The sequence below is a fragment of the Tachysurus vachellii genome, chromosome 14 (assembly GCF_030014155.1).
Source record: "Tachysurus vachellii isolate PV-2020 chromosome 14, HZAU_Pvac_v1, whole genome shotgun sequence".
NCBI classification, from domain to species: Eukaryota; Metazoa; Chordata; class Actinopteri; order Siluriformes; family Bagridae; genus Tachysurus; species Tachysurus vachellii.
In genome coordinates, this window is record NC_083473.1 from 9,345,002 (window position 1) to 9,458,701 (window position 113,700).

The 113,700-nt window shown below is 37.0% G+C and overlaps 20 protein-coding genes and 1 pseudogene across 32 annotated transcripts in view; all 21 read left to right on the forward strand.

Moving 5' to 3' along the window:
• Positions 1-3,647, forward strand: part of si:ch73-233f7.1 (uncharacterized protein LOC100537710 homolog) — a 6,793-nt gene extending 3,146 nt beyond the window's left edge. The window contains exons 2-4 of the mRNA XM_060886067.1: positions 1,614-1,672; positions 1,984-2,102; positions 2,387-3,647. Of these exons, the coding sequence (XP_060742050.1) occupies positions 1,614-1,672; positions 1,984-2,102; positions 2,387-2,706 (498 nt within the window). The 3' untranslated portion in view covers positions 2,707-3,647. The remainder of the gene's footprint in view (positions 1-1,613; positions 1,673-1,983; positions 2,103-2,386) is intronic.
• A 6,369-nt stretch (positions 3,648-10,016) lies between these two features.
• On the forward strand, positions 10,017-12,513 carry pcdhb (protocadherin b). Its single transcript, XM_060886080.1, has one exon. The coding sequence runs from the start codon at positions 10,114-10,116 to the stop codon at positions 12,511-12,513; it is 2,400 nt and encodes a 799-aa protein (XP_060742063.1). The 5' UTR covers positions 10,017-10,113.
• Positions 12,514-13,033: 520 nt separating this feature from the next.
• On the forward strand, positions 13,034-16,185 carry LOC132857382 (protocadherin beta-6-like). The gene is made up of 2 exons (XM_060887343.1): positions 13,034-15,540; positions 16,087-16,185. The coding sequence occupies exons 1-2, from the start codon at positions 13,132-13,134 to the stop codon at positions 16,183-16,185; spliced, it is 2,508 nt and encodes an 835-aa protein (XP_060743326.1). The 5' UTR covers positions 13,034-13,131.
• LOC132857383 (protocadherin alpha-C2-like) lies at positions 16,141-19,257 on the forward strand. The gene is made up of 2 exons (XM_060887344.1): positions 16,141-18,710; positions 19,189-19,257. Exons 1-2 carry the CDS (start codon positions 16,308-16,310, stop codon positions 19,255-19,257), a joined length of 2,472 nt encoding a protein of 823 aa, XP_060743327.1. The 5' UTR covers positions 16,141-16,307.
• A 32-nt stretch (positions 19,258-19,289) lies between these two features.
• On the forward strand, positions 19,290-21,858 carry LOC132856523 (protocadherin alpha-C2-like). The gene has a single exon (XM_060886079.1). It carries the CDS (start codon positions 19,441-19,443, stop codon positions 21,856-21,858), a length of 2,418 nt encoding a protein of 805 aa, XP_060742062.1. The 5' UTR covers positions 19,290-19,440.
• Positions 21,859-22,172: 314 nt separating this feature from the next.
• On the forward strand, positions 22,173-42,590 carry LOC132856521 (protocadherin alpha-C2-like). Of its 13 annotated transcripts, none has more exons than XM_060886074.1 (4): positions 22,173-24,692; positions 39,126-39,161; positions 39,299-39,313; positions 40,294-42,590. In XM_060886074.1, exons 1-2 carry the CDS (start codon positions 22,284-22,286, stop codon positions 39,135-39,137), a joined length of 2,421 nt encoding a protein of 806 aa, XP_060742057.1. In that variant the 5' UTR covers positions 22,173-22,283; the 3' UTR covers positions 39,138-39,161; positions 39,299-39,313; positions 40,294-42,590. The 13 variants fall into 13 exon arrangements, 10 of the variants coding, with proteins under 10 accessions (XP_060742057.1, XP_060742055.1, XP_060742051.1 ...); XM_060886077.1 differs by lacking the exon at positions 22,173-24,692 and adding an exon at positions 31,077-33,677; XR_009649435.1 differs by lacking the exon at positions 39,299-39,313 and having other exon boundaries at positions 39,126-39,201; positions 40,296-42,590.
• Positions 42,591-44,279: 1,689 nt separating this feature from the next.
• Positions 44,280-46,655, forward strand: LOC132857060 (protocadherin alpha-8-like). The gene has a single exon (XM_060887020.1). The coding sequence runs from the start codon at positions 44,280-44,282 to the stop codon at positions 46,653-46,655; it is 2,376 nt and encodes a 791-aa protein (XP_060743003.1).
• Positions 46,656-47,529: 874 nt separating this feature from the next.
• Positions 47,530-50,005, forward strand: LOC132857385 (protocadherin gamma-A11-like). The gene has a single exon (XM_060887345.1). The coding sequence runs from the start codon at positions 47,594-47,596 to the stop codon at positions 50,003-50,005; it is 2,412 nt and encodes an 803-aa protein (XP_060743328.1). The 5' UTR covers positions 47,530-47,593.
• Positions 50,006-50,410: 405 nt separating this feature from the next.
• On the forward strand, positions 50,411-53,700 carry LOC132857387 (protocadherin beta-15-like). Its single transcript, XM_060887346.1, has 2 exons — positions 50,411-52,830; positions 53,607-53,700. The coding sequence occupies exons 1-2, from the start codon at positions 50,411-50,413 to the stop codon at positions 53,698-53,700; spliced, it is 2,514 nt and encodes an 837-aa protein (XP_060743329.1).
• A 118-nt stretch (positions 53,701-53,818) lies between these two features.
• On the forward strand, positions 53,819-56,233 carry LOC132857389 (protocadherin alpha-8-like). Its single transcript, XM_060887348.1, has one exon. It carries the CDS (start codon positions 53,819-53,821, stop codon positions 56,231-56,233), a length of 2,415 nt encoding a protein of 804 aa, XP_060743331.1.
• A 6,086-nt stretch (positions 56,234-62,319) lies between these two features.
• On the forward strand, positions 62,320-64,776 carry LOC132857390 (protocadherin alpha-2-like). The gene has a single exon (XM_060887349.1). It carries the CDS (start codon positions 62,329-62,331, stop codon positions 64,774-64,776), a length of 2,448 nt encoding a protein of 815 aa, XP_060743332.1. The 5' UTR covers positions 62,320-62,328.
• Positions 64,777-65,533: 757 nt separating this feature from the next.
• Positions 65,534-67,942, forward strand: LOC132857037 (protocadherin alpha-3-like). Its single transcript, XM_060886994.1, has one exon. It carries the CDS (start codon positions 65,534-65,536, stop codon positions 67,940-67,942), a length of 2,409 nt encoding a protein of 802 aa, XP_060742977.1.
• Positions 67,943-73,294: 5,352 nt separating this feature from the next.
• LOC132857057 (protocadherin alpha-3-like) lies at positions 73,295-75,682 on the forward strand. Its single transcript, XM_060887016.1, has one exon. The coding sequence runs from the start codon at positions 73,307-73,309 to the stop codon at positions 75,680-75,682; it is 2,376 nt and encodes a 791-aa protein (XP_060742999.1). The 5' UTR covers positions 73,295-73,306.
• Positions 75,683-76,945: 1,263 nt separating this feature from the next.
• On the forward strand, positions 76,946-79,475 carry LOC132857391 (protocadherin alpha-13-like). The gene has a single exon (XM_060887350.1). The coding sequence runs from the start codon at positions 77,049-77,051 to the stop codon at positions 79,473-79,475; it is 2,427 nt and encodes an 808-aa protein (XP_060743333.1). The 5' UTR covers positions 76,946-77,048.
• A 1,460-nt stretch (positions 79,476-80,935) lies between these two features.
• Positions 80,936-83,685, forward strand: LOC132857392 (protocadherin alpha-8-like). Its single transcript, XM_060887351.1, has 2 exons — positions 80,936-83,287; positions 83,563-83,685. The coding sequence occupies exons 1-2, from the start codon at positions 80,936-80,938 to the stop codon at positions 83,683-83,685; spliced, it is 2,475 nt and encodes an 824-aa protein (XP_060743334.1).
• A 125-nt stretch (positions 83,686-83,810) lies between these two features.
• Positions 83,811-86,407, forward strand: LOC132857394 (protocadherin alpha-3-like). The gene is made up of 2 exons (XM_060887352.1): positions 83,811-86,165; positions 86,372-86,407. The coding sequence occupies exons 1-2, from the start codon at positions 83,811-83,813 to the stop codon at positions 86,405-86,407; spliced, it is 2,391 nt and encodes a 796-aa protein (XP_060743335.1).
• A 132-nt stretch (positions 86,408-86,539) lies between these two features.
• On the forward strand, positions 86,540-88,942 carry LOC132857395 (protocadherin alpha-7-like). The gene has a single exon (XM_060887353.1). It carries the CDS (start codon positions 86,540-86,542, stop codon positions 88,940-88,942), a length of 2,403 nt encoding a protein of 800 aa, XP_060743336.1.
• A 3,357-nt stretch (positions 88,943-92,299) lies between these two features.
• LOC132857396 (protocadherin alpha-3-like) lies at positions 92,300-94,675 on the forward strand. Its single transcript, XM_060887354.1, has one exon. It carries the CDS (start codon positions 92,300-92,302, stop codon positions 94,673-94,675), a length of 2,376 nt encoding a protein of 791 aa, XP_060743337.1.
• Positions 94,676-95,810: 1,135 nt separating this feature from the next.
• LOC132857397 (protocadherin alpha-C2-like) lies at positions 95,811-97,693 on the forward strand (annotated as a pseudogene).
• Positions 97,694-98,412: 719 nt separating this feature from the next.
• Positions 98,413-100,794, forward strand: LOC132857398 (protocadherin gamma-C3-like). Its single transcript, XM_060887355.1, has one exon. The coding sequence runs from the start codon at positions 98,413-98,415 to the stop codon at positions 100,792-100,794; it is 2,382 nt and encodes a 793-aa protein (XP_060743338.1).
• A 1,856-nt stretch (positions 100,795-102,650) lies between these two features.
• On the forward strand, positions 102,651-105,023 carry LOC132857399 (protocadherin alpha-3-like). The gene has a single exon (XM_060887356.1). The coding sequence runs from the start codon at positions 102,651-102,653 to the stop codon at positions 105,021-105,023; it is 2,373 nt and encodes a 790-aa protein (XP_060743339.1).
• Positions 105,024-113,700: the final 8,677 nt, after the last annotated feature.

Below are 113,700 nucleotides of genomic sequence, written 5' to 3' on the forward strand. Positions count from 1 at the left end.
AAAATGCTTTCTTTACACTGCTTCCCACAGACCGACTATTTTCACCCGTCTCTCTCTGTGTTTTCTTCAGACATAGCTCCCCTGCTTAGAGCCAGAGGCCTGCATAGTTTCCTTCGAATTCAGTATTCACAATATACCTGATGTTTTCATAAAAACATTCTCATTAGCATCTAGTTATTACTAAGGGCGTTTTCGAATTTTCTATTACTATGGATGTTATGTGCTAATAAAAGTCAATATACATAAGTTGTAGCAAAAACTGCAATGTGTGATTCACCGATTCTCTGAATACAAGGTCAACCCTGTTCATTATACATCTTTATTTCTAAGTTTTTTGTTGTTGATTGATTTAGCTACGAAGTATCCAAGGGCACCCAACTGTCTCAAGGGCACACGCAAAAGACGTGTCTATTATTTGCTGTATAATACGAGCAATACACGGTGGACTTAAAATTAGAGCTATTCTGTTTGATAGATTCCCTTGATCCATTTATCTTGCTATAATTTATGTTAGTGTGTGTGTGTGTGTGTGTGTGTGTGTGTGTGTGTGTGTGTGTGTGTGTGTGTGTGTGTGTTTGTGTGTGTGTTTGTGTGTGTGTGTGTGTGTGTGTGTGTGTGTGAGTGTTTATGTGTGCGTGTGTGTTTGTGTCTGTGTGTGTGAGAGAAAGAAATGAGAGAGAGAGAGAGGGAGAGAGAGAGAGAGAGGGAAACACAGTGCACTTGAGCTATATTTTCAATCCACTAGATGGAACTATCTGGACTTTAAAGGTACTTAATATAGGTCCAATTTATTATTAATAAGAAGGCTCCATAAGGGTTTACTTAAAACTAAATATAAAACTGGAACTTTTCATCATGACATAAAGAAAGGTGTCAGAAATGTTAATAGGTTTTACACATAACATTATTAAATTTTAACACTGAAGATAATAAAGTCGGAGTGAAATATGACTATGTGCAAACGACTGTGAAGGACACTCCAGCTTCCTATATCATCGAAGTCAGTGCTTTTAAAGTTAGGAAACATCAGTGGATAAAAAATATATTAAAGCACGTGCTTCTAATCCACTGAACGATTAAACATATTTTTGTTTTCTAATTAATGCTCTGTCTGGTGCGGATTACTCTGAAGATTAATAGGGTTTCATCTCGTTTCATCCCGACGGTGGTTTAATTGCTTTTGGTAAAGCATTGTAAATGACTAATCTAATAACTTGCTTACATCCCCGCTCTCCCTATCACGGGTTCTGAGGGAATTAATAGAGTGCGGAATCAGTCTGTACTCGTTGGTTTTAACTCAGAACAAACAGGAGCGGCTTTGTTCTCTCCCCCCGCTGCGTCTCGGCCCACAAGTGGAGTGGAATTTAGTTCACCCTCGAAGAAATCCAATCATTTATACTTTTGAACACAAGATGGCAGTCGTAAGTCAGGGGAACACACACACACACACACACACACACACACACACACACACACACACACACACACACACACACACACACACACACACACACACACACACACACACACACACACACACACACACACACACACACACGAATAAACACCCTTACAGTTTTCTTGAGAGTTTGAAATTGAATTTTATGTTGCAGTTAAAACAAGACAATACTAACTGGGCTCTGGCCAAGAATCAAACATCAACTTTGAAAAGGTAAATAACACACGCACACACTTCTATAACGTTCTCTGTGCAGTGCATGTGTGTGTCTTCCTGCCGAATACATTTCAAAACATTATCTTATTTACTTCATTAGGATATGTATGCAGTATAATTATACCATTACAGATTTATTTCTCTAGCTCAGCACTTAGAGTAAATCAGTACATGAGCACTAAACCTGTCTTTTTAGTTTTAAGTTTCATGTTTTACTTGTTCACCCCATCCTGGTATTTTACTTGTCATAGACAATATAGTATATATCCCATATAGTAATCAAGATGATCTCTGTGATGTCTTTTCAGTTATAACTCAGTTAATATGGATGGCACCCTTATGAGGAAAGTCATGCAGACTGATTCTGAGAATTATGTAAATCCAGTGGCTGCAGGACAGTACTGGACATGGGGAACACGAATAAGAGGTAAGTAGAACATTTACTGACCTATTTAGTAAGGACATTCAATTCAGAGTTAACTGGTACACAGTGTCTGCCTACACATTGAAATATAACCTAATGGCAACACTGTATTTATGTCTTTTACAAATTTGTAATGAAAGCAGTTGGATCGTTTCTGCATATGAAGTGGTAGTAATGTTACCTATATATACATTGTGTATATATATATATATTATATCATACTATATTGGGTTACATCTGTGTTCTTTTATATGTATAATATCTCTCTCCATTTTTTACTGACCCAGAGTGTAAGATATCTTCACCTGCAACAGGCCTCCCTGAGCGGGCATGGACACCACGCTATACCCCCACAAAAACACCCCAAAAGCAGCAGCCTTCAGGTCAATCACATGCTCATCCTCCACCAGACTACCATCACAATGTCTACATCCCTGGGACTCCATCTGCCCTCTGTACCTTGCGGCCCAGTAATCGCAGTGAGCTTGATGTCCACAATACTTTTTCCACCTTTGGCAAGAAGCGCAAGTTTATTTCCCCCAGCAGTTATGATCCACGGGATGAAACAGGCACTGAGGTCATCAATAATGACCTGTATAATGAATAGTGAAAAAGAAAAGAGACTGCAACAGCGTGTGAATTGGTGGACAGAACATGTGGAGGGGAAGCAAATATGGTGAAAGAATTCAAGAAATATTAGTTGCAACCAAAGCAGAGCCTATCTATCCAAACCATACTGCTCTAATTTTACAGCTAAATTAAAATTCTAATCAGGGTTGTATGTTTCTTTTTACTTTATATCTGAGATGTTTGTAGGTTTGTGGCACATAAAACAAAAGACTAAGAAAGCTTTAAACTCTAGCAGGGGTTGGAAGAACTGGCTTAGATTCAAAGATAAACATCTTATTTGTTAAGGCCATCTGGATCAATTCGAACCTTTAATTTGTTAAATTATGGAAGGATAGAGTTCTGGTTACCATTTGCGCAATGCATTACATATCTATTTTGTTTTTCTTGGGTTCTCCAAAGTTCTTGCAAAAATACAACAAGTGAGTTGCCTATTCTAAGATTTAAAATGACTCTAGGAACACCTATAGGTGTAAATCGGTGCCCCAGTGAAAAATATCCAAATGTACTGTGACTTTGACCAGAAAACGGTGGTCAGGATGAATGAATGAACGAACGAACAAATGAATGAATGAATGAATGAATGAATGAATGAATAAAATTAAGGAAGAAATTTCTGTTATATTTTTTTACACATCATCATGATAGGCACAGACTAATGTGGCTTAGACATTCTAAAATGAATAACCTTTGAAGAACTGTAGAAAGTATCCTTGATGAACTCAAGATCACAATACTGATTCAGATTATGGTTCACATTTTCATGCAATTATTATTATTATTATTATTATTATTATTATTATTATTATTATTATTATTATTATTATTATTACTACAAGTTTTGACAATCATATTAGGTAGACTGTGAGCATTACATACCCTTTGGCCGCTGTGCAAATTTTCTGACTTAGCAGAAACATCAGGCCGTAGCCTTGCATTGATTGGTTGCTCAGCTAAAAAGTTGAATCAGTCTAACATGGTTATTTTACAGTGAACATCATGTACAATACTAATATGTATGCAAACCGTGTAACTGACTCACGGCATCTAGTGCAGTACATCATTGTATAAATTCTGATAATAAAGTATTTTTTCTGAGTAATATAGGCTATGTCTATTATAAATTCTACACATTTTCATTTGTATTATGTATTTTTCTAAGAAATAACCTGGTTTACTCTGAGAGGGTTCTACTTTATGACATCTGATATGTGTACCATTTAAGAAACCTTATATAATATTTTTTCAGTTTTAATACAGCTTTTTCATTTAGTGAGATATGGTCTGATGACAAGAACATTTGAACACATTTTGAAGACATTTTGTTTAAATGTTACAGATTTAATATTTTTTTTTTGCAAAGATATATTTTCAAAGAATTAATTTCTATTTAATGATGTTTTGACTACTTTTGAACTTTTTTTTACTGGGTGAATAAAGGATTAAATGTAACACCAGCAAGAAATCAAGCTTAAAAAATTATAGAATATTTTAAATAATAATGCATTCAAATATTGGATAATCGGTAGAAAATGAGTGTTTGAGTGAGTGAGTGAGTGAGTGAGTGCATTTAAATAATGGTTAAGATATATTATATTGAAGGCTCTGTGTGGGAGTGGGGGTGGGGTAATCACTTCTCTAAAAGATTTATTTTTTCTGTTTCATGATGTGTATAGATTGGTTGATTGCTAATGCAGGTCATGTATGCAAGAATGCCACCACACTTTTCCACAAGAAAACAAAAAAGTATGAAAAACATGATAAACTCATGGAAACATATGTTCTGCAGCATCATTTCACTGTTCTTAATATTAGGAAAAGGTCTTCACACATCCAAAGGGTCTGGATTACATTCCTTTATTGGCTATAGGGAACAACCTAGATTAATTTTCTAAACAACCAAGCAGCTCCATATCCAAAATATCAGTTTAATTACTCAAAGTGAGAGGGAGGGGAATTAAAGGAATTAAAACCAACCTTAAAATGCCACCTTGGACATACTTTTGAATGTGCTGCACTCTCCCTGGTGCCCTTTTGGATTTTAATTTACCCTGGAAATGATTTCAGAATGTCAGTAGATGTGTATCAGACCACTGAGCAAGGCTAATTATGTTTGCCACGTGTCCTTTCACACTACAAGGGAGTGATGGAAACGGTCTCCATGGCACTCACCCACTTCTTCACACTAAAGTTTATCTTTCTGCAGGCTGACGGATTAAATCTCAGAAAATGAACATTTTCACGGAGTGGTGATAGTGAGATAAGTCCAGTAAATCTATTCTTTTATCTTTTTTTGAAGGGAATTCTGTTTACTATATTCACAGTTACAGGTATATAATCCTAAAATACTTTTATTTGGAGAGTTAGTCTGGATTAATCTATACTATGTATTTACTAATCTGTCCTAAGACTAATGTATACTATGTATTTACTAATCTGTCCTAAGACTAATGTATACTATGTATTTACTAATCTGTCCTAAGACTAATGTATACTATGTATGTATGTTTTAAGGAGACTGACAAACAATCAGTTTTTTGTGTACTAACGTACATTAATGTAACAATACCATGCTTAGTTTAGCACTCATAGGCTTTCAATTGTCTGGGTTTGCTTCTTTAAAAATACTACGTATGAACTGACCCATTAACATTAACCCATTACTTTGCATAAATTCCAATTAGTACACATTATATGTCTCATTTGCTTTGAAACAAGTGCTATTTTCTGACTACTGCGTGAAATACTACATACCTCATGAGTTGGTTATTACTTATAGCATTCACACAGAATTCACACAGAAAATTATGCATTCAGCTGCCTATCACTGATATTGTGATGCACTGAATTGAATTGCCTTGTTTTTCATTTGTTATGATATGCCTTACTCTCACATGCATTCATTAACATCCTCATTTTCAAATTTTTTTGTGCAAAATAATCCACTCAGCAGTCAGAAATGTCAGTAATCTGGAGATTATAATGCCATTTGAATTGGGAACAGGTGAAATGTGACTTGCATGAGTTTATTCAAATATTGCACTGCAATATTTTTAATTTAATTTACTAGCTCAATAGTGCAGCTGATTACCCATCAGATTTCTACTTACAGTTCAGCTAGAAGAAAAGCTGCAGCCAGACAGACATTAAGGTATGGATGATCCCTGAGGTTATATTTCTTTTTAACCTTCTTTTTCCATATGGGTTAGCAATTTACATTTATTTATTTCATCGTATATAGGACATTAGACATAAAGATTTGAGGGGAGAAATAAAACCAAGGGACACAACTTAAGTGTCTCTTATTCAACGAAATTCTCTCTTTGGACAAAATTATTTGTACTGAATTTGTAATAATGGAATTCTACTTACAGTTTAAATCATTAGGGTACTTGCATAATTAATGTTTTGAGAACTTTACAATTGTTTGGGAAATGTGCCAAAGCACTTGAAAAAAAAAGTGTGATATTATACATAAATATGAATAGTGCATACGTTGATTAAACATAAAATACACTAAAACAATTTACCATTTACACACATATAACAGAAGAACACTGATTTTTAATATGCTAAAAAGGTGCATATCAAATAGTGAGAATATATTCTTTTAGTCGCTACCTTTGGCTCTGCAGAGGTCAAGCAGTCAGGTAAATGTAGTCCTCTATTAGTAATAGAATAGTTCTTCAGTTACCATAGCAACACCAATCTCTGACCCATACTCATTTAATCCTTCACTTTCATTTTCACAACCTGTCAATCATTATGGATTATCTTATTAGAAGTTATGACACCACAATGTAGGCTTTTCATATTTCATGTCTGCTCTGCTATGTCTAAGATTAGATAAAAAAATGTTTTATCCCTCCTTAACAAAGAAAACTAGTAGTATTTTATTTTTATTCTAAATGTAGCTAACATTACCTGCATTAAAGTTACATTCACAACTGCATTATCTTCTTCACTGGTAGTCATACATTTGGACAATTTCTGCAGACCATACAGTAATATTTTCTTTTCTTTTCTTTTCTTTTCTTTTCTTTTCTTTTCTTTTCTTTTCTTTTCTTTTCTTTTCTTTTCTTTTCTTTTCTGCATTTAGCATAAGACATTAGATTTAACATAAAATATCGACATTATGAATCATGACATTTATTATTGGGACTTGATGTTTCTCTCCTTGTACATTACAGCTTTTATACAGTATAGATTACAGCTTCTATCATTAGAGTTTTTCCAGTTCTGGTTTTTCTCCAGTTCTGGTCTCCCGCTAGAGGTCGCTTTTGATGCACATGGAAACCATTAAAAATATTCAACACCTCAATATAGTGAAGGTATTGGTTTACAAAGGAAAGAAATGTAATAAACTATTAAGAGGACAATTTTGCACAACAAATAGCAAAATTCCAATTGTGCTCTTCCCAGATTTACCATTTTATGTAATATTTCTTTGTAGGGTCTCATTTTTAGAAACTAAAAATACATTTAATCACAGCATTCTGTCTGATACTACTTCTGTGTTATACGCATTTAAGGCAAGGTCATTAGGTCCCGAACTGTGATGACGATGATCCTTCTGACCTCTGCACTGATATGCATGAGAGACATAGTGATTGAAGAAGACACCGATAGTGTAACACCCATGCTGTCAACATATCCATAGCCTGTCCTTTTACACTCCATAGGTTTAGAGTATAGTAAAGAGTAAGTAAGTATGTATGTAAGTAAGTACGTCTGTAAGTAAAAAAGCACAAAACCACCTTTTCTTCATCTTCATATTTATAAGCTATTTTTTTCGTTCATTTATAACATGCTAGATAGAGATTTTAAACTTTTAAAATTTTAAGACACATTCTAGCATTTTACTTATTTTTTATTACTAAAATAATGGAAAAAATATGTTTAAGTATAAGTTTTATTCATAAAATATCACATATTTAAAAGAAGAAAAATACTTTTCACCGAGATTATCAAAACAAATCAGCCAAGGCAGAAGATAATTTTTTACCTCCACAAGTTCAGTCCTTTTTAATTAACAATTTTCACAAGCACATCAGTAATTGTATGCAAATATAAAAATCTTGGAACAACACAAACACTGAATAGTTTGGGAGGAAGCACGAATAAACCCACAGGGATGAAAAAACTCTGGTCTGATAAGACACTGTTTGGCCATAATGAGTAATGCTATATATGGAGGAAAAAGTTCAGGCTTTTTATATTTTTAATTTTTATAAAGCCAACATATATGCATTTTCCTCAAATTAACACATTAAAATCCTCTTTTATTTTACATTCAAAAATATTTATTTCTGTATGTTTTATAATTTAATATATAATACAAACAGGATGTCTATCCTAAATGTGCTATTATACTGTATGTACACATTTCTTTCTGTAACTATGGAATAGTATTGTAAAGTCTTACTCATTCATTTAAAATGATTTTTTATGGAGTTAGTTCCTTTGAGCATAAAGCCATAATCAAAGTCATAGTAGCCACATGATAGTAATAATCATTCTCTTAAATCTCTGCATCAGCTCTCTCTTACAGTCTATCCCTTTAACACTATAATAAACATTGTGACAAGATGCTAGCCAAACAGTTAATTTAATATATCTTACTATCATAATTAACACTATATCAGTAAGAATACATGAGGGTAAAAAATGCTTAAACTATTTACCCCTTTCTATGGCATAAAGCATTTGCTAGCTAAAGTAATTAGCTGTGTTATTCAAGAAATAGAGTAACAGTACACTACACCACCAACAGTCTGTCTTGGCAATATTAGTCAGTGCACACACTGTAATTAGGTCTCTATAACTAAGGCTATCTGTTTAAACCCAGTTAACCTATCGTTTTAGGTCATAGTAAAGAATAATAAGTAGTGAAGAGCAAAAATGAATCAAACTCAAATTCAATTTTATGAAATTTTATTAATCAAACACAACCATACACAGTATGACATTTAGTGAAATGCTTATTAAATTTTCAGTGACATAAAAAGGTTTTTGCATAAATTTAGATAAAAACTAAATTTACTTTGATGTAGAAAATATAACATTGAAAACATAAAAAAGTGTCAGAAAACATTTGAACTATTTACAGAACCTGATAATAGTCACAGGAATATATGGAGTGTGGGTCTGTTTTTAATGTCTGTGCATAAATAAAGTCTTATGTGCTGTTTATACAACATGGTGTTTGTCTAAAATTCACTGTCACTTTCAGTTAAGCAACAGGTACCTAGTTATTTATGGGTTTTTGGTCAGTACCAAGCACGACAGAATTCCTACAGGTTTAATTTTATAAAATATTACAAATATTACAAATAATTATAACTCATACCAATATTAAACTATTAAAAAATAATTTAACAAAAATAGGAATAATTGCAGAAGAAAAAAATAGCTATATAAACCACCTTTGGAGGTTATACGCAGTAGACAACTGCAACACCTCACTATAGGCTAGGAGACTAGGGTAAAAGAGCGTATGTGGCTCTATTTGATTTATGTGTATGTTTCTGTCCAATCCACTGTTGTGGAGCTAAACTTATATGAAAATTATATGAACACTGAACAATAATTGAAAATTGCCTTTAATTAGTCCAATTACAAAAGCAATACTCAGCTATGTGTTGCAGGTCGCTGTCCACTGTTGTGGTGCTGAATTCAAGTTGACGTTATCAACCTAAAACCCTAACGAGTTTCACTCCACAATTATATGAGTACATATGGATACTACATGGCCCAATATTTGTATCTTTATCTTGAGAATAATGAATTAAGAATATTAGTTTATCTATAGATTCAATTTAAACTGGCTTTTATATTTCTTATTTGCATTCTTTAACTTCTATATTTATGTTTCAACTATGCCGGTTCTTGAGCTTTCTGAAATTTCTCTTGCTGAGGTCTTTTATTTACAATGATTTTATGAAATTTAATTACAAATCGTTGTTCAACTGGAAAGAAAAACATCAGTCTCTTTATTTGATATCATATTTATATCATGTGACTGCTAGTGTTGCTTGAATATTGTGTGCATATACGTTAGAAGCTACCAATATAACACGCCTTGTGAATATTATTACAATTTAACTGCAACAAAATGAGTAACTGTGGCATTGTTAAAATACCCTTCTTTTTGATTAGAGGTGCTCGCTCGCGTTGGACTCCTGGTGTCACTGTTTGCCAGTCAATGGCACTTAAAGGCCCTTGCGCATCAAGAGGAGGTAACATAATTCTCATGGATGCGTAATATCTGAGAGGAGCACAGCGCTGACCGTGTGAGCAGAGTTGCTATAAATTAGAAAAAAAATATTAAGCTTGACTTTTTGAGAGGATACAGTTTTATCTGCAGTGCATTTTTACACTGCACTGAATGATGAAGACAACAGGAAATGTCAGCTGGGTAACGCTTTTCTTTGTATTTTCCACCACATGGAGGGCGGCTTTGTCTGTCACACGTTATTCAATAGCGGAGGAGATGGATCGCGGATCTGTTGTTGCAAATCTGGCGACAGATTTAGGACTAGATGTTAACGGACTAGCACAAAGAGAGGTAAAGCTCGACACTGCTCATAAAAAATATTTAGAAGTAAATAAAAAAACAGGTGAACTTTATATTGCTGAAACAATAGATCGAGAATCCCTGTGCCAAGGAAAAACATCATGTTTTATCAAACTGGATATGATCATCAAAAACCCATTACGTATTTTTAACATTGAATTAGAAATCACAGATATCAATGATAACGCGCCACATTTTAGAATGGATAGGGTAGAACTGGATGTCTCTGAGTCTGCATCACCAGGTGAAAAATTTTCATTACCCAATGCACATGACCCTGATGTAGGGACTAACACTGTAAAATCTTACAAAATCAGCGAAAGTAATCATTTTACATTAGATATTCATTCTGGTAGCGATACAAAATATGTCGACTTGGTTCTTATTAAAGCATTAGACCGGGAAGCACAGCCTATTCATAACCTCATTCTCACTGCTGTAGATGGCGGTGTCCCGGCACGCTCCGGAACTGCCAATATTATTGTTCATGTGCTAGATACAAACGACAACGCCCCTAAATTTGACCGCTCACAGTACACAATAAAAATGAATGAGAATTCACCGTTTGGAACTCTTGTAACTAAACTAAACGCAACTGATACTGATGAAGGCTCAAACGCAGAAATAACGTATTCATTTACGCTTTACACCTCAGAAAAAACTCAAGATATGTTCAATTTGAATTCAAAAACTGGCGAAATAACTGTTAAAGGCACTATAGATTTCGAAGACATGAAAATATTTGAGATGCATATAGAAGCGAAAGATAACGGCCCTATTCCGCTCTCCAGTCAGTGCAGAATAACAGTGGATATTATGGATATGAACGATAATTATCCAGAGATAACCATTAAATCACTGAAAAACACTGTGAAAGAGGACACTCCTGTTGGCACCATCATAGCCCTTGTAGGTGTAAGCGACAGAGACACGGGTGATAATGGCAAAGTTTATCTCACAATAAACAAAAACATACCATTTACTTTAAATAAATCATCTGAATATCACTACGAACTACTAATCTCAGAAACATTAGATCGAGAATTAACTCCAGAATATGAAATTGCATTATTAGTGACAGACAAAGGAAATCCGCCTCTGTCTGACAATGAAACAATAATAGTGCATTTACTGGACGTTAATGATAACGCACCTCAGTTCCCACAGAGTTTCTATAAGATATCTGCCTTGGAAAATAATCCTCCCGGTGCGTTGCTGGGCTCTATAACTGCCCATGACCCAGATTTACATGAAAATCAGTATCTAGTTTATTTCATAATAGAAAGAGAAATCGCAAACACCTCCATGTCTATGCTGTTCTCTATTAATCCAGAGAACGGAAACCTTTACGCACTAAAGACATTTGATTATGAAATGGAGAAAGAGTTTCTATTTCATATTGAAGCCAGAGATTCTGGAGTTCCTCCTCTCAGCAGTAACGTAACTGTTCACATTATTATAAAGGACCAGAACGACAACACTCCTGTTATAGTGTCTCCATGGCGCGCGCATGGCTCAGTGGTTGAGGACAAAATACCGAGATCCACCGATAAAGGAACTCTGATAGCGAAAGTAATTGCTATAGACACTGACTCAGTGCACAACTCTCGCATTACATACCAGTTTCTTCAGAACACTGATGCTACATTATTCAGCCTGGACCAGTACAATGGAGAGATACGGACCACAAGAATGTTCAGTTACAGAGACTCGCGCCACCAGCGGCTGGTGGTGATTGCTAAGGATAACGGAGACCCCTCACTTTCTGCTACAGTCACCATCAAACTGTCCACAGTAGAGACTGCACTGAAAAGCTATGCTGACATGACTGAAGTGCCTTTAGAATATGACATCTTTTCAGATTTAAACTTGTATCTGGTAATTGGACTGGGTTCAGTTTCATTCCTGTTGCTGATCACCATATTGGTGACCATCGTGCTGAAGTGTCAGAAACCGAAGGCCAGTAAAGGTGCCCCTCCCTGTAGGAACAGTGTGATCAGTGAGAGGAACTCTACCATCGCAGATTCTACTCTGGTCTCCAACGATGCCTACTGGTACAGTTTATTTCTAGCAGAGACCAGAAAAGGAAAGCTGGTAGTTAGGCAACCTGTGCCAAAAGCAACAAGATATTTTGTGTCCAGTTTACCGAGGAGCACAGGACTGACTGAGACTAGTGACTCAGCTGCATCTACTCTACAGGTAAGGCAGTAAATATCAACATGCATTTGAGGAAGTCATGATGGAAATGTTCACATTTCAAAATATTGTATTTGTTTTACACTGTCCAAACCAAAGTAAGTGGAAAAAAAAACATACGTGGTGTTTTTGTCATTTATTTTAAACTAAGGCAGCGTGTAGCTAACAATAGCGAAATATTAAACATTATATGTATTTAATATTTAACTGGTTATTGGGAGTGCTTACTGATTTTTTGTTGTTATTTTAAATACTAAAATTACATGCAAAGTTAATTAACAAACAATGTTAAAAATGCACATGCACATATTTAAGAATTCCTGTTTCCTTGAACTTAAATTTAAGTTTTTGTAACGTATATTTGAGCGTGTGCAAAAAGTGGCGCTGTATTCCAAAAAATCAAATGGGCTGTCCACTGGGCGTGTGTGCCTGTCGTCATCACATTTAATTATTGGGAGAACAGAAAGAGCGTCGTGTGCTTTTAAGGATTTATACGAATTGCTGAAACTCCGATTCTTTTATTGCCTCAAAACGCGGCATTATTTAGTAGCATCTACTTTGTCCCTTTATTGTATTTAGAGGTCAAGTGTGGAAGCCAATAATTTTTCCAGAATAAAACGATACAAGGAGACAATGGGGGTTCATATGAACGCGGGGTGCTTTAGAAGGTATGTCTCGAGTGTTATCTTATTCTCTGCTATGATTCACACATCGTTTACTGTCACTCAGTATTCTATACCTGAAGAGATGGAAGAAGGATCCGTGGTAGCAAATCTCGCCACCGATTTAGGGCTGGATTTAGATACATTGATTAACCGTAAAGTGCGACTAGATGTTATCGCTAATAAGAAATATCTCGATATAAACAAAGAAAAGGGGGAGCTCTACATATTAGAAAAGATTGATCGTGAACAGCTTTGTCCAGCTAAAACGACAACGATATGTTTTTTAAAAATGGAAGTGATTGTGGAAAATCCTGTGCGCATATTTTACATAGAATTAGAAATAACTGATATTAATGACAATAATCCTCATTTCCGACGTGACACTATTCATTTGGACATTTTGGAATCGACGCCAGCAGGTGAAAGATTTTCTGTCAGCAATGCGGTGGATTCTGATGTTGGATCTAATTCGGTTAAGACATATTATCTAAGTGAAAGCGATCACTTTGGAATAGAGATACAGTCTGTCAGAGACGGCTCTAAATTTGCTGATTTAGTTTTGAAAAAGACTTTAGACCGTGAGGTTCAAGCTGTCCATAATCTGATTCTTACTGCTGTGGATGGCGGAGTTCCTACGCGCTCTGGTACAGCCAACATCGTTGTTAGAGTGCAGGATACAAACGACAACGCACCCAAGTTTGATCGGGAAAGCTATACAATTAATGTCACAGAAAACTCCCCTATAGGAAGCCTCGTCGTTAAATTAAATGCAACTGACTTAGATGAAGGCTCTAACTCAGATATAGCATACTCTTTCGGCCTATACACTTCGGAAAAAGCTCAAGAAGCTTTTAGTTTAAGTCCAAACACTGGTGAAATAAGAGTTAAAGAAACGATTAATTATGAGGATTTCCGAATTTATAACATGGAGATTATAGCAAAGGATAAAGGTACTAATTCATTATCGGGGCAATGTAAAATAACCATTATGATTACAGACATGAATGACAATCATCCAGAAATTTCAGTGAGATCTTTTTCAAATCCGGTTAAAGAAGACATCGCTGTAGGCACAGTTATTGCAGTAATTAGTGTGAGTGACAAAGACTCGGGTGAAAATGGCCAAATTGATGTTCATATACCTGAAAATTTACCTTTTGCACTAAAAGAATCATCCGAGAATTATTACGAGCTCGAGGTATCCGAACCACTGGACCGTGAAAAAGTAGCAGAATATGACATCACATTTACCGTTACTGACCGAGGAAACCCTCCGTTATCTGATAACGAAACGGTAACTCTAGAATTGTTAGACGTTAATGACAACGTGCCACAGTTTCCACAATCATTTTATACCATACAGGTTTTGGAAAATAATCCGCCCGGAGCTTTACTTAGTTCCCTCACCGCTCATGACCCAGATCTCCATGAAAATCAGTATCTCGTTTATTTCATAATAGAAAAAGAAATACTGAACACCTCTATGTCCATGCTGTTTTCTATTAATCCAGAGAACGGTAATCTTTACGCACTAAAGACGTTTGACTATGAGATAGAGAAGGAGTTTCTTTTTCATATTGAAGCTAGGGATTCTGGTGTTCCTCCTCTCAGCAGTAACGTAACTGTTCACATTATTATAATGGACCAGAATGACAACACTCCGGTTATAGTGTCTCCATGGCGCGCGCATGGCTCAGTGGTTGAGGAAAAAATACCGAGATCCACTGATAAAGGAACTCTGATAGCCAAAGTAATTGCTATAGACACAGATTCTGTGCACAACTCTAGGATTACTTATCAATTTCTTCAAAACACTGATGCTACATTATTCAGTTTGGACCAGTACAATGGAGAGATCCGGACCACGAGAATGTTCAGTTACAGAGACTCACGCCACCAGCGGCTGGTGGTGATCGCCAAGGATAACGGAGAGCCCTCACTCTCCTCTACAGTCACCATCAAACTGTCCACAGTGGAGACTGCACTGAAAAGCTATGCTGACATGACTGAAGTGCCTTTAGAATATGACATCTTTTCAGATTTAAACCTGTATCTGGTAATTGGACTGGGTTCGGTTTCATTCCTGTTACTGATCACCATACTGGTGACCATCGTGCTGAAATGTCAGAAACCGAAGGCAAGTAAAGGTGCTCCTCCCTGTAGGAACAGTGTGATCAGTGAGAGGAACTCTACCATCGCAGATTCTACTCTGGTCTCCAACGATGCCTACTGGTACAGTTTATTTTTAGCAGAGACCAGAAAAGGAAAGCTGGTAGTTAGACAACCTGTGCCAAAGGGGTCTAGATACATTGTGTCCAGTATACCGAGGAGCACAGGACTGACTGACACTAGTGACTCAGCTGCATCAACCCTACAGGTAAGTTGGCAAATATTAGCATTCACACACATGCAGCTAGGTAGATCTTGTTGTTGGTGTTCTCAGTATTGCATGTTTACATTAGGTAAGCAAGATCATTACTACATTAGTTGGGTTAGCATAAATGGTCGCTTCCAGCGGATAAATTAAGCTCTGGCTTTTTTGTTTAACGCAAAAGTTATAATTCAATAATCAAGCGCTATCCAAAACTCTCAGAGTCATGTGGTCCAGCTAATTGTCATGTGTTTTGAGACAAAGAAAATTGAGTAGGAAATATTGATAAAAATGTAACTTATTTGGAATGTGATCACAGCCATGACTAAATAGCCAAATGATTGTTGGGAGCTCTTATTTCTTAAAAACTATTTAAACATGGATGAAACTGTTACAAATTATAAATAAATAAAGACATAAATAAATAAACAAATAAATAAAAAAAAATAAATGTTATATATTGTTATTTAAACATTACGATTTGAGATGTAGCTTTCGTCGTGTGCACAAAGTGGCGCTGTACTACAGAAAAACAAATGGACCATCCTCTAGGCGTACATTCCAGTCGCCATCACAGATGATCATTGGGCAATCATAAAGAGCATCGTGTGCTTAAAAGGATTCGCACGAATTGCTGAAATTTCGGGTTAAGCAGTATTATTTTCTTCAAAAGACGGGAGTATTTAGAAACATTTGTTCCGTCCCCTTATTGGATTTTGAGGTCATGTATTGAAGCCAATAATTTTTTAAGGAAACAACGATACAAGGAGACAATGGGGGTTCATATGAACGCGGGGTGCTTTAGAAGGTATGTCTCGAGTGTTGTCTTATTCTCTGCAATGATTCACACATCGTTTACTGTAACTCACTATTCTATACCTGAAGAGATGGAAGAAGGATCCGTGGTGGCAAATCTCGCCACCGATTTAGGGCTGGATTTAGATACATTGATTAAACGTAAAGTGCGACTAGATGTTATCGCTAATAAGAAATATCTCGATATAAACAAAGAAAAGGGGGAGCTCTACATATTAGAAAAGATTGATCGTGAACAGCTTTGTCCAGCTAAAACAACATGTTTTTTAAAAATGGAAGTGATTGTGGAAAATCCTGTGCGCATATTTTACATAGAATTAGAAATAACTGATATTAATGACAATAATCCTCATTTCCGACGTGACACTATTCATTTGGACATTTTGGAATCGACGCCAGCAGGTGAAAGATTTTCTGTCAGCAATGCGGTGGATTCTGATGTTGGATCTAATTCGGTTAAAACATATTATCTAAGTGAAAGCGATCACTTTGGAATAGAGATACAGTCGGGCAGAGACGGCTCTAAATTTGCTGATTTAATTCTGAAAAAGTCTTTAGACCGTGAGGTTCAAGCTGTCCATAATCTGATTCTTACTGCTGTGGATGGCGGAGTTCCTACGCGCTCTGGTACAGCCAACATCGTTGTTAGAGTGCAGGATACAAACGACAACGCACCCAAGTTTGATCGGGAAAGCTATACAATTAATGTCACAGAGAACTCCCCTATAGGAAGCCTTGTCGTTAAATTAAATGCAACTGACTTAGATGAAGGCTCTAACTCAGATATAGCATACTCTTTCGGCCTATACACTTCGGAAAAAGCTCAAGAAGCTTTTAGTATAAGTCCAAACACTGGTGAGATAAGAGTTAAAGAAACGATTAATTATGAGGATTTCCGAATTTATAACATGGAGATTATAGCAAAGGATAAAGGTACTAATTCATTATCAGGACAATGTAAAATAACCATTATGATTACAGACATGAATGACAATCATCCAGAAATTTCAGTGAGATCTTTTTCAAATCCGGTTAAAGAAGACATCGCTGTAGGCACAGTTATTGCAGTAATTAGTGTGAGTGACAAAGACTCGGGTGAAAATGGCCAAATTGATGTTCATATACCTGAAAATTTACCTTTTGCACTAAAAGAATCATCCGAGAATTATTACGAGCTCGAGGTATCCGAACCACTGGACCGTGAAAAAGTAGCAGAATATGACATCACATTTACCGTTACTGACCGAGGAAACCCTCCGTTATCTGATAACGAAACGGTAACTCTAGAATTGTTGGACGTTAATGACAATGTGCCACAGTTTCCACAGTCATTTTATACCATACAGGTTGTGGAAAATAATCCACCCGGAGCTTTACTGAGTTCCCTCACCGCTCATGACCCAGATCTCCATGAAAACCAGTATCTAGTTTATTTCATAATAGAAAAAGAAATAGTAAATACGTCTATGTCCATGCTGTTTTCTATTAATCCAGAGAACGGTAATCTTTATGCATTAAAGACGTTTGACTATGAGATAGAGAAGGAGTTTTTTTTCCATATTGAAGCTAGGGACTCTGGGGTTCCTCCTCTCAGCAGTAACGTAACTGTTCACATTATTATAATGGACCAGAATGACAATACTCCAGTTATAGTGTCTCCATGGAGCGCGCATGGCTCAGTGGTTGAGGAAAAAATACCGAGATCCACCGATAAAGGAACTCTGATAGCCAAAGTAATTGCTATAGACACAGATTCGGTGCACAACTCTCGGATTATTTATCAATTTCTTCAGAACACTGATGCTACATTATTCAGTTTGGACCAGTACAATGGAGAGATCCGGACCACGAGAATGTTTAGTTACAGAGACTCACGCCACCAGCGGCTGGTGGTGATCGCCAAGGATAACGGAGAGCCCTCTCTCTCTGCTACAGTCACCATCAAACTGTCCACAGTGGAGACTGCACTGAAAAGCTATGCTGACATGACTGAAATGCCTTTAGAATATGACATCTTTTCAGATTTAAACCTGTATCTGGTAATTGGACTGGGTTCAGTGTCATTCCTGTTACTGATCACTATATTGGTGACCATCGTACTGAAATGTCAGAAACCGAAGGCCAGTAAAGGTGCTCCTCCCTGTAGGAACAGTGTGATCAGTGAGAGAAACTCTACAATCGCAGATTCCACTTTGGTCTCCAACGATGCCTACTGGTACAGTTTATTTCTAGCAGAGACCAGAAAAGGAAAACTGGTAGTTAGACAACCTGTGCCAAAGGGGTCAAGATACATTGTGTCCAGTATACCGAGGAGCACAGGACTGACTGAGACTAGTGACTCAGCCGCATCAACTCTACAGGTAAGTTGGCAAATAGCATTCACCCATATGCAGCTTACTTGATCTTGTTAGTATTCTCAGTAGTGCATTATTACATTAGGTAAGCAAGATCATTACTACATTAGTTGGGTTAGCATAAATGATCGCTTCCAGAGGATAAATTAATCTCTGGCTTGTTGTTTAACGCAAAAGTTATCATTCAATTGACAAGCGCTACCAAACCTTTCAGAGTCATGTGGTCCAGCTAATTGTCATGTGTTTTGAGACAAAGAAATTTGAGTAGAAAATAATGATAAATTATTTTGAATGTGATCACAGCCATGACTAAAAAGCCAAATAATTGTTGGGAGGGCTTGTTATTAAAAACTATTCAAACATGGACAAAATAGTTAACAATTATAAATAAATAAATACATAAAAAATAAACAAACAAATTAATGTGATATATTGTTATTTAAACATTCCGATTTGAGATGTAGCTTTTGTCGTGTGCACAAAGTGGCGCTGTACTCCAGAAAAACAAATGGACCATCCACTAGGCGTGCATACCAGTCGCCATCACAGATGATCATTGGGCAATCATAAAGAGTGTCGTGTGCTTAAAAGGATTTGCACGAAATTTCGGGTTAAGCAGTCTTATTTTCTTCAAAAGACGGGAGTATTTAGAAACAATTGTTCTGTCCCATTATTGGATTTTGAGGTCATGTGTGGAAGCCAATAATTTTTAAGGACAAAACGATTCAAGGGGACAATGGGGGTTCACATGAACGCGGGGTGCTTTAGAAGGTATGTCTCGGGTGTTATCTTATTCTCTGCTATGATTCACACATCGTTTACTGTAACTCACTATTCTATACCTGAAGAGATGGAAGAAGGATCCGTGGTAGCAAATCTCGCCACCGATTTAGGGCTGGATGTAGATACATTGATTAAACGTAAAGTGCGACTAGACGTTATCGCTAATAAGAAATATCTTGATATAAACAAAGAAAAGGGGGAGCTCTACATATTAGAAAAGATTGATCGTGAACATCTTTGTCCAGCTAAAACAACAACGACATGTTTTTTAAAAATGGAAGTGATTGTGGAAAATCCTGTGCGCATATTTTACATAGAATTAGAAATAACTGATATTAATGACAATAATCCTCATTTCCGACGTGACACTATTCATTTGGACATTTTGGAATCGACGCCAGCAGGTGAAAGATTTTCTGTCAGCAATGCGGTGGATTCTGATGTTGGATCTAATTCGGTTAAAACATATTATCTAAGTGAAAGCGATCACTTTGGCATAGAGATACAGTCGGGCAGAGACGGCTCTAAATTTGCTGATTTAATTTTGAAAAAGTCTTTAGACCGTGAGGTTCAAGCTGTCCATAATCTGATTCTTACTGCTGTGGATGGCGGAGTTCCTACGCGCTCTGGTACAGCCAACATCGTTGTTAGAGTGCAGGATACAAACGACAACGCACCCAAGTTTGATCGGGAAAGCTATACAATTAATGTCACAGAGAACTCCCCTATAGGAAGCCTTGTCGTTAAATTAAATGCAACTGACTTAGATGAAGGCTCTAACTCAGATATAGCATACTCTTTCGGCCTATACACTTCGGAAAAAGCTCAAGAAGCTTTTAGTTTAAGTCCAAACACTGGTGAGATAAGAGTTAAAGAAACGATTAATTATGAGGATTTCCGAATTTATAACATGGAGATTATAGCAAAGGATAAAGGTACTAATTCATTATCAGGACAATGTAAAATAACCATTATGATTACAGACATGAATGACAATCATCCAGAAATTTCAGTGAGATCTTTTTCAAATCCGGTTAAAGAAGACATCGCTGTAGGCACAGTTATTGCAGTAATTAGTGTAAGTGACAAAGACTCGGGTGAAAATGGCCAAATTGATGTTCATATACCTGAAAATTTACCTTTTGCACTAAAAGAATCATCCGAGAATTATTACGAGCTCGAGGTATCTGAACCACTGGACCGTGAAAAAGTAGCAGAATATGACATCACATTTACCGTTACTGACCGAGGAAACCCTCCGTTATCTGATAACGAAACGGTAACTCTAGAATTGTTAGACGTTAATGACAACGTGCCACAGTTTCCACAATCATTTTATACCATACAGGTTGTGGAAAATAATCCACCCGGAGCTTTACTGAGTTCCCTCACCGCTCATGACCCAGATCTCCATGAAAATCAGTATCTCGTTTATTTCATAATAGAAAAAGAAATAGTAAATACGTCTATGTCCATGCTGTTTTCTATTAATCCAGAGAACGGTAATCTTTACGCATTAAAGACGTTTGACTATGAGATAGAGAAGGAGTTTCTTTTCCATATTGAAGCTAGGGATTCTGGTGTCCCTCCTCTCAGCAGTAACGTAACTGTTCACATTATTATAATGGACCAGAACGACAACACTCCGGTTATAGTGTCTCCATGGCGCGCGCACGGCTCAGTGGTTGAGGAAAAAATACCGAGATCCACTGATAAAGGAACTCTGATAGCCAAAGTAATTGCTATAGACACTGACTCAGTGCACAACTCTAGGATTACTTATCAATTTCTACAGAACACTGATGCTACATTATTCAGTTTGGACCAGTACAATGGAGAGATCAGAACAACGAGAATGTTTAGTTACAGAGACTCACGCCACCAGCGGCTGGTGGTGATCGCCAAGGATAATGGAGAGCCCTCTCTCTCCTCTACACTCACCATCAAACTGTCCACAGTGGAGACTGCACTGAAAAGCTATGCTGACATGACTGAAGTCCCTTTAGAATATGACATCTTTTCAGATTTAAACCTGTATCTGGTAATTGGACTGGGTTCAGTTTCATTCCTGTTACTGATCACCATATTGGTGACCATCGTGCTGAAGTGTCAGAAACCGAAAGCCAGTAAAGGTGCTCCTCCCTGTAGGAACAGTGTGATCAGTGAGAGGAACTCTACCATCGCAGATTCAACTTTGGTCTCCAACGATGCCTACTGGTACAGTTTATTTCTTGCAGAGACCAGAAAAGGAAAGCTGGTAGTTAGACAACCTGTTCCAAAGGGGTCAAGATACTTTGTGTCCAGTATACCGAGGAGCACAGGACTGACTGAGACTAGTGACTCAGCTGCATCCACTTTACAGGTAATATAATTTTAGATCAACAACGCTACTTCTAGCTTCATCATTCGAGTGATAATTATTTTCCCATAATTCTTTCACAAAACACTTCCTTATCTGGGGTGATGCTTACATTTGATCTAATATGTAAGATTTTGAGTGAATGTTTTACTTTGTGTACATGTTACTGGTTTTCATCAAAAATTGCACCGTTTCAGTACATGCGCACAGCGTCGCTGCTCACTATCAGAACTATTCCTTCATCACCATTATTGCGTCATTTAAGGGCAGGATTTCTTTTGTTATACGAAAAGCTCTGAGCTGATCTGTTCGTCACTTCATATAAGAAAAATAAGGATTTTCTCTTCATAGTGAACCTCCCAAACCAGTACTTTTGGCCTTCTTGCCTTTATGTCTGTTTAATTTTTCGTGGTTACGTTGCGCACCGAGTTTAAAAAATGGATGGCAATGTGAAACTACAGACGTGGATGAGGTATGGCGCGGTATTTGTATATATTTCCGCTCTGATTAATATAGCCGTTGCAGTTACTCATTACAGTGTTCCCGAAGAAATGGAGAAGGGATCTATTGTTGCGAATATAGCGGTTGATCTAGGACTGGACAGCAAAAGTTTAGTGAAGCGTAAGATACGTTTAGATGTGATAGCCAACAGGAAATATTTAGAGATAAACAAAGAGACAGGGGAGCTGTATATTGTGGAAAAAATTGATAGAGAATCCCTATGTCCCTCAAAAACAACAAACTCGTGTTTTCTTAAATTAGAAGCTTCAATTGAAGATCCAGTGCGAATGTTTAATATCGAATTACTGGTAATGGATATTAATGACAATGCTCCTAGTTTTCGACGAGATACAATGCACTTGGATATCTCCGAGTCAACACTCCCCGGCGAAAGATTTTCTCTCAACAATGCAGTAGATCAAGATATCGGGGCAAATTCGATTAAAACATATCTTCTGAGTGAAAGTGAACACTTCTCTATAGAAATACAAACTGGAAGAGATGGGTCAAAGTTTGTTGATTTAATTTTGAACAAAGCCCTGGATAGAGAGGAGAGGGCTATTCACAATTTGATACTAACGGCTGTAGATGGCGGAGTGCCTGCGCGTTCAGGTACAGCCAGTGTTATTGTTCGGGTCCTGGATACGAATGACAACGCTCCAAAATTTGAAAAGGAAAGCTTTGAAATTAATCTAACCGAGAATGCACCTATAGGTAGCCTAGTTGCGCAATTAAACGCGACGGATTTAGACGAAGGTTCGAATTCTGATATTAGTTATTCATTTAGTCTATACACGTCCGAAAAAACCCAAGAGACTTTCGCTTTAAATGAATATAACGGTGAAATCAGAGTAAAGGAGATGATCAATTATGAAGATTTCAATATTTACAACATGGAGATAATAGCAAAAGATAAAGGGGTTAATCCTTTGTTAGGAAAATGCAAATTAACAATTCTCGTCTCCGATATGAATGATAATCATCCAGAAATTTCCATAAAGTCATTTCAAAGTCCTATTAAAGAGGATGTTACATTGGGAACGGTCATTGCAATAATAAGCGTGAATGACAAAGATTCAGAAGAAAATGGTCAAATAGACGTTCATGTTGATGATAATCTTCCATTTGCGCTTAAAGCGTCAGCTAACAATTATTATGAGCTTGTAGTTTCTGAACCGTTAGATCGTGAAATGGTCCCAGAATACGAAATCACATTTACTGTTACTGACAGAGGAAATCCTCCCTTATCTGATAATGAAACTGTAACTCTAGAACTGCTAGACGTTAATGACAACGTGCCACAGTTTCCTAAATCGATTTATACAATTCAGGTGTTCGAAAATAATCAACCCGGGGCTTTGCTGAGTTCTTTATCTGCTATTGACCCAGATCTCCATGAAAATCAGTATCTAGTTTATTTCATAATAGAAAAGGAAATAGTAAATACTTCTATGTCTATGCTGTTTTCTATTAATCCAGAGAACGGTAATCTTTACGCACTAAAGACGTTTGATTATGAAATAGAGAAGGAGTTTTTTTTTAATATTGAGGCCAGAGATTCTGGAGTTCCTCCTCTCAGCAGTAACGTAACTGTTCACATTATTATAATGGACCAGAATGACAACACTCCTGTTATAGTGTCTCCATGGCGCGCGCACGGCTCAGTGGTTGAAGAAAAAATACCGAGGTCCACCGATAAAGGAACTCTGATAGCCAAAGTAATTGCTATAGACACAGATTCGGTGCACAACTCCAGAATTACATACCAGTTTCTTCAGAACACTGATGCTACATTATTCAGCCTCGACCAGTACAATGGAGAGATCCGGACCACGAGAATGTTCAGTTACAGAGACTCGCGCCACCAGCGGCTGGTGGTGATCGCCAAGGATAACGGAGATCCATCTCTCTCTGCTACAGTCACCATCAAACTGTCCACAGTGGAGACTGCACTGAAAAGCTATGCTGACATGACTGAAGTGCCTTTAGAATATGATATCTTTTCAGATTTAAACTTGTATCTGGTAATTGGACTGGGTTCAGTGTCATTCCTTTTGCTGATCACTATATTGGTGACCATCGTGCTGAAATGTCAGAAACCAAAGGCCAGTAAAGGTGCTCCTCCCTGTAGGAACAGTGTGATCAGTGAGAGGAACTCTACCATTGCAGATTCCACTCTGGTGTCCAACGATGCCTACTGGTACAGTTTATTTCTAGCAGAGACCAGAAAAGGAAAGCTGGTAGTTAGACAACCTGTGCCAAAGGGGTCAAGATACATTGTGTCCAGTATACCGAGGAGCACAGGACTGACTGAGACTAGTGACTCAGCTGCATCCACTTTACAGGTAGGAAAGAATTTCTTTCCCAAAATTTTACGATAGCCTGACTGTAGAAATAATCTTAAAGACAAGCAATGAATATAGGTAGTGTGCTTTATAGGTAGGTTGTATTATCCTTATATTAAACTTATCTTCATCATTGTGGTTATATGTCACAGACATTACTCCCTTTTCATTAAATTATATACTAGGAAGTTATTTTCTGGATTAGTAGACAAACTAAGAGAGAGGAGTTAAGGTTAAATATGTGAATTAACAGATTTTAAGTCTGGCAGTACAGTTGCTGAGAAATGGTTCAGATTAGTGCATTTTGTGATGTGCTGCGCACAGTGTCGCTGTTCTCCATGAAACGCATTTTACATCTCTCCCCTACACTCATTAAGGAGATAGGATCAGTCCTTTGTGTGTCTGCCACAGAATCTTTCAGTTCAACATTTTGAACGACTTTACGCCTTACGCATCGTTATAACGTTTGAAATTAGTGCATTTTACATTCACAAACTGTCTACAACGCTTGGTTGCCATTTTCTCTGGTTAGAGCACTGCTAAGGCATAGGACAATGGATTTTCGACTAAGAAGTCCTGTAATGAAAAGGTACGTTGCCGCCATCGTTTTGTCTGTTTTCTTGAGCACAGCATCGGCTGTTACACATTATTCTGTTACTGAAGAAATGGAGGCAGGTTCCGTGGTAGCCAATTTAGCAACGGATCTTGGACTGGATATTAGGACTTTGATCAAACGTAAGATAAGACTGGATACATTGTCTAATAAAAAATATTTGGATATTAACAAAGAAACAGGCGAGTTGTTGATCATGGAGAAGATTGATCGTGAATATATTTGTACCACTAAATCTGCACCAACGTGCATTTTGAAACTCGATGCAACCATAGAAGATCCAGTAAGGATGTTCAACATTGAGCTGGAAATTATTGATATCAACGACAATTCTCCACATTTCAGAAGAGATACAATGCATTTAGACATTTCTGAATCAACTCCTGTTGGAGAGCGTTTTTCATTAAATAATGCAGTCGACCCTGACATCGGAGTAAACTCAATTAAAACGTATTATCTAAGTGACAGTGATCATTTTTCAATCGAAATCCAAACTGGTCGTGATGGATCGAAATTTACAGATTTAATTTTGAAAAAGCCTTTAGACAGGGAGGAAGTGGGAGTTCATAATCTGATACTCACTGCTGTAGATGGCGGAGTTCCTGCGCGCTCTGGCACAGCCAGCATCATTGTGCGCGTTCTTGACACAAATGACAATGCCCCGCAGTTTGATAAAGACAGCTACACAATAAACATACCGGAAAACTCTCCGATTGGAAGCATTGTAGTAAAATTAAATGCAACCGACGCCGATGACGGATCTAATTCCGACCTCACCTACGCATACAGTTTATATACAACAGAAAAAACGCAGCAAACGTTTAGTTTAAATCCAGATACTGGAGAAATAAAAGTAAAAGAAATGATTAATTACGAGGATTTCAGGATTTATGACATGGAAATTGTTGCAACAGACAAAGGAGCAAATTCCTTATCTGGGAATTGTAAAGTAAGAATTTTAATCTCGGACATGAATGATAATCATCCACAAATATCAATTAGGTCTTTCACGAGTCCAGTCAAAGAGAATGTAGTGGTAGGTACAGTTATTGCAGTGATTAGTGTGAATGATAAAGATTCCGGAGAAAATGGTCAAATTGACGTTGATATTTCTGAAAAATTACCGTTTGCTCTAAAGGAATCATCAGATAAATATTACGAGCTCATAGTTTCAGAACCTTTGGACCGCGAAAAGGTTGCAGAGTATGACATCACATTTACCGTTACGGACAGAGGAAACCCTCCATTATCCGATAACGAAACTCTAACTCTAGAACTGCTAGACGTTAACGACAACGCCCCGCAGTTTCCCCGATCTTTTTATACACTACAGGTTATGGAAAATAATTCACCTGGAGCTTTACTGAGTGCCCTCACTGCACACGACCCAGATCTCCATGAAAATCAGTATCTCGTTTATTTCATAATAGAAAAAGAAATAATAAATACTTCTATGTCCATGCTCTTCTCCATTAATCCGGAGAACGGTAATCTTTACGCACTAAAAACGTTTGATTATGAAATAGAGAAGGAGTTTCTTTTTCATATTGAGGCCAGAGATTCTGGAGTTCCTCCACTGAGCAGTAACGTAACTGTTCACATTATTATCATGGACCAGAATGACAACACTCCTGTTATAGTGTCTCCATGGCGCGCGCACGGCTCAGTGGTTGAAGAAAAAATACCGAGATCCACCGATAAAGGAACTCTGATAGCCAAAGTAATTGCTATAGACACTGACTCAGTGCACAACTCCCGCATTACATACCAGTTTCTTCAGAACACCGATGCTACATTATTCAGCCTGGACCAGTACAATGGAGAGATCCGGACCACGAGAATGTTCAGTTACAGAGACTCACGCCACCAGCGGCTGGTGGTAATCGCCAAGGATAACGGAGAGCCCTCACTCTCTGCTACAGTTACCATCAAATTATCCACGGTGGAAACCGCTCTAAAAAGCTATGCTGACATGACTGAAGTGCCTTTAGAATATGACATCTTTTCAGATTTAAACTTGTATCTGGTAATTGGACTGGGTTCAGTGTCATTCCTGTTGCTGATCACTATATTGGTGACCATCGTGCTGAAATGTCAGAAACCAAAGGCCAGTAAAGGTGCTCCTCCCTGTAGGAACAGTGTGATCAGTGAGAGGAACTCTACCATCGCAGATTCCACTCTGGTGTCCAACGATGCCTACTGGTACAGTTTATTTCTAGCAGAGACCAGAAAAGGAAAGCTGGTAGTTAGACAACCTGTGCCAAAGGGGTCAAGATACATTGTGTCCAGTATACCGAGGAGCACAGGACTGACTGAGACTAGTGACTCAGCTGCATCTACTCTACAGGTAAGAAATAGTTGGCACTCTTTCACGAAAAAGTCTACAGTGCTTTACCTGACATTTCATTTAAAGTATCATGGTGGACACTTCACGGATTTAAAACATGCGCATTGATAAAACGATATTCGTTTTCTTACTCACAGTTGATTTACAATTACATTTTTCACTTTCTTGAAGACTTCACCTTTGGTCAAAATCCAATCAGAGACTCTCTGAAATTAGTTATAGTCGCTTTGTCTGATCCCTATCTTAATATTTTAACCGTTGTTGCCATTTCCAATTATTAAACACTGAATGCCAAACGAGTTCTTATAACCCTAAACACAGAGCGTCGCTGTTCGCTAAAAAAACGCGTTTGTACGTGGTGGCCATTACAATGTTTCGTTTTCAGGACACGCACAAATCCATTTGACGGAGTGATAACCTAACCGTCCGCCGATCTGGAGCTTTACATAATTGTTATGTGAGACAGAAACCATGCGATTTTTTTTTCTGCTAAGCATCTTTTTTTAAACGATATAGTGTTCAGGATAAACAGCGAGATCTAAATGTGAAACAATGGCAGGTGGAATAAATACGCAGCTTCGGAGTTACGCGTCAGCCTTCATTCTTCTTACAACCTTCTTATGCGGAGTGTCTGCTGTTACTCACTATTCTATCCCAGAAGAAATGAAGGAAGGATCTGTTGTGGCAAATTTAGCTGCAGATTTGGGACTAGACTTGACAACGCTGAGCAGTCGAAAAATGAGGTTAGACGTAATTTCAAATAAAAAGTACCTTGATATTAATAAAGACACGGGTGAGCTTTATATTTTGGAAAAGATGGACAGAGAGTATCTTTGTTCTAAGACAACAACAACATGCTTGATTAAAATAGAGGTTACACTTGAGAATCCGGTAAGAATATTTAATATAGAAATTGAAATTGTGGATATAAATGACAACGCACCGCGGTTTCGGAGGGATACAATTCATTTGGATATATCAGAGTCCACTCCTGAGGGTGAGCGATTTTCTCTTAGTAATGCAGTTGACCCTGATATTGGAACGAATTCTATTAATACATATCATTTGAGTGAGAGCGAATTTTTTGATATCGAGCTTCAGACGGGTAGGGACGGTGCCAAGTTTGCTGATTTAATTCTTAGACAGGGTTTAGACAGAGAGGCACAGGCCGTGCACAGTCTGATCCTCATTGCTGTAGATGGCGGAGTCCCAGCTCGCTCCGGCACAGCAAGCATTATAGTGCGGGTGCTGGACACAAATGACAACGCCCCTACATTTGACAGAGAAAAATATACAATACATTTAATGGAAAATTCCCCAATTGGAAACCTTGTAGTGAAGTTAAACGCAACGGATCTTGATGAGGGATCTAATTCTGATATTGTGTATTCGTTTAGTCTTTACACATCTGAGAAGACACAGGAAATGTTTAGTCTAAACCCTAATATTGGTGAGATTAGAGTTAAAGGAGTTATTAATTACGAAGATTTTAGGATCTATGACATGGAGATAATAGCAGCAGATAAGGGAGTGAGCAGTTTGACAGGGCAGTGCAAAGTAACAATTTTAGTGACAGATATGAACGATAATCACCCGGAAATATCTATTAAATCATTCTCGAATCCAATCAAAGAGGATGTATCTGTAGATACCGTTATTGCCGTCGTTAGTGTAAACGATAAAGATTCAGGTGAAAATGGTCATATTGACGTTCATATTTCTGAAAAGCTACCTTTTGCGTTGAAAGAATCATCAGACAATTACTACGAGCTCGTTGTTTCACAACCACTGGACCGTGAAAAGGTCCCAGAATATGACATCACATTTACGGTTACTGACAGAGGAAATCCTCCTTTATCTGACAATGAAACTGTAACTCTTGAACTGCTGGATGTTAATGACAATGTCCCGCGGTTTTCTCAATTAGTTTATACTATACAGGTTATGGAAAATAATCCACCTGGTGGCATGTTGAGTTCTATAACTGCCATTGACCCAGACCTCCATGAAAATCAATATCTAGTTTATTTCATAATTGAAAAGGAAATTGTGAACACCTCCATGTCCATGCTCTTTTCCATAAATCCAGAAAACGGTAATCTTTACGCACTAAAGACGTTTGACTATGAGATAGAGAAGGAGTTTCTTTTTCATATTGAGGCCAGAGATTCTGGAGTTCCTCCTCTCAGCAGTAACGTAACTGTTCACATTATTATAATGGACCAGAATGACAACATTCCGGTTATAGTGTCTCCATGGCGCGCGCAGGGATCAGTGGTTGAAGAAAAAATACCGAGATCCACCGATAAAGGAACTCTGATAGCGAAAGTAATTGCTATAGACACTGACTCAGTGCACAACTCCCGCATTACATACCACTTTCTACAGAACACTGATGCTACATTATTCAGTTTGGACCAGTACAACGGAGAGATCAGAACAACGAGAATGTTCAGTTACAGAGACTCGCGCCACCAGCGGCTGGTGGTGATCGCTAAGGATAACGGAGAGCCCTCTCTCTCTGCTACAGTCACCATCAAACTGTCCACAGTGGAGACTGCACTGAAAAGCTATGCTGACATGACTGAAGTCCCTTTAGAATATGACATCTTTTCAGATTTAAACCTGTATCTGGTAATTGGACTGGGTTCAGTGTCATTCCTGTTACTGATCACCATATTAGTGACCATTGTGCTGAAGTGTCAGAAACCGAAGGCAAGTAAAGGTGCTCCTCCCTGTAGGAACAGTGTGATCAGTGAGAGGAACTCTACCATCGCAGATTCAACTCTGGTCTCCAACGATGCCTACTGGTACAGTTTATTCCTAGCAGAGACCAGAAAAGGAAAGCTGGTAGTTAGACAACCTGTGCCAAAGGGGTCAAGATACTTTGTTTCTAGTATACCGAGAAGCACAGGACTGACTGAGACTAGTGACTCAGCTGCATCAACTCTTCAGGTAATTTGAATTTTCATTAATTTCACAAAATTCACATACTACTGAATGTGTTTTTTTAGGAACAAATTGTAAAATGCTGACGGGTCGAATTAAATAAATATTTCTCATTCATGAAACTGACATTTAATTATCAGCTTGGAGGACTTCGTTCATATAGTCTAATGTTTACTTGTTACTGATAATTCGTCGGAAAGGATGAACACAGAAAACGCAGAAATGCATGGGTTACAGTGCATAAATACAAAATGTATCTACGAATGTCCTAGGTGCTATAAAAAATACAGGTTCACAACTATAATTCACAACTTATTGCCTTTTTTTCGCTCTGGATAAGGGCGGTTGTCAAAAGTTTTTTCTTGTAAATGCACGTGCATTTCTCTCGGAACAGTTTTAATGATTTGCAAGTGATTCTGTATTGAAAAAGCATATGCACTTAGCGTCGCTGTTCACCAGCAAAACGGAGCCTTAGTTTCTTTGGTGTGGCCATTATTTTGTCTGCATCCGGTTGTGTCCCGTTGGCATAGCTCTCGTGGAACACGCACGAGAATTAAATCTTCACGCAGCCGATGAATATTACTCTCGCGATAAGCAATCGTTTTCTTCCTCTCTACAAATAAAGAATTGCTTGTTTTGGTTGTATTTGCGTCAACGAGTACTTCGTACAATGGAGAACGTCATCATGAAATGGGTATTGTGGAGGTACGTCGAAATATTCCTTTTAATTTCTACGGTTATTTATTCCACGTTTGCTGTTACTCACTACTCGATACCCGAAGAAATGAAAAAGGGATCTGTTGTTTCAAATCTCGCAGCCGATTTAGGACTTGATGTGAATACCTTGAGTGCACGAAAGATGCGACTAGATGTTGTAGCCAACAAAAAATATTTGGACGTTAACAAAGAAACGGGAGAGCTTTACATTGTGGAGAAAATGGACAGGGAGCAATTGTGCAACGTTAAAACAGCTACATGCTTTTTTAAGCTAGATGTCATAATTGAAAATCCAATAAGAATTTTTAATATTGAACTTGAGATTACGGACATAAACGATAATTCACCACAATTTCGTCGTGATACCATTCATCTTGATATATCCGAATCAACACCAGTAGGAGAGAAGTTTTCTCTCACCAATGCGGTTGACCCTGATGTCGGTTCAAACTCTATAAAAACCTATTATCTCAGTGACAGTGACTGCTTTAATATCGACATTCAAACTGGACGCGATGGATCGAAATTTACAGACTTAATTTTAAAAAGAGCTCTGGACCGTGAAGAACAGGCTATTCATAATCTGATACTGACTGCTGTAGATGGTGGATCGCCTGCACGCTCTGGCACAGCTAAAATTATTGTTCGTGTGCTGGATACAAACGACAATGCCCCTCAGTTCGATAAAGACAGTTATACAATAAATCTCATGGAAAACTCACCAATTGGCAGCCTTGTAATCAAATTAAATGCAACAGATAAGGATGAGGGAACCAATTCTGATATTGAGTACTCATTTAGTCTCTATACGTCTGAGAAAACGCAGTCTACGTTTGGATTAAACCCAAATACTGGTGAAATAAGAGTAAAGGAAATGATTAACTATGAGGACTTTAGAATTTACAATGCAGAAATAATAGCTAAAGACAAAGGTACTAATTCATTATCTGGACAATGCAAATTAACTATACTAATCAATGATATGAATGACAATCATCCGGAAATTTCCATTAAATCCTTTTCAAGTCCTATTAAAGAGGATGTAGCTGTAGATACAGTTATTGCAGTGATTAGTGTGAGTGATAAAGATTCTGGAGAAAATGGAGAAATCGATATTCATATTTTTGATAATCTACCCTTTAAACTCAGAGAGACATCCGACAACTATTACGAGCTCTTAGTTTCAGAACCATTAGACCGTGAAAAGGTCCCAGAATATGACATTACATTTACCGTTACTGACCGAGGAAACCCTCCATTATCTGATAATGAGACTGTAACTCTAGAACTGCTGGACATTAACGACAATGTTCCACATTTTTCGCAATTATTTTATACTATACAAATGATGGAAAATAATCCACCAGGGGCTTCACTGGGCTCCCTCACTGCAGACGACCCAGATCTCCATGAAAATCAGTATCTAGTTTATTTCATAATAGAAAAAGAAATACTGAACACCTCCATGTCCATGCTCTTCTCTATTAATCCAGAGAACGGTAATCTTTACGCACTAAAGACGTTTGACTATGAGATAGAGAAGGAGTTTCTTTTTCATATTGAGGCCAGAGATTCTGGTGTTCCTCCACTCAGCAGTAATGCGACTGTTCACATAATTATCATGGACCAGAATGACAACACTCCAGTTATAGTGTCTCCATGGCGTGCACACGGCTCTGTGGTTGAGGAAAAAATACCCAGATCTACAGATAAAGGAACTCTAATAGCCAAAGTAATTGCTATAGACACAGATTCCGTGCACAACTCTAGGATTACCTATCAATTTCTTCAGAATACTGATGCCACATTATTCAGTTTGGACCAGTACAATGGAGAGATCAGAACAACGAGAATGTTCAGTTACAGAGACTCACGCCACCAGCGGCTGGTGGTGATTGCCAAGGATAACGGAGAGCCCTCACTCTCCTCTACAGTCACCATCAAACTGTCCACAGTGGAGACTGCACTGAAAAGCTATGCAGACATGACTGAAATGCCTTTAGAATATGACATCTTTTCAGATTTAAACTTGTATCTGGTAATTGGACTGGGTTCAGTTTCATTCCTGTTACTGATCACCATATTGGTGACCATCGTGCTGAAGTGTCAGAAACCAAAGGCAAGTAAAGGTGCTCCTCCCTGTAGGAACAGTGTGATCAGTGAGAGGAACTCTACCATTGCAGATTCAACTCTGGTCTCCAACGATGCTTACTGGTACAGTTTATTTCTAGCAGAGACCAGAAAAGGAAAGCTGGTAGTTAGACAACCTGTGCCAAAGGGGACAAGATATGTTGTGTCTAGTATACCGAGAAGCACAGGACTGACTGACACTAGTGACTCAGCTGCATCAACTCTACAGGTAGGATGCAAAAACTTCTAATTTTTTTTACTTTCTCATTTTCCCTTGCTTTGGGGAATATAATTGATTATACTTATAATATTACGTATAATGGATCATTATACGTAATATTTTAAAAATGATGTATAATGATCCATTTTATGATCTATAACCTATTTCAATATCTGTGACACACAGATATTTACTTCACATCCTTGGACTTATGCTTTGAGGCACTGTTTACTATGAAAAATGTAGTTGCTATCATGTATTTTGACGTCTCTCTCAAGAATTCATTTCAGCATCTCAGTATGGCATATGCCTCTGTGTGTAGTCCTCAGAAGCATATTTATTTCAATGTTCTAACTCTTTTGGGCTGACAGCCATAATGTATAGGCTCAGGAGAAGATGCTCCTCCCTGTAATTAAGCTTTCTAGTCTGTGCTGAGCCTTTTCCTTTACCATAGAACAATGTTTTTTGAGGAATTCAGTGTTTTTCTGGCTCTAATAATGGACTTACTCAGCAACAAACAAACCTCATTGAGAAAGGTAATCCTTAGCCCAGGTCACTAGATTGCAGGCATGGACCCTCACACCAGATGCACTCAGATGATCTCCGGCATGCCCAGGTTACATTAGCTTTGCCAAATATTTGAAGGCATTCTACAAACCTCTCCATGAAAAGTCACTGACAAAAACTAGCTAGTTTTTTGAAAAAAGACCCTTTGCTGGGAGTCACACCAGGTCCTTGAGCTATTGGAAAGGTTAATGCAAAGCCCAACCAAGAATTTCAGGAATAATACCTCTGTTAAAGAGGTATTTCTGCCTCATATTATGGATCTGCAGGACATGCATAAATGCATCACAGAGACGTTTGGCATTCTCTGGCCTAGTGCACTCATAGAGACCACCAATTCTCCCTATGAAGGGCAGCAGCTAGTGAAAACCAATTGTGTATCAAGGCAATATCTGCATATCTTTCTGGAGTGCAAAAAGTAACACACAGACAAGGCTGAGCACAGGAGAGAGCACAGGGTCTTATTGTCTCTAGTCTTTTCTTTTAGCTTGATGTTGTGTTAGATACTAAGGGATTGTGTATTTTGTATTGAAGATTGAATGGAGAGCATGCTGTCTTCATGCAGTATTCAAGGAGCTGGCTCCCACAATAAACATACTATTGACTTTAGATGTGAGTTAGTGTTATTTACTCACTTTTAGTAAGGGCATTTGAGCACTACACATACAGTCATAAACAGGGAAATCTCCCACCCGAGCTGTCAGTGAACTGGGGTTACATTCCAAAAGTTTCCTGTTGTCATTGTCAGACACTGGAATGTACACAGTGGAGTATGGAAAACAAAAATTGTCAAATAAGTTAAAAAAATCTTGTTTGGATGAAATGAAGACACACATGCACATATCTGAGTAGTTTATTTATTTAACTCTAAGATCTGCATAACTCATTATTATAGAGTGCATTAATGGATATTGTATAAATTTTTTAATGAAACAATATCTTCTGACTGTAATTGAACCTGTAAATATATGGAATAAAGCCACATTTTATGATGTATTTCTGACATGAATGAGCATTATAATAGCTTAATATTTGATTTGACTGTTGATAAAGATTAAAAATGTCTGTGATAATAGGGAAACATTTTATACCACACAAATTGTATGTAAATCATTTTCACAGTATGAGACAGCCTTTATTACATTTGTAGCAAAGATTGTATATAATAAATAATGCATTCATGCATTTATAAATGTATGGTTATTTTAAATCTTAAAGTTCAATTAATGAACTAAGAAATTGGCATGTAAATTCAATAAAGATAATTGAGCCACAAGCAAGAAATATGCATTTTCAATATACATGACTTATGATTTTGAATACAGATCTATTTGGCTTTCCATATCTTTTATACGCCGCCTCTCGTACATTTGGGTGTCTGCTTGCAAGAAACAGAAACTTGCTTATTATAGCGAGGCCTCAGTAAAACATCAGTTGTCAGTTCTTTAAAATAAATCTCAAGGATACATTATTAAATTCATAAACACGTTCTTTTATCTTTGAACGTCTACCATTATTTTTACAGAATTTTCTACTCAAAACATTGGCATCTGGACTTTTTTGTGTGTTTTTTTCTGATTACAATAAACACAGGTTCTGACAATGGATGCCAATAAGAACTTTAGTCCTTGGTTATGGTATGTTTTTTTTTTATGTCTGCTGTTTGTTTTCTTTAATGCAACACTTACGCTTTCACATTACTCGGTTTCCTAAGAAATAGAAGTGGGGTACATAGTTGCAAATTTGGCAGCAGATTTGGGCCTGGATGTAAATACTCTTGGAAACCTAAAAAGATTTATATTGAGACGGTCGACAGAGAGTTCTTTTGTACATCAAAGTCGGTTACTACTTGTGTTCTTCAGCTGTATGCTACAATAGAAAATCCTGTTCAGCTGTTCTGTATTGAACTGATATTAATGACAATGCATGCATTTGGACATATCAGAGGCAACTAGCGTGGGTGAGAGCCTTTAATTAATGCTGTGGATCCTGACACTGGAATAAATTCAGTTAAAACATAATATCTGAATGTAAGTAATAATCTTTATATTGAGATTCAGCTGACTCAAAATGGATCCAAATGTTGGATCTAAAAAAGGCTTTAGACAGAGAAGAGCAGACTGTTCATAAGGTACTACTCACTATTAACAACATGGAAATTATAGCGACAGACAAAGAAACAAACTTAACAGGCTAATGAAATCTGACAATTTTAATTAGAGATATGAATGACCCTCTGGAAATTTCAGTAATATTATTTACAACCCTTGTTAAAGAGGATGTCACTGTAGGTACAGTTATTGCTGTGGTTAATGCGAATGATAAAGATTCAGGGGAAAATGGACAAATAGACACTTCTGATAAGCTACAGTACCATTTATGCTCAGAGAGAAGTCCAATTATTATGAGTTTGTCCTTTTAGAATCATTCTATTGCAAAATGATTGCAGAATATGACATCGCATTTACTGTTACTGACAGAGGAATCCCTACTTTATCTGATACCAAAACTGACTTTTGCAGAACTCCAGGATTACTTATCAATTTCTTCAGAACACTTAGTTGTCACAATAGGTCTGGACCACATGAATGTTTGGTTACAGAGATTCGTGCCACCAGCAACTGGCAGTGATTGCCAAGGATAACAGAGAGCCCTTTTTTCTGCTACAGTCACCATCAAACTGTCCACTGTGGAGTCCACTGTCAAACTCTCCATGCTGCATAAAACATATGTTAACATGACTGAAGTGTCTTTAGAATATTACTTTTCAAATTTAAACCTGTATCTGGGAATTGGACTGGGCTTAGTGTTATCTAGTGTCTTCCTGTTACAGATATTGGTGACTATCATGTTGAAGTTTCAGAAACTGAAGCCGAGTAAAGCTGTTTGGTGATATTCCTTTTGGTAACCATTGTGCTTAATAGTCAGAAACAAAACCCCAGAAAAGCTTGCCTTCCCTGTAGAAATAGTATAATCAGTGACAGGGACTTTACGATTGCAGATTCCACTCTGGTCTCCAGTGATACCCCCTGGTACAGTTTGTGTCCAGCTAAGACTAGAAAAGGATTTTCAAGGAATTTCTCTGTTATTGCCCATTTCATATTGCTGTAATTTGTGTCACTTTTCTTTTTATTGTACGTCACTTGCTTGAAAGGCTATTACCTTTCTTTTATCCTCTTGTTGATGATACAAGATAGATACTAAGCTCTGGGTGTTGCCTTCGGGTTTCCATTGTAAAATGGATGACCGAAAACGGTTAACCACAGTACTGGTGCACTGTTCAGTTTTCTTTCAAAGTATCAAAGGAGGTTTGAGGTATAGGATAACATGTGCAAGACAACAGATTAGAGAGTTTTGGAGGCCCAGCATTTAGACAAAGGTTCACAATATAATGCAACAGGCATGCTATCTTGGAGATGCCTTCTATAAATCGTCTGTAATAACTATAAAAATCCAAAAAGGATCTTAAGGCAATCAGTGTATTGGAGAAGAGCCAGTGCTTTAGAGTTGAGTTTTTTCCAGGATCTTTGGAAATACATTCAGTAGAAACCCAGTCAACAAGAATGTCACTTTGTTAATGGTGCAGACATTTGAGGGGAGTATTTGCTCAAAGGGAGTATGAGAAGCTCAACCATTTTTATGCCATAAGATCTGCAAGTTTTTTTTTTTTTAAATCACTGATCTTCTAGCAGACTACCAAGTGGTAGCCCTCTCTTTCAGCTACAGTCACCATCACACATCTGCAGTGGAGACTGTGATCAAAAGTTATGCTGGCATGACAGAAATGCCTATAGAGTTTGACATATTTTCTGATTTAATCCTGTATCTGGTAATTGGACTGGGCTTAGTGTTATCTGCTGTCGTTCCTGTTACTGATATTGGTGACTATCATGCTGAAGTGTCAGAAACTAAAACCCAGTAAAGCTGCTTCTCCATGCCACAGTGTCCAGTAAGAGGAATGCTATCATCACAAATTTTACCTTGTTATTTACTGGTACAGTATTTCTCTGGCAAAAACCAGAAAAGGAGAGCTGGTAGTTAGACCATAGGCATTGTGTATAATATACAGAAGAGTACTGTATCCTCACTGCTCTGTCATAAGTAGACCTCTGTTGTTGCAGTTTTGGTAACTTAAGAAATATAAATGTAAATGTGCAGTGGTGGTTGGCAGATACCTTTTGTCACACTGAAAACAGAACTTTAAACAGTTTGTCAGGTTCTGGTCCAATTTAATTATTAGCCCATCTTCATATTTGTAAGAACTGACTTTGCAGTCAATGTATTTGTTCTACAGACAAAAAGGTAAGTACGCAAAATATTCCTCTCTCTCTCTCTCTCTCTCTCTCTCTCTCTCTCTCTCTCACTCTCACTTACTCTCTCTATCTACTTATATATGTGATATATATGTGTGAGAGAGAGACAGATGGATAGAGAGAAAAGAGAAAGAGAGAGCGAAATACTGAGTGCAGGAAAGTGAAAATTGCCACTTCTACTTTCCTTTCCTTTCCGTTTACTTGCATTTTGATACTTTTAAATGTTTTCCATGCCATTGTTAATGTAACACCTCATACTGGTGTTTTGATCAAACTCATTTGTTGACATGTAATCATTCATGATTTGAACACTGAATTTTATTCCATAATAGTTTCAATAATATTAATTCGTTCCAAACAATTCGATCTTCTTTGTCTTGTTTTTTGGACGTTTTTTTTGGATTACTTTTTTTGCATTTTAGTATATTTCAAACTAAAGAACTCACAAAATGAATATTTATAATAATAACGTTTAATCAAATTTAATCAACTCTTAGCTTTGCAATATTTTTCCTTGTCTTCTTGTCATATCTTAACACTATAATTAAAATTGTCTCTTGTTTTTGTTTCTGTTCTAAAGTACTCAAAATGAGAGATGTCCCTTCTCATGCTGAAGGTATGCAGCCCTGCCATCTTCTTTCTGGAGCACCTCAACTGTGCGCCTCTTGACATTTTTACATTTTCTTAAATGAGTACAATCGTTGTTTTTATTTTTATTTTTGTTTTTGTGGTGTTTAAACTGTTTTGTTGTAGGAGGAGTTGTGGAAGAGATTAATCGAACTGAATTTGATTCTTCTTTACTTGGATCTCCTTCATTTCGATATCATATTGGCGAAGCCAAACTTTTCAAACTGAATATTTTTTGTAAAATCCAGTGATATCTGCTGCTTCAGAGTTTGATATTTATAGTGCTACAGAAAGAATGTGCTCAATATGAACACATAATGAAAATAACAACTATGGCATTCTTGGTCACACATGGAAGTAGTACTGATAATAATTACTGAATTTATGACACGCAACACACACTTAAATGGTAGTCCGGATTAAATTGGAGATTAAGGTAGACCTTTCTTCTTACCATTCCTTTTGTTTACCAGCCTAAAGACACCTGCTATAGACTACTGTTTTTGACTTACATCTAACCAAGTGTACCTGCAAATGAAAGATGAAAAATATACTCAGAATTTTATTTCACACAATTTATGCCAATAATTGCCTTTACTAATGCAAACCTTCATCTTTAATTATTAGAATCAATGAAAGAGAAGAGACAGCTCTCTAGACACACTCTTCGATTGAGCCTATACATGATGTGATTTTGATATGAACAATATACATTCTTAATTTGCTAAACACAGTTGATGTAATTAATTACACACTTTTTCATTTTATGGGTTTGTTTGTTATTTGTTGTTCAGTGTTCAATGGGTAAAACACATTCAGTTTACATACTTTAATATAATTTTTGCTGTGATATTACTGAATGATGGTAAATTGCTACAATAATCACCCAGTTTTTAGTCTTCTGTCATAATCATCCTCATAACTACATTTCTCTAAGCATGATATTTTTTAGATAGATGCCAATTACCTTGAAGGAATAAATGGACTCAGTCCATGATGTTTTTTTCATTTGTTTGATTAAAAGGTCTCAACTACATGAGATGTGTTCAGATTTTGATTTAATATGGGGTACTTGCTGGTTCAAATTTTGCCCCTGACTGCTTTTATGTGTTCTTTTTGGTAGGCCTCTACCACCACCAGTAGCAGTTCCTCATGAGCCTTCATTCCATGTCCTGTTGCTCAAGTGATGCTGAGAAGAACCTGATCTACAAAAATGGAGCGTCTCATTCCTGCATACCTGTTTGCTGATTTAGAACCTGTGTCTCTATTCAGATTTTTTCTTAATACACCAATTGTACATTGTCTTTGCATTTTGTCAGTAATAATTGTGTAAATTTAACACACCTGATTGGAAATGACTTCAGTTCTTGTTGGGACTAATGGATGTTCTTACCTAGTAGAGGATTTTTCCACTCCCAATCAGAACAGTGTTTACGACCAGGCTCCTTGCATGGATCTGCATGGCTATATCTATGGACATTTGTTTACTTTATATAAACTTTTTAGACTTTTCACTGTCTGACACCTAAATTTTCAAGTGAGCTTGGTGAAAGCCTAAAATAAACATAAAATGTAGAACAACACAAAAAGCACAAAGAAGTGTCATTAAGCTGATAGGACCCTGAAATTGTGCATGTGGTGATAGCCTCGAACGGTCCATGTTCCGCTTTTCCCTAATGGATGTCAAATCATTACATTTATGTTTCCACTATGTGTTATGCCGTATGTGTATTGCTGGCTTGGCAAATTAAAATTGTGAAAAACAAATTACACATGTTCCATTTAAATAATTTGTATTGCATTGCCAAAAATATATTTCTTCACTGTTTTTAAGTTGCTTTACAGTTGAATTGTAACCCAGCTTTGACCATTTGTTCAAAAAGTATCCCAAGCCAAATCGGTTCATTCTGATTATGTTTTTCATTTTACATGAATTAACCATTATTACACAAAATAAACATGTACCATATCAATTTCATATGACTAATTTTAGTCATATAAATCTTGAACATGTTTACTGTAAATAAGCACATATTAGACTGAATACAGTAGAAAGGCATATAGCTTGTATTATATTAACATTTAGCATTTAAAATGTCTTCATACTATTGTGTAGACTTTACTGCAATCTTAAATTACTATAAAATAAGACAAAACAACAAGGTTTTGGTGGTGTCTTGTTCCATTTTAGTGTGTTTTATTTGTGTTATGGCAATTATTATGATTTTACTAAAAATGTATGACTTTCTTATTGAAATTTTATCCTTTGTTTCAGATGTTCAAAACTGATTTAGTGTTTTTTTGTTTTATAAACTAAAAAAAGTGTCTTTTTGTTTGCAAAGTGTTATGCTGGTGGTGCATTATTTAGATGGTTGTGTTAACCTATAGTATGAACTGCATCAATTTTGTACTCTGCAGTTGTTTTAAATGCTGAGAAAATGGCTTATTATTTGTGTATCACAATCAGAAACGTCTTGTTAAAATATATGCAGGCTTCTGATGACATTCCCAGGCAGGACATAAACACCAAGAGGTTATAGGCCAGTATGTTGCATGGCACACTAACATATGAATTAATAGATAGAAAGGCATAAGGGGGTTTCATTATGATTTGTCATATGAGCTATCAATTTATGTATAGAGGGAACAGAAGGAAATATTCACCCTTTCTTACACCTCTTTTCCACTGCAAAACTGTTTATAAGCCATCAAATATTACTTGTGCACAAACTCAATTTCAAACACAACATGTTCTGCCTGAAAGAAATTTCATCAGATTCTGTCTAACCTTCTAAACTTCAACTTTATGACTCTGTGTACATCATAATATACATAATACACATGTGGTCTGTACATTTTTATGAAAAGGTAGAAATAGATATAAAAAAAGTATTCAGTTGTGCTGATATAGGGATGCTTTTTTATTACAGCTAATGTAATGCAAGCAGTACAGCTAAATGGAATTAACCTGTATATCCTGTATGTAGTTTAAATCAGAACATAGGTATTTGATTTTCACTGTCTGGATTTTAATGGTATTGTGTTGCAATAAAGTAAGTAAATGAAAGTAATGATACTGATAAAAATCATTACGTGTGACAAAAGGAAAACCGTTCTGTATTCTGCTGCATGATACAATGCTATGCTTTTTGTATGTGTACATACAGGGTGTATAACTAAAATGGTTAATCTTTAAAAATAGCAGTGAGCTGACTTACCACCCTTTACCTTCTTTTTATTATTTGTATTTTTATTATACCTTTCAGTTTAACTCATAAGCTTGGTTTATATGAACATTTAGAGTTGTGCTACTAATTGTATTGCATACCTCTCTCTTCTTGTGATTGCAAAAATGTGATTAATATCCTTCAAAGGATGTTGTATTCTCTTTACATCACCATTGACTTATGTAATAAACTGGAAGGAATTCAATGCAAAGAATAGCAGAAACTCTTCCTTTCTTTATTTTACCTTGGCCTGATTTCACCTATTATCAGAGACATAGAAAGAGACTGAAGCAATGCTCTGGGCTGCAGCAGAAGGCACACACATACACACAGACAGAGGAGCCTTTTCTTTGATTGTGGCCAACACCCTTTCTGCCTCTCCCTCTCACCTCCAGCTTACATCTCTCTACTCAAATAACCACAGCATGATGTTTTCAATGTTCCTAATGCCATTAGATACACATCCCCCAATTCCTATCAATCAATTGTGCTGACTGCTAGTTTCTAGGCAACAGCATCATCAGAAGTGATTAGGTGTGGATGAGGATTGGAAAAGAACATCAAATATATTTTTAATGAAAACATATTCAATAAAAAATTGACCTCAAATTATTTTTACCAGATTATTTTTTGCTACAGTCTCTAAAGAGTATGGGGGTTGTATCCTTTTTTCCTTTCCCCCTCCCTCGTGTTAATGTTCAGCACCACAGACAGCACAGCGACCTTGTTCGAGGGAGAGCCGTTACCATGGTAACAGGCTGCCGTCTGGGAGAGGGAGTGGTAAAGGTTTTGTGTGTGTGTGTGTGTGTGTGTGTGTGTGTTGAAACAGTCTGTAACCTGATATACAGAAAATGCAGAATACAGAAAAACCTCACTCAGCAGCATCCCATTCACAAAAATCGTTTTTACGTATAACCTAAATAATGAACATCATTAACAGAACTAAATTACAGAATTTAAAAGGTCTGTGTGTGTGTGTGTCTGTGTGTGTGTGTCTGTGTGTGTGTGTGTGTGTGTGTGTGTGTGTGTGTGTGTGTGTTGGGAGCGGACGATAGTGTGGGCGCGCGGGGAGGAAGGGGGGTCTTGCTGAGTGCGTCACATGACAAAGAACTAGTTGAGATGCCCTCTTGCGTTGGTGAGCTGTTACTGCTTGCGTCGTTTCACAGCACCGACATTTTCCCGAACAGAAGTAATGACGCATGACGTAATGCGTTCAGAAATGGTGCGGCATATACTGTCACGTGGGTTGAGACGGTCTACCACATGATGTCACTATACACAAGACAAAAATACTTCTTGGTCTGATTTGCCAGTGAAGTAAGTTTTGACCATGACTATAGCTTAGTAGCAAAAAAAAAATAAAAAAATCCACCGAGAAATAACAAAATAGAAATAAATAGAAAAAAAACATAAATAAATGAAAAACGTTTAAATTAAATTGTAACTATGTTAATATTTAAATACAAACATTAGTTTATGAGTTTATTAATATTTGTACTGGTGCAATTTATTTAAAAAAGCTTACTAAAAACTTAAGCATGACATCAACAACAATAACAATTAAAATTATTATTGTTGTTGTCGTCGTTATTATTATTACACAATAATAACAATAACAACAATTGTACAAATTGTTACCAAATTATTTACATATAATCTCAATTATTTTACTGAGAGACTGCAATTATACAATTAGACGCACTGTGGCGCTATAAGACATACATACTTAATATTGGACATTCAAGCCGCCATATCACCACAGTGGGACGAGATAACAAAGCGAGAGCGTCCACGGTGGGCATTCTCTTTCACACACCATTTGTAGTAACAATTTAGGAAGTAATATTTGACTGAGCATCTCACCCGCAATTTTTCACAATATGGGGTGTGAATATTCAAGAACAAGCTGGATATACAGATATTTTTTTCTTTATTATGTGTGTCTGTTGCTTCTTTCCGACGTCGTGTCAACTCACATACGTTATTCTCTTCAAGAGGAATCAAAGATTGGGACCATTTTAGGAAATATAGCCAAAGATTTGGGCATGGAGTCGTCGTCGCTGACGGGGAGGAATCTGCGAATTGTGGCGGGATCAAAACAGGAGCTTTTTCAGGTAAATCAAAAAGAAGGCTCATTGTTCGTGAATCGTAGGATCGACAGAGAGGAGCTGTGCGCTACGAGTAATCCGTGCCTCATCAGTATGAATGCGGTGATTGAGAATCCTCTCGAAATGCATCAAATAACAGTTGAAATTGTGGATGTGAATGATAATGCACCTTCATTTATAGACAATGCATATAATTTGGAGACACTTGAAAGTGCAATGACTGGAACAAGGTATCAGTTGGAAGGTGCACACGACCCAGATATCGGCTCTAATGCCTTGCAGTCTTATAAATTAACGCAGAACCAGTTTTTCCGTTTAGAAACAGACGATTTTGGAGACGGAGGAAAAGTCCCTGTCATCGTTTTGCAAAGACTTTTAGACCGGGAAAATAGCGCAAGGCATACTTTAATATTAACCGCTATAGATGGGGGAAAGCCACAAAAAACAGGAACGCTAACTCTTAATGTTATTGTGTCAGACATTAATGATAACGCACCTAACTGCGGTAAACAGAAATATACGGTAACAGTGAAAGAAGACGCTCCTGATGGCACGTTTTTACTACGTATTAACGCGACGGATTTGGATGAAGGAGAAAATGGGGAAATTGAATACTTACTAAGAAGTAAGATTAGAAATGGCGAGTCAGACCTTTTTGATTTACACATCAAAACAGGGGAATTACGAATTAAAGGTGGTCTTAATTTTGAGGAAAAACAAGTCTATGAGCTAAAAATTCTGGCTGCCGATAAAGGAGCGGTGTCGCTGTCCACGCAGTGTAACGTGCTGGTGAAAGTAGAAGATGTAAATGATAACCAACCGGAAATAGACGTCACCTCCTTATCTGACCGAATTTACGAGGACGCGCGTCCAGGGACAGTAGTTGCTTTAATGAGAGTGACAGACTTAGATTCAGGTGTTAATGGGCAGGTAGTGTGCTCTTTACCAGAAAGCATACCATTTGAACTTAAGCAGTCATCCGATTCAAATTTTTATTCCTTGGTTACAAAATGGAACTTAGACAAAGAGTCAAAGTCGTTTTATGATATTGCTATAATAGCGAAGGATTTGGGAACCCCCCCTCAATCATCAACAAAAATAATTCACGTTGAAGTGATGGATGTCAATGACAATAGCCCTGTGTTCATCCAAAGCCCATACACCTTCTATGTAGCTGAAAACAACAAACCGGGCATGTTCGTTTTCTCGGTGAGCGCAGCTGATGTAGATGAGGGTGAAAATGCAAGAGTCTCATATTCAATAGATCATTTAAACTCAGACCAAAGTGTGACATCATTTATGAATATTAATGAGGAAAGTGGTGGAGTTTTTGCCCTCAAAAGCTTTGACTTTGAGTCATTAAAAACGTTTCAGTTTCACGTGCTCGCTTCAGATTCTGGAACTCCATCACAAAGCAGCAACGTGACAGTGAATGTGTTCATTCTGGATCAGAACGACAACGTTCCTGTAATTTTATATCCAGTCAGCGCTAACGGTTCTGCTGAAGGTGTAGAGGAGATTCCCCGCAATGTGAACGCAGGACATTTGGTGACTAAAGTGAGAGCCTATGACGCGGATATTGGATACAACGGCTGGTTATTATTTTCACTGCAGGAAGTGAGTGACCACAGTCTCTTTGGTTTGGACCGTTATACAGGACAGATAAGGACCCTTAGACCATTCACAGAAACAGATGACTCTGAACATAAACTGGTAATACTAGTCAAAGACAATGGCAACGTTTCACTTTCAGCAACAGCGACTGTGATTTTTAAACTTGTTGAACCCAAGGAGACATTTGCAGTTTCTGATATTGAAAGTTCAGTTAAAAATGTACCAGAAAATAACGTCAGATTTTATTTGATCATTACGTTGGGCTCGGTTTCATTTCTTTTTATCATCAGTATCATCGTCCTGATCGTAATGCAGTGCTCCAAATCTGCAGTCTATTCCTCAAAGGATTTACAAGATACAAATTATGATGGGACACTGTGTCACAGCATCCAGTACAGATCCGGAGATAAACGATACATGTTAGTTCGACCAAGAACGAGTATCGGTTCAACTATAGTTCCAGGAAGTAATGGAAATACTTTACTTGTACATGATCGGAGAAGGAGAACTTCTGGGGAGGTAAGAGCTGACTGAACTAAATAAACTGTGTGATGCTTGTTTAATTTTTAATTTAATTTAATTAATACTTTTTAATTTAATTGAATTTATTTTTTATAAACTTCTAAAATGTTAAGAAATATTTCATATTAGTTAACGTTTTATAGATAATGTTTGACATGTATTCTGTGGGAAAGAAAATCTATGTCATAATGACTTTTTTGTAGATAGTGTTCAATGTTCAACCACAAAGTATGGTAAATCGTGGCGCTGTCCATGGTGCTAAATTCATTTGCGAAATGCTGAATATGATGCTTGTTATAATAGTCATTGATTAATTAATTATAACTCTTCTTACACTGTGCTTATTATTATTATTATTATTATTATTATTATTATTATTATTATTATTATTATTATTATTATTATTGTTGTTGTTGTTGTTGTTGATTTTTTTAATCTGGTGGTATTACTACAGGTTTTGTGAATGATAATCCTGAACAAAATTATGTTGTTATAATAATTATATTATTATTATACAGACAACTTCCAATACCCCTGCCTACTGGGTTCTGAAAATATTCTGACACTGCGAGTCAATTTTCTATGGGAAAATTTACAAAAATGAAATATAGTTAAAAAGATTTTTTTATTTGATTCCCCAAAACCCTTTCCTAAAACTTTTTCTATTTAGCAAATGCAAACGGCAAATATAATATACATAATATACGCGGACATGACTGTCTTCCACATGGCGTCAGTGATACACCAACAGATTATTAAGCCCTTCCCTTTTTTACGCCTTTCCTGTCTGTAAAATGTGTGTGATGTAACGGGTGTAGGGAGAGCTGTTTCTTTGTTGAGTTAATATTTGATCCCATTTTGGTTGCATTCGTGTTATACTGTATGTTTATTACAACCTTTAACCCAATGTCATTTTGAGTTTTTTGATTCATTAAAAAATATCGTCCACAATGGACGACGGCGGACAAAGGCGAAAATGGGAGTATTGTTGGATTGCGCTATGCTACTCTTTGCTGTTGTGCTTCGTGGAGCACGTTTTCGGTCAGATAAGGTATTCTGTCCCCGAGGAGATGAAAGAAGGTTCAGTTGTGGGAAACATTGCTAAAGATTTGGGTCTTGATGTCAACACTTTGATGGACAGACGATTACGTATCGTTTCTGGATCTAAGGACGCGCTTTTCAAGGTAAACCCGGACAATGGAATATTATACGTTGAAAAGAAAATCGACAGAGAAAAAATATGTGACGGTGATTATGTCTGCTTGCTAAACATAAAAATTGCTGTTGAGAATCCACTTAATATTCATTACATTGGAATTGAAATAACTGATATCAACGATCACGCGCCCAGTTTTGCAGATGAACACTTACATTTAGAAGTAGCAGAAAATAAAGCTCCAGGTGCGCGACTTGATTTGCAACCAGCGCGTGATACAGATATTGGAGTTAATTCTATTAGAACTTACAAATTAAGTCATAATGAACATTTTACTTTAGAAATAAGAGATGTTGTTGAGGATAAAATTCCGTCGCTTGTGTTACAAAAATATTTGGATCGGGAAAGTGTCCATGAACATCGATTACTTTTAACGGCACTAGACGGTGGAAATCCACCAAAATCTGGGACTCTTAACATAACTATAACTGTCCTTGATATAAATGACAATCAGCCTGTGTGCAGTCAAGATGTTTATTCTTTATCTTTACCTGAAAACGTCTCTGTCGGGAAGGTTGTAATGAGAGTGAATGCTACTGACCCGGATGAAAGCAGCAATGGAGAAGTAGAGTATTCATGGGGTAGAAATACAAAAAGTAAAATCCAAGATATTTTTCATGTAGACCACATTTCTGGTGAAATTAAAGTCAAAACGGAGATCGATTTTGAGGATATTCAGATTTATAGATTAAACATACAAGCTTCTGATAAAGGACAGCCTCCGCTCTCTGTCGACTGCAGGGTTATCATCAAAATAATAGACGTGAACGACAATAAACCTGAAATAGAAGTAACCTCAATACTAAACATTGTTCCAGAGGACTCTAAACCAGGTACTGTTATTTCTCTGATAAGTGTTACAGACAAAGACTCTGGAATTAATGGCAAAGTCGTTTGTAGCATCTCAGGTGCTTTGCCATTTGAGCTAAAGCCATCTGTTGAAGATAATGTGTATTCATTAATTACAAGTAAAACCTTAGACAGAGAGCTCATATCCCATTATGATATTTTATTAACAGCTAAAGACATGGGCCAACCTGCTTTCTCTTCTTTTAAATCTCTGAATGTGCAGATATCAGACATAAATGATAACCTTCCACAATTTCCTCAAAATCCACTTGAACTTTACTTAATAGAAAACAATGTTCCAGGTTCTTCCATATTCTCTGTGAGCGCAATTGACAAAGACCTGAACGAAAATGCGGAAATCACGTATCAAATCATTAAAGGTGAAACGAGGTCTAATGACGTGTGGTCAGTTTTGAATATAAATACAGAGACAGGTGTTATACATGCACTTAAGAGCTTTGATTTCGAAATGACAAAAACGTTCCAGTTCCACGTGGTCGCTACCGATTCTGGATCTCCGTCACTAAGCAGCAACGTCACAGTAAAAGTGTTCATTCTGGATCAGAACGATAACGTTCCAGTGATCTTGTATCCAGTCAGCGCTAACGAATCTGTTAAAGGTGTAGAGGAGATTCCCCGCAATGTCAAAGCAGGACATTTGGTGACTAAAGTGAGAGCCTATGACGCCGATATAGGATACAACGGCTGGTTATTATTTTCACTGCAGGAAGTGAGTGACCACAGTCTCTTTGGTTTGGACCGATATACAGGACAGATAAGGACCCTTCGACCTTTTACAGAAACAGACGAGGCAGAACATAAACTGGTCATACTGGTCAAAGACAATGGAAACGTTTCACTTTCAGCAACGACGACTGTGATTATCAAACTTGTGGAGCCCAAAGAGGCCTTTGCAGCTTCTGATGTTAAAAATGCAGTAAAAGAAGAGGGAGAACATAACGTTACATTTTATTTGATAATTACATTGGGGTCTGTTTCATTTCTTTTTATCGTAAGTATCATCGTGCTGACTGTAATGCAGTGCTCCAAATCTACAAACTATTCTTCCAAATATTTACAAGATACAAATTACGACGGGACGCTGTGCCACAGCATCCAATACAGATCCGGAGATAAACGCTACATGTTAGTTGGACCCAGAACGAGTGTCGGTTCTACTATAGTTCCAGGCAGTAATGCGAATACTCTGGTGATTCAAGATCACAGGAGGAGAACTTCTATTGAGGTAAGTGGATTCGAAGTAATAACTGCAACGTTTTTAGCCTTTATTATTTAATACGCTTTTTATCTAGATACACGCAACACTTTAATTGTTGAACTCTAAAAAGATATCTTTTCATGAAGAACGTGATGATCTTTCCTTAGTGGACCTATGGCTAGATAGCATATGATTGGTTTGCCAGTACAGCCGCCGGTATGGTTGTATTCTTCACAACAGGCCATTGGGTGTCAGTACTACATCGTGATCCTTTGCTAATGTCAGACCCTGCCCATCCACAGTTTTTCCCTGCATGGCGTTTGAAAGACTGCCGTGAGACGACGATAAACTGGTTAAAATATAAAAAATACATCTTAATATGATGTGGGAAATTAATTCCGTCATATTCTAGTTTGAAGAATATGCTCATGACGTGATTGTATCGTCGGCGATTTGCTTGTTCTGTAAAGGCGATTGTTCGTGATGGATAACAACACACAAAGGCGCAGATGGGATTACTCCTGGATTGTTCTTCGAATTTCTTTGCTAATGTGCCTTGGGGACATGATTACGGCCCAGATAAGGTACGCTATTCCGGAAGAATTGAAAGAAGGCTCTATTGTAGGGAATGTCGCTAAGGATTTAGGTCTTGATATTAATACACTGGTGGACAGACGGCTGCGTATTGTATCCGGTTCTGACAGTGCTCTTTTCCACTTAAACAATAACAATGGCGTTTTGTACACCCATAAAAAAATCGACAGAGAGGAAATATGTTCGGGAAATAACCCTTGCGTAATAAATTTGAAAATAGTGGTTGAAAATCCACTTGAAATTCATTACATAGGCGTGGAAATTACAGATATAAATGACCACTCTCCTATGTTCACGGAAAAAGAGAAACGTCTTGAAATAGCGGAATCAACTGTTCCAAATACCCGTTTTCAGCTGAAAGCTGCTAGCGACCCCGATACTGGAGAGAATTCTGTTCGTTTATACAAATTAAGCCAAAACGACCATTTTGATGTGGAAATAAGAGACTGGGGAGAAGATAGGCTTCCGTTTTTGGTTTTACAGAAATCACTCGATCGCGAGCGAAGAGCTGAGCATAATTTAATCTTAACTGCATTCGATGGAGGAAGCCCGCTTAGGTCAGGTACACTCAACATAACAATTATTGTCCTTGATGTTAATGACAATCGTCCTATATTTAGTCAAGACGTATACACGACAACACTGAAAGAAAACGCACCTATTGGAACTTTGGTGTTGACATTGCAGGCAAATGATAATGACGAAGGTGTAAATGGAGAAGTGCATTTTGTTTTTGGAGGAGGCCAAAACCAAAACTCGTTTGATATTTTCGTATTAGATAAAGCAACGGGTGAAATTCGAATAAAAGACGAAGTAGATTTTGAAAAGACTAACATTTACAAATTAGATATTCAAGCTTCAGACGGTGGGCAGCCTCCATTGACCACTGATTGCAGAATTATTATAAAGATAGAAGATGAAAATGACAATCAACCATACATAGAGATAACTTCATTGTCCAGTATAGTTCCAGAGGATACCAGACCTGGAACTGTAATATCGCTAATTAGTTTTAGTGATAGAGACACTGGTGTAAATGGGAAAGTTGAGTGTGCTGTATCGGACATTGTACCATTTGAATTAAAGCCATCAGTTCAGGAGAACATGTATTCGCTAGTGATTAAAGAACAACTGGACCGAGAGCTAGTTTCATATTATGATATAACAATTACTGCCACAGACCTAGGAAAGCCTCCCTTATTCTCCACTAAAACACTGAGAGTGCAAATTTCAGATGTAAACGATAACAAGCCAGTATTTCCACAAAATCCGGTTGAACTATATATATTTGAAAATAATTTTCCAGGTGCTTCAATATTAAGTATTAGTGCAACTGATAGGGATGTAAACGAAAATGCTTTAATATCATATAATATTCTTAGAGGCAGGGATAAAAATAACGACATATCATCATTTCTCAACATTCATTCGGAAACAGGAGTTATTCAAGCTCTAAAATCCTTTGACTTTGAAACAACAAAAACTTTCCAGTTTCATGTGCTTGCTACAGATTCAGGAAGTCCATCACTAAGCAGCAACGTCACGGTGAATGTGTTCATTTTGGATCAGAACGACAACATTCCAGTGATCTTATATCCAGTCAGCACTAACAGTTCTGCTGATGGTATGGAGGATATTCCCCGCAATGTGAATGCGGGACATTTGGTGACTAAAGTGAGAGCCTATGACGCAGATATCGGATACAACGGCTGGTTATTATTTTCACTGTATGAAGTGAGTGACCACAGTCTCTTTGGTTTGGACCGTTATACAGGACAGATAAGGACCCTCCGCCCTTTCACAGAAACAGACGAAACTGAACATAAACTGGTCATACTGGTCAAAGACAATGGCAACGTTTCACTTTCAGCGACAGCAACTGTGATTATTAAACTTGTTGAACCCAAAGAGGCTATTGCTGTGTCCGATGTTAAAAACACAGTAAGTGACATGGAGGAAAGTAACGTGACATTTTATTTGATCATTACCTTGGGATCAGTTTCATTTCTTTTTATCATCAGTATAATCGTGCTGATTGCAATGCAGTGCTCCAAATCTACAGACTATTCCTCCAAATATTTACAAGATACAAATTATGATGGGACATTGTGTCACAGCATCCAATACAGATCTGGGGATAAACGTTACATGTTAGTTGGACCCAGAATGAGTATTGGTTCTACTATAGTTCCAGGCAGTAATGCAAATACCCTTGTTGTATCAGATCGCAGGGGAGGAACTTCTGATGAGGTAAGACAGAAATGGTTTATATTTATATATATAAAACGTTTGTATTCTAATTTTATAAGGCTTCCTGTGCAGCCGTTCTTTTCATACATACATACATACATACACACTGTACTTTAACGTTATATATTGTATATTAATATTTGCTGGTACCGTTGTTAGAGAGCTCTCCATGGCGCTGAAATAAAACTTCATTATTAGAGGTTTTAAAAGTCTTTTGAATAACGCTTATTGTTACTGAACAATTGTTACTTATGATGAAATTATTAAAATATTTATTTTAGACCAGTGAGATTTTGTTAAATCACATACATTTAGCTTTGTGAATTATAATCCTGAAAAAAAAAAAAAAATATTTAACGCGTTTGAAAGAATTTTGTTTTCTTTTTCCTCAGACGCATTTAATAATTTTGTTCAGGATTATCATTCACAAAACCTGAGGAAATACCACCAGATAATAATAATAATAATAATAATAATAATAATAATAATAATAATAATAATAATAATAATCATAATACATGAATACATTTTTAGTGCATTAACTACTATTATAAGTTTTTTTATTATAAATTTTTTCTAGATACATATCCAGCATTAGTTCTGATTTAAAAAGTGTATAACAACTATAAAGCTGTTATTTTTTACAACGTCTTTTTGCATGACTTTTTTTTGCAAGACACTAGTGTTGTATCTTTAGAGAATTGTTTTCTCGTTATTAGATTGGAATCAAAAGAATGGTAAAAAAAAAAAAATAAAAAATAAAAAAAAATGAGCTTTTGCCTTGGGTAGACCTCAAGGTGTCACTAATGCATAAGGAACCTTAACGGATTTACAGGCCTGGCTTGGTTGATTTGCGTCAGGCAGAAGCAAATCCACGTAAACCTGCTGACTGTTGTATGATTTTGAAGATGGCGATTATCTCAGACTAAAGCAGTTTTATAGAATGAAGAAAGGACAGAACTTAAGATTTGGTCTTTGAGAAGGCCGTTTACTAAAAAAGAAAACTACATCCATTGGATTTGTTTTATTGAAGATTCATCTTTGGCGATGGAAGGTAGAAGACAAAGGCACAAAAGGCAGACATACTGGATGTCGCTTTGCGTTTCTTTGCTGATGTGCTTTACAGAAATTGTGTCTGCCCAGATACGGTACTCTACTCCAGAAGAGGTAAAATCTGGATCGGTTGTAGGAAATATTGCTAAAGATTTGGGTTTTGATGTAAGTACATTGTTAGACAGGCGACTTCGTTTGGTTTCTGGTTCTAATGACGCCCTTTTTTATTTAAATCCGAACAATGGGGTTTTGTCCATTCGTGAGAAAATAGACAGAGAGGAGATATGTGATGGGACCAGTTCTTGTTCGATTAATCTAAAACTCATTGTGGACAAGCCCCTAGAAATTCATTACGTTGAAGTTGACGTTACCGACGTAAATGATCATTCGCCGAGTTTTAATGATGAAGAACAGCTTATTGAAATATATGAATCCACAATGCCCGGTGAGGAATTTCAGCTGCAACCTGCACGCGACCCTGATTCTGGTGTAAATACGGTTCGTTTTTATAAATTAAGCCAAAGTGACAATTTCGAACTTGTTCTTCGAGAAAATGGAGGAGAAGGACAAATACCAATTTTAAAATTACGCAAGTCATTGGATAGGGAGCAGCAAAAAAGGCATAATTTGATGCTTACCGCCATGGATAGCGGAACCCCAACACGATCAGGGAGCATAAACATTTCAGTGATAGTTCTAGATGAAAATGATAACAGACCAATATTCAGCCAGGAACTTTATTCTGTTACAATAGAAGAAAATGCTCAGGTTGGGGCTCTTGTTTTCAGAGTCAATGCCACTGATTTGGACGAAGGCTTAAATGGAAACATAACATTTTCATTTGTGAAAAATCTTGACAAAAAGGTGTATAATACTTTCGAATTAGACAGAAACACAGGCAACCTTACCGTAAAAAGCGAGGTAGATTTCGAGACTACTGACACCTTTAGGGCTATTATTACAGCGTCAGATAAAGGACAACCACCAAAGACAAGTAACTGTAGAGTTGTTATAAAAGTAACTGATGTAAATGATAACAAACCTGAGATAGATATTACGTCTTTGTCTGACGTGGTCCCAGAAAGTTCAAAAATAGGAACTATAATTTCCGTTATAAGTGTAACTGACAAAGACTCTGGTGTAAATGGAAAAATCGTTTGTAGCACATTAGGCAATGTACCTTTTGAGCTGAAGCCGTCATTTAAAGAAAATATGTATTCCTTAGTGATCAGTGAACGACTAGATCGAGAGCGTATATCATATTACGAAATAACAATAAGAGCTACAGATTTGGGACACCCGCCCCTATCTTCAATGAAAACGTTTGGCGTCCAAATATCAGATGTAAACGACAACAGCCCAGAATTCCCAGAGAATCCTCTTGAGTTATATCTACTTGAGAACAACTTCCCGGGTGCATCCATATTTTCTGTTAGCGCTTCGGACAAGGACGAGAATGAAAATGCTGCGATTACTTACCAAATTATTAAAGGAGGAGAACGAAATATTGCATCTTTTCTTAATATCAACTCTGAAACAGGAGTTATTCACGCACTAAAGAGTTTTGATTATGAAGTAACTAAAACGTTCCAGTTCAACGTGCTCGCTACAGACTCTGGAACTCCGCCACAAAGCAGCAACGTTACAGTGAATGTGTTCATTCTGGATCAGAACGACAACGTTCCTGTGATCCTGTATCCAGTCAGCACTAACGGTTCTGCTAGAAGTGTGGAGGAGATTCCACGCAATATGAACGCAGGGCATTTGGTGACTAAAGTGAGAGCCTATGACGCGGATATTGGATACAACGGCTGGTTATTATTTTCTTTGCAGGAAGTGAGTGACCACAGTCTCTTTGGTTTAGATCGCTATACAGGACAAATTAGGATTCTTCGCTCATTCACAGAAACAGACGAGGCAGAACACAAACTGGTTATATTGGTCAAAGACAACGGTAACGTGTCGCTTTCAGCTACAGCGACTATGATCATTAAACTTGTCGAACCCAAAGAAGCTTTTGCTGCGTCCGATGTTAAAAACGCAGTTAACGACGTGGAAGAAAATAACGTGACATTTTATTTGATCATTACCTTGGGATCGGTTTCATTTCTATTTATTATCAGTATTATTGTGCTGATTGTAATGCAGTGCTCCAAATCTACAGACTATTCATCCAAATATTTACAAGAGACAAATTACGATGGGACATTGTGTCACAGCATCCAGTACAGGTCCGGAGATAAACGCTACATGTTAGTTGGACCCAGAATGAGTATCGGTTCTACCATAGTTCCGGGCAGTAATGGAAACACTTTAGTGGTACCTGACCGCAGGAAGAGAGCGTCTATGGAGGTAAGCGTTGTTGTTTTTGTTGATGATGATGATGTTGTTGTTGCTTTATGTTTATGAAAGCTGAAGTAATGGAAATGTCCGTTCTGGGCCATCTTTGGGATGAGGTTTCTGACGTGTTTAGAAATTAGCTTATTGTTTTGCAATTTTGCAATAATAGCTGCCAGGCTTTTCAAAGTATTTACAAAACTTTATATAATACTGTAAAAAAAAGTTTTAGGAGAAGATGTGAAGAAATGCTGTAAAGAAAGATTTTTGGTTTCAAAAATATAGATTTTAGTTGTTTCTCTTTACGGGTGTACAACATGCAAAGTGAGGAATGGGAAAAAATCAAAATCAAATTGGTGTGACTTCCTTTTGGTTCAAACCAGCATCACTTATTACACTTGCACACTTTGTACCATTGCAGAAAGTCAGGGATTTTGCAAGTTAAGAGACAGGTGTATGATTAACCAATAATCCCAAGATGGTGCTAATTATCATCACTTTCATAGGTTTGTTGAAACTCATTAATTTAAAAAGAAACAGTTGTGTAGAAGGCTTAAAACTGTGTCAAGAACAGCCAAACTCTGCAATTAAAGCAAGGTTGAGGAAGAAAGTTTTATGTCACAGGTCACACAGCATGGCAAGACTGAGCACAGCAACAAGACATAGATATAATGCATCAGCATCTCTCTGTGGGAAACATTTCTTGGCAGACTAGGGTTTCAAGATGTGCTGTATGAAAATGTGCTGCATTCAATGTGCTGCATGAAAAAACAATGTTGAGGACAGTAGATACTGTGATCCGCACCTGCATCTGAATGATTAGCAAAAATTTTAAATAACTGGCTGTAGCGTGAGGCAGGTTGTTTACCAAATGCTGGAGAGCAGTACAATAATGAGTGTCTGCAGGCAACAATGAAGCTTAGTGGAGGTTTCTTGCATGTTTGGGGTTGAATTTCTGCAAATGGAGTGTGAGGTTTGCATAGGATTAGTGGTCTTCTCAATGCTGAAAAATACAGGAAGGTTATTATCTTCCATGCAATACTATCAGGGAGGCATCTGTTTGGCCCCAATTTTTTATTTTGTGGCAGGACAATGACCCCAAACATACAGCCACTGTCAGAATACAAGGACCTGAGGCAGTCTACATTCTCATAAGATCTGTGGTTAGTCATTAGTTCTCCAAGATGTTTGGAACAACCAAGCTCCTTCAAAAACTGTGTGCAAGTGTACCTAGTATAACTTATGCTGTTTTACATGCAAAGAATGGTCGAAGGGGGGGCACGGTGGCTTAGTGGTTAGCACGTTCACCTCACAATTCCAGGGTTGGGGGTTCGATTCCTGCCTCCGCCTTGTGTGTGTGGAGTTTGCATGTTCTCCCCGTGCCTCTGGGGTTTCCTCCGGGTGCTCCGGTTTCCTCCCCTGGTCCAAAGACATGCATGGTAGGTTGATTGGCATCTCTGGAAAATTGTCCGTAGTGTGTGATTGCGTGAGTGAATGAGAGTGTGTGTGTCCTGCGATGGGTTGGCACTCCGTCCAGGGTGTATCCTGCCTTGACGCCCAATGATGCCTGAGATAGGCACAGGCTCTCCGTGACCCGAGGTAGTTTGGATAAGTGGTAGAAAATGAGTGAGTGAGAATGATCAAAATTAATATTGATTTGATTTGGATTTCTCTTCTGTTCATTTTTTTGAGTATCTTTTTCATTTTACACACCTGCTTGGAACGTTTGCACACACTGTAAACCCAAACCCAATTGCAACCCAAAAACGAGTTGCCTTAATTTTTTTAAGTTCATGAACTTAAAAACCCATTTCTGTCAGAAGTTAAATATTTGGATTACTTTCTACACAAACCTTTTGATAACAGTTAAACTAAAGTTCTTATTCAAGTCAACTGAAATATTTTCAGTTCCAGTGACTTAAAATGTTCTTTCCCCAATCCCATGGCATGAAGTTAACTCAACTTAAAGAAAATAAGTACACAAAGAAGCACCTTTATGTTAAATGAACTCAATATTTATTATTCTCTTCTGTCATTTTTTAAATTACACATAAGTCAAACCCTTTGACTTACTAAACTTAAAACCATGCGACTCAAAACTTAAATTTTTTGTGGCAACTCATTGCACTGAATCAGTGTAACACTGAATCAGTGATTTCTTGCCTTTTAAATATTAGCAGCACGGTGTTAAATGGCAACGACATACAGATAAATAAAACTAATATATATATATATGTAAATAAATAAAATGCAAATGCAAGTCCAATAGGCTGAAGGTGAATAGGACTGCAAATTAGTGCACAATCTCACTTTCAGTGATGACAGATTTTCACTTGCTGAAAGTGAACTGGACTTGTGTCATTATTCCTGATGACTGTGAGGGACAGACTACACATGAATCATTGACAATAATAATAATAATAATAATAATAATAATAATAATAATAATAATAATAATAATAATAATAAAAAAAAAATCAAACACATGGTTACAAATACCAAAGTTGCTGAGAGAAAAACATGGATGTCTCAAAATTTTTTGTGCCTCAACGCTGACAAGACAGAGGTCTTGCTTACTGGCACCCCTCACCAGCTTCACAAAGCTGGTTCACTGTTTCTAAATGTACAGTAGATGGCTCTGTTCTGGAAGTACAAACCAAATTAAAAAATCTAGGAGAAATCTTTGATTCAAGTTTGTCTTTTGACCCTCAAGTTCGGCATACTGTAAAGAACTCATTTTTTCATCTCAGAAATATCGCTACACTTCACCCTATGTTATCCCGTTCAGTGACTGAAAGGCTTATTAATACTTTTGTGTTCTCCCGCATTGACTATTGCAATGCATTTCTGGCTGGGGTTCCTATATCCACACTTAATAAACTGCAGTGTGTGCAAAATTCAGCTGCTAGGATCCTGTCCCTCAAGTCCTTGCACTGGCTTCCGGTCAGGTTCAGAGTAGATTTTAAAGTCCTCAAGCTTACATACAAGGCACTGCATGGTCTTGCCCCCCAGTATCTGTTTGCACTTTTAACTTTATACACACCCAAGCATTACTTACGCTCCTCACAAGCAGGACTATTGGTAGTCCCACAGACACGGCTGCGTTCTGTAGGGGATAGGGCTTTTTCACCGTACTCACCTAGACTTTGGAATGCACTCCCTCCTCACATCAGAGATGCAGAGAACTTTAGTACTTTTAAATCTCTTTTAAAAACTCATTTTTTTAAAGGTAGTCTTTTTTTGACTACTTTATTTTTGTGTGTGTGGGTATTTATGTGTATGTATTACTTGTTTTACATTGTGTGTTTTGTATTCTCATTTGCTTTTTTATGTAAAGCGCCTTGAGAAGCTACTTTAAAGGTGCTATATAAAAATAAATGTATTATTATTATTATTATTATTATTATTATTATTATTATTATTATTATTATTATTATTGTTATTATTGTTATTATTCTTATTCTTATTCTTATTATTATTACATAAAGGTGTAAAAAACAGAGGTAAATAATAACAGATCAACTGTTTTCAAATCACACAAACTATATGGTTGCAGTCTGAACAGGTAAAGTAAAAAAGTTTGTATTAATATGAACCGTTTACCTAATGTGGTACTGTCAATTATTCAAAAATACTTACTGTGCAGGTCCTGAAAAACCCAGAGACTTCCTCACGTAGATACACAGGAAGGGCATGAAGAACAGTGGTACGCTTGGTGTGTATAAATTCCTATAACAATAAAAATAGAACTGTGCATAACTGAACTGTACATTTTAAACAGACAGATATACAAAAATAACTTTAAAGCATCTTTAATGCAATCAAACAAAAACCAGAAACAAAGTTGACAAACTGTAGTGTTTGGGCTCATTAGAAACTTTCCTCTTCCAATACAAAATTCAACCAATAAAATGTAACATGTATTTGAACAGTACAATCTTTACCTGTTCATCATGTATTTTTAAGATTTTAGCCAAATCTTCTGCTGTCTTTCCAGTTCTGGATGCCTTCTGTCTGAACAAGGTCATCAATCGAGGAAGATGTTGTTCAAGCTCAGAGTAGAATGTGTTGGGCAGATTCTGGTTTCTAATCCGTTGAAACTCTGCATACACCTACATTTTTAAACAGACAAGACAGAACCATATTTATAGATAAAATTGGTAAACCTACTACCACCCCATTAAGCAGAAAAGAGCCTATATAAAGTAAATAAACACAACTACACAGAATGTGGTGTATGTTATCAGCAAACAAATAACAGAAAAAGTGCTACTACACACTACCTCAGACTCCATTTTAAGAGCAGGCCAGAGTTCCATGAGCTCTTTCAGTGGTGGACATATCTTCACATCTGTGTCTGGAAATTCTTGACACAAAACACTACTAACTTCAGAAATACTAGCTTGACTATCCTCACTGACAATGTCACTTCGAAAGTCTGATTAAAGACTTGGTGTACTCTACTTTTATGAGAATTGAATGAAGAGTACACATTTGTACTATAGTTACAACCTTTATATGGACAGGCCACTGTTTCATGATTTTTAAATGCTTTCTAAGACGTCAGAAGAGAAGAGAATCAGAAAATCTATGCTGAAATGGGCATAAAGGGCATTTACATAAACAGTTTTCCACTTTGCCACAGTCCATTTTAAATGAGCCTTGGCACAGAGAAAATGGCTGCGCTTCTGGATCATGTTTAGATATGGCTTCTTTTTTGACCTATAGAGTTTTAGCCAGCAACGGCAAATGGCACGGTGGATTGTGTTCACCGACAATTTTTCTGGAAGTATTCCTGAGCCCATGTTGTGATTTCCATTACAGTAGCATTCCTGTATGTGATGCAGTGCCGTCTAAGGGCCTGAGATCATGGGCATCCAGTATGGTTTTCCGGCCTTGACCTACGCACAGAGATTGTTCCAGATTCTCTGAAGCTTTGGATGATATTATGCACTGTAGATGATGATAACTTCAAACTCTTTGCAATTTTTCTCTGAGAAACTCCTTTCTGATATTGCTCCACTATTTTTCGCCGCAGCATTGGGAGAATTGGTGATCCTCTGCCCATCTTGACTTCTGAGAGACACTGCCTCTCTGAGAGGCTCTTTTTATACCAATTGTGTTGCCAATTGACCAAATAATTTGCAAATTGGTCCTCCAGCTGTTCCTTATATGTACATTTTTTCTGGCCTCTTATTGCTACCTGTCCCAACTTTTTTGGAATGTGTAGCTCTCATGAAATCCAAAATGAGCCAATATTCGGCATGACATTTCAAAATGTCTCACTTTCAACATTTGATATGTTATCTATATTCTACTGTGAATAAAATATAAGTTTATGAGATTTGTAAATTATTGAATTCCTTTTTTATTCACAATTTGTTCAGTGTCCCAACTTTTTTGGAATCGGGTTTGTAAAATCATGACCATGGAATACAACTAACACTGTTTTCATAGTAATGTGTTTGTTTCATATGATGTGTAGAGGTAGATAATTGTATATTAATGTTTTATGTTATAAATGTCTACATGCATGCATGTCTACATATATATGTGTATATATATATATATATATATATATATATATATATATATATATATATATATATATATATATATATATATATATATATATATTCCATATATTTTTCTTTTACAATTAACTTAATTTCTATGATTATGTATGATTGTGCACGAGAATTGTATATGAACTTGAATCTTATACATAGATTGTAGTGTATGAACACAAAATTGGCTTTAGGTGTCAGATATCTTATATCCCAGATTTCACAAATCCCCTTTATGAAACTCAATATCTTATTGGGACGATCCTTTGCCCAGTGATTATTCTGTTCACTATTGTGGGAAGATGTTTTAAAGATTACAGTTTAGTAATGACAGATTAATTCAATGGCCAGATGAGGTCAGTGTTACACAGGGACAGAGAAATTCCCGCCCACTGGTATAAGTGCATGTTTTGTTCAATATACAAGGACACTTGGGCTTAACTGGCACGAGAGCTGCTTTATTATTTTTACAAGTCAGTTGTGCTGATAACACACCGAATGGATTATAACGGACAGATAATTATCTACTGTAACCTAATATAACAAAAAAATATATATATATATATATTTTACGACCAAAACCGTTTCAGGGAATCATCCATGATGGATAAAGGCAAACAATGGCGTATATGGCACTGCTGTTGGATTGCGCTACCCATTTCTTTGCTGCTGTGCTACGGGAAACAGGTTTGTGCTCAGATAAGGTACTCTATTCCAGAGGAGGTGAAAGTGGAAACCATTATAGGAAACATTGCAAAGGATTTGCATCTGGATGTAAATACATTGGTACACAGAGGATTTCGTATCGTTTCTGGACCTAAGGACGGTCTTTTCCAAGTAAACCAGAACAATGGCGTCTTGAACGTACATAAAAAAATCGACAGAGAGGAGGTATGTGACAGCACCAATCCCTGTGTATTTAACCTTAAAATCGCAGTTGACAGCCCACTAGAAATTCATTATGTGGTAGTAGAAATTACTGATATAAATGACAACGCACCTAGATTTCCAGATAAGCAGCAAAGAGTAGAGATCGCCGAGAGCACAATACCGGGGGCGCGTTTTCAACTACAAAGTGCGCGCGATCCAGACATCGGCGTATATTCTGTGCGCTCTTACAAATTAAGCAAAAACGAACATTTCGACTTGGAAATAAAGGATAGGGAAGACGAAAAGGTACCCTTCCTGGTATTACAGAAGGCATTAGATAGGGAGCGTAGAGCTGAACACGAACTGACTCTGACAGCGGTGGATGGAGGAAATCCATCAAGCTCTGGAATATTAAATGTCACTGTCACTGTTCTCGATATCAACGACAATCGTCCAGTCTTCAGTCAAGAGGTTTACACGGTTCATTTACAGGAAAATGTTCCAATAGGTACTATAGTGTTGCAAGTAAACGCAACAGATCTAGATGAAGGTTCAAACGGAGAGATCTTATACTATCTTGGTAGCAACTTAAATCGTAACATATATGACGTCTTTTATTTGGATTCAGTTTCAGGTGAAATACGCGTAAAAGGGGAAATAGACTTTGAAAGCACTGATGTGCACAGATTAGATGTTTTGGCTTCTGATAAAGGCACACCTCCGATGACTGTCAATTGCAGGGTAACTGTAAAAATTTTAGATGTGAATGACAACACTCCTGAAATAGAAGTTACATCACTTTCGAATATAGTGCCTGAAGATTCCAAACCGGGAACGGTTATTTCTTTAATCAGTGTTTTAGACAAAGACTCTGGTCTGAATGGGAAAGTTATATGTTCTTTGCCACCAAACATACCTTTTGAACTAAAACCGTCTGTGCAGGAAAACATGTACTCTTTAATCATAAACTCGTATCTGGACAGAGAGGAGATTTCTCATTACGACATTACTTTAACAGCCACAGACCTTGGTCAACCTAATCTAACTGAACAAAAAAGTTTGTATGTCCAAATATCCGATGTCAATGATAATAGACCAGAGTTTCCTCGAAATCCCATAGAATTGTATCTAATGGAAAATAACACCCCAGGTGCTTCTATATTTTCTGTCACCGCATCAGACAAAGACATAAATGAAAATGCAGCTGTCTCGTATAGCATTCTTAGAAGAGATGGTACAAACAACAACATGCAATCATTTCTAAATATCAACTCTGAAACCGGAGCGATTCACGCACTAATGAGTTTTGATTATGAAGTAGCTAAAACTTTCCAGTTTCACGTGCTCGCTATAGATTCTGGAACTCCGTCACTAAGCAGCAACGTTACAGTGAATGTGTTCATTCTGGATCAGAACGACAACGTTCCAGTGATCCTGTATCCAGTCAGCGTTAACGGTTCTGCTGAAGGTGCCGAGGAGATTCCCCGCAATGTCAACGCAGGACATTTGGTGACTAAAGTGAGAGCCTATGACGCGGATATTGGATACAACGGCTGGTTATTATTTTCGTTGCAGGAAGTGAGTGACCACAGTCTTTTTGGTTTAGATCGCTATACAGGACAGATAAGGACCCTTCGCTCATTCACAGGAACAGACGAGGCTGAACATAAACTGGTTGTAATGGTCAAAGACAACGGTAACGTGTCGCTTTCAGCAACAGCGACTATAATCATCAAACTTATTGAACCCAAAGAGGCTATTGCTGCGTCCGATGTTAAAAACGCAGTAAGCGACGTGGAAGAAAATAACGTCACATTTTATTTGATCATTACCTTGGGATCAGTTTCATTTCTATTTATTATCAGTATTATTGTGCTGATTGTAATGCAGTGCTCCAAATCTACAAACTATTCATCCAAATATTTACAAGATACAAATTATGATGGGACACTGTGTCACAGCATCCAGTACAGATCTGGAGATAAACGCTACATGTTGGTCGGACCCAGAATGAGTATCGGATCTACTTTAGTTCCAGGAAGTTATGGAAATACCTTAGTTGTTCCAGATCGCAGGAGGAGAACTTCAGACGAGGTGAGATTCAAGCCAATTCGATTCAATTCAATTTTATCTTTGAAATACACACGGCACATGTCTTCAAATGCCACAAATGTCTAAATATTCAAAGCTTTATTTTTTAAAGGCACACAGAAGTTTAATAGTGTAGGTTTTTGTCTTGCCCATAGCATAACGGACAAACTATAGAATCTGCCTTAGTCATTGATTGTCCTAGATATTAAGTGAACGCAGAGGCAGCACGTTAAAACCTTTTTCCCTTATTTGGAGACCTTATTTATTTCATTAATAATTATGTGTACAAAACCAGTAACTAATTAACTAACTAACTTACAAACAACAGTGAGAATAATGACAGAAACAGTAAAGAAATACAGATTTCTCCCGTTATGTTATTAAATTAATAACATGAATTACAGTGCTTTAAAGATTTGGCAGAAAGAATACCAAATATTTAATGTATCATGTACATTATATATAATTTATCGTGATCAGGCTCAGGTTATAAAACTGTTGGTAGTGTTTTATCTGGTTGTCTGATTATTTAATTGTTCACGTTGGAGACTTTCTAGTTCCTCACTGATAAATCCATAGGGGTCAGTGTAACATAAGGACAGAGAGAAGATATGTAGTCCTGCCCATTCCTGTCTTTTGTGCAGGTCCGTTTTCTTCTCTATCATCGAAGACACCAGTTTCCATTTCGTGTAAAAGGGGAGCTGCTTTTTTTTTTTTTTTTAAGAAATTCACTCTTCTTAACATCTTCAGTTTTGGATTTTATGAACTGCGTGTGTATGACTTATAATTGCGCAGAAATATTACATTGTTCCAATCAAATATCGATTTAAAAAGACTGCCCAAGATGGATAAAGGCGAACAAAGGCGCAAATGGGAGTACTGCTGGATTGCTATATGTGTCACTTTGCTGTTCTTTTTCGGTACGCAAGTTTCTGCTCAGATAAAATTCCATATTCCAGAGGAAGTAAAAGAGGGCTCGGTTGTGGGAAATATTGCGAAGGATTTGAGTCTTGATGTCAGTACTTTAGTGGACAGACGGTTCCGCATTGTTTCTGGAACAAACGGGGCTTTTTTTCAGGTAAATCAGAACAACGGTGTCCTTTCTGTCCTTAACAAAATCGACAGAGAGGAGGTATGTGACGGTGTTGCTTCATGCATCCTAAATTTAAAAACCGCCTTGGACAATCCTCTAGAGATTCATTATGTTGCTGTAGAAATCGCCGATGTTAATGATCATAGCCCATGGTTTCCTGAGAAAGAACAGCAGTTTGAAATCGCTGAAAACACTTTAACTGGAGCACGCTTCGAGCTCCAGAGCGCCCGTGATCCAGACATCGGCACTAATTCTATTCGCACATACGCGCTATCAAAAAATAACTATTTTGGCTTGGAAATGAGAGATAATACAGAAGAGGAGAAAACTCCCTTTCTAGTTTTACACAAGGCTTTAGACAGAGAGCAAAACGGAAAACATAATTTAATTTTGACCGCAGTGGATGGAGGAACTCCTCCAAGATCAGGTACATTAAACATTACTGTTACAGTCCTCGATATCAATGACAACCGTCCAATATGCAGTAAAGATGTTTATTATGTTACACTGAGAGAAAACACACCCGTAGGCACATCGGTAGTGCGTGTTAATGCGACTGATTTAGATGACGGCTTTAATGGCGATATAATGTACAGCTTTAGTAAAACTATTCGACGAAAAGTGCATGACACATTTACCCTAGATGGTATTACCGGTGAAATAAAAATTAAAGAACCTATTGACTTTGAAGAGAATGAGGTATATAGATTAAACATACAGGCCTCCGATAAAGGGCAGCCGCCAATGACAACTGATTGTAGAGTGATTATAAAGATTACTGACGAAAATGACAATTTTCCAGATATAGAGCTGACATCACTTTCTAACGTGATACCCGAAGATTCACAACCTGGCACCGTTGTTTCTTTAATTAGCGTCACTGATAAAGACATGGGAGTTAATGGTAAAGTTATATGTACTGTCTCCAATGATGTACCCTTTGAGCTAAAACCTTCCGTTCAGGAAAACATGTACTCATTAGCTACTAAACAACTTTTAGACCGAGAGATTGTTTCACAATACGACATCATAATAAAAGCCACTGATTTAGGTCAGCCTTCAAAGTCCACAATCAAAACGTTGACTGTTCAAGTTTCAGATTTTAATGATAATTTTCCGGAATTTACCCAAAATCCTTTGGAACTGTATTTGTTGGAAAATAACGTCCCCGGTGCTGCAATATTCTCCGTCACTGCGTCTGACAGTGATATAAATGAAAATGCGGCTATATCTTACCAAATCCTTAGAAACACAGATCAATTAGGATCGATTATTTCACAGAGTCGTACAATAAAGAATGATTTGGCAACATTCTTAAATGTGAATCCCGAAACAGGCATTATTAGCGCATTAAAGAGTTTTGATTTTGAAACAATAAAAACGTTTCAGTTCCACGTACTTGCTACAGATTCTGGTACTCCATCACTAAGCAGCAACGTCACAGTGAATGTGTTCATTCTGGATCAGAACGACAACGTTCCTGTGATATTATATCCAGTCAGCGCTAACGGTTCTGCTGAAGGTGTGGAGGAGATTCCCCGCAATGTCAACGCAGGACATTTAGTGACTAAAGTGAGAGCATATGACGCGGATATTGGATACAACGGCTGGTTATTATTTTCACTGCAGGAAGTGAGTGACCACAGTCTTTTTGGTTTGGACCGTTATACAGGACAGATAAGGACCCTTCGCTCATTCACTGAAACAGATGATGCTGAACATAAACTGATCATACTGGTCAAAGATAATGGAAACGTTTCACTTTCAGCCACAGCAACAGTGATTATTAAACTTGTTGAGCCCAAAGAAGCTATTGCTGTTTCCGATGTTAAAAACACAGTAACGGACTTGGAAGAAAATAGCGTGACCTTTTATTTGATCATTACCTTGTGCTCGGTTTCATTTCTTTTTATCATCAGTATAATCGTGCTAATTGTAATGCAGTGCTCCAAATCTACAGACTATTCCTCCAAATATTTACAAGACACAAAATACGACGGGACACTGTGTCACAGCATCCAGTACAGATCTGGAGATAAGAGCTACATGTTAGTTGGACCCAGAATGAGTATCGGTTCTGATATACATCCGGCCAGTAATCGGAATACTCTATTGGTACCAGATCGCAGGAGTAGGCCTTCTAATGCGGTAAGGCTATAAACTATATTTAAACATCTTTACATTATATTTATTAACACTATGGTCTGTGACTGATATATGTGGTTCTCAAGTCAACTTATTAAAATTTGGCCTGACAGTACTTCAAAAAGTTCAGTCTTTTTTAGAACATCCAATAATTTCCCACACACAGAACACAAGCATTAAAGTTAAATGTCATAAATGGTCAAACTCGCACAACTGTGGACAAGTTTCCACAGAAATGGCTTCAGCAAAACTGGACTAATATAGCATTTTCTCCTCTACTATTAAACTAAAGTTTACTATTAGAAAACACTATGAAATGCTAGAGTTTTACTATGTATACCTTTCTTCCTTACATTCATAAGTTTGATGGATTCATGTCTTTAAACACATTATTGGACTTTTGCCATTAAACTACAAATACATAATATACTGTAGTTATAATGGGCAGAAACCAATCAATGAAAGATTTATCGTATATACAGTATAGACTCTGTCTGGTTGTATAAAGTTTATAAAAAGGCAAAGAATCAGGCAATCACAAACTGATTTATATAAATTATCAAAATGGTTCAGTTATATCACTACTGAAATGCTAGAAGCAAGAATTTGAAAAGATGCTCTAAATGTCTTTGTTGTTAATTGGGTGGTTGTGAATAGAATTTCTGTGGACTGAAACAAAATGGGTCATGTGACTGGGATTGTAGTCTATTTGGCTGAAGATTCAGAGAAGATTTTGTTGATTCATAACATTTCAGCAGCTAAAACTATGCCCATATTGCCCATACAGTACATTCAACTGTATTGATGATGCTGGGTTCTTTTCTGTCTTGCATTTCTAAATTGAAAATAAACTTCCTGTATATAATATATATTAATGGTAAATCATTCATTAATAGATATATGAAAACATTCCGTTTCACTTATTTTGGTGTGGAAAAGGGAGTCAGATGGATCTTTTTTATAATTCTTTACTGGTGTACTTTACACATTTCCCCTCATGAATTTGATACAGCTATAGGATTTTGGCTCCCACCTATAATGTATTTACATTTACCTTTACATTTATGGCATCTGGCAGACATCCTTATCCCAATAGTGATTTGAAGTCTCTATCAGTGAGTACCTCAACACTGGTTCACTAGGTTACAGAGTAAGGATACCATCAGCGTAAAACTCAGTTAGGAGAAATGATAAAACTATTAAATATATAAAATAAATAAAGGAAAAATAAGCCCTAGTTTAAGTGTTTCAGAAAGAGGTAGGTCTTCAGTGAGCTAATAGATCTGAGGGAGCATGGTGCAATGTGAGGAGTGATAAAAGCTTTAAGGCCAGAGGGCCAGAGGCATTTTTGAATTTTCTGACGAGCATCAGGATTTTGAATCTGATGTTTGCAGCTACTGGAAGCCAGTGGAGGGGGCATTCTGGATTATTTGCAGGGATAAAATTGCATTTTATATAGGGGTGGACCTCTTAGGGGTGGACCTCTGACAACAGAGAGTTGCAATAATCCTAACTCAAAATGACAAGAGACTTAACCTGCACATGAGAAGCCTGTGAGGATAAAAATGGTTGAATCCTTCTGATGTTGTAGATCAGAAAAAGATATAAGCATGTCAAATACACATATGTGTGTGGCCACTTCCAACTCCACCACCATCATCAAGTTTGCTGACGACACTGTTGTTGTGGGCATGATCTCCAACAACAACGAGACGGCCTACCTACAGGAGACTAAAAATCTGGAGAGATGGTGCCAGGAGAACAATCTTCTCCTGAACATCAGCAAGACTAAGGAGTTGATAGTCGACTTCAGCACAAAGCAGGAGCGGTCATACCAACTGCTAATAATCAACACAGAGAGAGTGGAGAGTTTCCGGTACCTAGGTGTTCACATCACACAGGACCTGTCCTGGTCCTCTAACATCAACACCCTGGTGAAGAAGGCCCGGCAGCATCTGTACCATCTTAGATGCTTAAAGGACTTCAAACTACCCTCTCAGGTGCTAAAGACTTTTTATGCCGGCACCATTGGGAGCGTAGAAGTACTGAGTTGAGTACTTCCTGGTTCGGGAACAGCACCATGCAGGACAGGTGAGCTCTCCAGAGGGTGGTGCGGTCAGCTGAATGTACCATCCACACCGAGCTCCCTGACCTGCAGGACATCTGCAGCACGTGGTGCCGGACTAGGGCCAGGAAGATTGTAAAGGACTTCAGCCATCCCAACAATGGACTCTTTTCTTTGTTGCGTTCAGGGAAACGCTTCCGCTCCTTGAAAGCAAAGACAGAGAGAATGAGGAGAAGCTTCTTCTCGCAGGCCATTCGGAGTCTAAATCAGGAAACACCCAGGATCTAGTACTGGACCTCTCTCTCCATCTACACTGTTTTTATGCACACCTTTTTTGCACTGACACTTTAATTCTGGACTGTCACTTTAACTTTGGACTTGCACAGCACAGTGCCACTTTATACACTTTATACAGACCATACTGTACTGTACAAAGACACTTTAAGGACAATCATTAAAACCATACGTTTTTATGTATATACATTATTTTTTCACATATTTTCATATTTTATATAGTTTTTATAGTTTATACTTTTTATTTATCTATCTTCTTTTGGTTTTTATTTTTTATCCCAAATTGCATTCCTTTTAAGCTTGAATACCGGACAGATGCAAAAAGCATTTCACTGCATGTCGTACTCTGTATGTATGTGTATGTGACAAATAAAATTTGATTTGATTTGATTTAAAATAAGCAATATGAGAGGAAAAGGACAGTTGATTGTCCATGGTTACCCCAAGGTTGCTTAAATGGAGATCAGAGAGTTGTGAAGGGATATCACAAGATCTTGATTCAGGGATGAATCACCTGGAATGGCTAGCAGTTTGGGTTTTGCTTGGATTGAGTTTCTACTGATGAGCTATCATCCATGATGACATGTCTGCCAGAGATCTAAGCAGATTCCCTCCATTTTACCCAATTTACCTTCCATTTAGGATGGAAACCATTCCGATGCTGTTCCACAAATTCAAAGACTCCTGAGTATGGACAAGACACTCTTTTTTTACTGTATCAAATGCTGCCAAAAAATCAAGGAGGATGAGGACAGATGACAGCCTAGTTGATCTAGGAGCATGTAGTTTCTCTGTGACAGCCAAAGGTTCAGTCTCTGTGTAATGTATTGCTTTACAAGTTCTGCAAGAGATAGACAAGCAGTTGATTATAAACAACGCATTCAAGAATTTTGAACACCGGCGGTGTAATGTAGGCAAAGTCAGGGACAGAAGTGAAGGTTTGGCAGATTTTCTCATTATTCTCATTGAAAACAGAGGCAAAGTCTTTAGCAGTCCAGGAAGATGAAGCAGGTGAAACTAGGGGGTCAATTAATGAAGAGATGTTATGGAGCTTACTTGTGCAAGAGCTCCAAGCTTTTTATTCTAGAAGGCAGTGCACTGTGTCAACATTCTCTCTGCTGATCTTAACTCTTTCAGATGGCTGTGCATAGACATTTTGCTTTGAATTACTGTACAAGACAAAGATCTATGCTCTTTCAGTGAAGTGGAATCATGCATATATAGTTTTAGGAATATGTTGTTATCAATATTATAGATACTAATGCAAATAACATATTTTTACCAAGCTTTGTTGCATGTCAGCAGTCTGGAATGTGGAAAGAAATGGGAGCTAAGGCGGATAAGAGCAGTATGATAATCCAGATCATGTAATGGCAAGTAATTAAATTGGGAGAAGGAGATTGTGAACTTCAGGGCTGCAAATGTCACTTAGCTTTTAGGAACGAGAAAAAGCTTGTGGATCTCAGAAAAAGAGCAATGCATCAACAATGGAAATAATAGCTTCTAATTAGACGCACAAGCTTAAGTATGAGAAATATGTAAAGCAGAGTAACAAAAGCATACTCTCTTTTAAGATGAATGAACACTTTTAGGTATTTGACAGCATTTTTGCCATAATATTTGCATTTGACAATAAAGAATAATAATAATAAAATAGTAAAATAATGTCATAATAATGGCTGTTTGAATAATTCTTTTAGTAGTGTTATTTGTAGAAATGCTCTGGTGATGTAGCTTCCCTAAATTGTTTTACTTGTGTTTTTAATTACTGTTTTTTTTTTTATCATTAACAGTTTCATTGTATTAAATTGTGTAATGTAGCAATCAATCTTTAAGACAAATGTCCAAACTGAAACTGTTTTTTTCTGTCCTAAGGAGTGGTATGCTAGTTTACCAGTACAGTTTGCCATAAGCATACAATAGGTTTTTGCTAACTTAGTAGTCTCTATAAAATAGCTTATGTTATAAATAAATGTATAATGAAATAGATTGTTTTGCTTACTGCATTACCATATTTTGCATATATCAGAACTAAATAAGAAATGAAGAAATAAAAAACACCTCCTAAAGTTTTTGCCTTTAAAGTTTTTTTCAATTTATTTCACTTTTTCATTCATCTTTGAAATTACCTGTGATTTGTATGATTGTGTGACTTTTTTTCTACTTAAAATAAAATTTAAAATCTATAGAAAAATTAGGTTGCAACTAAGATAATTTGGGATGTCACAACTCCAGTTCTGTGCATATTTATGAGTATCAGTATAATGTTTGGAATTTTGTGTTGTCATCTGTGAAACAACTTGGTGAACAGCTTTAGATAAAGTACATAAAATAAAATTCAGCAAGTTCTGTGGCTTAATATCCAAGGTTTCTTTTAGGTAATTAAAACATTTAAAAAAAAGGTTCACAGTAATTTGTGGAGTCAATTAACTTTTCCTTTTTTGTTAATATGGTGTCGCATGTGAATCACAGACATTTTTACAATAAATATCTGATCAAATTAAATTTTCTTATAGTATGTATCTTTCAAACAACCTGGGCTAAGCATTCCATTTATTGTGTTAAGAAATTACACATAGTTAGTAAGGTAATAGACAGCCAACCTGACTGTTTTTTATAACATCCAGTGTTTATCCAGGGCAGCCACATGACCCATGAGTATATACTAGATATGGTAAAAGAGCATATTCAAGAAAACAATATTTATACTTTAGAAATAGTAAAAAAAAAAAATATCATAAGAATAGCATCAGTGCGTGAGCTACTGTAAAGCCACTTGGTGTCAGTGTTGAAAGCTGTATGTTCATATCTAAGTCCTACCTTAAATGGTGACGTGTGTTCTGTGAATCTTCGACTGAGAAACAAGAGGACGGTGAAAGCTGAACAAATGTCGGTTACAAAAGGAGGTGTACTCTTTTAAAGAGCGTTTTCTTTTTTGTGATACATGTGGCTGTCAGAGGCTACTGCAGCCACTAAACACCGGGATTTACCTTTGCTTATGGATTTTTTTTGGTAAATCAATGACAATGGAAAAATCCGGACAAAGGAGAAGACTGGCGCACTGGCAAATTGCTTTGTGTGCTTATTTGCTGATGTGCTTTGCGGACAGAGTTTCAACTCACATAAGGTATTCTGTGGCAGAGGAGGTGAATGATGGATCCATTGTCGGAAATCTTGCTAAAGATTTGGGTCTTGATGTGAATACTTTAGTGGCCCGGCGTTTCCGTATTGTTTCTGGATCTAATGACGCTCTTTTCCGGCTTAATCAGAAAAATGGTGTCTTGTACGTTCATGCAACGATCGACAGAGAACAAATATGTGAGGGCAATAATCCCTGCGTAATAGATCTCAAAGTTGTAGTGGAAAACCCATTGGAGGTTCATTACGTGGGAGTAGACATTACTGATGTAAATGACCACGTTCCTTCTTTTCCAGATAAGCAACAAAGGTTAGAGATTGCGGAGAGCACTTTACCGGGTGCGCGTTTTCAGCTCCAAAGTGCGCGTGATCCAGATATCGGGATAAACTCAGTTCAGGCGTATAAAATTAGCCAAAATGAACATTTCGATTTGGAGATAAGGGACAGGGGCGACGAAAAGGTTCCATTCCTGGTTTTACAAAGAGCGCTGGATAGAGAGCGTAAATCTGAGCACGAACTGACAGTAACGGCAGTGGATGGTGGAAATCCACCAAAGGCAGGATCTTTAAATGTCACAGTTACTGTTCTTGATATCAATGACAATCGTCCAGTCTTCAGTCAAGAGGTTTACACGGTACATTTACAGGAAAACTCTCCAATAGGAACCATAGTAATAAAGGTGAGCGCAACCGATCTGGACGATGGTTTAAATGGAGAAGTCATTTACTCCCTTAGTAATAAATTAATACGTAAAGTTTATGATGTATTTGATTTGGACGAAACATCGGGTGAAATTAGGGTAAAAGGCAAAATAGACTTTGAAAACACCGATGTGTACAGATTAGATGTTTTAGCCTCTGATAAAGGCACACCTCCAATGACTGTCGATTGCAGGGTGATTGTGAAAATTTTAGATGTGAATGATAACGCTCCTGAAATAGAAATTATGTCACTTTTTGATTCAGTGCCTGAAGACTCCAAGCCAGGAACCGTTATTTCACTAATTAGCATTTTAGACAAAGACGCTGGTGTAAATGGAAAGGTTTTATGTACTTTGTCCCAGGACATTCCTTTTGAATTAAAACCATCCGTAAAGGACAATATGTACTCTTTAATCACAAATTCGCGTTTAGATAGAGAAAAGACCTCCGGTTATGACATAACATTAACTGCATCAGACTTGGGCCAGCCTCGTCAAACTGCACAGAGAACCCTAAGTGTGCAGGTGTCAGACGTGAATGATAATAGTCCAGAGTTTTCTCAAAATCCTATTGAAATATATCTAATGGAAAATAACACCCCCGGTGCCTCTATTTTTTCCGTAACTGCATCAGATAGGGACCTTAAAGAAAATGCAATAATCTTATACAGCATTCTTCGAGGAGATGATGCAAAGAACAACATACCTGTATTCCTAAGTATAAATTCTGAAACGGGAGTTATTCACGCGCTAAAAAGTTTTGATTATGAAGTAGCCAAGACCTTTCAGTTCCTTGTGCTCGCTAGAGATTCTGGAACTCCGTCACTAAGCAGCAACGTGACAGTGAAAGTGTTCATTCTGGATCAAAACGATAACGTTCCAGTGATTTTTCATCCAGTCAGCGCTAACGGTTCTGCTGAAGGTGTGGAGGAGATTCCCCGCAATGTCAACGCAGGACATTTAGTGACTAAAGTGAGAGCCTATGACGCGGATATTGGATACAACGGCTGGTTATTATTTTCACTGCAGGAAGTGAGTGACCACAGTCTCTTTGGGATGGACCGCTATACAGGACAGATAAGGACCCTTCGCCCTTTCACAGAAACAGATGAGGCTGAACACAAACTGATCATACTTGTCAAAGACAACGGAAACGTTTCGCTTTCAGCAACAGCGACTGTGATTATTAAACTTGTTGAGCCTAAAGAGACTTTTGCCGCATCTGATGTGCAAAGTACTGTAAATCACGTAGAGGAAAATAACATTACATTTTATTTGACTATTACCCTGGGCTCTGTTTCAGTGCTTTTTGTTTTCAGTATAATTGTGTTAATAATAATGCAGTGCTCAAAATCTACAGACTATTCCTCCAAGTATTTACCTGAGACAAATTACGATGGGACACTGTGTCACAGCATCCAGTACAGATCCGGAGATAAACGCTACATGTTAGTTGGACCAAGAACAAGTATCGGTTCTACTATAGTTCCAAGTAGCAATGTGAATACTCTAGTTGCACAAGATCGTGGGAGAATGTCTGTGGAGGTAAGACTTTAAAATGTGGAACATGGTATATGGTACATGTGGAAAATGGATATAGGTAAAACCGTAAATTATCACGGTTCTTATTAAAAGTTCACAAACATAGACAATATCTACATATTGTCTTCATTTAACTTTATTTGAGCCGAGATGGATGGGGATGACATCTGAATGATGTCATCTCGGGAAAACATGCAGCCAACAATGCGTAAAGTGATAATGGGACTCAACAACTTTAAAAAAAATGCAAGTCTGTATCCCCAAACCAATCAGGCTAAATTTACATGTTACAGAGAACAAATACATTAACATTAGTATCAGCGATTGTTCGATGCTCTAGTGTAGCTAACTTTTAGAACAGATGATAAAATATAAATAAAAACAACAATGTGCACAATGCAACTTACAACATAAACCTCCACACTGCATATATATATATACTGCATGTATATATATAAACGTATAAATGTTATGTTTGATCTAATACTACTGTTTACTACTAGTACTACTACTACTACTACTACTGCTACTATTTCTACTAATTGTACTCTTCTTCTACTGCTACTCTAATGATACTGCATTTTAAGAATTTACTACAATGATTAATTTAAATGGTGAATCTCAGTTTTATTATGGTAGAGTTTTTAAAATTTAAGAAACGCCCCTGAAATAATAATAATAATAATAATAATAATAATAATAATAATAATAATAATAATACACATTTATAAAAAAAAAATCTGAAAAGCATGTTTGGTGTCTGAAATCTGCTTTTTCATTTTGTAATGTTGCTATGAGACCAATATTGCTTCCACTAAATCAATATCACACACACCTTAGTGATAATGAATGAATAATAATCATTAACAGTGTGCTTTCTGATACTGTATTGAGTTATAAGTTGTGATCCATGGATGAAAAGTGAAATCTTTAGTAGAAGAAATTTAAATGATGTTTTTGCATATTTATGATTTAGAATAATTTGTTCTGTCTTTCTCTCAGTTCAAACATGCCCTGAATGTGGCATAATTTATGTTACTTATTAGCACCCCTACTATCGAAGCTATAGCTCCAGAAAACAATGGAGGACATTTCACCCCCATACATTTGAATAGTGCATATAAATAACTGTACATTTTCCTAAACGAGTAATTCAGTCTAACGAGTCCAATTGTTCCAGACGGTGTCACTGTTACACAGAGATTGAGAATGTGCAAGGTACTTTTATTGCGCATGTCTTGTCTATTATCGTCTCTCAAAGAAGAGGAGAAAATCACACCCCGAACGATACCTTGTTAAATCAAGATGGCAATATATATGTTCTGACTATGTATAACATTGGATAAATTTGTTTACTACAGACAAACTGGACATTTTTTGCATGAACCTGGATTTAAGGGAATCTTTCACTATGACTGTCGGAGGACAAAGGAACAAATGGTGGATGGTTTTGTGCTTCTCTTTGATGCTTTGCTTGGATGTGTTAGTTTATGCTCAGATTAAGTATTCTATTCCAGAGGAGCGGAAGGAAGGATACGTTGTGGGAAATATTGCTAAGGACTTGGGGATTGATGTCAGTACTCTAGCGAATAGAGGATTTCGAATTGTTTCTGGATCTAAGGACACACTTTTCGAGGTAAATCAGAACAATGGCGTCTTATCTGTTCATAAGAGAATCGATAGAGAGGAAATATGTGACGGAACTAAGACTTGCCCAATAAACCTTAAAATAGCTCTCGATTATCCTTTAGAGGTCCACTATGTAGGGATAGAGATCACGGATATAAATGATAATTCGCCGAAATTTCCAGAGAAAGAGAAAAGACTTGAAATAGCAGAAAATAGGCTTACAGGAACCCGTTTCCAGCTACAGGCTGCTCGGGATCCTGATGTGGGAATAAACTCGGTCAGATCATATAAGATAAGTCAAAATGAGCATTTTGATTTACAAGTCAGAGAAAGGGGAGAAGAACAAATTCCTTATCTGGTTTTACAAAAACAGCTCGACCGAGAGACGAAAGGGGAGCATAGCATAATTCTCACTGCAATTGATGGTGGAACCCCTCCAAAATCAGCAAATCTTAATGTTACAGTAATAGTTCTTGATTCAAATGATAACCCTCCTGTTTTCAGTCATGAAACTTATTCCGTGGCCTTACCAGAAAACATACAATCCGGTGTCCTTGTTTTGAAAGTCTCCTCAACAGATTTAGACGAAGGTTCTAATGGCAATATAACGTATTCGTTTGGAAGTGAAGTGAATGCAGAATTTCGCGATATATTCACTTTAGACAGCACAACGGGAGAAATTCGAACGAAAGGCTCACTTGATTTTGAAGACACTGATATCTACAAACTGGATATACAAGCAACTGATAAAGGTCAACCACCTTTAACAAGTGAAAGTGGGGTAATCATCAAAATATTGGATGTTAATGACAATACACCAGAAATAGAGATAACATCACTCTCTAACGTGATTTCAGAAGATGCACAACCTGGGATGGTTATCTCCTTGATTAGTGTTACAGATAAGGATTCAGGAGCGAACGGGAACGTTGTGTGTCGCATTAACGAAAACGTACCATTTGAGTTGAAACCGTCAGTGCAATTTAATATGTATTCTTTAGTTACCAAAGGTTATTTGGATAGAGAGTTAGTGTCACATTATGAGATAACAATTAGCGCGACAGACTTGGGCCAGCCTTCGCTTTCATCATTAAAATCGTTCAGGATAAAAGTGTCGGATGTAAATGACAACAGACCAGAGTTCTTATTTAACCCCCTAGACCTGTATGTTTTCGAAAATAACTTGCCTGGAGTATCTTTATTTTCTGTCTCGGCACACGACAAAGACATAAATGAAAATTCTGCTGTCTCGTACCACATTATTAGAGGAAGTGAGTCACAAAATGCAATGACATCGTTCCTAAATATTAATTCTGAGACTGGAGTTATTCACGCGCTTAAAAGTTTTGATTTTGAAACAACAAAAACTTTCCAGTTCCACGTGCTCGCTACAGATTCTGGAACTCCGTCACTAAGCAGCAACGTCACAGTGAATGTGTTCATTCTGGATCAGAACGACAACATTCCAGTGATCTTATGTCCAGTCAGCGCTAACGGTTCTGCTGAAGGTGTAGAGGAGATTCCCCGCAATGTGAACGCAGGACATGTGGTGACTAAAGTGAGAGCCTATGACGCGGATATTGGATACAACGGCTGGTTATTATTTTCACTGCAGGAAGTGAGTGACCACAGTCTTTTTGGTTTGGACCGTTATACAGGACAGATAAGGACCCTTCGCCCATTCACAGAAACAGATGAGGCTGAACATAAACTGGTCATACTGGTCAAAGACAATGGCAACGTTTCACTTTCAGCAACAGCAAGTGTGATTATTAAACTTGTAGAGCCCAAAGAGGCTTTTGCAGCTTCTGATGTTGAAAACGCAGTAAAAGAAGACGAAGAAAATAACGTTACATTTTATTTGATCATTACCCTGGGTTCTGTTTCATTTCTTTTTATTGTAAGTATCATCGTGCTAATTGTAATGCAGTGCTCCAAATCTACAGACCATTCCTCCAAGTATTTGGAAGATACAAATTACGATGGGACACTGTGTCACAGCATCCAGTACAAATCCGGAGATAAACGCTACATGTTAGTTGGGCCAAGAGCGAGTATCGGTTCTACTATAGTTCCGAGCAGTAATGGAAATACTCTTGTGATACGAGATAGAAGGAGTAGAGCGTCTGTTGAGGTAAGAAGCTATTATTATGCACTAGCCCCTAAATGTATTAAATAATCTTATACCATATTCTTTAGTTAATATATTTGCAAATGTAGATCTAAGTATAGTTCAACAGATAAACGACATTTTTCAACAAATAAACGACATACTTTTTATTCTCCTATCTAAATAGAAAATAATCATATTAATTATTATACTTTTTTCTGTTTTTTTTAATGATATCTCTTATTTTAGAAAACATAAAATATATAGGTATTTCCCCATGTAATGAGAGTTACTGGGGACGATCCAGTTAATGATCTGAAGATTTATTAATTTCTCCCTAACCAGCAAAGTTTACTTATTTGTTTTATGCATTTGTACCTTACCACACTGTGTTAAATACGTAGAAGTATGTGTAACGTTTTGACTGTTTGCTAATAATATTTAATCTGGTTAAGATAATTTAATAGAGATTTATTGAGATGACAAAGTAATTATAAAACGTTCATAATGTACGTGTTTAAATGATATTTTGTTATATAAATGAAGATACTGTATTTTCTTATTAATAGACATTAAATACATGTTTGATGGAGTTTATATTATAAATAAATTGTGCTATAAAGATAATAAACATAATTCTAGAGATAAAAAAATATTTTAGAAAATCATTTATATCTTATACGCTGGAACAAGGCACTTTAATAAGAGAATTAGCTTCCAAGAATTTTACAAATAGTGCGCCGTCCATGGTGCTGAAAGCAGTAATTTTTATGCACGTGCTCTCTTTCGTGCAATGTTCAATTCCTACATAACGAAATAAAAAAAGTAATAATTTATTTTGAGCTATTTCCACACGATATAATTAGCACACCGCCTTAATGTTTATTTTCTGTTTTGTGCATATAAGTGTATATAAATAATTAAGTGGACTAAGTTAAGGAATGTATTTATGTTAATACAGTACTCACTGTGTCATTTGTACAAAACCCATTTAAATACATTCCATTATATGCCTTCACATTATGAATCAGTCAAAAATTAAATTTATTTTCCTTTAAATTATTTGCTTTCCCGGAACACAAGTCTTTTTCTCAGAGCAGGCAATTCATGAAAGATACTTTTGAAACAAAGCGTGTTAGTCACGTTAAATGACCACATTTTGAGTATAACAGTGAAATGTTTAAATGTATGCGTGTGATTTGATATGTGGTTTACTGTAAAAGGTACACAAATAGATAGGCCATATAATTGCAAAAGTGTATCTCTTATTTTGTGTTATCATTTCCATTTTTGCACCAGATGATGTCAGTGTTACATTGCAAAGGAGCATATATATTTTGCCCTACCCACTCTTGTACGTTGTGCCTGGCCTGTCTTGTTTAGGCTTGGCTGGTTCGACAAGCACAAGAGAAAACACGACATTTAACAGAAAGAACATTTTTGCAATGACATGAGATAAAATCTGTAAAACGTTTTTAGTTTTGGTATTTAAACAAAGCGGACGAAGTGCTGTAAACGAGCTTTTCACAATGGGAGATGGAGTACAAAGGCGTAGATGGATGTATTTGTGGATTGCCTCTTTGCTGCTTTGCTTTGCCGACCAGTCTTCGGCCCAGATAAGGTACTCTGTTCCAGAGGAGGTGAAAGAGGGAACCATTGTAGGAAACCTTGCTAAGGATTTGGGTCTTGATATAAGTTCTTTGATGAACAGACGGCTGCGTATAGTTTCAGGACCCGGACAAGCACTGTTTGAAGCTAATCAGGACAATGGCGTCTTGTACGTTCAAAGAAAAATCGACAGGGAGGAGGTATGTGAGGAATCTAGCGCCTGCTTAATAAATGTGAAAATTGCCTTTGAAAACCCTTTAGAAATTCACCATGTTGTAGTCGAAATAACAGATATCAACGACAACGTCCCCAGTTTTTCTCAAACGCATCAGCATTTTGAGATAGCTGAGCATACTTCTATAGGAACAAGCTTCCAGTTGCACGCAGCACGTGACGAGGACACAGCACCAAATTCGGTTCGCAATTATAAATTAAGCCAGAATGCTAACTTTGAAATCGATACCAAAAATAGTGACGGAGATAAAATTCCATTTTTAGTTATAAGGAAGCCACTTGATCGTGAACACATTGAGGATTATTGGTTGGTTGTTACAGCGGAAGATGGTGGAAATCCCCCGAAAACAGGTACCCTGAACATTAACGTTAAAGTACTTGACATAAATGATAATCGTCCTGTGTTCAGTCAACACGAATATTCCGTGACATTACAGGAAAATGCTCCACTTGGTACCGTTGTGATTAAAGTAAATGCAACTGACAGTGACCAAGGCTCCAACGGCAATATTGAATACGCATTCGTCAAAACTATGAAGCGTAAAGTCTATGACATTTTTCAAATAGATGGCATTACAGGCGAAATTCGAGTTAAAGGTGAAGTTGATTTTGAGGACATGGAGGTTTACAAGATAGATATACAGGCTTCAGATAAAGGACAGCCTCCTCTCACAGTGGACAGTAGAGTAATCATTAAGATTTTAGATATGAATGATAATAAACCAGACATCGAAGTGACGTCGCTTTTAAGCGTTGTTTCAGAAGACGCAATTTCTGGCACAGTTATTTCTTTTATCAGCGTCTCAGATAAAGACTCCGGACTAAACGGAAATGTCGTTTGCTCTCTAGCAGGTAGTGTTCCTTTTGAACTCAAAGCATCCATTCAGGAAAATATGTATTCATTAGTAACAAAACAAAACTTAGATCGAGAGATAATAGCAAATTATGATATCATTATAACAGCCACGGATTTAGGCCATCCTCCTTTATCCACTGTTAAAACTTTATCCGTGCTAGTATCAGATGTAAATGATAATAGACCGCAGTTTTATCAACATTCTCTTGAACTGTACTTGCTTGAAAATAATGCTCCCAGTGCTTCAATTTTTCAAGTGAACGCCTTTGACAACGACTCTGATGAAAACGCTCAGCTGTCATATCACATTATCAGAAATAGTGGAGCCCAAAACGATATGAAATCATTCCTAAATATTAATTCTGAAACTGGAGTTATTTACGCGTTAAAAAGTTTTGATTTTGAAAGAACAAAAACGTTCAAGTTTCACGTGCTCGCTACAGATTCTGGAACTCCATCGCTAAGCAGCAACGTCACTGTGAACGTGTTTATTATGGACCAGAACGACAACTTTCCTGTGGTATTATATCCAGTCAGCGCTAACGGTTCTGTTGAAGGTGTGGAGGAGATTCCTCGCAATGTCAACGCAGGACATTTGGTGACTAAAGTGAGAGCCTATGACGCGGATATTGGATACAACGGCTGGTTATTATTTTCACTGCAGGAAGTGAGTGACCACAGTCTATTTGGTTTGGACCGATATACAGGACAGATAAGGACCCTCAGACCATTTACAGAAACAGATGAGGCTGAACATAAACTGGTCATTCTAGTCAAAGACAATGGAAATGTTTCACTTTCAGCAACAGCAACTGTGATCATTAAACTTGTTGAGCCCAAAGAGGCGATTGCCGCTTCTGATGTTAAAAACGCAGTAAAAGAGGAGGGAGAAAATGACGTTACATTTTATTTGATTATTACTTTGGGTCTTGTTTCATTTCTTTTTATTATCAGCATTATTATGCTGATTGTAATGCACTGCTCCAAATCTACAGACTACTCTTCCAAGTATTTACAAGATACAAATTACGACGGGACATTGTGCCACAGCATCCAGTACAGATCTGGAGATAAACGTTACATGTTAGTTGGACCCAGAGCAAGTATTGGTTCTACCATAGTTCAAGGGAGTAATGCGAATACTCTTGTGATACAAGATCGCGGGAGGCGAACATCTGTTGAGGTATGGCCATTTCTAACATTGATGTAATTTTGAATAAGAAGAATTAATTTTTTCACTTATTTATTGGTTATATATATATAAAAATGTAATATAATAATGTAATATATATATATATATATATATATATATATATATATATATATATATATATATATATATATATATATATATATATATATATATATTCACATACAAATACGTTTCAATACATTTGGACATGAGCCTTTATGTACATTGCAGTCCAACGCAACTCATGTATTTTTGTATTTGAGAAGGCCTTTGGAAGCTTGGTGGCAGTGTTAAACAATGAGATATTTTTTGGCTGGAACGGCCCCTTTTCTGACGTTCACACTGACACTTTGCAGAGCAAAGGCGATGTGCTCATATTGACTGTTTAGATGGGTGAAAACCTTTATTTTGTAAACTGATTTTCCTTTTACATTTTTATGCGGATTACTGCTGTCAAGAAAACAAATTACTTACCGCTTCTGATAATAGATAGACGCAGTCATTTTTCATCGCGATGTATTATTGGAGACAAAGGCGGAGATGGGCGCATTGGTGGATTGTTCTATTCTTTTCTTTGCTGATGCGCCTTACGGAGCAGGCTTCAACGCAAATAAGGTACTCTGTCCCAGAGGAGGTTAATGACGGTACCGTTATAGGAAATCTTGCTAAGGATATGGGTCTTGATGTAAGTTCTCTGGGATACAGACGGCTTCGGATTGTTTCTGGATCTCATGACGATTTTTTTCAGCTTGATCAGAATAATGGAGTCCTGTCTATTCATAAGAAAATCGACCGAGAGGAGATATGCGATAGAAACCGTGTTTGCACAATAAATTTAAAAATAGTTAGTGAAAGTCCACTTGAAATACATTACATTGAAGTAGAGATAATAGACGTTAATGACAATTCCCCAGTTTTCCCAGAAACCCAAATATATTTAGAAATATCAGAAAGCACACATCTAGGTGCGCGATTTGAACTTCCAGCAGCTCGTGACCTAGACGCTGGAATAAATTCTATCCGTTCCTATAAACTAGATCAAAATGATCACTTTCAGTTGCAGTTGAAAAATGGCGACGATGAGGAAAAAATAATTTTTTTAGTTCTGCAGAAGCCTTTAGACAGAGAGCAATATAGCAAACACGTGTTCAGTTTGACCTCATTTGATGGAGGAAATCCTCCCAAATCTGGTACTTTAGACATTATAGTGTCTGTTACTGATATTAACGACAACATACCCGTTTTTACTCAAGAAATATATGCAGTTACGCTAAAAGAAAATATCCCAATTGGAACTATAATTATCACTGTCAATGCTAGCGATGCAGACGATGGTCTTAATGGAGAAATTGAATATACACTTAGACGATCATCCAAAAGTAATGTAAACGATGTATTTCTATTAAATAGTGTTACAGGAGAGATTAGTGTAAATGGGAATATTGACTATGAGGAAAATGATGTGTATAGGTTAAATGTCCAGGCAACTGATAAAGGACAGCCACCGATGACCGTAGATTGTAGAGTTGTCATAAAAGTTATAGACGCAAATGATAATAAACCTGAAATACATATTACGTCATTATCCAACATGGTTCTCGAAGACTCTAAAAGGGGAACTGTGATTGCCCTGGTTAGTGTTACTGATATGGATTCTGGTGTCAACGGTAAAGTTATTTGCAGTCTTTCAGGTAACACACCATTTGAGTTGAAACCATCAATAAAAGACAACATGTATTCACTGGTGACGAAAGACAGATTAGATAGAGAATTTGTTTCATATTATGACATTACCATAGAAGCAACGGACTTAGGACAGCCTCCCCAATCCAGTGACAAATCTCTAAAAGTACTGGTCGGTGACGTGAACGATAACAGGCCGGAATTCTCCCAGAATCCTCTTGAAATTTATTTACTGGAAAATAACTCACCTGGGGAACTCGTGTTTTCTGTAAGTGCCACTGACAGAGATATTAACGAAAATGCTGAAGTCGTTTATTCTATTATCAGAAGAGACAGTATACAAAATGACATAGCATCATTTGTAAACATCAATGCTGAAAATGGACGAATCCGTGTTTTAAAAAGTTTCGACTTTGAAAAGGTCAAAACATTCCAGTTTTATGTGCTCGCTAAAGATTCTGGAACTCCATCACTAAGCAGCAACGTTACAGTGAACGTGTTTATTCTGGATCAGAACGACAACGTTCCTGTAATTTTATATCCAGTCAGCGCTAACGGTTCTGCTGAAGGTGTAGAGGAGATTCCCCGCAATGTGAACGCAGGACATGTGGTGACTAAAGTGAGAGCCTATGACGCGGATATTGGATACAACGGCTGGTTATTATTTTCACTGCAGGAAGTGAGTGACCACAGTCTTTTTGGTTTAGATCGCTATACAGGACAAATAAGGACCCTTCGCCCATTCACAGAAACAGACCAGGCTTTACACAAACTGATTATACTTGTCAAAGACAATGGCAACTTTTCACTTTCAGCAACAGCGACTGTGATTATCACACTTGTTGAACCAAAAGAGGCTTTTGCAGCCTCTGATATTAAAAACTCAGCAAAAGAAGAAGGAGAAAATAACGTTACATTTTATTTAATCATTACCTTGGCTTCCGTTTCATTTCTTTTTATCATCAGTATAATCGGGCTGATTGTAATGCAGTGCTCCAAATCTGCAGATTATTCCTCCAAATACTTACAAGAAACACAATACGACGGAACACTGTGTCACAGCATCCAGTACAGATCCGGAGATAAACGCTACATGTTAGTTGGACCCAGAACAAGTATCGGTTCTACTCTAGTCCTTGGGAGTAATGGGAATTCATTGAGGAGACCCAGTATGCACAGTCGTGAGGTGAGATTCAAAGTATTTCATTCAAAATACGTTGTTCTTTTTTATATATATATCTCAGTTCTTTAAATCAATCATGCTTTATTTGTGACTTTTGTGACGTTACACTTGGTGTCGCTGCATTACAAATTAAACCATGCCAAACGGTGCATTTATGCGCACAATCCCGTGCTTTTTCCCCCACCTCTTGTGACGCACTGGGTCAGTAGTGCTGCTTGAATATTGGGGAAGAACAACGTCTGTAAACGTGAAACATTGCAAGGGATTATATGATTTTTTTTTATTTATAAAAATATTTGGAACTTTGCTGAACAGTAGAGTTTTTTTTTTTTTGCGAATGTGCATCATTTGGTGATGGTCAATCCTGCGTTTTCGCCATGACATCTCGACTGTACGCAACGATAACGGCGATTTTTCGCTGCTGTATTGTGTTGTTTTTTTGTGGCAAAGTATTCGCTCAGATTCGCTACTCTATTGCAGAGGAATCTACACACGGATCTGTTGTAGGAAATATTGCTAAGGATTTGAGCCTTGATCTGAATAAACTTAAAGAGCGAAGATTTCGGATTGTTTCCGGATCAAAAGATGGCTTCTTACAGATAAACCAGGACAATGGAGAGCTTTTTGTAAGTGGGAACATCGACAGGGAGGATCTTTGCGAGAAAAGCAACGTGTGCACAGTGAACCTTAAAACGGTGGCCGAAAATCCTTTGGAAATCCATTATATCGAGGTAGAAATAAAGGATATTAACGATAACTCTCCCGTTTTTCCTGTGCGTGAAAAGCATTTAGAGATACCAGAAAACGCTGTTTCCCAGAGTACGCGCCTCCCACTAGACGCTGCGCGTGATTTAGACGCTGGTATAAATTCTCTTCATAAGTACATTCTTAGTACCAATAACTACTTTGAATTAGATGTTAAAACACGTGAAGAAGAGAAAATTCCTTTTTTAATTTTAAAAAAGCAGCTTGATAGAGAGGAGAAACCCTATCTGAATCTAACTTTGACAGCGTATGATGGAGGAAAGCCAGAAAGATTCGGTTCAGTTAACATTAGTATAACTGTTGTTGACATTAACGATAACGCCCCAGTTTTTGATCGTCAGGTATACACTGTAACATTAGAGGAAAATATTGAGATTGGTTCATCGGTAGTAAAATTACATGCCACAGATTTAGATGAGGGTGCCAACGGACAGATTGTTTATGCTTTTGACAAAAGTGTAATGAGCAAAGCTTTTGATAAATTTGAAATAAATTCAAATACTGGAGAGATTACTGTAAAAGGATTAATAGATTTTGAAGAACAACGTGCTTATGAAATAGACATTCAAGCTTCTGATAAAGGCCATGTACCTTTAACAGGTCACTGCAGTATCGTGATTAATATAAAGGATGTAAACGATAATGCGCCAGAGTTTGATGTGACCTCGCTAACCGCTGAGATATTAGAGGACTCGAAACCAGGGACAACTATTTCTCTGATCAGCGTATCTGACAGAGATTCAGGTGAGAACGGTATGGTAATGTGTACCCTTGCAGATGGCATTGCGTTTGAATTGAAACCCTCTTTCCAAAAGAACATGTACTCCCTGGTAACTAAAGATCATTTAGACAGGGAGACTGTTTCTATATACACAATTAACGTAATGTGCAAGGATATAGGAGAGCCATCTTTATCTTCACAAAAGACAATTCATGTTAATATTGCAGATGTCAATGACAACAAACCAGTGTTTACTCAAAATCCATTTAATTTCTATATTAGTGAAAACAACACCCCAGGCATGTCTATACTCTCCATTAGTGCCTTTGATATAGACCAGAATGAGAATGCACGCATAACTTATCGCATTCTGAAGGCAGAAGCCCATGATGCAAACATTGTCTCTTATCTGAATATAAATTCAGAGGACGGGATTGTTTATGCACTAAAACGCTTTGACTATGAAACAATAAAAACATTCCAGTTCCATATTGTTGCTACGGATTCTGGAACTCCATCGTTAAGCAGCAACGTCACAGTGAACGTATTCATTTTGGACCAGAATGACAATGTTCCAGTGATCTTACACCCAGTCAGCACTAACGGTTCTGTTGAAGGTGTAGAGGAGATTCCCCACAATGTGAACGCAGGACATTTGGTGACTAAAGTGAGAGCCTATGACGCAGATATTGGATACAATGGCTGGTTATTATTTTCACTGCAGGAAGTGAGTGACCACAGTCTATTTGGTTTGGACCGTTATACAGGACAGATAAGGACCCTCCGACCTTTCACAGAAACAGATGAGGCTGAACATAAACTGGTCATTCTGGTCAAAGACAATGGTAACATTTCACTTTCAGCAACAGCAACTGTGATCATAAAACTTGTGGAGACTAAAGAAGCCTTTGAATCTTTTGATGTTAAAAGTGCAGTAAACAATGAAGAGGAAAATAGTGTTGTATTCTATTTGATCATTACCTTGGCCTCAGTTTCAGTGCTTTTTATTATCAGTATCATTGTGCTGATTGTAATGCAGTGCTCCAAATCTACAGACTATTCATCTAAGTATTTACAAGACACCAATTATGATGGCACACTTTGTAACAGCATCCAGTACAGATCTGGAAATAAACAGTACATGTTAGTTGGACCCAGAATGAGTATAGGTTCTACTATAATTTCTGGCAGTAATGGGAATACCTTAGTTATTCCAGATCACAGAACAAGAGCTTCTGGTGAGGTAAGACAATCTTATTTCTTTATATTTTGCAGAAATACTCTTTACATTTGAGTATCCGGGTGTGGTTTTGCTTTAATGTGAGGAGAAATACAATATTACCAATATTTTGGTTGGCTAATGATTGAAATAAATCAATACTGACATCTAAAATGTCCAGATATTTACAATATTTTACTTCCCTTGATGAACTTCAAACTGATTAAGATAAACATCTGATTTTTCTATTGTTACAATGAATACATTTGAAATTGATGTGATAGTAGTGAATTTCCTTTTCAAATAGGCATTACAGCTGACCAAACATCATATCATTTTATGAATTTTTCCATTTTCTATGCACACACCACTATGTGACATTATGTTCACTGTTTGTCTGTCAATGTCCTGATTTCTTTTTCCTTCCTTCCTTCCTTCCTTCCTTCCTTCCTTCCTTCCTTGCACATGTTGTATCTTCAAGAATTGTATGATAGCTGACCCCAAGTGCCACACTAATACATAAAAACTGATACATTAAAAGACATTGTTTACAGATTGTTGTTACAATGTTAAAGTTCTGCAGTGCAGTGTTATCATGACGAGTTGCATCACTTAATACAGGTTTCAGAACCATGTGGTAAGATCAGAGTTACATTGTAAATCTGCATTGTAAAAAAAAAATAGGCCATATTCATAGTTAACTTCATTCTTCAGACATTTGTGGTGAAAAAAAATACATACAAAAATCTTTCCTATGCTAATCACCACATTGATCTTTAGACTGGATGAACACAGAGATGAGGTTTATTGTATTCAGCATTGAGAACAAGTGATGAGATGCTCATAAAGAACATTCCATCAACCCAACAAACCACTTATCTTACATGATGACTTCATCCTTAGTTCCCAGAGTCGAAAAGCCCCACCTGCTGTTTCTTTCTTGAAAAGTTTAGGCCTTTCCCAGATACAATTATATTCTACTTTTAAATATTACATTTCCTATCATAATTCAACTTTAATACAAAACTTAAAAATGGGTGTCACTTATCCCTATCATTATGTTACTGGGTTTTTATATATTTTTTAATTTTTTGTGTTCAAAAAAATATCATGGGTATCTCAGAGTCACCATCCCTTTTCCATGTTAATTATTCTAAACTCATAGATAATTTATGCATTTTGAAATAAATGTTTAACTTTAACCTGGGGCAAAGTTAATGTTCTCCAAACCTTTATAAGTGTCTCAACAATTTGTGGATTCTCTCAGACTTCAGCACGTGTTCCATAGGAACAACACTGCTTTGAACAGTCTACATAACCTTGACTCTAACTTCAACTTTAGAAGAGGTATAATGGATGCTGCTATGCAGACTCCTTCTCTCTGATAAGACTTGCCAAACTAAGAATGCTATTGTTAGTTCACAAACTACACAAAGCTTATTCATGCACCTAAACAATAAACACCATGCAGATGCACCTAAACAATTTGTGTCTTTTTGTGTTAAATTTTAATCCATTAAACCAATAACAGAAATGGTGCATAAAAACAAATCATGATGTCACCTCATATTTTACATATTTACACAAATGCATGTAGGCCTAAAAAATATCCTACAAATTACATGGGGAAGTATATATACAGAACACAGAGCTGAGTTAATCAACTACTTTAGGTGATTTTCTGGGATGATCACTCAAAATGATTAAAATTAAACATTTGTAGAAAATAAGATAGTAGAAGTAGAAGTACTTGAGTAGAAGTGTGCAGGTAGGTTTTCAATTGGAAAATGTTCATGTACAAATTCAGAGAAATCTTACAATAAGACTGAAACAAACCATACAAAGGTGTAGAAAATCACTCCTTAATCAGTTCATCTATTTTATTATACATTTAATTTGTAACTTATATTGTCAAAATTATTAAATAATGTCAAGATTTTTCTCATTTTGATGCAATCAAAATTTAAAGAATAAAGTGACCAAGCATTTCTCTGCTACTAAGGTATAAAATTTTATATCATTCATTCATTCATTCATTCATCTTCTACCGCTTATCCGAACTACCTCGGGTCACGAGGAGCCTGTGCCTATCTCAGGCGTCATTGGGCATCAAGGCAGGATACACCCTGGACGGAGTGCCAACCCATCGCAGGACACACACACTCTCATTCACTCACGCAATCACACACTATGGACAACTTTCCAGAGATGCCAACCAACCTACCATGCATGTCTTTGGACCAGGGGAGGAAACCGGAGTACCCGGAGGAAACCCCTGAGGCACGGGGAGAACATGCAAACTCCACACACAAGGCGGAGGCGGGAATCAAATCCCCAACCCTGGAGGTGTGAGGCGAACGTGCTAACCACTAAGCCCCCATGCCCCCCATTTTATATAATTCTATTCATAAAAAAAATTAATGATATATGCTGTGTATTTAATTAATGTGCTGTGTTCATCTTTAATTAATTGATATTGAAATATTTATGCATTGAAAATTGGTCTGAAATGCACTTACTATGTGTATGCAACTCAACTCTGAATAGTCGGTTTATATAGATGGATTTAGAGTTCATGTAGCGTGATATCAAACATTCTGGCCCAAATGTCAGTTGAATTAGTGTACTAGTTACAATAAAGTACTGGCAAAATTCACAGTCATTAAGTATGGCATAGGTCAGTCAGACAATTGCTGTTCAGTCAGCCTTGCTGTTACATTGATAGATTGATAATTAACTAAAATAAACTAAATATTTGATGATGCTTTTGAAGTATTTGTCATATGGCAGAATATCTTATAGTTTGGATATGTATGGTTTGAGATTATACTTCAGTTTCCTAAAACATTTCGTGATAGCTTGTTGAACAAAAATGTTGATGAACTTGGCTGTTTTTAGAGTTTTATGGTCTGAGTTTTATGATTCTCCACTTTAAAGCTTTAGAAGATAATTAGAATTTTGAACAGATTTATTTTATTTAGTCTCCTTTGGATGTGGTGGTGCTATTTTTCATAAGGGGGCAAGTGTTTACTGTCTGTGAAATCTATATTTATATGAATTGACAGAAATTTAAAGGAATACAATCTTTCAAAAGTAGAACCTCCAATAAGATAAACTGTTAACAGTTCGTTAACTAAAGCAGTAAAATAGAGTGCAACTTCCATTGTCAGGTCGCTATGAACCTTCAGCTTAGTTGCAGCCTGGAGGTGTCAGTAGAAAACCACTTATTTTTCTTGACGTCAAACATACACCCCACCCTTTCACGTCTCCTGTACGTTTAGCCAACTGCTTACACGCTAAGCTTTCTATACACGTTGATATTCTGTTAAACTTTAATTATAACTGCTAATATTATCAGTCCTGAATAAGCAAATTTAATATCCATGGATTATTTTTATTGTTTTTGTAGATCGCTGTTGTAATTCCTGCAAAATGGAACAAAAGGAACGTGCGTTATGTCGGAAACCTTACGCAAGATTCTTCTTTGTGGCAATTGTGCTGTTGTTTGAGAGAACAGTTTGGGCTCGGATAGAATGGTCAGTATCTGAAGAACAGAATGACGGTACTCTGGTTGGGAATATTGCCAAAGATTTAGGTATAGACCTCAAAATCCTAAAAGAGAGAGGATTACGCATTGTATCAGCCTCGGCAGAGTCGAAGTTCAGAATAAATCAGGACGACGGAGGGCTGTATGTGAACGGAAAAATAGACAGAGAAGACATCTGCGCAGGAAGCAGCGCTTGTTTGGAAAATTTGAAAATTGTCCTTGAAAATCCACTGGAGATTCATTACGTATCCGTACATATTTTGGATATAAACGACAATGCTCCGCAATTCACTCAAAAAACAAAACATTTGGATATAGGAGAATCAGCCTTACCGGGAACACGATTTCAGCTACAAGCAGCTCATGACCCTGATAGTGGCAGCAATTCTATTCAGAGTTATAAATTAAGTCACAACGATCATTTTCGATTAGAAATCAAAGATCGTGATGAAGACGGTAAAATTCCTATTCTCATATTACAAAAACAGTTAGATAGAGAAGCTGCACAGATCATAAAATTATTGTTAACTGCTGTAGATGGCGGAAAACCATCGAAATCTGGAACAACTGAAGTAATCATAAATGTGCTGGATATAAATGATAACGCACCTGTTTTTTCCGAAGATGTCTATGCTGTAATGCTGCATGAAAACGCGCCTATTGGCACAACAGTATTACAGTTGAACGCCACCGATTTGGATGACGGCTCAAATGGCGAAATTGTTTATTCGATAAGTAATAATGTAAACAATAAATTACGAGAACTTTTTGAAATATCTCCGATAACAGGTGAAATCACTGTGAAAGGAGTTTTAGATTTTGAAGTCAAAGACAAATATGAGCTTGATGTTCAAGCTTCCGACAAAGGACTTGTACCAATGACTTCAGACAAGACAGTTACTATAAAGATTGTAGATGTAAATGACAATGCACCAGAGATAGAGGTGACATCATTTTCAATTGCAATTCCGGAAGATTCTAGATCTGGGACTACAGTTGCTTTGATAAGTGTATCTGATTCGGACTCTGGGGTAAACGGAAAAGTTTCTTGTTCAGTACCTGAGCACATGCCTTTCAAGCTTTTTTCATCCGCAGATGATAATGCTTACTCCTTAGTTACATCCGCAACGCTAGATAGGGAAATGACGTCTCAATATGATATTATATTATTTGCAAAAGACGCAGGGATCCCGCCACTGTCATCGATAAAGACTATAACTGTACAAGTATCAGATGTAAATGACAATAGTCCAGAGTTTACTAATTCCCCATACACGTTTTATGTAATGGAAAACAATGTTCCAGGAACATCTTTATTTTCTGTATTTGCTTTTGATCGAGACTCAGGTGAAAATGCAGCAATCAACTATCAGATATGGAGAGATAATATTAAAGAGGACAAGTACACATCGTTTATCAATGTAAATTCTGAAACTGGCGGCATATATGCATTAAAAGGTTTTGACTTTGAGATAGTAAAGACGTTTCAGTTCCAAGTGCTCGCTACAGATTCTGGAAATCCACCACGAAGTAGCAATGTCACAGTGAACGTGTTCATTCTGGATCAGAACGACAACGTTCCAGTGATCTTGTATCCAGTCAGCGCTAACGGTTCTGCTGAAGGTGTGGAGGAGATTCCCCGCAATGTCAACGCAGGACATTTAGCGACTAAAGTGAGAGCCTATGACGCGGATATTGGATACAACGGCTGGTTATTATTTTCACTGCAGGAAGTGAGTGACCACAGTCTCTTTGGTTTGGACCGATATACAGGACAAATAAGGACCCTTCGCTCATTCACAGAAACAGATGAGGCAGAACATAAACTGGTCATATTGGTCAAAGACAATGGCAATGTTTCACTTTCAGCAACAGCGACACTGATTATCAAAGTTGTTGAGCCAAAAGAAGCTTTTGCTTCTGATATTGAAAACGCCGTAAAAGAAGAGGAAGACAATAACGTAACATTTTATTTGATCATTACGTTGGGTTCGGTTTCCTTTCTTTTTATCATCAGTATCATTGTGCTGATTGTAATGCAGTGCTCCAAATCTACAGACTATTCCTCCAAGTATTTACAAGAAACTAATTACGACGGAACACTGTGTCACAGCATCCAGTACAGGTCCGGAGACAAACGCTATATGTTAGTTGGACCTAGAACGAGTATCGGTTCTACTCTAGTTTCTGGCAGTAATGGAAATACTCTTGTTTTACCAGATCGCAGGAGGACAACTTCTGGCGAGGTAAGAAAGACTTAGAAAGACGAAGGCAATTCCTCAGTTTCTATAGCGTATCCTTGTTCTTTTAAAAGTCACTCCTGAAAAGGCGTGACCTTGGTTGTTTTCTTGCAAATTGATTGGTTGAGGCAGAATGGAAAATGCAAGTGGAATACACGTGATATCTAATCGTACTAGCATATTCCACAAAAAATGCATTTGTTAACTGTTGTGGTTTATATTTTTGTGCCCTTTATTTTGTTTATTTGTGAATCTTGCTTTATTTCATTATTCTTTTAAATGACTTACTAATACATTTTGGTCACGTTTTAGTTTTGCTGAACTTTTTTTATTCAACATTTTGCCAAATTATGCAATACAAAGACCCCAATATGGGCGTGTGGCAAAGCTTTTAATTCACCATAACCACTTCAATGCAAAAGACAGATACCGCTAAGAGCAGTGAGCAGAGACATCGGTAAGCGGATTTCGTCCTCTGTGTACACATTCTCAAACAGCTTGGCTTTCAGTCCAAAGTAATCAAAATATTTAGAGAAGGAGTGAGTGGAATGCTTGTGAATTGTTTACATTCGCTTTTATCGTTTTTTTAACTAATACAAAAATATAAACAGGATTAATTGAGATAAATATTGACATAACATTCCGGGGGTTGCACTGAATCATTTTAGATTGAATGGTCCACAACAGTAACCGCCAGTTGCTGTCCATGGTACTAGTATTGATCACGTTATGATTTTGAACTGAACGTAATTGTGTTATTTACTGTCATATGTTTATCCGTTTGTTTGTTCATCTGTTTGTTTGTGTATCTGGCTATATACCTTGTTAATTATTATCTTTTTTTACTTATTTTAATGTTTTTTTCCCTACAAATTCCTGTCCAACTGCAAGCGACAACGGCTGAACATTTAAAACACTTTACTGCTAATTTCTTACTCCTAAATACTTCAGGAGTACAGCTAGAAGAAGGTGGATGACGCAAATATAAGATGGTTGTTCTGCCCACCCATTCCGTGCTCTGGTATATTTGTTAAATATCAGACAGAATATAGAACAACTATGCTTTATCTTATAGTACTACATTATTATGTTATTATTATTAAAATATTGCAAAGGATTTAAAAATTGATTCCAGAACTTTAAGAGAGAGGGGATAATGCATCGTGGTGGGAAACCATCAAAATCTGGAACAATGCAAATAACAATAAATGTGCTGGATATAAATGATAACGCACCTGTTTTCACTGAAGTCTTCTCTTACAGTGCAACTTTGTAGGCAAGGCACAGGAGGTTTGTTCTTCGCTTCCTATTGAGCAGTCTCTCGACTATGACATTGTCAAAGCGGCAGTATTGAGAGCATATGAATTGGAATGAAATTGAATGAAAATGCACTTATAGATTGTGCAATTAGAGATTGTTTATTCAATAGGTGATAATGTAAATAATAAAATATGTGAAGTTTTTGAAATATCTCTGGCCACTGGCAAAATCATTGTGAAGAGAGTTAAATATGAGATTGATATTCAAGCTTCCGACAAAGGACTTGCACCAATGACTTCAGACGAGACATTGACGATAAAGATTGTAGATGTAAATGACAACATGCCAGAGATAGAGGTGACATAATTTTCAAGTTCCATTTCGGAAGATTCTGAATCTGGAACTACAGTTGTTTTGTTAATTGTATCTCAAGAGAGTCAAGTCACGAAGCTTTTATTGTCATTTCAACCATATATAGCTGTTGCAGTACACAGTGAAATGAGACAATGTTTCTCCAGGATCATGGTGCTACATAAAAACAAAGACAGGGCTAAGGACTTGTAAGTAGTCTTAGCCACATAAAGTGCAACTGTGCAACTTGGTGCAAACAGTGCAGGACAAGACAAACAAGACAGACCAGACAGCGCAGGACAAAAGACAGTGTAAACAAAAAGTTACAAGACAATACAAAAAGTACAAAAAATACAATACACAAAGGACAATAAACAGTAAACAGAGACAGCGCCGACCAACCAGTGTAAATACTGTAAATGAATACTGTATATGAATACTGAATGTATTCTGATTCGGACTCTGGGGTCAACAGAAAGGTTTCTTGTTTAGTACCTGAAGATATGCCCTTTTTTCATCCTCATGATATTGTTTACTCCTTAATTACAGAGCAGAGATGATTTCAAAGATCACACATAATTTATCAGTGTAAATTCTGAAACTGGTGCCATATACGCACTAAAAAGTGTTGATTTTGAGATGTTCAAGACGTTCCAGCTCAATGTGCTTGCTACAGATTCCGGAACTCCTTAGCTAAACAGCAACGTGACATTGAACGTGTTTATTCTGGATCAGAACGACAACCTTTCAGTGATCTTATATCCAGTCAGCACTAATGGTTCTGCTGAAGGTGTGGAGGAGATTCCCCTCAATGTCAATGCAGGACATTTGGTGACTAAAGTGAGAGCCTATGATGTGGATATTGGATACATTGGCTGGTTATTATTTTCACTGCAGGAAGTGAGTGACCACAGTCTCTTTGGTTTGGACCGATATACAGGACAAATAAGGACCCTTCACCCTTTCACAGAAACAGAAGGTCATACTGGTCAAAAACGATGGCAATGTTTCACTTTCAGCAACAGCTATTGTGATCATAAAACTTGTGGAGCCTAAAGAAGCCTTTACATCTTTTGATGTAATATTGATATTAAAAATGCCGTAAAAGTCATAGAAGACAATATCATTACGTTTTATTTGATTATTACTTTAGGTTCGGTTTCATTTCTTCTCATTATAAGTATTATCATGCTGATTGTAATGCAGTGCTCCAAATCTACAGACTATTCCTCCAAGTATTTACAGGAAACAAATTATGATAATACACTGTGTCACAGCATCCAGTACAGATCAGGAGATAAACGTTGCATGTTAGTTGGACCCAGAACAAGTATCGGTTCTACTGTAGTTCCAGGCAGCAATGGAAATACTCTTTTGATACCAGATTGAAGGAGGAGAACGTCTGGTGAAGTAAGAAGTAATAAATAATAAATAAATAAATAAACTTTAATTTTACCCACAAAAGTGCATTATTATACCATGGGTCTATAGTGTTTAGTGCAATCTAAGCCATCCGATTTACACGAGAAGAAAGTGCAACAAACGTGAAGTGGAGAACAAAAAAACTTGCTGAAAAGTAGCAGAGGGGACACTCGTGGCTGTCCAAGGCACTAGATCTGGGCATGCCATTTTTGTTGCTATTCTTTAGTCTCATATATATTTATTTTAATATTTTTCTTTGTTTGTTTGGTTGGTTAGTTATTTGGTTAGTTAGTTAGATGTTATTTAGTTTGATTATCTAGGATTCTACATAATGTTTACATTTACATTTACAGTATTTGGCAGACGCTCTTATCCAGAGCGAAGTACAAAAGTGCTTTTAAATCCCTTAAATGCTGTGAAGTACAAAGAAATAAAGACCTGGAAAACGTAACTGCTACAGTTACATTCTCTTTCATGAGATGTGTACACTTGCATTGCAATAAAAGTTTAATTCGCGAGGTGTCACTATAGAACTAGAAGAATTTTCATGACGTAAAAATTAAATGGTTATTCTGCCCGCCCGTTCAGTGGTCATGTATGTTTGCTGAATATCACACGGAGTAGTCAACATGCAGTAGGCACTTTTTAGCCTTGTAAAGTTGATATTATGGTCATATGTAGGATTAAATATCATTCGTTTGTTGTGATTTTTGTACCCGCTGAAAATGGAACAAAGGAGAGGAGCTTCTTGCCGAAGGGTACATGTAAGACTTGCCTTCATGGCTGTAGCGTTGTTGTTTGGAAAAGCGGTATGGGCACAGATACGGTATTCTGTTACTGAAGGGCAGAAGGATGGCACCGTGATTGGAAATATTGCAAAGGATTTAGGACTTGATGCTGGAAGCTTACGAGAGAGAGGATTCCGCATAGTGACATCGTCAGGAGAGTCACTGTTTAAGGTAAATCAGAATGACGGAGTCTTGTATATCAGTGGAAACTTAGACAGAGAGACGCTGTGCGAGAAAATCACATTGTGCACGATCAGTCTCAAAATTGCTATGGAAAATCCACTGGAAATTCATTATGTGATTGTTGAGATTATAGATGTAAATGATCACGCTCCTGGATTTACTGAAAAAGAAACGCTCTTAGAGATATGGGAGTCAGCATTACCTGGAACGCGTTTTCAGCTTCAACCAGCCAACGACCCTGACAGCGGATCAAATTCTATTCAAATGTATAAACTCAGCCAAAATGATCATTTCCGACTCGAAGTCAAAGATCGTGGAGAAGGAGGAAAAATTCCATTTTTGGTCATACAGAAACCGATAGACAGAGAAGTAATGCAATACATGAAAATGTTATTAACTGCTGTCGACGGTGGAAGACCACCCAAATCGGGAACAATGGACATAGCTGTTCGTGTATTGGATGTAAATGATAACATGCCGGTTTTTACCAAAGAGGTATATTTCGCCCAGCTGCATGAAAACGCACCACTAGGTACCACTGTCATACGAGTGAATGCCACAGATTTAGATGATGGCCCAAATGGAGACGTTGTTTATGCGTTTTCTAACAGTGTTCATAGCAAATTGCGCAAGGTGTTTGATATAGATTCGATCACCGGGGAAATAGTTGTGAAAGCACACATTGATTTTGAAGCAACAAGTGCATATGAAATTGATATAACAGCATCAGACAAAGGTACTGTACCACTGAGAACAGATAAAAGTGTGATTATAAAAGTTGTCGATGTCAATGACAATGCGCCGGAAATAGAGTTGACATCACTTTCAAGCTCTGTTTCAGAAGACTCCAGACCTGGCACTACAGTTGCTTTGATAAGCGTGACTGATTTAGACTCTGGAATTAACGGGAAAGTTTTCTGTTCAGTTCCCGAAAATATACCATTTAAATTAATACCATCTTCACAGGATAATGTTTATTCATTAGTTACTACATCGTCAATTGACAGAGAAAAGCAGTACGAATATGATATCGCATTAGTTGCCAAAGATGCAGGAGAACCGTCTTTATCATCAGTAAAACATTTGACCATCTTGGTATCAGATATAAACGATAATAGTCCGGAGTTTTCTCTCTCCTCTTATACATTTTATCTTACGGAAAATAATATTCCGGGCATTTCGCTGTTTTGTGTTTCAGCTTCTGATAGAGACACAAATGAAAACGCTATAGTCCTTTATGAAATAATGAGAGAAAGTGGCGATGATAATAAACTAATGTTTGTAAACATAAATCCCGAAAATGGGTGTGTTTACGCGTTGAAATCATTCGACTTTGAAATAGTAAAAACGTTCCAGTTTCACGTGCTCGCTACAGATTCAGGAACTCCGTCACTAAACAGCACGGTAACAGTGAATGTGTTTATTCTGGATCAGAACGATAACTTCCCAGTGATCTTGTATCCAGTCAGCGCTAACGGTTCTGCTGAAGGTGTGGAGGAGATTCCCCGCAATGTCAATGCAGGACATTTGGTGACTAAAGTGAGAGCCTATGACGCGGATATTGGATACAACGGCTGGTTATTATTTTCAATGCAGGAAGTGAGTGACCACAGTCTATTTGGTTTGGACCGCTATACAGGACAGATAAGGACACTTCGCCCTTTCACAGAAACAGATGAGGCTGAACATAAACTGGTTATACTGGTCAAAGACAACGGAAACGTTTCACTTTCAGCAACAGCGACACTGATTATTAAACTTGTTGAACCCAAAGAGGCTATTGCTGCGTCCGATGTCAAAAACACAGTAAAAGAAGAAAAAGAAAATGATGTTACATTTTATTTGATCATTACCTTGGGATCGGTTTCATTTCTATTTATTATCAGTATTATCGTTCTGATTGTAATGCAATCCTCCAAATCTACAGAATATTCCTCCAAGTATTTACAAGACACAAATTACGACGGAACACTGTGTCACAGCATCCAGTACAGATCTGGAGATAAACGGTACATGTTAGTTGGACCAAGAACGAGTATTGGGTCTACTATAGTTCCAGGCAGTAATGCGAATACACTTGTGATACAAGATCGCAGGAAGAGAGCGTCTGGTGAGGTAAGATGTAATAAAGTATAAATGCAATTTCATTAATAATGTTTGCATTACTGTGAAGACTTGTAGGCATACTTTCTCACTTTACTTTTCTAATATGGCCATTTGGGTATGTTCACAAAGTTAATTTAAATTAAATACATTTTCAGGTATGTACTGTCCATGTATGGAATTCCGTTCTTCACCCCAGGTGCTGGCTGACATAATTATCTGTTTGTGGCATTGATTATGACACTGATTATGACAATGTCTATGGCTTTTTTGAGTTGGATGTCTGTAATGGCAAAAAACTGGAGGAGGGTATTGTTATATTAATTTTTCACATGACGTCAATTTTTGGTATTTGGTGGAAACTTTACCAACTTGCCAACTTTGGAAAATCCTGTTTCTCTGTCTTCATTAGGAATTCAGGGTTTCATATACATGTTGTGAACATTGAATGGAACTGCTCAGAATACCTGCTAAAATGTTCATTTATAAAATCAAATAATTTCTGAAACTTTTATTTCAAAAATGAAATTCAATTCAATATGTTTGTATAGTTCTGATCAGAACAGCTGCTGGGGAGAACAGCTGCTGATCAGAAAGAGTACCATTATCTATAGCATTATCTATCAACTTCTTTGGTATTAAATTAATTGTCTGAATTTTCTTCTGGATATTATCAAATTTTCCACAGATGGTGTGCGTTTTTGTATAGTGTTTTTATTCCTAGTTAATTTTGCTACAAAATTAATTAATAATGTAGGATTTTTGTTATCTCCAACTAGAGTGGATAGATACACTGATCTAAAAGAAATAAGAGATTTTTTGTAGCTCAGAAGGCTGTCTTTTCATGCTAATTGAAATACTGATAATTTAGTTTCACGCCATTTACGTTCCAATTTCGTAGTTGATAGTTTTAAGGTTTGTGCGTTATGATTGTAGCAGAATGCAAGTTTTTTGTCTTTAATTGTTTTCCTTTTAAGTGGAGCTACAATATCTAAGGTGTAGTGAAACACTGACTCTAAGTAATCAGTCGCCTGATAAAATTCTGTGGGGTCAGATGGTGATTTAATCATAGATGATAATTGGTAAATCTCTCTGCAGTATTTAAAATGAAGAAAGAGATAATGGTCTGGAATAGGTTCCGGTTTTGGCAGTGTGACTTATCCAAAGGTTAGAATGAGATCAATCGTGTGACCTCCATTATGAGTGGGTCCTAATACATTCTGATTAACCCCTACTGAATCTTGCTAGGCGTACCTGATGTATATAACTATTACCGGGCGGAGAAGCTTATTTTGATGCATTTAATGCAACAAACTTCTTTGGTTTAAACCATGTTTGTGATAACCTTCTCATTAACAAGTGCTTTAGCAAAAGACCTCCAATGTAACAATCCTAGCTTCAGATCAATGGTGCTGGCTGTGCATTCAGTATGATCAAACCTATGCTAATTAGGTTACTTAAACACACGTTTCGAGTTTGTAAATTTTGGTATAAAAACAAATGGACAGATAAACACAAATAAATGTTTGTATAAACACAAGTACACTAGGAGCAGTTAACTAAATTACTTCTCAATTACCCGACAAATGGAACACTGATTATGGAGATGATTTAATTGATTGCATCGTTTTCTTGCAGTGAACTAAGGAATCACACGGTGTCAGTGTAATCTAAACGAAAGCACGTCATAGATTTGGTCCCTCGGTTGGCTATTTGGACCGCCTCATCGTTGGTATGCGGTGCCTCGTGGTCTATGAGGATTATTTTCATACTAGCCACATCTGATTACTGCTTTGGTTCAGTTAGATTTACTTAAGAACAGTAATATGGCTTCACACTCAGTGGATTGTGTTTGATAACGTGGTCGGACACTGCACTATTTTTTCAAAATGGAACAAAGAGGATCCTCATCATGGAGACTGATCCTTGTACTTTTTGCACTGTCGCTTATATTTTGGAGTGTAGCTCTGGCGCAGATAAAATATTCCGTTCTAGAAGAGCAGAAAGACGGCGCCGTGGTAGGAAATATCGCAAAGGATTTGGGTCTTGATCACAGGAGTCTAAAGGAGCGAGGATTGCGTGTCGTATCAACTACAGGAGAATCTTTATTTAAACTAAATCAGGACGATGGCGTTTTATATACTACAGGGAAAATAGACAGGGAGGAGGTATGTGAGAGAATTAGCGCATGCTTGATTAATATGAAAATCGCCCTTGAAAATCCTTTAGAGATTCATTACGTAGAAGTTGAGGTTGTGGACATAAACGATCATGCCCCGACGTTTCCTGAGATAGAAAAGCGTTTGGAAATCTCCGAAAACGCCGTGTCTGGCTCACGCTTTCAGATACAAGCGGCACGCGATGCAGATAGCGGGATGAATTCTGTACAAACGTATAAAATCAGTCAGAATGAACATTTTCGTGTTGAGGTAAAAGACGGATCGGATCGAAAGATGCCCTTTCTAATTTTACAAAAATCGTTAGACAGGGAAACTAGTCCTAGTCATAAACTCCTCCTCACAGCGTTGGACGGCGGAAAACCTCCAAAATCGGGGAATTTGGAGATAACTATAGATGTATTAGATGTAAATGACAACATTCCGGTTTTTACAAAAGACTCGTATTCCGTGAAGCTTAGCGAAAACGTTCCCATAGGTACAAGGGTAGCTCAGGTAAACGCAACCGACCTAGATGATGGTGTAAATGGTGAAGTCTTTTTCATTTTTGGCCACGATGTAGAAACTGACTTGCGCACACTTTTTGATCTGGATCCAGTCACAGGCGAAATAGTTGTAAAAGGACACATCGATTTTGAGCAAAAAGACCACTATGAAATCGACATCCAAGCATCGGATAAAGCACTTGCACCACTGACAGCTGATAAAAGCATCCTAATACAAATTGTTGATGTAAATGATAATGCGCCGGAAATTGAAGTGACGTCATTTTCGAGCACAGTACCAGAGGATACTAAGTTGGGTACTACAGTAGCATTAATCAGTGTGAGTGATTTAGATTCTGGTTTAAACGGGAAAGTGTCCTGCTCTGTACTTGAAGAAATACCATTTAAATTAATGCAGGCCTCACAGCATAACATTTATTCATTGACAACTTCATCATTACTTGACAGGGAGAAAATATCCAAGTATGACATTACATTAGTAGCCCAGGATGCAGGTCAGCCAGCATTGTCATCTTTTAAGTCTATCACTGTCCAACTATCAGATGTAAATGACAATAGCCCAGCGTTTTCTCTCAACCCATACATCTTCTATGTCACTGAAAATAATGTACCAGGCACGTCCATGTTCTCTGTGTCTGCCACAGATTGTGATTTAGATGAAAATGCCTTGATTACCTATCAGATTTCTAGGGATATTACTGTTCAAAACAAGCATACATCCTTTCTAAACATAAATCCTGAAAATGGAGAGATATGCGCATTGAAAAGCTTTGACTTTGAAGCAGTTAAAACATTCCACTTCCATGTTGTTGCTTCAGATTCTGGAAATCCATCACTGAGCAGTAATGTTACAGTGAACGTGTTTATTCTAGATCAGAACGATAATGTTCCCATGATCTTGTATCCAGTCAGCGCTAACGGTTCTGCTGAAGGTGTGGAGGAGATTCCTCGCAATGTCAACGCAGGACATTTGGTGACTAAAGTGAGAGCCTATGACCTGGATATAGGATACAACAGCTGGTTATTGTTTTCATTGCAAGAAGTGAGTGACCACAGTCTCTTTGGTTTGGACCGTTATACAGGACAGATAAGGACCCTTCGCTCATTCACTGAAACAGACGAAACTGAACATAAACTGGTCATACTGGTCAAAGACAATGGAAATGTTTCACTTTCAGCAACAGCAACTGTGATTATTAAGCTTGTGGAGCCAAAAGAACCTTTTGCAGCTTCCGATGTCAAAAATGCAGTAAAAGACGAAGGGGATACTAATATTACATTTTATTTAATTATCACTCTGGGTTCAGTTTCAGTGCTTTTTTTCATCAGTATCATTGCATTAATAGTAATGCAATGCTCCAAATCTACAGACTGTTCCTCCAAGTATTTACAAGATACAATGTATGATGGGACATTGTGTCACAGCATTCAGTATAGATCTGGAGATAAACGGTACACATTAGTTGGCTCCAGAATGAGTATTGGTTCTACTGTAGTTCCGGGCAGTAATGGAAATACTCTAGTGGTACAAGATCACAGGAGGAGAACTTCTAGAGAGGTAAGGCATTTTTCAGTGTAGGCCTGATATGGATCTTTGTAATTAGTATAAAATACACAACAAAGATTATGGTTATGAATAACACATAAGTATTGTAAAACATTTTTTAAGTAATGATACTGATACCGTATCTAGTATTCTAATCAGCATTTGTAACTTATATATTTGCAGTTCTGAAATAGTTTTGGTAGTTTGGAATTTGCATCACTTTCTTTTAGTTATTATGTAATATAGTAGTTCTTTATAAGGGAGAACATGGAATTAACTTCTCACACATTCAAATACATTAAATCATTCCCTTTCCTTTGCTTTATCTTTCCTGTTTATTCCATTTAGACAGGAGAAATACTGAATGGGTATTAAGTTACAGTGCATGATCTAATTAGTGCTTTCAGGAAAGAACTAATGTCTTAATTTATTATATTTGCAAACTCTTTCTGTTGCTTTTATTATTCTTTATTTCTTTCCGTTTTTGTGTCCCATCTATCAAGGTTATTTCTTCTTACTTGATCTTTCTTACTTCCTGATGTTTAATTGAGAAATAAAGACAGTTACTCAGACACATACAGTACATACATAGCACAATAGATGAGCAATGCAGTATTAGGAAGGCCTGTGATTTCATAAATAATTGTAAGAAGTATGCCTTTGTGTCTAGGCCATACATCTCCTTCCATCTTGCAAGGTATTCTGGTAATTAGTTCCTTTGATAATATGTTTGTTTTATTTTTTAATGTTTGTTGTATTCTGTCTCAAATGAGTAATAATTCACTAGTAATCTACCGCTCTTAGATTTTATTTCATAATATTATGTTTCTTTAGTCTTTTCAATGGTTATAAGAAAGAAAAATCAGGGGAAATCAGAGACAGGTTTTTTATGGAGACTTAAAGCAGGTAACGGCATTTTCAGAGAAGAACAGTTATTTTATTTTATATGTAAATTACAAAAAACACAGGCAATGTTTACTGTTAAGTTTCAACCATTAAATAATCGTTATACATTTTTTTATAATACAACCTTTGGGAAGAAAATATGATGTATACTTCTGAACTGTGCAAACAGAATTTTTTTTCTCAGTTGACTTTATTTAGAACTATTTACAATTTGTGCACTATCTGGCTCTAAATGTTTTAATCATTGCCATATTTAATGATTATTTAATATTATTTAGAGCTTGTGTTAGTCTGTCAGAGTTTCAACTGTTCTCCTTGTGTTTGGTTGGGTCTCCTCTGGATTCCCTGGTTTCCTTATATTGTCTTTGGAAAAAAAACGTACTTTACATTCCAAATTCATTCATTCAGTTTATGTATGAATTTGGAATGTAAAGTACGGTATTGGTATTGATGCTGTATAGAAAATGTTATTGCCTTAAAAACATTGATAATTTCTGATCATAAAAATATCATCATAATATCTATATTTATCTACCTGAAAAACAGTACATAATCGATCTTATGTCTGTGTATAAGTGGTAATATACAGCCCCCCTCCCACCTTCCCCACATATGCACACACACACACACACACACACACACACACACACACACACACACACACACACACACACACACACACACACACACACACACACACACACACACACACAGTCAGTCTCTCTCCCTTTTTCTCCCTTTGTTTGACTCATTTTCAGCTCAGCATCACCTCTCCATTGTTCTCCTACCTTCTATTGTTTGCTCTGCTACTTTTTTTCACAAGCCCTTAATTTACTCAATGTATTAATAAAAATGATCTGTTGGAAAGAATAATGGTTAAGCAGAATGCAGTCAGGTTGTCGTAAGAGCTTTATGCAGTGGCTGGCTCAGCAGTACTTTTATTGCTGCTACTGCAGTTTCTATGGTCTCCACTGCTGCTACAGTATCAGAACTCTTACCTCAAAAAGGTTATAGTCTGCTGTATTGAATAAGCTGCTGAGGTAGCCACAACGGAGCTTTTTATGTAAACTGAAACTGAACTTTTTCAATGTAAACTTTCATTTAAGGATCGTTCATAGAATAGACCTCTGCACTAGAATTGAGGCCAATTTGATTATTTTTCATTTCTGTTTGTTGTTTTTTTTGTGGTGTTGTGAAATCCAAAAACATTATTGCTTTGTCATAACAGTATCATGATAACAGTATTCTTGAACAGGATATCGAATATATTAGTGTATAGGCATTATGTGCATGTGTTGTATATGACACTGTCTACTGAGACACGACATGATTTTTAAGTGTTCAGGCAACCTTTACTGTTTTGTATATCCCTTAATTTTGTGCATTTGCACCAGTGCAGCAGCCAGATTTGTGAAAATGTATTTGCAATAAACCAGTACAGTGGAGAAGACTGGGCACTACATTGTCAGGCTCTGATCAATGATGCAGTACACTGTGTAACTATAGGAAATAAAACGCAAGCATGCAGTGTATACAAATGAGCAAAGCATGAGTAAAGACACTGGAAAACAAGCAGTGTTTAATAAGCATTTAGTAGACAAAGTTTATAATGACAACATGTAGGTTAGAAAAGAAAGAAAGAAAGAAAGAAAGAAAGAAAGAAAGAAAGAAAGAAAGAAAGAAAGAAAGAAATATTACATAAGGCTATAAAATAGTGTGCTTTAAATCTAAATAATACAGACACTGAAAAATTATACGCAAGTATTTATTTCTGTTTTTAATTTTGAAAGATTCTCATATAACAAGGGTGGTGCAGTGGAAGCATTGCCATCTAAGGGACTGTGCTCTTTTATTGAGCTCAAGTTACTCTCTGTGCAGTTTTATACATATTTTCTCAATGTCTCTGTGGGCTTCACCAGGTTCCCCTACCTTCCCGAAAACATTTCTGTATGTACTGGTAATTCTAAATTGCCTGCAGGTATGTGTGTGTGTCTGGGTGTGTGCATGCATGGTGCCTTTCAATGGACTGGAATTGCATCCAAAGTGTATTTCCACCTCACATCTAGTATTCTAAGAGAGGCTCTAAGGAGAAAGAAAGGAGAAGTGCTTAATGAAGATCAGTGAATGAATGAATGGTAAGAAAAGAATTACAAAAGAACTTATTGATAAAACATATTCTGAATGAATTAATGGGGTAAGACACACATGAAGACAATGAAGACAATACAGTATATTACCAAACTTCAGGAATTTGTTGGTTAGAAGACACAAATCTAATCTTTATTAGTCATGGTTGACATTTAAATGTGTAGGTATGGGCTGAATGTGAGCAGGTGGCTGTTGTCCATGGTGCTGAAATGATGAAGTGTGGATGACCACATTGACATATGTGAGTGGGCTTTGTGATGTACTTTATAAGGCCTTACATCATAATGAGTGTTATGTTAACATAATAGTAAAATTCAGACAGGTTGCCAAGACAACAGATTTATTTTCTGTATCATGAATACTGTGTGCTGTAGGCAGAACATTGCTTCATCTAGTAGCATTATTGCTCCACCTTCACTATTGCTTCATTTTTGCAAATAACTTGGTTTCTTGTTGAGCTTGGGTTACTCTCTGTGTTTCAGTACTTGCTCTTCTGTGTCCATGTTGCTGTCTTCCTGGTTGTCTTGTTTTCTTCCACCATGGTAAAGAATGCCACTAAGTGAATCGTTTATAATAAATTATGTGAAGTAAATCTTACATTTGTTGTTATTTCAGAATTTGGTAAAACACAATCATTAATGATTTACTTTAGTAATAATTTAATTGAATAGGTTATTTTGAGTCTGGTGGGACAATTAAGCTTAACTGGTTCAGTGCTGTGGCGTTTATAGAAGCAGTTTTAATGTTTAAAATAAGACTTCAGGTTTAAGATACACACATGTGGCATGAATTATTACCCTTTGGTGGGTATCTGACATGCTGTGTCAGGTCATTCTTCTGGTGGTTTAGGTCTGTAGTGTAATGTCAGTTCAGTTTTTGCAGTGCATTCGCCAACAATTACACACTCACACTTTAGTCTGTATCTGCACAGAATTATGAAACTTTGTCTCGTCACATACACATGATTTAAATTTAGGTACGCATATAATCATGGATGAAATGTAACCCTCCAGTGGCCACCTAGTTGCTTTAACAGTCATTATATTTGTCATATTCTTTTAATAAAACTATTAATCCCCCAAAAATAATTATATCCTTTAAGGAGTCAAATAAATTATGGCTTATAATATATAATATATAGTAAAGGACGCATTCCAAATAATTGTAAATAACTACAGTTTTTTTATACTTTAGTGTTGCAGTGTAGCTCAGTGACATAGAAAGAAGGAATGAGTAAATACATAACAGCATATTTTAGAATTTTAGTACATCAGATTATGGAAAGAATTAAAAGGGAGAATATAAATATGACTTGCAGGACAGCATACAAAAATAGATGAAGTTATAGAAGTCTGAAACTGGTGTGGGATGTTTGTAACATGCAGAGAGGGAGGCAGGAAGTCAGTATATAGACACAGATTGAGTTGGCAGGAAAAGTTGTGACTCATCTCTGGGTAAGTATATGTGTATGTGTGTGTAAGAGAGAGAGAGAGAGAGAGAGAGAGAGAGAGAGAGAGAGAGGGAGAGGGAGAGCGAGAGGCAGGTTTTGTAACTGGAACAGCCTGCAAACCAGCTGGAGATAGAAGCTATTTTAAACAAAATCTAAAACCAGACATAATATCTTGTGCAGGAGTCACAATCCTCTCTTTTATATGTGTGTGTGTTTATGAAAAGCTTGAATTAAAATCTAGAGTCAAAAATACTTTAGACATGTATACAATGCATTAGGGGAAAATTCTGTGAGTGGTGTCAGAGTGTATGAATGATCACAAGAGAAGAGCAGGGCTTGGTCCAGCTGTATCTTGGCAGGAGGCAATATCTGTCCTGCGGGAAATGTGTTAACAAGAAGTAGAGGAAGAAAGGGAGGATTACTGTTGTTGTGAATGGTTCTTTGTCTCTTGCTGGCATTTTGCTGATATGCTCTGCCAGTTTACCTGTGAATCATAATTGAGGGGTATCATAAGCTGATAAGAAATTCTTATTCATGTATGATTTATTTTTGCTTGATAGATCAGTCTAATAGAGTAGTACATACAGTAGTTACTTCTCTTGAATAGTTTCACTTGTTTTCATAAAGACCCTGGTTTTCCATTCACACAGAGGAAATGTCATGGTGTGATGAGATTGGATGGAGTAATATTTGTGAATCTCATTTAATTTATTAGATATTCTTTTCATCATGCTAATTATTTGTACATGTTTCAGCAAATATAACCCCATACATACTGACATCCACGTCCAGCTTTCTAGCTCCACTGAAAAGCCAGCAGTGTGTGTGGCTTCTGCTGTAGATCATGACTTTGCAGCTATTCGTCCACTAAATAGAAATCTAATTAAAACACTAAATTAAAAATACGCTAAAGTGACAATTTTCACCATACCCTGTACATTGCTAATGCTACATGTTTGCTTTAAAATGGCTGTGTTCATTATGTTCAAAGTGGCAACCAGAATGCTAATACCTATTACCAGATATGATGACACAGTCTGTTTTCTTTTTATATATGGAAAAATTTGATTTGTTAGGAATTTGGGGAGGCAGTCTTTGGTCTTCTTTCTACATTGAGTTTTACAGGTATTTACAGAAAAATTCACATAACATTAATTTCTTTTAATAATTTGAAGAATTAAAAAGTATTTGATATCCTGCCTTGATGCCCAATGATGCCTGAGGCACAGGCTCCCCGTGACCCGAGTAGTTCGGATAAGCGGTAGAAAATGAATGAATGAATGAATGAATGAATGAATGAATGAATGAATGAAAAAGTATTTGAAGGTGCTATTTCCACAGTAGAGTGAAAGTACAGCACAATTTCTAATTTTCTTGCCTTATTTGGCTTGTCTAAAAAAATGGCTAAGGTTAGTTTCAGAGTCAGTTAAACATTTATATTTAAAGTTATGTTGATTTGTATCATGTAGAACAAAATTTACAAAAGACAATAAAGTCTATTAAATAATACGGTGGCTTAGTGGTTAGCACATTCGCCTCACACCTCCAGGGTTGGGTTCGATTCCCGCCTCCGCCTTGTGTGTGGAGTTTGCATGTTCTCCCCGTGCCTCTGGGGTTTCCTCCGGGTACTCCGGTTTCCTCCCCCGGTTCAAAGACATGCATGGTAGGTTAATTGGCATCTCTGGAAAAAAATTGTCCGTAGTGTGTGAGTGCGTGAGTGAATGAGAGTGTGTGTGTGCCCTGCGATGGGTTGGCACTCCGTCCAGGGTGTATCCTGCCTTGATGCCCGATGACGCCTGAGATAGTTCGGATAAGCGGTAGAAAATCAATGAATGAATTAATAATAATATTTAATAAAGTCTATTAAACAATATTATAATACTAATAATATAATATAAATAATAATAATATTAATATGTAATATTAAACAAACATCAGTGTATGATCATCAGTTTTGTTCTTGCATGATATTATATGAAATATATAAATATTGTGATACTACTGAAGTCTGAACCTTTGTTGGAAATATAACGTCTTTTTCTTTACCCTTTTTAAATAAACAAATTAAACTCTAAACATACTGTAGCTATGCAAGTGGTATGTTAGCAGTTAAAATATGCTACAGTACTTCAGGATGCTATTTGACTACATCTTAAGCATTGGGCTTAGTTCTGAGAATGACTAAAGGGCCAGAGAACCTCAGGGGTATCTTACAGACCTTCAGTTGAAGGATGTTGTGGCTATACATAGAATTGGCATGAATATGAGTTATACAAGGGCCTAAGGTAATATAATGCAGCAGTGAAACCAAAGAGTTCTTAGAGGCCAGAGTGTAATGAGAGGAGTGTATCAGGAGTTAACAGTGCTAAAGATAACAGTGTGTTGAGTGTTACAGGATGAAACAGCAAAACAATAAACATTCTTTTTTACCTATGGTAGGAGGTTATTGAAGTGTGTTTTAAACCAGAGACTGTCAGGTGTGTGCTAGTGATAACGTTTATGTTCAGTCTGGACACTTGAATTGTTATTGGTCAGTACATTTTAAGTTGTGTTTTTCTTTGGTCATAAAAACTAGGAGAAATGACTTTAAGTTAGATCAGTGAGAGGGATTTTTTTTAGAAGCATTATGTTGAAGATGAGAACTGAATACGTTCGTTGTTATTTTAATTGGCAGGAACAGTGTACTGCAATTTGCATATGAGATCTGGTGGCTTTAATAGGGTGTTGTTGAGGGTACTGGAAGGTAATGTGTGTCCAATTTATAAATAGTTAAGTGTATTTATACCTTCTGTCTCTATTTGCCTCTTTACTCTCACACTCAATTTTTCACCTATAAGTGTGTTTATACAAGCGCTCTCTTTGAAATCTAGGGCACTTTATAATTCAGTTAATAATTCAGTTTGCCCACATATTGCTTTCTAGCATTCCACTGAAATGTGGCTGAATTCACCTTCCCTGTTTCTCGCTCTCCCTTTGCATTTCCTTTCTTGGTTAAGCTCAAACTTATATAAAAAAAATTAAGACTTAATATTAACATATTCTTTCTTCTTTTTAGACTGGACAGTGAATGGTGGATATTTAACGTCTTTAGCTGATATAGAGAAATAAAATGTGTGACTATTGCCTACATTAACTGAATGTTGAGAGACGAGCTGATGGCATTTTGCTGCCTCTCACCAAGATATATGGTTTTTGAGATTATGGTTAGTGTAAGATTTATATTTATGTGTAGCACAGAATTAATTTGCTGCATTAATAATTATGTAACAAGTATTGTAAGACACAGTGTGTTTGTGTGTGTGTGTGTGTGTGTGTGTGTGAGAGAGAGAGGGAGAGAGAGAGAGAGGGAGGGAGAGAGAGAGAGAGAGAGAGAGAGAGAGAGAGAGAGAGAGAGAGAGAGAGAAAATAGGGCATGATTTGTGGACACAAATGACAAATTATTGACTTGATGAAGAAATATTGTTACTATTAGACTAACAGGGCATACAGAAAAAATAACAATGAAAATGTCATTCATTCTGATACAATTGTATTGTATCAGCATACCTTTAACGTTAAATGCTTTATTGTGATGGACAAATATTTTATCAGAAAAGTTATAAAACTATTAGACAAGTATCCTTTTGTTCATAAAATGTGGAAGTAATAAATTAATTATTAATGAATCAGTGACTTTTAAAGATTACTAACCATGTGAATGTATTATTGTGGCTCACATTCATCTCAGCCACAAATAACACAAAATGCAATTTGTTAGATTGAATTGTCACAAGTGATTAAAAGCCAAAGCTGTGTTCATGTGACTCAGAATTAAACTGCTACTATACAAAAGCTCAAACCCATAACCTAAAACGATGACCTACATTCCTTCAAAGCAATAGTTTTGTTGTTTAATACTACAGACTTAAAATCTGTTGACTGTTTCTCTAGATTAATTTGCACCTGTGACATTCTGACATTCAGTTTGAATTGGTGAACTTTGTTGTCTTCCTCAAGTGTTTTGTTGTTAATCTCATTGTGAATGTGTGCCAGTTATTCCAGTGGTGCTGCTGTGCTGAGAACTTAGATTAGGCACATCATCATAACTGTAGGGGACACTAATCCTGTTCATAGCCTTCTAAAGGGATTAGAGTGTAGAATCATATTTTTTATAGCAGTTAGGAAAGAAGGCAGATCATTTTTGTTAATTTGATAATTGTTCAGGCA

What these genes read in the sequence shown, in the direction of transcription:
- pcdhb (XM_060886080.1), top strand. Translation starts at nt 10,114, where the DNA reads ATGATGAAGACAACAGGAAATGTCAGCTGGGTAACGCTTTTCTTTGTA.
- LOC132857382 (XM_060887343.1), top strand. Translation starts at nt 13,132, where the DNA reads ATGGGGGTTCATATGAACGCGGGGTGCTTTAGAAGGTATGTCTCGAGT. An exon ending in CAGCTGCATCAACCCTACAG is followed by an intron (nt 15,541 to 16,086) that starts GTAAGTTGGCAA and finishes ACCATCCTCTAG; the next exon opens with GCGTACATTCCAGTCGCCAT.
- LOC132857383 (XM_060887344.1), top strand. Translation starts at nt 16,308, where the DNA reads ATGGGGGTTCATATGAACGCGGGGTGCTTTAGAAGGTATGTCTCGAGT. An exon ending in CAGCCGCATCAACTCTACAG is followed by an intron (nt 18,711 to 19,188) that starts GTAAGTTGGCAA and finishes GTGTGCACAAAG; the next exon opens with TGGCGCTGTACTCCAGAAAA.
- LOC132856523 (XM_060886079.1), top strand. Translation starts at nt 19,441, where the DNA reads ATGGGGGTTCACATGAACGCGGGGTGCTTTAGAAGGTATGTCTCGGGT.
- LOC132856521 (XM_060886068.1), top strand. Translation starts at nt 22,284, where the DNA reads ATGGATGGCAATGTGAAACTACAGACGTGGATGAGGTATGGCGCGGTA. An exon ending in CAGCTGCATCCACTTTACAG is followed by an intron (nt 24,693 to 40,295) that starts GTAGGAAAGAAT and finishes TCTTTTTGGTAG; the next exon opens with GCCTCTACCACCACCAGTAG.
- LOC132857060 (XM_060887020.1), top strand. Translation starts at nt 44,280, where the DNA reads ATGGGGTGTGAATATTCAAGAACAAGCTGGATATACAGATATTTTTTT.
- LOC132857385 (XM_060887345.1), top strand. Translation starts at nt 47,594, where the DNA reads ATGGACGACGGCGGACAAAGGCGAAAATGGGAGTATTGTTGGATTGCG.
- LOC132857387 (XM_060887346.1), top strand. Translation starts at nt 50,411, where the DNA reads ATGGATAACAACACACAAAGGCGCAGATGGGATTACTCCTGGATTGTT. An exon ending in TTGTATTCTAATTTTATAAG is followed by an intron (nt 52,831 to 53,606) that starts GCTTCCTGTGCA and finishes ACGGATTTACAG; the next exon opens with GCCTGGCTTGGTTGATTTGC.
- LOC132857389 (XM_060887348.1), top strand. Translation starts at nt 53,819, where the DNA reads ATGGAAGGTAGAAGACAAAGGCACAAAAGGCAGACATACTGGATGTCG.
- LOC132857390 (XM_060887349.1), top strand. Translation starts at nt 62,329, where the DNA reads ATGATGGATAAAGGCAAACAATGGCGTATATGGCACTGCTGTTGGATT.
- LOC132857037 (XM_060886994.1), top strand. Translation starts at nt 65,534, where the DNA reads ATGGATAAAGGCGAACAAAGGCGCAAATGGGAGTACTGCTGGATTGCT.
- LOC132857057 (XM_060887016.1), top strand. Translation starts at nt 73,307, where the DNA reads ATGACAATGGAAAAATCCGGACAAAGGAGAAGACTGGCGCACTGGCAA.
- LOC132857391 (XM_060887350.1), top strand. Translation starts at nt 77,049, where the DNA reads ATGAACCTGGATTTAAGGGAATCTTTCACTATGACTGTCGGAGGACAA.
- LOC132857392 (XM_060887351.1), top strand. Translation starts at nt 80,936, where the DNA reads ATGGGAGATGGAGTACAAAGGCGTAGATGGATGTATTTGTGGATTGCC. An exon ending in GGAGGCGAACATCTGTTGAG is followed by an intron (nt 83,288 to 83,562) that starts GTATGGCCATTT and finishes GTATTTGAGAAG; the next exon opens with GCCTTTGGAAGCTTGGTGGC.
- LOC132857394 (XM_060887352.1), top strand. Translation starts at nt 83,811, where the DNA reads ATGTATTATTGGAGACAAAGGCGGAGATGGGCGCATTGGTGGATTGTT. An exon ending in CCAGTATGCACAGTCGTGAG is followed by an intron (nt 86,166 to 86,371) that starts GTGAGATTCAAA and finishes CTGGGTCAGTAG; the next exon opens with TGCTGCTTGAATATTGGGGA.
- LOC132857395 (XM_060887353.1), top strand. Translation starts at nt 86,540, where the DNA reads ATGACATCTCGACTGTACGCAACGATAACGGCGATTTTTCGCTGCTGT.
- LOC132857396 (XM_060887354.1), top strand. Translation starts at nt 92,300, where the DNA reads ATGGAACAAAAGGAACGTGCGTTATGTCGGAAACCTTACGCAAGATTC.
- LOC132857398 (XM_060887355.1), top strand. Translation starts at nt 98,413, where the DNA reads ATGGAACAAAGGAGAGGAGCTTCTTGCCGAAGGGTACATGTAAGACTT.
- LOC132857399 (XM_060887356.1), top strand. Translation starts at nt 102,651, where the DNA reads ATGGAACAAAGAGGATCCTCATCATGGAGACTGATCCTTGTACTTTTT.